Here is a 135,147-nt window from a genome sequence, read left to right on the forward strand (position 1 = left end):
AGAGTTACAGAAATCCCCGCAAAAAAAAGATATTAAAGCTAAAATGGATTTAATTAAACATAAAATGGGATTAATGGAAAAGGAGGAGCTGGCACAAAAAATTAGGAGTGCTAAACAGAATTATTTTGAAGATGCAAATAAACCAGGTAGATGGCTAGCTTATAAACTGAGAAAAGAGAGAGAATCAAAAAGGATTAATCAATTGATAAATGAAGAAGGACAGATCTGCTTTGGTAACGAGGACAAGAAAAAAATTATACAAGATTACTATGGAAAATTGTACTATCAAGAGAATGTACAAGAAGAAGAAGTAAGACAACATTTACAGAAAGCGAAATTACCTCAGATACCTAAAGACATTGAAATAATGTTAGAGGGGAATATAACTATGATGGAACTAACAGAAGCTCTAAAAACGCAGAATGTCGGGAAAGCCCCGGGTCCAGATGGGCTGCCAGTGGAATTTTACAAAACCTTCCAGGACATATTGAGCCTTCAACTATTGGAAGTTATGAATGAAGTTATGACAAAGAAGAGGATACCTCAAACATGGACTGAAGCATATATTACACTTATACCAAAGGAGGACACTGACCCGCAACAGGTTAAAAATTATAGACCTATATCTCTACTAAACTCAGATTATAAAATTTTTGCTTCAATATTGGCAGAAAGACTAAAAGATATTTAAATAATTTTATCCATGCCGATCAAAACGGATTTTTGCCAAAGAGACAAATTAAAGACAACATGAGAGTAATTCTGGACACACTGGAATACTATGAGGCACACCCTGAAAAGCAAATGGCCCTGATATTTTTAGACGCACAAAAGCCTTTGACAACGTGAATTGGCGATTTATGCTACTGCAACTGGAACAAATGGGCTTTGGTAGAAAATTTACCCAAGCCATTGAAACAATATATCATAAACAGACTGCAAAAATCATGATAAATGGAGATTTAACAGAACAGATAGACATAACAAAAGGGACGAGACAAGGTTGTCCACTATCGCCCTTGTTGTTTGTCTTAACACTAGAAGTGTTGAACAGGAATATAAGAGAAGAGAAAGAAATAAAAGGAATGAAGATTAAAAAGGAAGAGTACAAATTGCAAGCTTTTGCAGATGACCTAGTATTTATACTAGAGGACCCACTGGAAACAGCACCTAAATTAGTTGAAAAGATAGAAGAATATGGAAAAGTAGCAGGACTAAAAATAAATAAAGACAAAACAAAGATATTAACAAAGAATATGCTAGCAAGGCAAAAGAAAGAATTGGAAGAAGTCTTGGAAATACAGGTTACAAACAGGGTTAAATACCTAGGGATATACATTACACCAAGATGTAGTACATTGAAGGAGGATAATTATCTTAAACTTAAACGACAGATTGTAATAGATCTGACAAAATGGGAGAATTTACAATTATCAATGACTGGGAGAATATCCACTATTAAGATGAATATATTGCCTAGGATGTTATATTTATTCCAGACAATTCCAATTCGTTTAGGGAAAGAGTTTTTTGATGATTTAAATAAAATTGTATTGAAATATATCTGGCAGGGCAAAAAAGCAAGAATAAAGCTTAAATTACTACAAGATGCAAGAGTAAGAGGTGGGTTTGCCTTGCCTAACTGGGAATTATACTATCAGGCGACAAATCTGATGTGGGTAAAGGACTGGATAACTTTAAGAAATAATAGACTATTGACTTTAGAGGGACATGACCTGTTGTTGGGCTGGCATGCTTTCTTATGGTATAAGGGAACGAAAACACAGGGCTACTTTAGAAGGCACTATATTCGAGAGGCATTATTTTTAAACTGGGAGAAGATAAGAAGACAATATTATTTAAAAGTTCCACGATGGATATCCACTATTGAAGCTTTTTCTTATCCAATAACATATAAAAAGGAACAAACAGTTAGATATACTGAGATATTGAATGAAAAGGGTGAACTTAAAACTATGCAAGCGTTAGAAGAACAAGGTATAAAAATGAACTGGTTTTCATATTTGCAAATACAATCTAGATTTGATAAAGATTTTAAAACAGAAGGTATCTATGATGAGCTGACTGTTTTAGATAAAATTTTGATGGGCACTGATGAAAAGGTGATTAAAAAACTTTATGGACATTTACTAGAATTTAAGATGGAGGAAGAACAGGTTAAAGATACAATGATTGCATGGGGGAAAAATTTTGGATATGGAATTGATTTAGAGAAGTGGCAAAAACTATGGTCTCAAAACTATAAAATGACAATGTCAACTGCATATAAAGAAAACTTGTATAAGATGTTTTATAGGTGGCATTTACCTCCAGCAAGGATTGCGAGAATGTATAAGAACAAGTCTGATAAATGTTGGAAGTGTCATCAGAAGCCCGGTACATATTACCATATGTGGTGGACATGTCCAGAAGCTAAAAGATATTGGATTAAAATCCACACATGGTTGGAAAAAATGACAAAACAACATATAGACTTTAAACCAGAGACATTTCTATTAGGAATTATACCTGAAACATATAGTAAAGAACTGAAATATTTGATTGTAAATGTTTTGACAGCGGCTAGAATTGTATTTGCTAAAAACTGGAAAAATGAAAAAGTACCTATGCAGGAGGAAGTTATTAAGAAAATTATGGAATGTGCAGAGATGAGTAAATTAACATTTGAAATTAGAGAGCAAGAAGATAAACAATTCTATATGATATGGGATCTGTTTTATCAATGGTTGGATGAAAAGATATAGTAATGTAATAGATCAGCAAATTATATAATAGAAACTTGACAAACTGATATAAATTACTATATATATATATATATATAATCAATGGATAAAAATGATATAAATCTTATTATGAAAGCTGATGTTATAGACTAGTAACAAATGAATAATAATTGATAATTGATAAATATATAAATATATGTTAGACAGATGACATGAGATTTTATATAAATGATGAGTGAAGACTATGAAAGGATGGCACAAATGATTGGTAACTGGCTGACACACGGTTTAAAATGGAAGATGGTTTTTTTTAATGTTTTTTATGTTATTGTTTGTATGTGTTTGTTGTAAAAAATAAAAAATATATATAAAATAAGAAGCACGCGGACCGCAAGAGGCTCCCCGAGGAAAAATGGAAAGTGGGGGACCAGGTGTATCTGTCAACCAAAAACCTAAAGACGCACCAGGCATCGAAAAAACTCAGCCCGAGGTTTGTGGGGCCGTTCCCCATTACGGAGGTCATCAATCCGGTGACCGTCAGGCTGACGCTCCCGAAAAGCCTCGGGAAGATCCACCCGGTGTTCCATTGCAGCCTGCTAAAGTTGCACCAGCCGGGGAACGCCTGGCACAAGGCGGAGGGAGTACTGCCACCCATCATGGTCGGGGGGGAGCAGCACTTCGAAATCAACCGGATACTGGACGCCCGGAGGCACAAGGGGCAGACCCAGCTCCTAGTGCAATGGAAACATTTCCCCAAGTCCCACAGCGAATGGGTGAGTAAAACCCACATAAGGGCGCCGGACCTAGTGCGGGACTTTTACAGTAAATACCCCGGGAAGCCGAAATAGAACCGAGGGGGGGGAGTTGTCTTCAGGGGGGCGGCATGTCAGGTTCGGTCAGCACGAGGCTTCAGGGAAGCACGGGGCTGCAGGGAAGCTCGCAACCAGACCACGCGGAATCCACCGGCGGTAGCTAGCGGGGAAAAGAGGAACCGAAAGCGCCGCTAATTAACGAGCCACCTGCGGCCAGCTAAACAGGAAAACCACAGCGGAAGCTTTTAACTATGAACTGATAACGGCGCGAGCATGCAAGGAACGGGGCCGCAGGGCAGCGAAACAAGATCGCAACGCAGCACAGAACCCGCGGGTCTGCACGTAGCAGGGAGGGACCAACCCAGCCGGAGGGGGACTGGCAATCAAGGACAATGGACTCTGACCGACCCTGCCATCATGAATGATCAAGGGGGACATTGGGGGGCCTAATAGTCCACAGCTGCAACGCGATCACGAGGCGGGAAAAAGCGCGGGAAGGGGGGAATATAACAAGTGATGCAATTGTACCAAGCCAGTCCTGGCTTTGCTTGTGACTACTACGTTACGCATGAGTAAACCTTCTTTGTGAACCACACGTGTCACGAGAGTTTCTCTGTCGAACGGGGCAAATCTTACACTTGGGAGAGTAAAACTAAGGGAGGGGAGAGGTACTTTCAGACTTGCAAGATTCTGTTACTGTAAGCTTACAATAACAGTGGTGTTAGCACCTATGGTTGTTGCTTCTTGTCTGGACTACCTCCAAGGGCTGACAAGTTCTGAATTCCTGGTCTTCTTGTTTCAGAGCAAGAGAAAGATAGACCAACTTGCCCAGCTTAGTTCAGTAATGGATGCCTCAAGGAGAGAGTCTCCCAACTCTAGGTGGCAATGGAAGACCTCTCGGGTGCCATGTAGACCCTGGCATTTGCCCAAAGCAGCTACACAACATCCCCAGCCCTGGATTTGTAAGCCATCTGGAGTCTAATGGAGTGGGGGGCCATAACACATTTCAATCTCCTCCTCCTCCTCCTCCAAGTGGAAGAAGAAGAATGTTTAGCTGAACAAAGTTTAGAGGTAATCAAGCTGTATCATGTGATGAAGCAAAAACATCCAAAATTAATGTATTGCACATGGATATCACTAAAGGTCATGGCAAACTTGCACAAACACACACACACAGACACACAAACCCTGTCTGACTTCAATTTTCAGAAATACGTTTTTCTAGTCGTGCACCTACTTGGAGCCATGAGGAAACCAATGCTTCTCTCCCTTATAATTATCAAGAACATGGTCTGTTCTCTCTACCAGACCTCAAGGGATTTTGTCTCCAAATCACACCTGAACATGGAAAGCCACCTGCTGCAACATCCTGCTGAATCTTGCCTGGGAAAGCAGATGCCCAAATAAATGCTTCCTTTCAGACCACGGAGAGTTGAGACAGAGATTCAAAGCAGGCAGACAGACAACTTCTGACTCAAGGTGTGATGTCCCCTCCTGGCGTTGCCCATGAAGCTCTGGGTGGTCTCTGCTTTCTGAAGTGCCACCAATGGCTCCCATGAGGAGAGAGCTGCTCCTGCTGTTGCTTCTGCTTCTGGTCCCCAGTGCAGCCAGTGGGAAGAAATGCCCCCTGAATTTCATCAAGGACAGGAATGGGTTGTACAATTATTACCGGCTGGGGGATCTTCACGTGGGTGGGATTGTACCTGCCTCCCCTACGGTGTTCAAACCGGCAGTCTTCCATGAGCCTCCCAGGACCAGACTTCTTGTGTAAGTCTTCCCTTTTGGTTATCTTTTCACAGATGTTGAATCTCCCAGTTCTTCAATGATTGTCCCATTTTCTGGTTTTCAGCTAGGAAAACTCCTTCCACCATAATCCTCCTGCCAGCACAATTTATGGTCTGGGACCATAAATGAACAATTAAATTCAATAGTTCCTCTTGCTTTCCCTTTGGGGAAGGATCTGATCTTTGGCATTCAATATTGGTCTGTTGTAGAACCTGCCATATGAGATCCTGGATCGTTTGGTTTTTGAGTATGTGGATTTGTTCCACAATGCAGCAAAAGACTGAACACTCTAAGATTTCTATCCATTATTTATTTTTTCACGTGATTACAGGAAGTCTCTTTCAAATCTTGGCAACTTCATGGTTTTCAGCTAGGGAAAACCATGTTGTTTTCTTCACAGCACTAGAGAAGACATTTGTCATTGCTTTGAATTCTTCATCCAAGTAGGAATGTACCTGACCCTGCTTAGCTTCCAAAGCCAGAAAACTACAGTCAGGAATTGACACATCCCTTTTGCCACTCACCTTTCTCTCCCCAGCCCTTTCCCAACAGTAGCATCCCTGAAGCTCCTGCTCCTCTTGCAGATGCGCTCAGCTGTACAGATGCTGCATCTGTAACTTGAGTTCCAGGATCTGAGATCCAAGAGCACTTTTCCTAAGGCTGAAATGACCAGAAAGCATCCTGAAGCTGAATCACCAAAAATGCCATATATACATTTGAAATGATGAGAGAATGACCAGATCTTTGTTTTAATTCAGGAGACTCCAATTTTTCTGCTGGCAAATTCTGTCTTTTCTGTTTGCCACTGCGGAGGTCAACCGAAATCCCAAACTGCTATCCAATCTCACTTTTGGATACGATGTATATGATAACTATCATGATATAAGGATGACCTATGAGGCCACAACAGACCTTCTCTCAATTGGGCAAGCAAATATTCCCAACTACAGCTGTGGAAGAAGGAGCAATCTGTTGACAGTGATTGAAGAGGTGGATTCTGATACTTCTAAGCAGATTTCAATCCTGTCAAGCATCTACAAGATCCCACAGGTATGAATCAAGGAAAGCTAATATGGGGGAAATTCTCACATTGGTCCAAGTCAAAAGGGGCATGAAAAAGATTGAGGTTCCTTTCAGCTTAAGGAAGGACAGAGGTGCAACCAGCCAAAGAGAGGAGTGGAATGGGATTTCCCTTGTCTTTGTGGATCTTCCCCAAATCCAGGGTCCTCCTGTGTTCAGTGTGGGTTCTTGAGGTGCTACCAAAGAAAGCTTTTTTTGTTCAGTTCTCCTGCCCATTCGCAGGAACTCCTCATCTCCTGCCATGAGGCAGCCTCCCATCTTCATGGACTCCTAGAATTGGATGGGGCCATTGAGCCCATGGAGTCCATCTCCTGCTCAGGGTAGGAATCCAGACTAGAACATGCCCAAAAAGGCTGTCCTCTTTGTGCTTTAACTCATTCAACCAGGGAAAGCTCAGCACCACGTCAACCAAGTTTAGACAAGATGTTTTGCCTCTCAGGTCCCAGAACTCTCCTCACTGGAGATTGCTATCACACGAACAGTTTGCAGGGTGATTCTGTATGGAGCAACTTGTGGGTGATCCTTGTCCTCCCCTTCATCTGGAGAGAAGTTCAAAGGAGCCGATCCATATGCCAGCTCCTCTCTTTGCTGCAGCTCTGCTACTTGCCAGACTGTCTTCTTTCTGCTTGAACTCCTTCAACCAGGGAAAGCCCACTGCCTCTTCAGCCAACTAGGCAATGGTTGGAATGCTTCTAACATTCAATGTTTTGGGGACTTAGTCTAGCTGTAACTGGTCCCTCATTCCATGACCTGAACTCAGGACCATTGCTCCCTTGGCCAATCTTGAGTGTTTTCAGAATGGTTCATTAACAGCATTAAGCTTAATATGGATGATTTGCTAGGTTTGGGCTGTGAACCAGCCCTTCTGCTGCTCTTACATTTTTCTTGGAGATTTTCTAAAGGAAAAAAGGAAGTCAGATAGAACAGGAAATCCTGCCTTGCCCTCAGTTGCTTCATTTGAAATGATTAGACTCAGAAAGAAGCAGAGTGGAAGGAAAAGAGAAAGGAGTGAGATCCGTTCTTCAAAGGGGTAAGCAAGAAGCTGGTCTATCCTTCCCATTCCAACCAGGTGGATCATCCTAGAGACCTTTCTGGAAACACCATTTGTGACTTGGGTTTCAGTGATGGAAAATCAGGGACACAAACATCAGCCTGCCCTTTGCTCATTCTCAGGGCAATGATCCAGAGAGGATGAGCAATCCATCCAGTAGGTTGGGGCAAAGGGATGGAGGAATATTTTTAGTTTTCTTGTCAATGTAAACTCACAGGTTTGAACCAACCTATGAATCAAAGTCAGTTGACCTTAGATAGTATCACTTTTTAATTTTCCTCAATGAACACAGCCATGAATCCAGACCCATGGATGCATGTAGGTGGGACTGTTTAAAAATCCATGAAAATAAAAACAGGAAACATGTGATACCAAGAGGAACTCTTGGTAGTATTCTACTAAAAAATATATTTCAGTGGAAAGTTTTTTTTTTAAATAATCAAAGACAAGAATGGGAATGAGATACTCTGATTGCATGTAAGGAAAAGGAAGAGAAATCAAAGCTTTCTTTTCTCTTCCTCTGCTCCTCCTGCTTCCCCTCTTCCCATAGTTGAAGGTAAGGGGGCTTAACCTGGAGAGCTTCCAAGTTGCCAAAATGCATATCTCATCTGAAGGCATCTTCCTGTCTCTCTTATCTTCATGCCCACCTCCCTGGGAATCCCCTTCTCTTTGCTTCATTAGGTCAATTACAATTTTGTTTCTGAAGGCCTGAATGATAAAACTCAGTTCCCATTCATCTACCGGATGGTCCCCAGAGAAGAACATCTCTACCAGGTGATTGCCAAATTGCTCCTGCATTTTGGATGGAATTGGGTTGGCCTCGTTGCTCCAGATACTGACAACGGAGGAAGGTTCATGAGGACGTTGACTCCAGTCCTAAACAGGAATGCAATTTGCACCGCCTTCTCCCTGATGATCCCAGGACTGATGGTAGAAGTTGACATTTTGCCCCTGGAAATATTTAATATGTGGAACAATGTCAGTGTCTTAATTTATTATGGGGAGAAACGTTTTTTCTACAGTACAATGAAAAGGCTACATGATAGAGTGGTAAAATACCACTCTACTGAGGTACCTACTGGGGGGAAGATCTGGATCACAACAGCTTTGTGGGACCTCCAATTGTACTTGTCTTATGAGGTCCTGTCTTCTGGGCAAATCCATGGCTTTTTTTCTTTCATACTTGATCAGGATAAAAAGACAAAAAATGTTGATTTTCGAGCATTTTTCCATGATATGGGACAGTTGTTTCTAAAGGCCTTTAAATGTTCACTATCAAAGCACAGATTGTCTGTCAAAGGGAGGATAAGGTGCAAGGAGAGCATTCTGGAGACTCCACCAGAAGAGTTTGTTGAAACCACTCTGTCCCTGGACAGGGACAGTATTTACAATCTTGTCCAGGCTGTAGCCCGTGCCATTGATGATGGAAGTTCCAGCAGATCTAGAAGGATGAGAACTGGCAGTGAGAAGAGACTGAGACCATCAGGGATTCAACCATGGCAGGTATGGTTTTCCCATGAGAGAACTCTCTGCTGAACATGGCAGCCAATTCTTGATGTCTATTCCAAGTGCTGAGGTAAATCTGGATGTCCAGGTGGGGTGAAGCTTTCAAGCTTTCCAATGAACTCCATTTTAGAATCTCCCTAGAGGAAGACCAACTGTTGGTGTTTTCTGGGCTGGATCTATAGAACATGAAGACAAATGATTCATATTTACAATGTACAACAGATGCTCAAATTCATCCTCCTGCGGCTTCTTTCCTTTATGATGCTCCTTCCCAGAAACGTTTTACATTCCTACATTCAGAGACCTAGGACTGTGTTTAAATATGATGTATTTCAAAGTTGCAGAGATCTCTTTTGCACTTTTTGGATGCAGGACATCTTAGAGGCATTGCCATTTCCAACCTTTTTCTGTATGTGAACCATTACATCATCACGTAAACTGAGACCCACCACAGACGCCAGAGGTTGATGCCTCTGAAGGTCTCTTCTTAGATGGTGGCAGTGAGATCCCAAAGTCAATTAAATTCATTTTTAAAAAATAAATGAAATGCCTGAAATCTTGGGATTTCAGCAAGAATGACAACAGCGCATAGGATTCTGAGTGAAATCACTTTGTACAATTTAAATTTTAGATTTTAGACTTTGGAGTAAATGGTCTTAGAACCAGCCCTGAAGTAGCATCTAGGTCTGTACAACTAGACTGAGAACTACTCATTTTGTTTTATCTTTTCTCTTCTATTTTAATATGTATGCAGTGTCAGATGGCTCCAGTTTAACTTAGGATGTATAAAGACCAGGGGTGTGCCAATTTTCAATTTGAAGATTAAAATCATATTTGACTGAATATTTGAATGAGACTTCCAAATTGACTTCAATGGCTCTGAACTGATGTCACCTGATGATTCTGTGGACATATAGAAATATTTTTCCCTAAGTCTGATCAATTAGATTGGGCAATTTAATTTGGATAGGGAAATCCAATTGGGTCAATAATTCAAGTTAAGTCAGTAATGTGAAATGAAACTCAAATTAAATTACCATTTCAAGTTAGGTTTAACTGATTTGCAACGCCCCAAAATATTCAAAAATAGAATCTGTTCATTCCCCTCCCCAAAAGGAGATGCCCTTATGTTACAGTAGTGGTGAAGAAATGAACTATTCATTGTTCCAAAAATGTCCCTGAAGCACCCCATCTAATTGTGTTCAAAGGTACAATTGAATGATACTCATAAAATTGCTGTTTCTGTGCAAAATTAAGATAGACATCTCATGACTCTTCCCTCAAATTCAGAAAGGGAAAAAGTGGATGCAGCCACCCCTGCAGATTCCAAGAACTTGGAACTATCAGTTCTGCAATGGGTAGGTCTGGCATGAGTACTTTTACTATTTCTTGATCAATAGCATTTTGTACCACCCCAATCAGATGACACCCACTGATGGACAACGTTACCATGATGTATGTAAGATAATTACTCAACATCCTCTGCTAGGCATTACCATCAAAGGGCCATGTTAAGAGACAGCTCTTGAGTGATCTGCTTAACCCCAGGAGTGAGGGGACCAAGCATATCGCTGGTGGCACCATTGGCTAATTCATTCTGGACAAGATGTTCTCTAATGTAACTTGGATAAAAGATATTGGGGCTTCCTGGGGAAGATGGCAGATTGAAGACATCTCCACAGAGAAGCTGAGGTGTGCAGCATTTTACCAGGGAGCTGAAGCAGATCAGCTCCTACAATCCCATTTGGATCAAAGAGAGAGACGCGAGATCCCCCGAGCTGTTTCTCCTTACGGTTGTTCCTCTTCCTCATGAAGGGACTGCAAGACAGTGATCTCGGGTGGGAGGGAGGAAACCGGGAGACAGGGGCATTTGTGATATTTGCTGCAGCTACAAACGGAGCCTTTCAAAGGACACTGAGTTTGCGCACTTCCCTTGCTAACTGTTTTGGAAATGGCCTATTAAGTGTTTCAAAGAAGTTAGACACTTGCAGAGTGACAAGGCTGGAAATACCAAGTGAGTTGCTTTCAATCCATAATGTATAAAAATACAAAGATCTATTTTTATAATCTTTAAGAACTTAAACAGCAAAAAGTAATGCAAAGTTTTGGCTATAAAACGTTTTAGGGGCCCAGAAAATGTTGGAGTTTTGGACTTGGAATATTAAGACTTCGAATTTTTTTTTAAAATAAATGTATGTGTGTGGGAAAGAAAAATTGTTTTTCACATTGGAGTTATAAGACAAGCAACTTATAATGGCGGTCAGAGACATCTTTGAAGAGCTGCGTAAAGACCTGCATCATGAAATGTCAGCTATGTCTTTTTGAGAACGATTTCTTCTCAAGCGAAGATGTTACAGAATGAGATATGCAGCAAAATTTATTTGAGGAAAATATGAACGAGGCTGTGAACCAGAATCTGTCATCAGATATGGAGATAAAACTGGATGAGGTTTTAAAAATCAAGAAGGAAATAAAAATGATAATCCCAGAGAGCAGTTAGAATAATTCCCTTTTGTTGGATGTACAAAAGAGACTGTTTAAAGTGCTAAATGAATCTGTGACAAGGATCAACAGTCCTCTGGATGGATTAGAGAGAAAGGCTGCCTGTATAGAAGAAAAAAGGAGAACAAAGTCAGTTTATTCGACCAGGGATAAAATGGGATATGTTGTTATTCTGGGTGGTTCTTTCTGGATTTATTGATATCTTCATTAGAAAAATGTGGTGTACTGGATTTGCTTACATTTAATATGATGTAAAAGTCTTTTCCCCTATAGTTACTTTACGGAAACCTCATTTTATAGCACTTAAACTGACTTTGCATTTAACTGGTTCTCTTTATTCAAAGTAAGGAAGTTTGGAGAATTTGTCTTTTCAAAGGAGAAATGATTTCTTTTTGTTAGGTTTCTGAGGGAGTGAAGTTGGGGTTGCTGTCTGTGCTAGGGAAAAGTACCTGCCGCCAGGCAGAAATGCTTCTCACCCCATATCCCTCACTTCCCTAACTCAGACATTACGCACAAGCATCCAAGCCGGTGTTCCAGCTGCCTGTCATCATTGAGCCGCACCCTGGTGTTTTTGAGGACGTGCCGACATCCAGAGGCTGCCTCACCCCCACCCGGGCTCTTAGCTTAGAAAAGCAAATGCTAAGACAGAGTGAAAGCGGGGCGGGGGGGATGTAAGAGGAAAGGTGATAAGCAAAAGGCATGCAGACAGGGAAGCGGAGGCGACATCTGAAGATCGGCAGCTATTACAAGCAGGCAAGAGGACTATCAATCAATTGCCAGGATCACAAGCTACGGTGAGCGGCATCCTGGTGGGAGTCCTGCCTGGAGCTTGGAGCTTTGCCAGGAGCTCAGCAGGAACCAGAAGAGGCACAACCACACTGTGACCTAGTGTAAGAACGTTTGGAAAATTGCATGCCATTTTGCAAACTTCATAGACTTTATATATTTATGTAGACTTTATACACTTTATAGACTTTTGCTTGAACTAAGTATTAAAGGACTGGGTGTTAAAGACATATTTCCCTGTTGTTGAGGAAGTTGTGTGCTGCTATTAAGATTGCGTACAGGTTTGCTACACTGTAGTATGTAAGCAAAGAACCCTCACAATGTTACATTTTCATCTTTTATTTATCTTAGGATACTGGGATTACTTTATATTCATAAAATGGAGATGCGCTTATAATTTAGAGTAGAGATATGGAATGTGAATTTGAATGGGATAAGTAGGTATTTATGTATTTATGTATTTCTATTTCAATGTTGTCACTGCCCATCTCACTGTGGAGTGACTCTGTGCAGTTTACAGTAAAAACAGAATAAACATTAAAATAGATAAATATTAATTAATTAAAATATGTTAAAACATTTGGAACGTTGTGTATTGCAGCTTGTCTTTTGTAAAGGAGAAATGGTCTCCTTTTGCCATCTTAAACTTCGGTTTTTTTCTTTTGTTTATCTTAAGGTATTGGGACCATTTTATGCCTTTTAAATGGGATTTTATTATACTTAAGTTGAGATGTGGAATGTTGAGTTTTATAGATGCTATTTAATGTTAAAATCTTAGAGCTTTGTTTGGATCTTTTGCTGGTCACTGCACTGAAGGACGTTATGTATTTGATTTGAATATTAGTAAGAAATGGATTATGGGATGAAGAGTTTTATATTTGTATTGTCGAAGGCTTTCACGGCCAGAATACGATGGCTGGTGTGGGTCTTCCGGGCTGTGTGGCCGTGTTCTGGAAGTTTTGTTTCCTAACGTTTTGCCAGCACCTGTGACCGGCATCTTCAGAGAGCAGGAGCACAGACAGGAGCAGTTCTCTCTGTGCCCAGGTGATGTGACCCTTTTGTGGGTATTTATAGAGATCCCCCCACCTTCATTGGCTAACTCATTCTGGACAAGATGTTCTCTAATGTAACTTGGATAAGAGATATCCACGTTGCTTTCCTGTTTTCTGGAGACTGTTGTTTTCTCTGTTGTTTTAGCTCCACTCTTTCCTAGGAAATGCCCACTTCTACAATACTTCCATGGATGGAATATATCTGGATGAGAAAGGGGAGCTGAAAGGCAAATTTGATCTTGTGAAGTGGGTGGCGTTTCCCAATGAGTCCATACGTGCCACGAAGTTTGGGAAAGTAAACCAATGTTCGGGGTCCTCAGAGATGGATTTCACCCTCAGCCAGGATGGAGGGTCCAAGCAGTTTGAGGAGGTGGGTGCTACGGGTTCATCTCCCTTGGCTTCTAGTCAAATAAATTCCAATTCCTGCCTGTTCCAGAGGATGTAGATATGGGAGGGATGTCCCCTATTTTTCTGAAAATCAGATTGTGTCTCTCCTGACACTTAAGTCTCTGTTTGTAGCCTTCCAGTCTAAGAATGGAACAGAAAAGGGTGCTAAAACTGTAATGGCCTTCCCAACACCCACTGCCAGTCCTTCCAGCATGTCCTTTGATTCAGGGAGTAACACTTATGTCTGGGTTCACACATGGCACTAGGCCATGACGTGTGTCTTTCCTTTGGGCTTTGTGCTCCCACGGAATTCTGCTTCATTTACAAGATTTTGTCTTCCAAAAGGCTGAATTCCATCCTCCTTTCTAAATTTCTCTGATGTCTTGGAAAACCATCTAAGCTTGCAACTCCTGCAGTGATCAAGTTAATAAAGAGGAAGAGCTGTCATTCTGCACAGTTCTCTACAGAACCATTTCTAATCTTGAGAATCAGAGACAGAGAAGAGAGGGAAAACACATCTGAGATGGAAATGGTGTGAAAATGATCATTGCTTATACCAAGGATAGGAGCTATCAAATTATTCCCAGAACCCTGGTGTTCAAAGGGGACTATGAATATGCTTATATTTTTTACCTCTGTGTTTCATGCCCAGGCACCGGGTGTGCTCCTCGGTTTCACACTTTTCTTTATCAAAAGCTGCCTTGAATATCTAAACCACTTTGCTTCATTATCTTCTATTTGCTAGGCCCTCCCTCCTTCCAGGTGTACTGGAAGGTGCCGCCCTGGACAAGCCAAGGTGGTCCTGGAAAGAAAGCCCCTTTGCTGCTACGGCTGTTCCGTGTGTGCGGAAGGGACCATCTCCACTCAGGAAGGCAGGTGTCTCCAGAAGAAGGAGCAGGACTTTGTGAACTGCACTCAGATTCACTAAGGATATTCTGGTTTTTTTCAAATCCTTCTAAAGGGGCTTAGCTGAATTAGCTGATGTCAGATATGAATTGAATGTGAGCTGTGTCCAGCACATTTCTAGTCCTTCTTTCACCTAAGCAATTTTCTGGGTCTCCTTATCTACCAAGATCCTTCATTACAAAGATCCAAGCCAGGACCTGTTTCTTCCATACCTTCTCTTCCTAGAAATTCCCAATTGAAATCCCCCTGAAATGGAAATGCCAAAGATTGGGGTTAGCGTTTTCTTCCATGATGCAGTTTAATCAAATGCAGGGTGTACAAAGGCTACCTAGAGAAGAAAAAGGGCCATGCAAGAGACACCATTAAAGTCCAACTGGCAAATTAGTAATGAACACAGCCAAGCAATGGGACCGAAATCAGCCAGAATAAATAATCTCCTATCTTCTGAAGGATTACGGAGAATCAAGGCATTTGGCCTGGGTCTCTTCAGGAGGACTGGAGAAGTGAGATGTGACCATGTGCTCAAGTGGAAATGCTTTGTGATCTCTCTTCCTTGCAAAGCTGGCCCCAAATTGTAGAAATCCTCAGGTCTGCTATTGGTGAAATGTACATTCTGAGGATAAGATAACGCAATCAGTGTGGAAAGAAATGCTTCCTATAGAAAGATAAGACAAATATCCTAAACCCCCATCTGCTTTCTTTTCAGATTCAGACTACTGCAAGAAATGTCCTGATGATCAGCATCCAGATAAGGCCCAAGATCGATGCATCCCCAAGATCCAAACCTTCCTGTCCTACAAAGAACTTCTGGGGATCATCCTGAGTTCCCTTGCCCTATTCTTCTGCTTAATTGCAGCCTTTGTCTTTGTCATCTTCATTAAATTCCTGGAAACTCCTTTAGTCAAAGCCAACAATCAGGATCTCTCCTTTGTCCTCCTCGGCTCCCTCCTCCTTTCCTTCTTGTCCTCCTTCCTTTTCATTGGTCAGCCAAGGACTGCTGCTTGCCTCCTCCGACAAACTGTCTTTAGCATCATCTTCTCAGTTGCCGTCTCTTCCGTGTTGGCCAAAACAGTCACGGTGGTGCTGACCTTCTTGGTGACAAAGCCCGGGAGCAAGGTGAGGAGATGGCTGGGGAAGAGCTTGGCCAACTCCATTATTCTTTCTTGTTCTGGTATCCAGGTTGTCATCTGCACATTCTGGCTGGGAACCTCTCCTCCATTTCCTGAGTCTGACATGCACTCTGTCATGCAGCCAAGACAGAGCAGATCTTGTGGGCAATTCCACGGGAGCTGAATACAAAGGAGCATCACTATAAGAGATCTCCCTGAGGCTGAGAAAGTTAAGGGACTTTTTCCAAACATAACTCATGAAAAGCAGGTGGATGTTTCTGTAATGGGCTGAGAATAACCTTGAGAGATCGGAAGAAGAGCCACAACCTGGACAATGGTCTGATAAGAGAAATCGGATCCAAAGCAGGAATGTACAGTAATTGGAGAAACATCTCAGACCTGACCCTCCCCAATTCTCTTTACAATAAAGTCAGGGAGGGAGGAGGCACATTCGGAGTTGCAGGATTAAATTACTGGAACCCTATAATAAAAGTAGTTTAATCTTCACAACTTTGGTGTTCACGTCTGGTCTACCTGAAAGCGCTGCCGGTTTCAATGCCAGTCTTATTTGGGGAAAAGGCCATTAGCCCTTCCGTTTCCAGTTCATTGAAAAAGAGATTAAAATAGCTCATTGAGGTTCTGCCGTAATGAATTCACTCATAAAAGCAGAAGTTTCGCTCATTCAGTTTCCACGATTCTGTAACGTAGCTGTTTCTTTCTTGACATGAAACCTGATTAATGAAACTCTGTGTGAATCTTGCTTCCCTGGTGATGTGCTCCTGTTAGGCATTTGACACCGAAGCAGGAAACACAACAGTTGGGTACATTTCATACACTGCTCTAAAGCATTTTCCAAATAGGGAGTGTAAACTTTCAATACATCTTATTCCATCATAGAGCATCAGAAAGCCATGTATGTTAGAATCCATAGGCTGGAGGGAGATTGTTGAATTATATGGAAGAACAAGAAAATGGTGAAACAAATCATGCTATGTTCTAAATGAATGTGATCCAGGGAAATTAAATTATTCTGCTAGTTAACAGAACAGGTGGATGGGAATGAGAAGTGTTGAAAAAATAATTGGGGCATTCAGACTCATGAGCAAATGGGAATGGTGACTATCTGATGAGTAGAGAGTCAGTGGTTAAAAGGATTGAGAGTAAGATGTCATACTTAGTGGACACATCAAAAAATATTTCCTTAAGCTAGGGTTAGAGGTCAGCGTGTTTTCCTGTTCCCAAGTATTCCTAGTGGTGAATATTTGACAGCTCCGTTAGAAGGAGGCTGAGTGGCAGCCAAGCTCTGGGGCACGTTTCTGGCTGGGGTCTAGGCAGGGCTGCTGCTGAGCATCAGGCTGAGCTCCCAGGTGGGTTTCAGGCCAGGTGGAAGCTGCTTCCTGTGGCTGTGCCTTCTTAGGAAAGCTACAGGTGACTGTTCCAGAACGAGGAAGGCGCAAACGACTTGTTGATACCGACTATGAAAGAGAAGAGCCAGCAGGGTGGAGCGGCTAAGGCAGTCCCGCTCTCTAGCCCAAGGCAGGAGCCACGGCAAAGTCTTCTGAATTCATGCCAGGAAAACGGCAGGGGAACTGCAGGGACGCGTCCAGGCAGTCGCCAGTACCCAAAATAAAAGAGTGCTGTGCTTTCTGGCAGGCCTCAGCCACTAATGCTCAAAGTTTTTGCTTTCTATGTAAATATGTTTTTGAACGCAGAATTATGGGCTTTGGGTGTTTTGACCTGAGCAAGTAAAGAACTACAGTTGCGCAAGTTGAACAGGCAGGGGGCATGCTCTCTTAGAAGAAACCTCACACAGAGAGCACCATGCTGGGTGAATACAGGTAATTGACTGATGCCGCAAATAGAATTTACTTTCAAGGAAAGGATGGACTTTTTATGGTATATCGGAGGGGGAGAGAGACTGGCCTTGAGGCACAGGAGGAAAAGCCACAACCAAGACAATGGTCAGAGAAAAGAAATCTGAGTCTGGGCCAGAACTGTAATCTGGGAAAATGCTTCAGACGAGACCCTCCCTAGGTCTCATGAAGACAAAGGAAGGGAAGGGGAAGCACATTCAGACTTGCAAGATTCTGTTACTATCGCTTTATAGGAAAAGTAATATTGGGCTGCATGACTTCTAGTCTGGTCTGCCTTGAAGGGCTGACATACGGAAAGGCACGGAGAAAAGCAGTATTAGACTATATATTGCATCTTATTGATAACTTTAGGTCACTTGGTCATTCTGGTGGGGAACCAGATTGTAGTCTGGAAAATCCTTCCTCTCCCTAGTATTGGATTGAGCAGTGTGGCGTATGCTGTGCCACATGGAATATGGAATGCTTTCCTGATGAAAATCCACTTAGTGACTGTATTGCCTGTATTTAGATGCCAGGTGAAGATCTCTTCTCTCTCCTCTCCTCTCTCCTCTCTAGCAGGAATTTATTCTTTAATGCTTTTATCAGTATGTTCGTTAGTTAGTTTACAAACATTTGTATTGCTTTTATTATTGACTCAGTTTGAAATCTTGTTTGTGGGTTTAATGTTCATGAACTACTCTGGTGCATTTGCCATTTGGACTATGTAAACTTTCATACACACCCAAACACCAATCAGCGGGTGATGTCATTTGCTTATGAGTTATTGGGATTGCAGTTAAAATTCTGCTGGTGTTTTGTAGCCCCACAGTATCACTGAGAATGATTTTTGAGTAGAGGTGTACGTGTTTCCATCTGATTCTGTATAATGTCTTTTTGTTTTGCTAGTATTGGGGGTTGGAAAAGCACACATATATATTTTATATATATGAATATATGTATATATGTATGTGTGTGTGTTTGTGTGTATATATATATCATATAGATATAGATATATTATATCTATATTAGACATAAATAAAATATATTTATATTAGACATAAATAAAACATTTTACAGGTAGTCCTTTTTTAACGACTGCCTCAGACAACAACCATTCGCCGTTATGACAGTGATGAAAAAGTAACAATTCAACCAGTGCCTGCATTTCTAACCTCTGCAGCGTCTCTCCCTTAATCATGTGTTTGCCATTTGTCAGTTACTACAAGTTTTTCTGTCCCTAACCCGTTTTTTTCCTTTCCTCCTCCCCTCATGGAATGGAGAGATTGCCTAAACAAGCGATCTCTTCCTGAGCTGCTTTTCTCCACAGCACAGTGCTGCAGATCCCTAAAAAGTGCTAACAGGAAGTTAACAGGCTCAGCTCTGTGACCTTAGTGGATGAGCACATTTGGGCCTGATGCAGCTGCTGCCTGAAATTGACAAGACTCTAATCAGTTTCACATGAAAGGCTTTTGTTTGCCTCCTAAGCAGTTTGCACCTAGCATCACTACAGAGGGTGCAAGGACATTCCTTTCGATGTGTATTCCGCATTGTGCAATGCTTACTGTCTTGTAATTCCTTCCTCTCCAATGAATGTAAATACAAACATAAATTCTCTTCTTGCTAATTATGCCAGTGCTGGGGTGAGCATTCCAAAGGCGAGGGAGTGGGGAACAGGGTTGCCATCGCTAAGCAATGCAGTTGTAAAGTGTGATGTCATGTGACTGCATCACTTAGCAACAACAATCTCGGCAGTCCTGGTTGCCATTAACAGCAGGAGTCCAGGTAAGGAGGGTGGGGTGCCACAGGGGTGGGGTGAGGGTTGGGGATGAGGTTGGAGGCATGTTTGGGAGGCTCAGCTCAGGCCATGTGCGAGTGCAGGAAGGCCACGGGTGATGGTGGATTCGGCGGTGGAATTACCAGAGTGAGTTGTGACCTTCCCTGCCAGGTTCCCCAATGGCTTTGCTTGTGGGAAGCCAGCAGGGAAGGCCACAAATGGCAATCGAGTGACCGTGGGATGCTGCAACCATCAGTGGGAGCCACTTCTGAGGAAGATGGAAGAAGGATGTGTGCCTGTGTGTGGGTGTGTGAGGAAGAGGAAAGGAGGATGTGTGTGCATGTGCATGCATATATGTGTGTGGAAGAGTGTGAAGAAGAGGGAGGGAGGACTAGGTGACTGAACCTCTGCTGTAAGAATTCCTATCCTGTAGTTCTTTACTTGCTCAGGTCAAAACACCCAAAGCCCATAATTCTGCGTTCAAAAACATATTTACATATGTTCATAAAGAGGAAATACACAGAATGTCAATCAAGCATTCTTCACTCAGGACTCTCCTCCCTTTTCAGAGAACCTGGGTGGGTTCAGATGATAACTCATGTATTCAAGCACTCTATGACAGTCCCTGTCCCACCCACCCAACTTCTGAAAGCTTGTCCACATTCCATGCACCAAACACATAGGTATGCTTCCTGCTGGGCCAAACTAGGTTAAATGTTTTTGAAAACACACATTGTGTTTAATTTTTTTATTAGATGCTTTACTGCATTCACGTCCCCCATTGGAATTCCTACAAAACCAATGCTGTCTCACCTGCCCAGGACATTCTGCGAAGGGGGACATCATTTGGCAAGTTTGAGCCTAGCTACTTTTGTGAGACTTCCATGTGCAAAGCTGAGAAGGAAAGTGTCAGCAGCTTCCTGGAAAGGGGGAAAGGGGTCAATCTGACCTCCTGGAGGAGGCAGGTGACTTTCTTTGGCTGGTCAATGAAAAGGAAGGAAGTGCGGAAGGAGAGCAGGAGGGAGACGAGGAGTTTGTAGGAGAGGTCCCGATTATTGGCCTTAACTGTTGGAGTTGCTAGGTATTTGAGGAAGATTCCTAACCAACCCTCTAGTTGAAGTCAGAAACAGAGCAAGGAACATCAGGATGATCCTAAAAGTTCTTTTGGCAGACATTGATCTCGATCCTCATTTGAATACTGACATTTGGAGATTTGTTGCTTAGAGGTAGTCCTTGCCTAACAACCACAATTGGGACTGGAATCCTGATCACTGAGCGAAGCAGTCATTAGGTGCGACACTGATGGGACTGCTTTGTTCAATGACTGCAATCTGGGCACTATCAGTTGTAGTCGTTAAGTGATCACCGAGGTCGCTAAGGGGGTGGAGTGAAAGAGCTGTCTGTCGAAGGATTTCAGCTCTGCATGGAGCTGAAATCCTCCTGGCAGGCAGCCCTTTCACTCTCAAACGTTGCTAACATGCACTGAAGTGTTTGCCTTTCCTCCGTGGATGGAAGGGAAATCTTTTGTGGGGCTGGAGGAATGGAGCTCTGATCTTCAAGATTTGAGCTCCGTTCTTGCACACCACTGAGAAGGTTCCCTCCATCCCCTATGCTTGCAACCAACTGTAGGTAGCAATGGAAGACCTCTTGGGTGCCATGTAGACTGTGGCATTTGCCCAGAGCAGTTACTCAATATCCCCAGCAATGGATTTATTAAGCCATCCAGAACCTACTGGAGTAGGGGGCAATAACAGGTTTATATCTCCCCCTCCCCCTCCCCCTCCTCTTGGTGGAAGAAGAAGGCAATGTTTGAGAGGTACTCAAGCTGTTTCAGCTCAGGAAGCAAAAACATCCAAAATTAATGTATTCAGCTTGGAGATCATAACAGATCATGGCAAAGTTGCACACAATAACACACACACACACAGACACACTCTGTCTGACTTGACTTTTCAGAAATATGTTTTTCCAGTCATGCACCTGCTTTGTGCCATGAGAAAAGCAATGTCTCTCTCCCTTATAATTATCAAGAACATGGTCTGTTCTCTCCTCCAGACCTCAAGGGAGTTTGTCTCCAAATCACCCCTGAACATGGAAAGACACCTGCTGCAGCCTCCTGCTGAATCTTGCCTGGGGAGGCAGATGCCCAAATAAATGCTTCCTTTCAGACCATGGAGAGTTCAGGCAGAGATTCAAAGCAGGCAGAGAGACAACTTCTCACTCGAGGTATGGTGTCCCTCTGCCCTCTGCCCATGAAGCTCTGGGTGATCTCTGCTTTCTGAAATGCCATGAATGGCTCCCATGAGGAGAGAGCTGCTCCTGCTGTTGCTTCTGCTTCTGGTCCCCAGTGCAGCCACTGGGAAGAAATGCCCCCTGAATTTCATCAAGGATAGGAATGGGTTGTTCAATTATTACCAGCTGGGGGATCTTCACGTGGGTGGGATTGTGCCTGCCTCCCCTACGGTGTTCAAACCAGCAGTCTTCCACGAGCCTCCCAGGACCAGACTTCTTGTGTAAGTCCTCCCTTTTGGTTTTCTTTTCATAGATGCTGAACCTCCCGGTTTTTCAATGATGGTCCCATTTCCTGGTTTCAGCTAGGGAAATTGCTTCCACCATAATCCCACCATCAGAACAATTTATGATCTTGGATCATAAATGAACAATCAAATTCAATAGTCCCTCCTGCTTTCCCTTTGGGGAAGGATCTGATCTTTGGCCTGTTGTAGATATTGGTCTGTTGTAGAACCTGCCATATGAGATCCTGGAAGGTTTGCTTTTAGAACATGGGTTTGTTCCACAATGCAGCAAAAGACTGAACACTCTAAGATTTCTATCCGTTATTTATTTTTTCATGTGATTAGAGGACGTCTCTTTCAAATCTTTGCAACTTCATGGACAAGCCATGTTGTTTTCTTCATAGCAATAGAGAAAACATTTGTCATTGCTTTTCCCCAGGTATTTTTACTTTTGAGTTTACCCTACAGTCTTTGAATTCTCCTTTGAATTCTTCATCCATGTAGGAACGTTTCTCTCCCTAACCTTTCCCGACAGTAACATCCATGAAGCTCCTGCTCCTCTTGGAGACATGCTCAGCCATGCAGATACTGGATCTGCAGGTACTCAAATTCCAGGATCTGAGATCCAAGATGAATTTCCCTAAGGCTGAAATACCCAGAAAGCCTCCTGAAGCTAAATCACCAGAAATTTCATATACACATTTGCAATGACCAGATGACTCATTTATTTTAATTCAGGAGATGGCAATTTCTCTACTGGCACATTCTGTCTTTCCTCTTTGCCACTGCGGAGGTCAACCAAAATCCAAAACTTCTATCCAATCTCACTTTTGGATACGATGTATATGATAACTATCATGATATAAGGATGACCTATGAGGCCACAACAGACCTTCTTTCAATTGGGCAAGCAAATATTCCCAACTACAGCTGTGGAAGAAAGAGCAATCTGTTGACAGTGATTGAAGGCATGGATTCGGATACTTCTCAGCAGATTTCAATCCTGTCAAGCATCTACAAGATCCCACAGGTATGAGTCAAGGAAGGCTGAGATGGGGGAAATTCTTAGATTGGTCCAAGTCAAAAGGGGCATGGAAAAGATTCATGTTCCTTTCTGCTTAAGGAAGGACAGAGGTGCAACCAGTCAAAGAGAGGAGTCAAATGGGAACTACATATCTCCCTTGTCTTTGTGGATCTTCCCCAAATCCAGAGTCCTCCTATGCTCAGGGCTGGTTCTTGAGGTGCAATGAAAGGAGGCTTTTCTTGTTCAGTTCTTCTGCCCCATTCTCAGGAACTCCTCATCTTCTGCCATGAGGCAGCCTCCCATCTTCATGGACTCCTAGATTTGGATGGGGCTGTTGAGCCCATGGAGTCTGTCTCCTGCTCAGGGTAGGAATCCAGACTAGAACATCCCAAAAGAAGGCTGTCCTCTTTCTGGTTGAACTCCTTCAACCAGGAAAGCCCACCGTCTTCTCAGCCAACTAGGCAGTGGTTGAAACTCTTTTAACATTCAATGTTTTGGGGACGTAGTCTAGCTTCAACTGGTCCCTCATTCCATGACCTGAACTCAGGACCATTATTCCCTTGGCCAATCTTGAGTTTTTTCAGAATCCATAATATGGATGGTTTGCTAGGTTTGTGGTGTGAAGAAGCCCATCTGTTGCTCTTCTGTTTTCCTTCGACGTTTGTATGGGAAAAAAGGAAGTTAAAACAGAAAACTGTGCCCTGCCCTCAAAGGCTTATTTGAAACGATTAGACTCAAAATGAAGCAGAGTGGGAGGAAAAGAGAAAGGAGTTAGTTCAGTTCTTCAAAGGGGTGAGCAAGAAGGTGGTCTGTCCTACCCACTCAAATCAGGTGGATCACCCCTTCCTAGAGACCTTTCTGGAAACAACATTTGTGACTTGGGTTCCAGTTATGGAACATCAGGGACACAAAGACCAATCTGCCCTTTGCTCATTTGCAGGGCAATGATGCAGAGAAGATGAGCAATCCATCCAGTGGGCAAAGGGAGGGAAAATGAGAAAGATGTGATATTAAGAGGAACTCTAGGCAGTATTGTAGTAAAAAGTATATTGGAGCAGCAACACTATTTCAGTGGAAAGCTTCTTTTTAAATAATCAGAGAGAAGAATGGGAATGAGATACCCTGATTGTGTTTAAGGAAATAGAAGAGAAAGCAAAGCTTTCTTTTCCCTTCCTCTGCTCTTCCTGCTTCCCCTCTTGCCATACTTGAAGGAAAGGGGGCTTAACCTGGAGAGCTTCCAAGGTGCCAAAATGCATATCTCATCTGGAGGCATCTTCCTGTCTCTCTTACCTTCATGCCCATCTCTCTGGGCATCCCCTTCTCTTTGCTTCATTAGGTCAGTTATGGTTTTGTTTCTGAAGATCTGAATGATAAAATTCAGTTCCCATTCATCTACCGGATGGTGCCCAGAGAAGAACATCTCTACCAGGTGATTGCCAAATTGCTCCTGCATTTTGGATGGAATTGGGTTGGCCTCATTGCTCCAGATACTGACAACGGAGGAAGGTTCATGAGGATGTTGACTCCAATCCTAAACAGGAATGCAATTTGCTCTGCTTTCTCCCTGATGATCTCAGGACTGACAATGGAGGCTGACATATTGCCCCTTGAAATATTTAACATGTGGAACAATGTCAGTGTCTTAATTTATTATGGGGAGATACGTTTTTTCTACAGTACAATGAAAAGGTTACATGATAAGAGTGTTAAAATATAGCATAGCCACTGGGGGGAAGATCTGGATCACAACAGCTTTGTTGGACCTCCAGTTGTACTTGTCTTATGAGGTCCTGTCTTCTGGGCAAATACATGGCTTTTTTTCTTTTGTACTTGATCAGGATAAAAAGGCAAAAAATGTTAATTTTCGAGAATTTTTACATCGTATGGAACAGTTGTTCCTAAAGGCCTTTAAATGTTCACTATCAAAGCACAGATTGTCTGTCAATGGGAGGATAAGGTGCAAGGAGAGCATTCTGGAAACTCCACCAGAAGAGTTTGTTGAAACCACTCTGTCCCTCGACAGGGACAGTATTTACAATCTTGTCCAGGCTGTAGCACGTGCCATTGATGCCGGAAGTTCCAGCAGCTCCCGAAGGATGAGAACCAGCAGTGAGAAGAGACCATCAAGGATTCAACCATGGCAGGTATGGCTTTCCCATGAGAGAACTCTCTGCTGAACATGGCAGCCAATTCTTGATGTCTAATCCAAGTGCTGAGGTAAGTCTGGATGTCCTGGTGGGGTGAAGGTTTCAAACTTTCCAACAAGCTCCATTTTGGAATCTCCCTAGAGGAAGATCAACTGTTGGTGTTTCCTGGGCTGGATGTTCAGATCCTTAAGACAAATAATTCATTTTTGCAATGGACAACACGTGCTCAAGCTCATCCTTCCGAGGCTCCTTCTCTTTCTGGTGCTCCTTCCCAGAGAGTGTTTACATTCCTATGTTCAGAGAACTGGGACTGTTGCCAAGTATGATGAATTTCAAATTTGCAGTGAGCTCTTTTTCTCTTGTTGGATGCAGGACATCTTGCAGGTATTGTGATATTGTCCTAAAAGGACTGAAACTAACCAAAACAGAATGAAATTGGTTTGGATGATAAGATTGTCTTGTGACATGAACTGGAGCAGCTGTTTCCAACCTTTTTCTGTATGTGAACCATTACATCATCACTTAAACTGAGACCCACCACAGACTCCAGAGGTTGATGCCTCTGAATGTCTCTTCTCAGACGGTGGCTGTGGGGTCCCAAAGTCAATTAAGTTCATTGTTTAAAAATAAATGAAGTGGCTGAAATTTTGAGATGTCAGCAAGAATGTCAAAATCACGTAAGATTCCAAGTAAAATCATTTTCTACACTTTACAGTTTGGACTTTGGACTTAATAGTCTTACAACCAGCCCTGAAGTGGCATCTAAGTCTGTACAACTAGAGTGAAAACTATTCACTTTGTTCTAAATTTTCTCTTCTATTAGAACATGAATGCAGTGTCAGATGGCTCCAACTTAACCTAGGATGTATCAAGACCAGAACTGTGCCAATATTCAATTTGAAGGTTGAATTCATTTTTGACTGAATGTTTCAAATTGAACTCAATGGCTCTGAACTGATGTGGTCAACTGATGATTCTGTGCACATATAGAAATACTTTTCTCTAAATCTGATCAATTACATTGGACAATTTGATTCGGATGTCAAAGTCCAATTGGATCCATATTCCAGGTTCAGTCGGTAATGTGAATCAAACTGAAATGCAACTGAAATTGAACTACGATTCATAAATAGAAACTCTTCATTCCCCTCCCAAAAAGGATATGTCCCCCATTGGGGGGAGATAGGCAGGGACAAATTTAATAAATAAATAAATAAAATAAAATATGCCCTGATGTTAAAGAAAGGGTGATGAAATGAACTATTCATTCTTCCCAATATCTCCCTGAAGCATCCCACCTACTTGTGCTCAAAGGGACAATTGAATAATACTTATAAAATTGCTCTTTCTGTGCAAAATTAAGAGAGGGATCTGATAGCTCTCATCTTCCCTCAAATTGTGAAAGAGAACAAGTGGGTACAGCACGGCATCGTGGGGCTGCCACAGTTGGGAAGACCTGCCTTCTGGCCCATGCTCCCTGATTTCATCTGGGGGCAGGAGACTCAGCCGGTCTCCCCTTGACCTGATACCATTGGCTAACTCATTCTGGACAAGATGTTCTCTAATGTAACTTGGATAAGAGATATCCACGTTGCTTTCCTGTTTTCTGGAGACTGTTGTTTTCTCTGTTGTTTTAGCTCCACTCTTTCCTAGCAAATGCCCACTTCTACAATACTTCCATGGATGGAATATATCTGGATGAGAAAGGAGAGCTGAAAGGCAAATTTGATCTTGTGAAGTGGGTGCCGTTTCCCAACGAGTCCATACATGCCACGAAGTTTGGGAAAGTAAACCAATCTTGGGGGTCCTCAGAGATGGATTTCAGCCTCAGCCAGGATGGGGGGTCCAGGCAGTTTAGGCAGGTGCGTGCTACTGGTTCATCTCCCTTGGCTTCTAGTCAAATAAATTCTAATTCATTCCTGTTTCAGAGGATGTAAATATGGGACCTTTGTGGCCTATTTTTCTGAAAATCAAGGTGTGTCCCTCCTGACCCTTAAGTCTCTGTTTGTAGCTGTCCAGTCTAAGAAGGGAACAGAAAAGGACACTAAAATTGTAACAGCCTTCCCAACAGCCACTGCCAGTCCTTCCAGCATGTCCTTTGATTCAGGGAGTAACACTTATGTCTGGGTTCACACATGGCACTAGGCCACGATGTGTGTCTTTCCTTTGGGCTTTGTGCTCCCAGAGAATTCTGCTTCATTTACCAGAATCTGCCTTCCAAAAGTCTGAATTCCATTCTCCTTACTAAATGTGTCTGGTCTCTTGGAAAACTATCTATGCTTGCAACTCCTGCAATGATCAAATTAATACAGAGGAAGAGCTGTCGTTCTGCCTAGTTCCCTAGAGAACCATTTCTAAACTTCAGAATCAGAGACAGAGAAGGCTTGGAACACATCCTGAGATGGAAATAGTATGAAAATGATCATTGCTTCAGTAAGGGTAGGAAGGAGCAAATTATTCCTAGAATCCAGGAGTTCAAAGGAGCCTTTGAATATGTTTATACTTCTTACCTCTGGGTTTAAGCCCAGCCACCGACTTAGCTGCTCTGTTTCACACTCTTCCTCATCGAACATTGCCTCGAATATCTAACCCACTTTGCCTCATTTTCTTCTTTTTGCTAGGCCCTCCCTCCCTCCAGGTGTACGGGAAGGTGCCACCCTGGACAAGCCAAGGTGGTCCTGGAAGGAAAGCCCCTTTGCTGCTACGGCTGTTCCTTGTGTGCAGAAAGGACCATCTCCACTCAGGAAGGCAGGTGTCTCCAGGAGAAGGAGCAGGACTTTGTGAACTGCACACAGATTCACTAAGGATATTCTGTTTTTTTCAAATCCTACCCACAGGGGCTTAACTGATTTAGCTGATGTCAAAAATGAATTGAATGTGAGCTCCATTCATCAAATTTCTAGTCCTTCCCTCACCTAAGCAATTTTCCAGGTCTGCTTATCTACCAAGATCCTTCATTACAGAGATCCAAGCCAGGTCCTGTTTCTTCTATACCTTCTCTTCCTAGAAATTCCCAACTGAAATCCTCCTGAAATGGGAATGCCAAAGATTGGGCATAGCATCTTCCACAGGTCCTCCATGATTCATTATTAATAAATGCAGGGTGTACATTTACTAGGGAAGAAGAGATCCATAGAAGATATACCATTAAAGTCCATTTGGCAATAATGAACACAGCCAAGCACTGGGACTGAAATCAGCCAGAAACAATAATCTCTCATCTTCTGAAAGATTACAGAGAATCAAGATATTTGGGCTGCATCCCTTCACAATGACAAGAGAAGTGAGATGTGACCATGTGCTCAAGTGGAAATGCTTTGTGATCTCTCTTCCTTGCGAAGCTGGCCGCAAATTGTAGAAATTTCCTCAGGTCTGCTACTGTCGAAATGTACATTCTGAGGATCAAATAACACAATCAATGTGGAAAGAAATGCTTCGTATAGAAAGATAAGACAAATATCCTAAACCCCCATCTGCTTTCTTTTCAGATTCAGACTATTGCAAGAAATGTCCTGATGATCAGCATCCAGATAAGGCCCAAGATCGATGTATCCCCAAGATTCAAACCTTCCTGTCCTACAAAGAACTTCTGGGGATCATCCTGACTTCCCTCGCCCTATTCTTCTGCTTAATTGCAGCCTTTGTCTTAGTCATCTTCATTACATTCCTGGAAACTCCTTTAGTCAAAGCCAACAATCAGGATCTCTCCTTTGTCCTCCTCGTCTCCCTCCTCTTTTCCTTCTTGTCCTCGTTCCTTTTCATTGGTCAGCCAAGGACTGCCGCTTGCCTCCTCCGACAAACTGTCTTTAGCATCATCTTCTCAGTTGCTGTCTCTTCTGTCTTGGCCAAAACAGTCATGGTGGTGCTGGCCTTCTTGGCGACAAAGCTCAGGAGCAAGGTGAGGAGATGGCTGGGGAAGAGCTTGGCCAACTCCATTATTCTTTCTTGTTCTGGAATCCAGGTTGTCATCTGCACATTCTGGCTGGGAACCTCTCCTCCATTTCCTGAGTCTGACATGCACTCCCAGCCCGGACAGATCATCCTGCAATGCAACGAAGGCTCTGTCCCCATGTTTTATGGGGCCCTCGGCTACATGGGCTTCCTGGCTGCCATCTGCTTCATGGTGGCTTTCCTGGCCAGGAACCTGCCTGGGGCCTTCAACGAAGCCAAGCTGATCACCTTCAGCATGCTAGTCTTCTGCAGCGTCTGGGTCTCCTTTGTGCCCACCTACCTGAGCACCAAGGGCAAGTACATGGTGGCTGTGCAGGTCTTCTCCATATTGGCCTCCAGTGCCGGGTTGCTGGGCTGCATCTTCATCCCCAAGTGCTACATTATCATTCTGAGGCCAGATCTAAATACAAAGGAGCAGCTAACGGCGAAAACTGGAGATGGCTTAAAAGTGAAGGCTAAATAGCTGCAGTGGACTTACTGCTGGATGTGCGTTAATACAGCCATTTAATGTCTGCTAGGTATGCATTATTGTACTTGTGGTGGTGGAGAAGTAGATTTGTTGTACATAGTGCTGAAAGGAATCACAGCTTCACCCTCTGCAAGCCATTTTAGCTGCTCCCTTTTTTCCCCATTGAGGGTACAGGAGGATCATAGCATAGTTCCCACTCCAGCTTGGTGGGCTGAAGACGTACGAGGGTTGCTCTGCCCAAACTCAGCCAAGTCTGTCCCATTTGGAGAAGTTCCTGGGCAGCCAAGACAGAGCAGATCTTGTGGGCAATTCCACGGGCGCTGAATATAAAGGAGCATCACTCTATAAGAGAGCTCACTGAGGCTTAGAAAGTTAAGGACTGTTTTCAAACATGACTCATGAAAACAGGTTGATGTTTCTGTAATCAGTTGTGAGAATAACCTTGAGAGACAGGAGGAAGAGTCGCAGCCTGGACAATGGTCTGATAATTCATCTTGCATTGTATAGTGGTTTTTATAGAATTGTTACTTGTGATTCTAATTGGGGATATTTATATTTTTATTGTGTTTATTGTCTTGCATTTTAATTGAAGGCCATCCAGAGACACCCTCTGGGGGAGATGGTTGGCATATAAATTTAATAATAAATCAAATATAAATAAAAATAAATAAGGGAAATCTGAGTCCAAAGCAAGAATAGAATTTGAGAAAGTATTTCAGAACTGACCCTCGCAAGTTCTCTTTACAATACAGGCAGGGAGGGGGCAGGCACATTCAGAGTTGCAGGATTCTTTCTCGTCTTCCAGAGTCTCTTCTTTGTGATATGGGTGGTGTCTAAATTTGAAATATAAATAAATAAATAATCTTAGGGTAATCCTATACTAAAAGTAGTTTTAGAGTTCATGACGTTGGTGTTCAAGTCTGGTCTACCTCAACAGCTGACAGTTTCAATGCCAGGCTTATTTGGGGAAAAGGCCATTAGCCCTTCAGTTTTCCGTACTTTGAAAGAGAGATTCAAACAATTCATTGAGATTCTGCCTTAATGAATTCACTCCTAAAAGGCAGATGTTTCGCTTATTCTGTTTCCAAGATTCTGTATCGTAGCTGTATCTTTCTTGGCATGAAACTGGACTAATGAAACTCTGCGTGAATCTTCCTTCTCTGGTCATGTCCTGGTGTTAGGGGTTTGACACATAAGCAGGAAACACAACTCTTGTGTACGTTTCATACATTGCTCTAAAGCATTTTCCAGTTAGGGAGTGTAAGCTTTAAATATACCTTCTTTCACACATAAAGCATCAGAAAGCCATGTATGTTAGAATCCATAGGCTGGAGGGAGATTGCTGCGTTATATGGGAGAACAAGAAATTTGGGGGAAATCGTGCTATGTTCTGAATGAATATGATCCAGGGAAATTAAATTAAATTATTCTGCTAGTTGACAGAACAGTTGGATGAGAATGAGAAAAGAGGTGTAGAAAAAATGGTTGGGCCATTCAGACTGAGGAGCAAATGGGAATGGTGACCGTGATGAGTAGAGAGTCAGTGGCTGAGGTGCTGGACTGGAAGTCGGGAACCCTGGTTCTGGTCCTCCCTTTGGCATGGAAGCCAGCTGGGTGACCTTGGGCAAGTCAAAATTGCCTCTCATTGCCTCTTTGTCTTCTTCCAGGAACAGCTTCAGTAGTTTCTCTTGGTCTCCTCTCAGAAACAGCTCCACTGGTTTAACACATTCCTTTTATAAATCCAAGATAAAAAAGGCTTTCCAAGCCTCTCTTCTGGTTTATTATTTGTGTGTCCCCTTTAATTATGATGACATCAGCTGTTTTCATCTGTAACTCCATTTTAGCATCTTTTTCCATTTTCAATCCACAGCATCTTTTTCCAGATGACTTTTATACTCCAACATTTTTTAAACTCCAAATCCACATTCAGAGCAGCCTCAATCTCTATTTTCTCCAGTGAAAGCTGTCGTTCTTCCATATCCTCTAGTAGAGTGCCAGACAGTCTTTTAAGGCGTTTCTGAGTACATTGCTCCCAAATTGCTCTAAATTGTATAAGTCTGGGGACGTCCCCTGAACCATGAGAATGTTGACTATCTTACTGAAAAAACCTGGATGGAGAGAAAGATTCTCTTCCCTCATCGATTCAGTCTTTCCTTGCCCCACACAATCCATTTGTTCTACAGATGTAAGATACCACACCATGTTGCACCAGAGGAAAGGGCCAGAGGGAGGCTAACATGAGGATGGGAATTTCCAACACTGTGACTGGGAATCCCTAGGACTTCTCTTCCTACAGCAATGATGGAAAGAAGGTGGAGAACATTCCCGTGAAATGGAAAGTCCTGCTCGACTCCAGAGGGTAGGACTAGTAGAGCTCTGCATGCCCAGCCAAGCTCTGAACTTGTCAGAATGACCTTGGGAGACCGGAGGAAGAGCTGCAGCCTAGACAATGGTCTGATAAATGGAATCAGAGTCTGAAAGAGGGGTGGGGGTGGATGAAGCATCTCAGAAGGGACCCTCCCAGGTTTTTGCAAGAGTAAAAGTAAGGAAGGGGAGACATACTTTCAGACTTGCAAGATTCTGTTACTGTAAGCTTACAATAACAGTGGTGTTAGCACCTATGGTTGCTGCTTCTTGTCTGGACTACCTCCAAGGGCTGACAAGTTCTGAATTCCTAGTCATCTTGTTTCACAGCAAGAGCAAGACAGGCCAATTTGCCCAGCTTAGTTCAGTAATGGATGCCTCAAGGAGAGAGTCTCCCAACTGTAGGTGGCAATGGAAGACCTCTCAGGTGCCATGTAGACCCTGGCATTTGCCCAAAGCAGCTACACAACATCCCCAGCCCTGGATTTATAAGCCATCCGGAGTTTAATGGAGTAGGGGGCCATAACACATTTAAATCTCCTCCTCCTCCTCCTCCTCCTCCTCCTCCTCCTCCTCCTCCTCCTCCTCCTCCTCCTCCTCCTCGTGGAACAAGAAAGCAATATTTAGCATACACATACAGACACCTTGTCTGACTTGACTTTTCAGAAATATGTTTTTTCAGTTGTGACCTTCTTGGAGCCATGAGAAAAGCAATGTCTCTCTCCCTTATAATTACCAAGAACATGGTCTGTTCTCTCCTCCAGACCTCAAGGGAGTTTATCTCCAATTCATGCCTGAACATGGAAAGCCACCTGCTGCAACATCCTGCTGAATCTTGCCTGGGAAGGCAGATGCTCAGATAAATGCTTCCTTTCAGACCACGGAGAGTTCAGACAGAGATTCAAAGCAGGCAGAGAGACAACTTCTGACTCAAGGTGTGATGTCCCCTCTGTCCTTTTCCATGAAGCTCTGGGTGATCTCTGCTTTCTGAAGTGCCACCAATGGCTCCCATGAGGAGAGAGCTGCTCCTGCTGTTGCTACTGCTTCTGCTTCTGCTGCCCGGTGCAGCCAGTGGGAAGAAATGCCCCCTGAGTTTCATCAAAGATAGGAATGGGTTGAACAATTATTACCGGCTGGGAGATTTTCACGTGGGTGGGATTGTGCCTGCCACACCTACTGTGTTCAAACCAGCAGTCTTCCATGAGCCTCCGAGGAGTAGATTTCTGTAAGTCCTCCCTTTTGGTTCTCTTTTCATAGATGCTGAGCCTCCCAGTTCTTCAACGATTCCCCCATTTGCTGATTTTCAACCAGGGCAATTGGTTCCACCATAATGCTCCTGCCAGACCAGTTTATGATCTGGGACCATAAATGAAGAATTAAATTCCATAGATCCTTCTGCTTTCCCTTTGGGGAAGAATCTGATCTTTGGCATTCAATATTGGTCTGTTGTAGAACCTGCCATATGAGATCCTGGATGGTTTGTTTTTAGAGTGTGTGGATTTGTTCCACAATGCAGCAAAAGACTGAACGCTCTAAGATTTCACCAGTTATTTACTTTTTCACGTGATTACAGGAAATCTCTTTCAAATCTTGGTGTGTTCATGGACACAGCCACGTTGTTTTTGTTCATAGTAGTAAAGAAAACATTTTTCATTGCTTTCCCCCAGTATCTTGACTTTTGACATTAGCCTACAGTCAAGAGGAATTTCCCTAAGGCTGAAATGAAGATGAATCACCAGGAACATCATATATACATTCACAATGACAGGAAAATAACCAGATGACATATTTGTCTTAATTCAGGAAACTGCCATTTTTGTACTGGAACATTCTGTCTTTCCTCTTTGCCACTGTGGAGGTCAACCGAAATCCAAAACTTCTATCCAATCTCACTCTTGGGTACGACGTATATGATAACTATCATGATATAAGGATGACCTATGAGGCCACAATAGACCTTCTCTCAATTGGACAAGCAAATATTCCCAACTACAGCTGTGGAAGAAGGAGCAATCTGTTGACAGGGATTGAAGAGGTGGATTCTGATACTTCTAAGCAGATTTCAATCCTGTCAAGCATCTACAAGATCCCACAGGTATGAATCAAGGATGGGTGAAATTCTTTGTTGTTGTTGTTGTTTAGTCATTAAGTTGTGTCCGACTCTTCATGACCACATGAACCATATGGTGCCAGGCCTTCCTGTCCTTCACTGCCTCCCTGAGTTTGCTCAGTTTCATGCTCATTGCTTCAGTGATGCCATCTAACCATCTCATCCTCTGCTGTCCCCTTCTCCTTTTGCCTTCAATCTTTCCCAGCATCAGGGTTGTTTCCAAAGAGTCTTCTCTTCGCATTAGGTGACCAAAGTATCTGAGCTTGAGCTTCATTATCAATCCTTCCAATGACAGTCAGGGTTGATTTCCTTTAAGATTGACTGGTTTGACCTCCTAGCAGTCCAGGGGACTCTTAAGAGTCTTCTCCAGCACCACAGTTCAAAGGCATCAATTCTTCGGTGCTCAGCCTTCTTTATGGTCCAGCTCTCATAGCCATACATTACTACTGGAAACCATAGCTTTGATTATGCAGATCTTTATTGGCAAGGTGACGTCTCTGGTTTTTAATGTGCTGTCTAGGTTTGCCGCAGCTTTCCTCCCAAGGAGCAAGCACCTTTTAATTTCATGGCTGCAGTCTCTTAGATTCTTAAGAATACTTAGATTTGTCCAAGTCAAAAGGGGCATGGAAAAGACTGACATTCCTTTCTGCTTAAGGAAGGACAGAAGTGCAAGCAGATAGGAGTAGAATGGGAACTGTGTATTTCCCTTGGATCTTCCCCAAACCCAGGGTCCTCCTATGCTCAGTGCTGGTTCTTGAGGTGCTACCAAAGAAGGCTTTTCCTGTTCAGTTCTCCTGCCCCATTTGCAGGAACTCCATCTCCTGTCATGAGGCAGCCTCCCATCTTCATGGACTCCCAGAATTGGATGGAGCTATTGCCCTTCGGAAGGTTCTTAACATCTAACAAATCCACAGAAAGCAATTTCCTAAAGTAATTAAGAGAGGATGAAGGCAAACCCAGTGCCTCTTTGAAAAGCACCAAACCACAGTTTAGACAAGATGTTTTGCCCCTCAGGTCCCAGAACTCTCCTCACTGGAGATTGCTATCGTACGAACACTTCACAGGTGATTCTGAATGGAGCAACTTGAGGGTGATCCTTGTCCTCTTTCTGCATGAACTCCGTCAACCAGGGAAAGCCCACCGCCTCCTCAGCCAACTAGGCAATGGTTGAAATGCTTCTAACATTCAATGTTTTGGGGACTTAGTCTAGCTGTAACTGGTCCCTCAGTCCATCACCTGAACTCAGGACCCTTATTCCCTTGGCCAATCTTGAGTGCTTCCAGAATAGTTCGTTAAGAGCATGAAACCATAATATGGATGGTTTAGTTGGGTTGGGCTGTGAACCAGCCCTTCTGCTGCTCTTCCATTTTTCTTGGAGATTTTCTATGGGAAAAAAGGAAGTCAAATAGAATGCCCTCAAATGCTTCATTTGAAGTGATTAGACTCAGACAGAGGCAGAATGGGAGGAAAAGAGAAAGGAGTAATATCTGTTCTTCAAAGGGGTGAGCAAGAAGCTGGTCTGTCCTTCCCCGTTCAAACCAGGTGGAGCGTCCCTTCCTAGAGACTTTTCTGGAAACAACATTTGTGATCCGGGTTCCAGTGATGGAAAATCGAGGACACAAAGACCAGCCTGCCCTTTGCACATTCTCAGGGCAATGATCCAGGGAGAGTGAGCAATCCATCCAGTGGGCGTGGGGCAAAGGGAGGGAGGAATATTTTTAGCTTTCTTGTCAATGTAAATTCACAAGTTTGAACCAACCCATGAATCAAACTCAGTTGACCTTGGATAGTATCACTTTTTAATTTTTCTCAATGAGCACCCACATGTACCCAGACCCATGGATACATATAGGTGGAAAACTGTTTAAAAATGCTTGAAAATAAAAACAGGAAAGACGTGATATTAAGAGGAACTCTTGGCTATACTCTAGTAAAAAGTATATTAGAGCAGCAACACTATTTCAGTGCAAAGCTTCTTTTTAAACAATAAGCGACAAGAATGGGAATGAGATAACTCTGTGTTTAAGGAAAGGGAAAGGAAACCAAAGCTTTCTTTTCCCTTCCTTTGCTCCTCCTGCTTCCCCTCTTCCCATACTTGCAGGTAAGGGGGCTTAACCTGAAGAGCTTCCAAGGTGCCAAAATGCATATCTCATCTGGAGGCATCTTCCTGTCTCTCTTCCCTTCTTGCCCACCTCTCTGGGCATCCCCTTCTCTTTGCTTCACTAGGTCAGTTACGGTTTTGTTTCTGAAGATCTGAATGATAAAACTCAGTTCCCATTCATCTACCGGATGGTCCCCAGAGAAGAACATCTCTACCAGGTGATTGCCAAATTGCTCCTGCATTTTGGATGGAACTGGGTTGGCCTCATTGCTCCAGATACAGACAATGGAGGAAGGTTTATGAGGACATTGACTCCAATCCTAAACAGGAATGCAATTTGCCCCGCCTTCTCTCTGATGATCTCAGGACTGACAGTAGAAGCTGACATATTGCCCCTTGAAATATTTAATATGTGGAACAATGTCAGTGTCGTAATTTATTATGGAGAGATACGTTTCTTCCACAGTACAATTAAAAGGATACATGATAGAGTAGTAAAATATAACGTACCCACTGGGGGCAAGATCTGGATCACAACAGCTTTGTGGGACCTCCAATTGTACTTCTCTTATAGGGTTCTGTCTTCCAGGCAAATCCATGGCTTTTTTTCTTTTTTACTTGATCAGCATAAAAAGGCAAAAAATGTCAATTTTCGAGTATTTTTCCATGATATGGGACAGTTGTTTCTAAAGGCCTTTAAATGTTTGCATTCAAAGCACAGATTGTCTGTCAAAGGGAGGATAAGGTGCAAGGAGAGCATTCTGGAGACTCCACCGGAAGAGTTTGTTGAAACCACCTGTCCCTGGACAGGGACAGTATTTACAATCTTGTCCAGGCTGTAGCACGTGCCGTCGATGCTGGAAGTTTCAGCAGATCCCAAAGGATGAGAGCTGACAGTGAGAAGAGGCTGAGACCATCAAGGATTCAACCATGGCAGGTATGGCTTTCCCATGAGAGAACTCTCTGCTGAACATGACAGCCAATTCTTGATGTCTAGTCCAAGTGCTGAGGTAAGTGTGGATATCCTGGTGGGGTGAAGCTTTCAAGCTTTCCAACAAGCTCCATTTTGGAATCTCCCTAGAGGAAGATCAACTGTTGGTGTTTCCTGGGCTTATGATCTATAGATCATAAAGACAAATGATTGATACTTACAATGCACAACACATGCTCAAACCCATCCTCCTGAGTCTCCTTCTCTTTCTGATGCTCTTTCCCGGAGAGTATTTACTTTCCTACATTCAGAGAACTGGGACTGTGGGTAAGGATGATGAATTTCAAGTTGCACAGATCTCTTTTTCACTTCTTGGATGCAGGACATCTTCCAAGCATTGTGATATTGTCCTAAAAGAAGCAAAACTAACCAAAAGAGAATGAACTTGCTTTGGTTGAAAAGATTGTCTTGTCACATGAACTGAAGCAGCTGTTTCCAACCTTTTTCTGTATGTGAACCATTAGATCATCGCTTAAACTGAGACCCACCAGAGACGCCAGAGGCTGATGCCTCTGAATGTCTCTTCTTAGTTGATGGCCATGGGATTCCAAAGTCAATTATGTTATTTTTTCAAAAAGTAAATGAAATGGATGAAAATTTGGGATTTCACCGAGAATGTCAAAATCACATAAAATTAGGAGTGAAATCATTTTGTACAATTTAAATTTTAGAGTTGGGACTCAACAGTCTTACAACCAGCCCTGAAGTGGCATCTAAGTCTGTATAACTAGACTGAAAACTATTCACTTTGTTCTAAATTTTCTCTTCTATTGGAACATGAATGCAGTGTCAGATGGCTCCAACGTAACCGAGGATGTATAAAGACTAGGGTATGACAATATTCAATTTGAAGGTGAAATTCATATTTGATTGAATGCTTGAATGAGACTGCCAAATTGAACTCAATCACTCTGAAGTGATGTGGTCAATTGATGACTCTGTGCAGATACAGAAATATTTTTCTCTAAATCTGATCAATCTGGACAATTTGATTTGGATGTCAAGGTCCCTTTGGGTCAATATTCCAAGTTAGCTTGGTAATGTAAATCAAACTGAAATGAGACTCAAATTGAATTACCATTTCAGGTTAGAGTTCACTGATTTGCCCCCCTCAAAAAAATATTAATACATAGATTCCCTACATTCCCCTTTCAAAGGACCCTAGGTTCATGCACATTCCTTGCTAACTGTTTTTGGAAATTGCCTCTAAACTGTTTTAAAGAAGTTAGACATTTGCAGAGACAAGGTTGGAAATAACGGGTGAGTTGCTTTCAATCATCAATATAGGAGTATGAAGATCTATTTTTATAATCTTTAAGAACTTAAACAGCAAAAAGTAAGACAAGGTTTTGGCCATAGAAAGTTTTAAGGCTTCCGAAAATGGAGTTTTGGACTTGGAATATTAAGACTTTGAAATATATGTATATCTGTGGGAAAGAAAAATTGTTATCAAGACTGGAGTTATAAGACAAGTGACTTATAATGGCATTCAGAGACATCTTTGAAGAATGCAGAGATCTGCACCATGAAATGTCAGCTATGTTGTGTCCCAAACCAAGATGTTACAGAACGAGATACGTAGCAAAATTTACTTGAGGAAAATATACTGAATTTGCTTATATAAAATATGATGTAAAAGTCTTTGCCCCTATAGTTAACTTTATGTAATCCTAATTTTGCAGTTCTTAAACTGGTTTTACATTTATGTGTTTCTCATTTTTCCAAGAAAAGTTTGGAGAATTTCTCTTTTTACAGGAGAAATTCTTTTTTTTAATGCCAAATTTTACTCTTCTGTTTTTATCCGGATACTGGGATTACTTTATTTTCATGAAATATGGATGTGCTTATGGCTTAGAGAGGAGATCTGGAATGTGCATTTGAGTGGGATCAGTAGCTATTTGGAATTTTGTGTATTGGAGCTTGTCTTTTGTAAAGGATAATGGTCTCTCTTTGTCATGTTAAACATGGGGGGGTATTTTGTTTATCTTAGGATATTGGGACCATTTTATGCCTTTTAAATGGGATTTTGTTATAGTTAAGAGTTGAGATATAGAATGTTGAGTTTTATATATGCTAATGAAAGTTAAAATCTTAGAGCTTTGTTTGGATCTGTCGCTGGTAACTGCATTGAAGGACATTACATATTTGATTTGAATACTAGTAAGAAATGGATTATGGGATGAAGAGTTTTATCTTTGTTAGCTAAGAGGATGTGAAGAGATCAGGGAATTGGTTATACTTGCCAGGATGAGGGTGGAAAGTCACTTTCTTAAAGGGGGAGGGTTTTTTAATACATTTTTTTCTTTTTCTTCTTGCATTTCTTCTCTTTTTTTCTTCTAGTTTGTACTATCTTTTATTGTTTTATTCAACACATTAATAACATTAATTCATGGATGAAAGATAACCACATTGCTTTCCTCTTTTCTGAAAACTGTTCTTTTTTCTGTTGTGTTAGCTACACTCCGTCCTAGGAGATGCCCACTTCTACAATACTTCCATGGATGGAATATATCTGGATAAGAAAGGGGAGCTGAAAGGCAAATTTGATCTTGTGAACTGGGTAGCATTTCCCAATGAGTCCATACGTGCCACGAAGTTTGGGAAAGTAAACCAATGTTGGAGGTCCTCAGAGATGGATCTTACCCTCAGCCAGGATGGGGGGTCCAGGCAGTTTGAGCAGGTGGGTGCAATTGGTTCTTCTCACTTGCCCTCAAGTCTAATAAATTCCAATCCCTTCCTGTTTCCGAGGGTGCAAATATGGGAGAGATGACTCCTATTTTTCTGGAAATCTGTGACCGTAAATCTCTGTTTGTAGCCTTGCATCCTCTTTCGTCTCCAGAAGGGCAAGGAAGAGATAAGAGGATGAGGCTGACACCTCCCTGAGGAATTCACTCTGTTTTCATAGCTACTGTGGGAACAGTGTCAGTCTGGGAAGATTCTTGATAGAGGCTGTAGCTAATAAACGTTGCTGAACAGAATTTGCATGCCCTCCTGGAGTTCCTTGGGCTAGGCCTGACAGTAGAGCTCTGCATGCCCAGCCAAGCTCTGAACTGTTATGTCAGAATGACCTTGGGAGACCGGAGGAAGAGCTGCAGCCTAGACAATGGTCTGATAAATGGAATTGGAGTCTGAAAGAGGGGTGGGGGTGGAGAAAGCATCTCAGAAGGGACCCTCCCAAGTACTTGGGAGAGTAAAACTAAGGGAGGGGAGAGGTACTTTCAGACTTGGAAGATTCTGTTACTGTAAGCTTACAATAACAGTGGTGTTAGCATCTATGGTCGCTGCTTCTTGTCTGGACTACCTCCAAGGGCCGACAAGTTCTGAATTCCTGGTCTTCTTGTTTCACACCAAAAGAAAGACATGCCAACTTGCCCAGCTTAGTTCAGTAATGGATGCCTCAAGGAGAGTCTCCCAACTCTAGCTGGCAATGGAAGACCTCTCGGGTGCCAAGTAGACCCTGGCATTCGCCCAAAGCAGTTACACAACATCCCCAGCCCTGGATTTGTAAGCCATCCAGAGTCTAATGGAGTGGGGGGCCATAACACATTTAAATCTCCTCCTCCTCCGCCTGCTGGAACAAGAAAGCAATGTTTAGCCAAAGAAAGTTTAGAGGTAATCGAGCTGTATCTTCTGAGGAAGCAAAAACATCCAAAATTAACGTATTGGGCTTGGATATCACTAAAGGTCATGGCAAACATGCACGAACACACACACACAGACACACAAACCCTGTCTGACTTGACTTTTCAGAAATATGTTTTTCCAGTCATGCATCTGCTTGGAGCCATGAAGAAACCAGTGCTTCTGTCCCTTGTAATTATCAAGAACATGGTCTGTTCTCTCTACCAGACCTCAAGGGAATTTGTCTTCAAATCACACCTAAATATGGAAAGCCACCTGCTGCAACATCCTGCTGAATCTTTCATGGGAAAGCAGATGCCCAAATAAATGCTTCCACGGAGAGTTCAGACAGAGATTCAAAGCAGGCAGAGAGACAACTTCTGACTCAAGGTGTGATGTCCCCTCTGTCCTTTTCCATGAAGCTCTGGGTGATCTCTGCTTGTTGAAGTGCCACCAATGGCTCCCATGAGGAGAGAGCTGCTCCTGCTGTTGCTTCTGCTTCTGCTTCTGCTGCCCGGTGCAGCCAGTGGGAAGAAATGCCCCCTGAGTTTCATCAAGGATAGGAATGGGTTGTTCAATTATTACCGGCTGGGAGATTTTCACGTGGGTGGGATTGTGCCTGCCTCCCCTACTGTGTTCAAACCAGCAGTCTTCCAGGAGCCTCCCAGGACCAGACTTCTTGTGTAAGTCCTCCCTTTTGGTTCTCTTTTCATAGACACTGAACCTCCTTGAACCACTCCTCAAAGAGAGCTCTTCAAGGATTCTCCCATTTCCTCGTTTTCAGCTGGGGAAATTTCTTCCACCATAATCCTCCTGCCAGACCAACTTATGATCTGGGACCATAAATGAACAACTAAATTCAATAGATCCTCCTGTTTTCCTTTTGGGGAACAATCAGATCTTTGGCATTCAATATTAGTCTTTTGTAGAACCTGCCATATGAGGTCCTGGACGGTTTGCTTTCAGTGTGTGTGGATTTGTTCCAGGGTGCAGCAAAAGACTGAACACTCTAAGATTTCTATCCATTATTTATTTTTTCACATGATTACCGGAAGTCCCTATCAAATCTTGGTGACTTTATGGACACAGCCATGTTGTTTTCTTCATAGTAGTAGAGAAAATATTCGTCATTGCTTTTCCCCACATATTTTGACTTTTGAGTTTACCTTACAGTCTGTGAATTCTCCTCTGAATTCTTCATGCAAGTAGGAACGTGCCTGACCCTGTTTAACTTCCAGAGCCAGAAAACTACAGCCAGGCATTGACACATCCCTTTTGTCAAATACCTTTCTCTCCCCAGCCCTTTCCCAACAGTAGCATCCCTGAAGCTCCTGCTCCTCTTGCAGACACGCTCAGCTGTACAGATCCTGCATCTGTACCTCAAGTTCCAGGATCTGAGATCCAAGAGGAATTGCCCTAAGGCTGAAATGCCCAGAAAGCTTCCTGAAGCTGAATCACCAGAAATGTCATATATACATTTGCAATGACAAGACAATTACCAGATGACATGTTCGTTTTAATTCAGGTGACTACAATTTCTCTACTGGCACATTCTGTCTTTCCTCTTTGCCACTGTGGATGTCAACCAAAATCCCAAACTTCTACCCAATCTCACTCTTGGGTACGATGTATATGATACCTGTCATGTTGTAAGGATGACCTATGAGGCCACAACAGACCTTCTCTCAATTGGGCAACCAAATATACCCAACTACAGCTGTGGAAGAAGGAGCAATTTGTTGACAGCGATAGAAGGGTTGGATTCGGATACTTCTAAGCAGATTTCAATCCTGTCAAGTATCTACAAGATCCCACAGGTATGAATCAAGGAAGGCTGAGATGGGGGAAATTCTTAGATTCGTCCAAGTCAAAAGGGGAATGGAAAAGATTCATGTTCCTTTCTCTTAAGGAAGGACAGAGGTGCAAGCAGTCAAAGAGAGGAGTGGAATGGGAACTACGTATCTCCCATGTCTTTGTGGATCTTCCCCAAATCCAGGGTCCTCCTATGCTTAGGGCTGGTTCTTGACGTGCCACCAAAGAAGGCCTTTCTTGTTCAGATCTTCTGCCCATTCGCAGGAACTCCTCATCTTCTGCCATGAGGCAGCCTCCCATCTTCATGGACTCCTAGAAGTAGATGGAGCCATTGAGCCCATGCAGTCCATCTCCTGCTCAGGGTAGGAATCCAGACTAAAACATCCCAAAAGAAGGCGGTCCTCTTTCTGCTTGAACTCCTTCAACCAGAAAAAGCTCAGTGCCACTTCAACCAACTAGGCAACGATTGAAACACTTTTAACATTCAATGTTTTGTGGACTTAGTCTAGCTGTAAATGGTCCCTCATTCCATGATCTGAACTCCATTATTCCCTTGGCCAACCAGAATGGTTCATTAAGAGAATTAAGCCTAATATGGATAGTTTGCTAGGTTTGGGCTGTGAACCAGCCCTTCTATTGCTCTTCCATTTTTCTTGGAGAATTTCTATAGGAAAAAAGGAAGTCAGATAGAATGCCCTCAAATGCTTCATTTGAAATGATTAGACTCAGGAAGAGGCAGAGTGGAAGGAAAAGAGAAAGGAGTTAGATCAGTTCTTCAAAGGGGTGAGGAAAAAGCTGGTCTGTCTTTCTGGAAACACCATTTGTAACTGGAGTGACAATCCATTTTTTAAAGTTGTGTGCAAGAAGTTGGTCTATCCTTCCCACTCAAACCAGGTGGAACGTCCCTTCCTAGAGACCTTTCTGGAAATACCATTTGTGACTCAGGTTCCAGTGATGGAAAATCAGGGACATTCCCAGGGCAATGATCCAGGGACAATGAGCAATCCATCCAGTGGGTTTGGGCAAAGGAAGGGAGGAACATTTTTAGTTTTCTTGTCAATGTAAACTCACAAATTTGAACCAACCCATGAATCAAATTCAGTTGGCCTTGGATACTGTCACTTTTTTATTTTTGGGAATGAACACACACATGTACCCAGAGCCATGCATGCATGCAGGGGGAAATCTGTTTAAAAATGCATGAAAATGAAAAAATGAAAAATCTGATATTAAGAGGAACTCAGTACTCTAGTAAAAAAGTATATTGGAGCAGCAACACTATTCCAGTGCAAAGCTTCTTTTTGAATAATCAGAGAGAAGAATGGGAATGAGATACTCTGTGTGTAAAGAAAAGGAAGAGAAACCAAAGCTTTCTTTTCCCTTCCTTTGCTGCTCCTGCTTCCCCTCTTCCCATATTTGAAGGTAAGAGGGCTTAACCTGGAGAGCTTCCAAGGTGCCAAAATGCATATCTCATCTGGAGGCATCTTCCTGTCTCTCTTACCTTCATGCCCATCTCTCTGGGCATCCCCTTCTCTTTCCTTCATTAGGTCAGTTACGGTTTTGTTTCTGAAGGTCTGAATGAGAAAACTCAGTTCCCATTCATCTACCGGATGGTGCCCAGAGAAGAACATCTCTACCAGGTGATTGCCAAATTGCTCCTGCATTTTGGATGGAATTGGGTTGGCCTCATTGCTCCAGACACTGAAAACGGAGGAAGGTTCATGAGGACGTTGACTCCAATCCTAAACAGGAATGCAATTTGCTCTGCTTTCTCCCTGATGATCTCAGGACTGACAATGGAGGCTGACCTATTGCCCCTGGAAATATTTAACATGTGGAACAATGTCAGTGTCTTAATTTATTATGGGGAGATACGTTTCTTCTACAGTACAATGAAAAGGTTACATGATAGAGTGGTAAAATATAACGTACTCACTGGGGGGAAGATCTGGATCACAACAGCTTTGTGGGACCCCCAGTTGTACTTGTCTTATGAGGTTCTGTCTTCCAGGCAAATCCATGGCTTTTTTTCTTTTGTACTTGGTCAGCATAAAAAGGTAAAAAATGTTGATTTTTGAGCATTTTTCCATGATATGGGACAGTTCTTTCAAAAGTCCTTTAAATGTTCACATTCAAAGCACAGATTGTCTGTCAAAGGGAGGCTGTAGCACGTGCTGTCAATGCTGGAATTTCCAGCAGATCCCAAAGGATGAGAACTGGCAGTGAGAAGAGACCGAGACCATCAAGGATTCAACCATGGCAGGTATGGCTTTCCCATGAGAGAACTCTCTGCTGAACATGGCAGCCAATTCTTGATGTCTAATCCAAGTGCTGAGATAAGTCTGGATGTCCTGGTGGGATGACGCTTTCAAGCTTTCCAATGAGCTCCATTTTGGAATCTCCCTAGAGGAAGATCAACTGCTGGTGTTTCCTGGGCTGAATCTATACATCATTAGGACAAATGATTCATACTTACAATGCAGAATACATGCTCAAGCTCATCCTCCTGAGGCTTCTTCCCTTTCTGATGCTTCTTCCCAGAGACTTTTTACATTCCTACATTCAGAGACCTGAGATTGTGACTAAGTATGATGAATTTTGAAGTTGCACAGATCTCTTTTTCACTTTTTGGATGCAGGACATCTTACAGGCATTGCCATTTCCAACTTTTTTTTGTATGTGAACCATTAGATCATCACCTAAACTGAGACCCACCACAGATGCCAGAGGCAAGAGCCCTTCAGGCCAACTGACGTGTGCAGCATTTTACCAGGGAGCTGAAGCATATCAGCTCCTACAAACCTCTCTGGGTCAGAGAGAGACGTGAGATCACCCAAGCTCCTTACGGTTGTTCCTCTTCCTCATGAAGGGACTACAAGACAGTGATCTCGGGTGGGAGGGAAGAAACCAGGAGACAGGGGCATTTGACATATTTGCTCCAGCTACAAATGGGTTAGGATTGTGTACAGATTTGCTACACTGTGGTGTGTAAGCAAAGAACCCTCACAATGTTACATTTTCGTCTTTTTTTGTATTAGGATATTGGGATTACTTTATATTCATAAAATGGAGATGCGCTTATAGTTTAGAGTGGAGATATGGAATGTGAATTTGAACAGGATAGTAGCTACAGTATTTATTTATTTATTTATTTATTTATATTTCAAATAATTAATAAATATAAATAATATTAATTAATTAAAAGACAAGCTGCAATACAGAATATTCCAAATGTTTTAACATATTAATTAATTAATTAATTAATATGTTAAAACATTTGGAAGATTCTGTATTGCAGCTTGTCTTTTGTAAAGGAGAAATGGTCTCTTTTTGCCATATTAAACATGAGGTTTTTTCTTTTGTTTATCTTAGGATATTGGGACCATTTTATGCCTTTTAAAAGGAATTTTGTTATAGTTATGAGTTGAGATGTGGAATGTTGAGTTTCATAGATGCTAATTAATGTTAAAATCTTAGAGTTTTGTTTGGATCTTTTGCTGGTCACTGCACTGAAGGACGTTACGTATTAGATTTGAATATTAGTAAGAAATGGATTATGGGATAAAGAGTTCTATATTTGTTAGCTAAGAGGTGGTGAAGAGATCAGGGAATTGTTTATACTTGCAATGATGAGGGTGGAAGTCACTTTCTTAAGGGGGAGGGGGGATTTAGACTTTTTTTTTTCTTTTTTACTTACATTTCTTCTCTTTTTTTCTTCTAGTTTATCCTATCTATTGTTATTCAAAGCTTTTAATAAAACTATTTCAAGGATAAAAGATATCCACCTTGCTTGCCTGTTTTCTGGAAACTATTCTTTTCCCTGTTTTTTTAGCTCCACTCGTTCCTAGGAGATGCCCACTTCTACAATACTTCCATGGATGGAATATATCTGGATGAGAAAGGGGAGCTGAAAGGAAAATTTGATCGTGTGAAGTGGGGGGCATTTCCCAATGAGTCCATACATGCTACGAAGTTTTGGAAAGTAAACCAATGTTGGGGGTCCTCAGAGATGGATCTCACCCTCAGCCAGGATGGGGGGTCCAGGCAGTTTGAGCAGGTGGGTGTGATCGGTTCTTCTCACTTGCCCTCAAGTCTAATGAATTCTAATCCGTTCCTGTTTCAGATATGTAAATATGGGAGGGATGACTCCCATTTTTCTGAAAATCTGAAAATCAAGTTGTGACTTTAACTCTCTGTTTGCAGCCTTGCAGTCTGAGAAGGGAACAGAAAAGGACACTAATATTGTAACAGCCTTCCCTACACCCACTCCCAGTCCTTCCAGCATGTCCTGTGGTTCAGAGAGTACTACTAATGTCTGGGTTCACACATGGCACTAGGCCATGATGTGTGTCTTTCCTTCTGGCTTTGTGCTCCCAGGGAATTCTGCTTCATTTACAAGATTTTGCCTTCCATAGAACTCAATTCCATCCTCCTTTCTAAATTTCTCTGATCTCTTAGAAAACCATCTAAGCTTGTAAATCCTGCAATTAAGTTAATAAAGAGGAAGAGCTGCCATTCTGCATAGTTCTAGACAGAATCATTTCTAATCTTCAGAATCAGAGACAGAGAAGGGATGGGAAACACACCTGAGATGGAAATAGTGTGGAAATGATCATTGCTTATACCAAGGATAGGAGCTAGCAAATTATTCCCAGAACCGTGGAGTTCAAAGGGGCCCTTGAATATGTTTATACTTCTTACCTCTGGGTTTTATGCCCAGCCACCAGCTTTGCTCCTCTGTTTCACACTCTTCCTCATCGAAAGTTGCCTCGAATATCTAACCCACTTTGCCTCATTTTCTCCTTTTTGCTAGGCCCTCCCTCCCTCCACGTGTACTAGAAGGTGCTGCCCTGGACAAGCCAAGGTAGTCCTGGAAGGAAAGCCCCTTTGCTGCTACGGCTGTTCCTTGTGTGCAGAAGGGACCATCTCCACTCAGGAAGGCAGGTGTCTCCAGAAGAAGGAGGAGGACTTTGTGAACTGCACTCAGATTCACTAAGGATATTCTGGGTTTTTTTCAAATCCTGGCCACAGGATTTCTAGTCCTTCTCTCACCTAAGCAATTTTCTGGGTCTGCTTATCTACCAAGATCCTTCATTACACAGATTCAAGCCACGTTCTGTTTCTTCCATACCTTCTTTTCCTAGAAATTCCCAACTGAAATCCCCCTACCCCAAGGGTAGGATGGAGAAAATTATTCCCAAAATCGAGGAGTTCAAAGGGGCCCTTGAATACATTTATTCTTCTTACCTCTGGGTTTCATGCCCAGCCACAGGGTTTCCTCCTCTGTTTCACACCCTTCCTCATCGAAAGTTGCCTCGAATATCTAACCCACTTTGCCTCATTTTCTCCTTTTTGCTAGGCCCTCCCTCCATCTAGGTGTACTGGAAGGTGCCGCCCTGGACAAGCCAAGGTGGTCCTGGAAGGAAAGCCCCTTTGCTGCTACAGCTGTTCCATGTGTGCGGAAGGGACCATCTCCACTCAGGAAGGCAAGTGTCTCCTGGAGAAGGAGCAGGACTTTGTGAACTTCACTCAGATTCCTTAAGGATATTCTGATTTTTTTCAAATCCTGGCCACAGGGGCTTAACTGAATTAGCTGTTGTCAAATATGAACTGAATGTGAGCTCCATCCATTACATTTCTAGTCCTTCTCTCATCTAAGCAATTTTCCGGGTCTGCTTATCTACCAAGATCCTTCATTACACAGATTCAAGCCAGGTTCTGTTTCTTCCATACCTTCTCTTCCCTGAAATTCCCAACTGAAATCCCCCTGAAATGGGAATGCCAGGATTGGACTTAGCATTTTCTAGAGGTCCTCCATGATTATTAATAAATGAAGGGTGTACAAAGGCTACATAGAGAAGAAAAAGGCCCATAGAAGAGATACCATTAAAGTCCAATTGGCAAATTAATAATGAACATAGTCAAGCAATGGGACTGAAATCAGCCAGATCAATAATCTCTTATCTTCTGAAAGGTTACGGAGAATCAAGGGATTTCAGCTGGGTCCCTTGAAAACGACCAGAGAAGTGAGATGTGATCAGGTGCTCAAGTGGAAATACTTTCTTATCTCTCTTCCTTGCAAAGCTGGCCCCAAAATGTCAAAATCTCCTAAGGTCTGCTACTGTCAAAATGCACATTCTAAGGACCATACAATGCAATCAGAGTGGAAAAGATGGTATAGATAGACGGCATAAATATCCTAAACCCTCATCTGCTTTCTTTTCAGATTCAGACTATTGCAAGAAATGTCCTGATGATCAGCACCCCAATAAGGCCCAAGATCGATGTATCCTCAAGATCCAAACCTTCCTGTCCTACAAAGAACATCTGGGGATCGTCCTCACTTCCCTTGCTCTATTCTTCTGCTTAATGACAGCATTTGTGTTAGCCATCTTCATTAAATTCCTGGAAACTCCTTTAGTCAAAGCCAACAATCAAGACCTCTCCTTTGTCCTCCTCGTCTCTCTCCTGTTTTCCTTCTTGTCCTCCTTCCTTTTCATTGGTCAGCCAAGGACTGCCACTTGCCTCCTCCGACAAACTGTCTTTAGCATCACCTTCTCCATTTCTGTCTCTTGTAGGATTCAGTTACTGGAACCCTATAATAAAAGTAGTTTTAGTCTTCTTGACTTTGGTGTTCAAGTCTGGTCTACCTCAAAGGGTTGAGAGTTTCAATCCGAGCTTATTTGGGGAAAAGGCCATTAACCGTTCAGTTTCCCGTTCTTTGAAAAAGAGGTTCAAATAGCTCATTGAGTTTCTGCCTTAATGAATTCACCCATAAAAAGCAGAGGTTTTGCTTATTCAGTTTCCAAGATTCTGTATCATAGCTGTTGATCCTGTGACTGTGTGGAAAAGCCTGAAGAACATCATCGGCTATAACAACCCACCTCTCCTGACTGAAGAGAGTCATCAATTGGCAGACGATCTCAATAGGTTTTACTGCAGGTTTGAGAAGGAACAACTGTTATCTGCTGCTGCCAGTTGTATTTCAGATACATCATTAGCATTAAACGTCTCTACACCTATTCCCAATTCCTTGGGTCCCTTACCTCTGGTGATTCTAGAAAAAGAATTGCGAGGTCTATTTCGAAAAGAAAAGATTGGAAAAACTCCAGGTCCAGACGGTGTGACCACCTCCTTCTGAAAGCTTGTGCAGAACTGGCCCCCGTTTTCACACTTATTTTTAATAAATCACTGGAGATGGGTTATGTCCCTTCTTGTTTTAAGAGCTCTACAGTCATCCCAGTTCCTAAGAAATCCTCCATCAGCAAGCTGAATGACCACAGACCTGTTGCACTGACATCTGTGGTCATTTGAGAGGTTAGTGTTGGCTCACTTAAAAGCCATCACGGATCCCCTGTTAGACCCACTGCAGTTTGCTTATTGAGGAAATAGGTCAGTGGATGATGCTGTTAATATGGCCTCGCACTATATTCTGCAACACCTTGAATTTCCGGGGTCTTACGCACGAGTTCTTTTTGTGGACTTCAGCTCAGCATTTAATACTATTATATCAGAAATTCTTTACAACAAGCTGATCCACATTACTGTGCCTGACCATACCTGTAGGTGGATTTTCTAACAGATAGGAAACAACGCGTGAGGTTATGTAAAACCACATCCAGTACCCAGCTAATCAGTACAGGTGCCCCTCAGGGGTGTGTGCTTTCCCCGCTGCTTTTCTCCCTTTATACCAATGACTGCATTTCAAAAGACTCTTCTGTTAAAATCTTGAAATATGCGGATGATACAACTGTCATTGGTCTAATTCGAAATGGAAATGAGTCAGCATATAGACGGGAGGTCCAACAACTGGTCTTGTGGTGTGGTTATAATAACTTGGAACTGAATACACTTAAAACTGTGGAGATGATTGTGGATTTTAGGGAGAACCCTTCTAATACCCCTCCCCTTACCATACTCGACAGCCCAGTATCAGTGGTAGAGTCCTTCAAGTTCCTGGGTTCTATACTTTCCCAAGACCTGAAATGGACGCTTAACATTACAGCCATCATTAAAAAAGCACAACAAAGGATGTTCTTCCTGCATCAACTTAGGAAGTTTAAATTATCTCAGGAGCTCTTGGTACAGTTTTACAGGGGAATCGTTGAGTCTGTTCTCTGTTCCTCTATAACTGTCTGGTTTGATTCCGCAACCAAACAGGACAGACTCAGACTCCAACGGATAGTTAAGTCTGCAGAAAGGATCATTGCAACCCGCCTGCCTTCTACAGAAGAACTATATACTGTGAGGGTCAAAAGGAGGGTGGAGAAGATATTTGCAGACTCTTCGCATCGTGGATATAAACTTTCAACTTCTTCCTTCAGGACGGCGCTACAGAGCACCATATGTTAAAACATCTAGACACCAGAACAGTTTTTTCCCTCGTGCCATTGCTCTGTTAAACACTGCATGATACAATATGTGCTGGACAGTGGCTTCTCCTTTTGAAAATGAACAGGTGTTGGTCCATGGCGACAGTGTTATTTTGCTGTGTAGCGTTACTGCTGATTATCATTCCTTCTTTTTGCTGTTATCCAAGCGCACTGTTGCTCTTGCTGTTTGTTTTTTCACCGAAGATAAATTCCTTGTATATATTTTATACTTGGCCATTAAAGTATTCTGTATTCTCTGTATTCTGTATTTCTTTCTTGACATTAAACCTGATTAATGAAACGCTGTGTGAATCTTGCTTCCCTGGTCATGTCCTGCTGTTAGGGGTTGGACACATAAGCAGGAAACACAACTCTTGGGTACGTTTCATACACTGCTCTAAAGCATTTTCCAAATACGGAGTGTAAATTTTAAAAATACCTTCTTTCACACACAGAGCATCAGAAAGCCACATATGTTAGAATCCATAGCCTGGAGGGAGATTGTTGAATTATATGGAAGAACAAGAAAATGGTGAAACAAATCATGCTATGTTCTGAATGAATGTGATCCAGGCAAATTAAATTATTCTGCTAGTTGACAGAACAGGTGGATGGGAATGAGAAGAGAAGTGTAGAGAAAATAGTTGGGCCATTCAGACTCATGAGCAAATGGGAATGATGACTATTTGATGAGTAGAGAGTCAGTGTTTAAAAGGATTGAGAGTAAGATGTCATGCTTAGCGCGCACACCAAAGCTAGTGTAAGAGGTGAATGTGTTTACCTGTTTCCAAGTATTCCTAGTGGAGAATATTCGACAGCTCCATTAGAAGGAGCCCATTTCTGTTTGGAATTCTAGCACTCTTCATTCATTCCTTTATATTCTTCCAAATTAAAGGGGGTCTCAATCCTTGCCCACTTTGGTGCAGTCTTAGCTCAGCTGCTACTCAGGCTTTGCTCCTCACCTGCTTCCTTCAGTTCAGGAAGCCAGGTCGCGGCCAAGCTCTGGGTGATGGTCCTGGCTGGGGTCTAGGCAGGGCTGCTGCTGAGGATCAGGCTGAGCTCCCAGGTGGGTTTCAAGCCAAGTGGAATCTGCTTCCTGTGGCTGTGCATTCTTAGGAAAGCTACAGGTGAAGGGGGAAGAAGAAGTTAGAAACAGAGATAATGGCTACCAGAAAGCAAACAAGGCATGGGTCTGGTGAATTTGACTGGATGAAAGGCATGTTTGAAGAATATACTCTCAAAACTACACAGCTGATTACCCAAAGTGTTAACCAAGCACTTGATTTAAGATTTCTGGAATTTGAGAAAAGACTTGATCAAAACATTGATAACATTGAAAAGAAATTGGAAGGAGGGATTAAAAAAGTTAAGGACAGAGTTGATCTGCTGGAAAGTGAAAGGGAGAAAGAGCTGGATAAAATTGCACCGTTGGAGTTGAGAGATAAAGAGTTTTGTTTAAGGCTCAGGGAAATCCCTGGGGCTAAAAAAGAAAACTTCACAAATAGGATTACACAAGCTTTGGCGACATTAATTGACTGGGAAGAAGGTAAAATGTCAGATGAAATAGAAAAAAAAATCTGCATAAATTCTAAATATGCAGTTGCACATGGCAAGCCAAGAGATGGGTTGGTACAGTTTTCTAGGAGAAAAACAAGGGATTTGGTCTTGCAAGCGCATTTTGATTCTAAACTTACTATTGAAAATGTGGATATAACAGTCCTTAAAGAAATACCAGTAAGGAAGAGAAAGGATTTTCCCTTCTCGACAAATGTTTTGAAAAAGAAAAAAATCCCCTTTCGTTGGGAAAAATTGGAAGGGATAAGTTTCTCCTATTACCAACAAAGATTTAAATTAACTTCAATCCCTAAGGCTAAGGAATTCTTAGCTAGATTTGGAACTAACTTGGAATAGGATACATCTGGAATTAAGCAAATGGAGGTTACTACATATGGGGAAGAGACGGCTGTCATTCCTTCCTAAAGACTGTGGTGAATCATCTGCATAAAGATGGCTTTGAAGTGTCTTACATGGAATATAAATGGGGCAAATGCTCCACAGAAAAGGAAAAAAGTTTTTCGTTATCTGAACAAATTGAAATATGATGTAATTTGCTTACAAGAAACACATATAAAGAAGAAAGGTATAAAGTATTTGATAAATACAAATTTGGGACAAGAATTTGTTTCAGCTAATTCGAAGAAATTAAATGGAATGGTTGTTGTTTAGTCGTTAAGTCGTGTCCGACTCTTCGTGACCCCATGAACCATATTACGCCAGGCCTTCCTGTCCTTCACTGCCTCCCTGAGTTTGCTCAGTTTCATGCTCATTGCTTCAGTGATGCTATCTAACCATCTCATCCTCTGCCGTCCTCTTCTCCTTTTGCCTTCAATCTTTCCCAGCATCAGGGTCTTCTCCAAAGAGATCTCTCTTCGCATTAGGTGACCAAAGTATCTGAGCTTGAGCTTCATTATCGATCCTTCCAATGAGCAATCAGGGTTGATTTCCTTTAAGATTGACTGGTTTGACCTCCTAGCAGTCCAGGGGACTCTCAAGAGTCTTCTCCAGCACCACAGTTCAAAGGCATCAATTCTTCGGCGCTCAGCCTTTTTTATGGTCCAGCTCTCACAGCCATACATTACTACTGGAAAAACCATAGCTTTGACTATGCAGATCTTTGTCGGCAAGGTGACGTCTCTGCTTTTTAATATGCTATCTAGGCTTGCCATAGCTTTCCTCCCAAGGAGCAAGCATCTTTTAATTTCATGGCTGCAGTCTCCGTCTGCAGTGATCTTGGAGCCCAAATAAATGAAGTCTGTTACTGCTTCCATTTCTACCCCTTCTATTTGCCAGGAATTGATGGGTCCAGATGCCATGATCTTAGTTTTTTTAATGTTGAGTTTCAAGCCAGCTTTTGCACTCTCCTCTTTCACCCTCATCAAGAGGCTCTTTAGTTCTTCTTCACTTTCTGCCATTAGGGTGGTATCGTCCGCATATCTGAGGTCGTTGATGATTCTCCCTGCAATCTTAATTCCGGCTTGTGATTCTTCCAGCCTGGCATTTCTCATGATGTACTCTGCATATAGGTTAAATAAGCAGGGTGACAGTATACAGCCTTGTCGTACACCTTTCCCTATTTTGAACCAATCGGTTGTTCCATGACCGGTTCTAACTGTTGCTTCTTGGCCCGCATACAGATTTCTCAGGAGACAGGTAAGGTGGTCTGGTACTCCCATCTCTTTAAGAATTTGCCACAGTTTGTTGTGATCCACACAATCAAAGGCTTTTGCATAGTCAATGAAGCAGAAGTAGATATTTTTCTGGAACTCTCGTGTTTTCTCCATGATCCAGCGAATGTTGGCAATTTGATCTCTAGTTCCTCTGCCTCTTCGAAACCCAGCTTGTACATCTGGTAGTTCTCGGTTCATGTATTGCTGAAGCCTAGCTTGTAGGATTTTGAGCATAACCTTGCTAGCATGTGAAATGAGTGCAATTGTGCGATAGTTTGAGCATTCTTTGGCATTGCCCTTCTTTGGAATTGGAACATAAACTGACCTTTTCCAATCCCGTGGCCGCTGTTGCGTTTTCCAAACTTGCTGGCATATTGAGTGCAGCACTTTAACACCATCGTCTTTTAGTATTTTAAATAACTCAGCTGGAATACTGTCATCTCCACTAGCTTTGTTGTTAGCAATGCTTCCTAAGGCCCACTTGACTTCACTCTCTAGGATGTCTGGCTCAAGGTCAGTGATCACACCAGCGTGGACATCAGGGACATTAAGATCTTTCTTGTATAGTTCTTCTGTGTATTCTTGCCACCTCTTCTTAATCTCTTCTGCTTCTGTTAGGTCCCTGCCTTTTTGTCCTTTATCATGCCCATCTTTGCACTAAACATTCCTTTCATATCTCCAATTTTCTTGTAGAGATCTCTAGTCTTCCCCATTCTATTGTTTTCCTCAATTTCTTTGCATTGTTCATTTAAGAAGGCCTTCTTATCTCTCCTTGCTATTCTCTGGAAATCTGCATTCAGTTGCTTATATCTTTCCCTTTCACCCTTGCTTTTCGCATTCCTTCTTTCCACAGCTATTTGTAAAGCCTCATCAGACAGCCATTTTGCTTTCTTGCATTTCTTTTTCTTTGGGATGGTTTTAGTTGCTGCCTCCTGTACAATGTTACGGACCTCCGTCCATAGTTCTTCAGGCACTCTGTCTACCAAATCTAATCCTCTAAATCTATTCATCACCTTCACTGTGTACTCACAAGGAATATGATCTAAGTCATACCTGAGTGGTCTAGTGGTTTTCCCTACATTCTTCAATTTAAGCCTAAATTTTGCAGTAAGATGCTCATGATCTGAGCCACAGTCAGCTCCTGGTCTTGTTTTTGCTGTCTGTATAGAGCTTCTCCAACTTTGGCTGCAAAGTATATAATCAATCTGGTTTCGGTATTGACCATCTGGTGATGTCCATGTGTAGAGTCGTCTCTTGTGTTGTTGGAAAAGAGTGTTTGCTATGACTAGCTTGTTCTCTTGACAGAACTCTATTAGCCTTTGCCCTGCTTCATTTTGTGCTCCAAGGCCAAACTTGCCTGTTATTCCAATTACTCCTTGACTTCCTACTTTAGCATTCCAATCCCCTATGATGAAAAGGACATCTTTTTTTGGTGCTAGTTCTAGAAGGTGTTGTAGGTCTTCATAGAACCGGTCAACTTCAGCTTCTTCGGCATCAGTGGTTGGGGCATAGACTTGGATTACTGTGATGTTGAATGGTTTGCCTTGGATACGCACTGAGATCATTCTGTCATTTTTGAGGTTGTACCCCATTACTGCCTTTCCCACTCTCTTATTCACTATGAGTGCAACTCCATTTCTTCTAAGAAACTCCATTTCTTGCCCACAGTAGTAGATATAATGGTCACCCGAATTAAATTCACCCATTCCCGTCCATTTCAGTTCGCTGATTCCCAAGATGTCGATGTTCAATCTTGTCATCTCATGTTTGACCACATCCAGCTTGCCTTGGTTCATAGATCTTACATTCCAGGTACCTATACAATATTGTTCTTTACAGCATCAGACCTTCTTTTCGCTTCCAGATACATCCACAGCTGAACGTCCTTTCGACTTTGGCCCAGGCACTTCACTCTTTCTGGAGCTACTTGGAATTGCCCTCTGCTCTTCCCCAGTAGTATATTGGACACCTTCCGACCTGAGGGGCTCATCTTCCGGAATCATATCTTTTAGCCTTTTAACATTGTCCATGGGGTTTTCTTGGCAAGGATACTGGAGTGGGTTGCCATTTCCTTCTCCAGTGGACCACATTTTGTCAGAACTCTCTGTCATGACCTGTCCGTCTTGGGTGGCCCTGCACAGTATAGCTCATGGCTTCACTGAGTTACGCAAGTCCCTTCGCCACGACAAGGCAGTGATCCATGAAGGGGAAATGGAATGGTATTATATGTTAAAAATTATTTGAAACCACGTTTATTGTTAACAGATGATCATGGTAGATATGTAGTTGTTGAAGTGGAGATTCATGGACTTAAAATGATAGTTGCGGGAATATATGCTCCGAATGATGACAAGAGCAAAATTTTTATGCAGCTTTTGAATGAACTGTCAGCTTTCTCGTACCAAAGTTGGTGTCTGATGGGAGACTGGAATGGAGTTGCTTCACCATTGATTGATAGAACATCTGAAAAGCAAATTAAAACTACCAAAGTCCTTTTTTGATTTAATGGACAATTTGGTATAGGTGGATTCATGGAGATATAAAAATGGACTGGCAAAAGATTTTACTTTTTATTCAGAGAGACATAAATCTTTTTCAAGAATTGATATGATATGGGTTTCAACAGATCTGGTAAACAAAATTCTACAGTGGATATTTTACCAAAGACTTTCTCTGATCATTATCCTGTAAGGATGATAATTAAAAAAATTTCTAGGTCTTTTAGATGGAGATTGAATGAATCTATTTTGCAAAAAGAAAAGGTTGTGGAGGACTGTAAGAGGAAACTCTTTTTTGAGATTAATTTAGATAAAGAAATAGACTTAAAAACAGTGTGGGATACCATTAAAGGAGTTATGAGGGGAAGTTTTATTTACCATAATCGTAGTCTTAAGAAAAAATCTCAACAAAAATTACAAATGGTTTTGGATCAGATTAAGTTAAAGGAGAAGGAGTTGCAGAAAAAAAATCTGATAATTGTTTACCAACTTAAGTTACTACACCAACAAGTTTCAATGTTGATCGTGAAAGAAATTGAAATGAAATTAAGATATGCTAAACAGAGACATTTTGAATTTGCTAATAAACCAGGAAGATGGTTAGCATATAAGCACTTCAAGCAGGGGGATAGCTAGCCCCATAGTGGCCGGCTGTCCTCAGCCTGATTTTCCATCTTCTTGGATTTTCCTTTTTTAGTAGTGTTTTTAAATTTTACATGTATTATGTATTTTATATATATTTATGGTTTTAATGTTTTTTGTAAGTCACCCAGAGTCCCCCATTGGGGGGAGATGGGCGGGGGATAAATTTGATAAAATTAATTAATTAATTAATTAATTAACTGAACCATGTCATAGACAAAAAGGAACGAGACAAGGCTGCCCTTTGTTACTTTTGCTCTTTATTTTGGTTCTCAAAGTTTTTAATAGAGATATTAGAAGGGATGAACAAATAAAGGGCTTAAGATCAAACAAGAGGTTTTTAAACTGAGGGCTTTTGCTGATGACTTAGTTTTGATACTACAGGACCCTCTGGAATCTGCTGAACATCTGATGAAGAAACTGAAGGAATTTGACTCATTGGCAGGTTTTAAAGTAAATAAACAAAAAACAAAAGTGCTAATTAAAAATATGACCCTGCCTAATCAGGATCTGCTGATGAGTAAGATGGGCTTCAGGATTGAAAAAAAGGTGAGATATCTGGGGGTGATTTTGTCAAATAATATTTTGCCAGAATAACTATGGCAAAATTTGGAATGAAGTGAAAAAAGATTTGGTAAGATTGGAAAAATTACAACTGTCTCTCATGGGGAGAATTTCTGTGATTAAAATTAATGTAGGATGTTGTTTCTTTTTCAGACTATACCGATTTTGACTACAGATTTACCATTTAAACAGTGGCAGAGAGCTATTTCGAAGTTTATTTGGCAAGGCAAAAAACGGAGAATTAAATATAAATTGTTACAAGATTCCAAGGAACGAGGAGGTCTGGGTCTGCCTAATTTAAAATTGTATTTTGATGCTTGTTGTTTGCTTTGAATGAAGGGTTGGATAACCTTGGAGAATAAAAAATGATTACAACTTGAAGGTCATGAATTAAGATTCGGGTGGTATGCCTGTTTGTGGTATGATAAAGTTAATAAGGATTTTAAAAGCCACTATATTAGGAATGCCTTACTGCAGATCTGGAATAAATATAAGGATAGACTGTCTCGTAATGCACCTTTGTGGTTGTCACCTCAGGAAGCATTTACTAGAAGAGAAAATGTGGGAGAAATGAAGTGGTTGAATTTAAAGATTTGTTAAATTTTGAAGAGGGTGAACCAAGTTTTAAGACAAGAGAACAGTTAGAGTTAGAAGGCTTTATAAGTCATTGGTTTACTCATATGCAATTGTGTGAATGTTTCAAGTTGGATAAAAGAATTATAGATTTGCTAATGAAACAACTTATTTTGAGATTCAACTCTGTACAAATGATGAACATGTTATTGCTAAGATGTATAAGATGTTGTTACAGATGAAGCTAGAAGATGAACAAATCAAGGAATGTATGATTAAATGGGCTAAAAATTTCGGATACAATATTGTGTTGGAACAATGGGAAAATATATAGAATAAACATTTGAAATCTACATTGAATTATAATTTTAAAAAAATTATAAAATGATGTATCGCTGGTATCTAACTCCTGATAAGTTATCAAAAATGTATACTGGTGTAACAATTGTTGGAAATGTTTGCAGGGTGAAGGAACCTTTTATCATCTTTGGTGGACCTGTGAAAAGGCTAAAAAAATGGAAGGATCCACAAATACCTACAGTGGAAGAATGGATCATTAAATTAATGGATTTGGCTCAAATTGCGAAGCTAACAGCATTAATAAGAGATAACACTGTTTCTAAATTTGTCTCCTCATGGCAACCCCTCTTAGATTACGTGCTTGTGTGGGGAAAAAATGAGGCTTTGATTGTGGGCTATAACGTGTCAGAGTCTGCACACTCAATCCCAAAGTTCAGTAAATCCTCTGGAGACCAAAAAGTTCCATTACAGATTTCTTTATTTTAGGAGAAGCGCACAGCATCATAGTTTGTTGAGTCTGCCTCAACATAGCAAAGCCTTGTCTTTTTAAGCCCAACTTCCCCCCCTTCTAGGTTTCTATTCCCACTTGCAGCTCTTCGCGCCTTCCACCAGTTCTCACACGACCTGGCCTTGGATGTCTGGCTGAAGATAGAGATAACAACACCTGGCCTCCTCCTTTCCCCCCTTATGGCAGGTCAAGCAAACGGTTAGAATAACATTCCCAGCATTACTCTATTAATCTATGTTTAGCAATTAAAGCAAAAGTATAATTAGTAATTAAACATATAAAACAATCGAAGAATCTGGTTTGCGTAGATCCTGACATGCCGCCCTCCAACAGAACGAATGTGCCTACATTCGGAAGAAAATCTGAAAAAGAAAATAGAAATACAAGAATGAACATTAAAATGTCTACTTAGGCTTGTCAGGGTACTTTGAGTGAAAACGAAGAAGCAGCTTAGGTGCTTTAACATTAATACTGTCTACCCATTCATGATGGGTCTTGGGAAAATGCTTCCACTGAATCAGGTACTGGAGTTTGCCTTTATGTCTTCTAGAGTCCAAAACGTCTTGTACTTCAAAGTGACTTTGTCCTTCAATCATGACAGGTGTTGGTGGAGTTGGATCAGGATGCCACGTTTCAGAGGGTTTGAATGCTTTCAACAAATTTGCATGAAAAACAGGATGAATATTTCTATAATGTTTTGGCAAAGTTAATTTAAATGCCACAGGGTTTATAACTTTCTCAATTGGGAAAGGTCCCACATATTTTGGAGCAAGTTTTTTGGATGGTTGGGAAGATTTTAAGTTCTTTGTAGAAAGCCAGACTAGGTCGCCTACCTTCCAAGGTGGGTTCGCAGTACGTTTTCTATCGGCGAATTTTTTATGCTGGCTTTTTGCTTTTTCTAGAGATTTCACAATTAGTGGCCATAAAGTTATAATGTTGTTTATCCATTGGTCTGCTGAGAGTTCAGGCAGGTTTTTAAGAGGCAATTCTGGGAAAGGTGGAAAGTCCTGGCCAGATGCTATTTTGTATGGTGTAAAACCAGTGCTTTGATGCACTGTGTTGTTATAAGCTACTTCAGCAAAAGGAAGGAGCTCAGACCAATCATCTTGCTGATGATTTGTAAAACATCTTAAATATTGTTCCAATAAAGAGTTAATTTTCTCCGTAGATCCGTCAGTCTCCGGATGAAAACTGGAACTCAAAGCTTGATTAGATCCAAGTAATGTAAGAAATTCCTTCCAAAATTTAGAGGTGAACTGTGGGCCGCGATCTGAAATCATCCTCTTGGGGGCGCCATGGAGGCGGTAAATGTGTGCAATGAACAGTTTGGCTAATTTTTTAGCAGTCGGAATTGATGAACATGGAATAAAATGTGCTTGTTTAGAAAATAGGTCCACCACAACCCAAATCACTGTGTTGTGATTACTCAGAGGTAGGTCTACAATAAAGTCCATGGAAATTTCTTCCCAAGGTTTTTTTGGAGATGATACAGATTGAAGAAGGCCAAGAGGTTTTCCCCCTCTCTTTTTTGACATTGCACACACAGGGCATGTAGAAACATAGTCAGAAATGTCTTTTCTCATTGTCGGCCACCAAAATTGCCTGCGCAGAAGGTGTAAGGTTTTTATAAATCCAAAATGGCCTGAAGACTTGTCATCATGTCCCCTTTCTAGAATTTGTTTACGAAATGAAAGTGGCACATAAAGCTTGTCTCCCATCCACCAAGCTTGGTCCTCATGGGTTAAAATATTTTTATTATTCTGGAACCATTTATCCGAATCCAAAGCAGCATTTATGTTTTGGAGTAGGTCGGTGGTAGGTTTTTGTTTCTGGAGTTTTGTCTGAGACCTGGTTAGAGCTACTGAGCCAGGTTCTAGTTGAGGTGGTGCTTTAAGGATTACCGGGGCTACCACCTGTTCTCTTTGGCTGTTATGCTGAGGCAATCTTGACAACGCATCAGCTAAAAAGTTTTTTCCTCCTGGTATGAATTTTAAAGTGAAGTTAAAGCGACTGAAAAATTGGGCCCAGCGTACTTGCTTAGGTGACAGCTTTCTTGGAGCTGTAAGAGACTCCAAATTCTTGTGGTCTGTCCATACTTCAAATGGCTGGGCTCCTCCCTCTAGGAGATGTCTCCAGGTCATAAGGGCCCAGCGTACTGCAAAAGCCTCCTTTTCCCAAACAAGCCACCTTCTTTCTGTCTCAGTGAATTTGCGAGAAATATAAGCACAGGGTTTGAGTGCACCCTCTTCATCTTTTTGAAGTAACACAGCCCCAATTGCTACGTCTGAGGCATCAGCCTGTATTATAAAAGGCTTGTCAGGGTCTGGGTGTTTCAAAATTGGCTCTGCTGTAAATAAAGTTTTCAGAGCCTCAAAAGCTCTTTGGCACTCTTCTGTCCATGTTATCGGGGCCCCGGGTTTTTGAGCTTTAGCCATCACTTTGCCTTTTGTTTTTAGTAGATCTGTTAATGGCAAAGCCACTTGTGCAAAGTTTGGAATGAATTGGCGATAAAAATTGGCAAAGCCTAAGAAACTTTGCAATTGCCTTCTAGTTTTAGGTGGTTCCCAACCCAAAACATCTTTTACTTTAGCAGGGTCCATTTCAATTCCTGCCTTAGAAATGCGATACCTCAGGTAGTCTACTTGTTTTTTGTGAAACTCACATTTTGACAGTTTGGCATATAATTGAGCTTTCAACAATTTTTTCAGAACAGTCCTCACCAGTTTTACATGGTCTTTTAGGTTGTCAGAGTAGATCAAGATGTCATCTAAGTAAACCAGCACTCCTTGATATAAATGCTCATGTAGCACTTCATTAATTAGTTGCATAAATACCCCGGGCGCTCCCGAAAGGCCGAACGGGAGGACCTTGTATTCATAGCAGCCAAAAGGAGTTGAAAAAGCCGTGAAATGCTCGTCCCCTTTGCGAATTCTTACTCTGAAATATGCCTCCCTTAAGTCCAATTTAGTAAATATTTTTCCTTTTGAAAGTTGAGCAAGCAGATCCTTCATTAACGGGAGGGGATATTTATTTTCTTTGCAGATTGCATTGAGGCCCCTGTAATCCGTGCAGAGCCTCAAGCTTCCATCTTTCTTTTCCCTAAATAACACGGGAGCTGCCATGTTCGATTTAGCTGGTTGTATAAAGCCCCTTGCCAGGTTTGTGTCTATAAATTCCCTCAGAGCAGCAAGCTCTTTTTGGGTCATTGAATAAGTTTTCTTTTTTGGGAATTTAGCTCCTGGCTGAATCTCTATGGCACAGTCAGTGTCTCTGTGGGGAGGCAGTGTGTCTGCTTCTTTTTTGCTGAACACAGCCTGTAAATCCCTGTAGGGTTCAGGAATGTCTTTAAGGGACTCTGGGTCCAACTCTAGGGATTTGTTCATGCTGCAAGCTGTTGCTGCAGTTTCCGTTCTTCCTGACTGCTCAGGTCCCAAATAAATTCCATCTGCAAATTGCAACTGCCCCGTCTTCCAAAAAACACGAGGATCCCACTTTTTCACCCAGTTCGCTCCGAGAATCAGGGCGTAATTCCCTAAAGGAGCCACTAAGCATTTAATAGTCTCTTTGTGGGTCCCCACTTGCAGCTCCAAAGGCTCCGTACGATACAGCACTGCCCCTCCCGCTGCTTTGGAACCATCCAGCTGGGTGAACACTATCGGGGTCTTTATTTTTTTCACCCTTAGCTCCAACGCGTTCACCAGTATGGGACTGATCAAACAGCGTGAGCAGCCGGTATCCATTAGCGCGGTTAGCGTGGCTTTGTACTCTGTTCTGAGCGCTGAAATAGTCACTTTAAGGGTGGTAACACTCACCGAATCATCGTCATCGGAGTCGTCTTCCTCCTCCTCTGGCTCCGCCTTGGGTTCATGAGCAGGCTTGTCGATCTCGACGCTTGCCTTTTGATCTTTTCCAACGGATCCATTTTTGTAAATGACGAGGTCTGGGAACGGCGATTCTGTGCCTGCCGCAGCGGTTCCTTTTTTCCCTTTCGCGCCGGTTTTTTGCACTGCTCCAGCGGCTTTTTTCGCCTCCCCCCCCGTGCGGGTGGCGGCTTAGGGCAGGAAGGCGCCAGATGCCCCGGGTCGCCGCAACGGAAGCAAACGCGATCGGCCGCTCTAGGATTTCTCTCGTCTCCTCCCCTCGATGGTTGTCTTCGGGACGTCGGTGCCGAGGCGCTGGGCCTCCTGCTGAAGTCCGGGTCCACTCTTTTCCACTGGGCTTCGACGTTCCCCGCGTGCTGGATCCATCCGTCTAGGGAATTCGGGTCTCCCCGGGCGAACGCCAACTTCCAGAGATCGCGACGCATCCCTTGCTGGAAGCAGTCAATTTTGAACTGCTCCGGCCAATCAGGTAGCAGCCCCGCAACACCGCGAAACTCCAGGGCGTACTCGCCGAGGCTACGTGTTCCCTGACGCATTGTGCTCAGTTGCGCCCGGGCGCGGGTGACGACCCCGGGGTCCTCAAATCTCCTGCGAAGGGTGGTTAGGAACCCCCCCAGGTGGTTCAGTTCCGGCGCTTGTGCCGCTCGGAGCTGGATCAGCCATTCTCCCGCCTTGCCGGTGAACGCTCTGCAGATGTAGAGTACGCGCTCCCGGTCGGAGGCGAAAAGATGCCCCGTTTGCTCCATGCATATGGTGGTCTGCGCCATGAAGTTAGGTACTTCCTTCGGGTCCCCGCTAAATTTTTCGGTCAAACCCCAGCGTTTTAAGAGGGCCTCTTGCTGGGCTTGGATTGGGGCCACCCTCCAAGGTAACATCGGCGCGGCCACAGGTGGCGGGACTGGGCCTGCCGGAGGACCCGGTGTTGCCTGAGCTGGGGGGGTGGCAGGTGTGGTTGGTGGGGCTATCAGCGAATCCTCTAGCCCTCCTTCTTCGGCCTCCCCCTCTGCGCCCGGGCTTTGGTACAGACCTGAACGACGGACGAGCTCGCTCATCCTCATCAGCTCCCTCCTCATCATGGCGTTTTCCGATTGCAGGATCTGCACGCAATCTTCTAGGGTCCCCCTCCGGGTGGATTCAGCTCTTCCTGTCGTCAGGGCCCAGCGCTTATCAGGCTCCATGTCTAGAAATGACATTTCCCCTGTCACCTCTTCCATGGTCCACAACTTAGTTTTGCGCCGGTCAAGTTTCCGTGGTGCCGGGAGAGACGGGTAGGTGCCGGTCAGGGATTCCTCCCCCGCGGATCCACCTACAGCCCCGGTCTCGGGGCATTCCTCCTCCATTCCCGCAGCCGCGGTCGGCTTTTCGAGGGATTTCTCCACGGTGGTGTTTTCCCGGTAAATCCCTCGTAAAGTGGGGCAGACTCAACAAAATGTCAGAGTCTGCACACTCAATCCCAAAGTTCAGTAAATCCTCTGGAGACCAAAAAGTTCCATTACAGATTTCTTTATTTTAGGAGAAGCGCACAGCATCATAGTTTGTTGAGTCTGCCTCAACATAGCAAAGCCTTGTCTTTTTAAGCCCAACTTCCCCCCCTTCTAGGTTTCTATTCCCACTTGCAGCTCTTCGCGCCTTCCACCAGTTCTCACACGACCTGGCCTTGGATGTCTGGCTGAAGATAGAGATAACAACACCTGGCCTCCTCCTTTCCCCCCTTATGGCAGGTCAAGCAAACGGTTAGAATAACATTCCCAGCATTACTCTATTAATCTATGTTTAGCAATTAAAGCAAAAGTATAATTAGTAATTAAACATATAAAACAATCGAAGAATCTGGTTTGCGTAGATCCTGACATAACGATTAGATGGTTTGTGTTGACAGAAATAATGTGAACTTGGATTAATTAGTGGTAAGAGATTTTTTTTAATTATTTGTATCTATATCTGTATTGGAGACAGTCGGAAGTCACTTTCTGTTTCAATTTTCTATCTACACTATTTTAGTTTTTGTCTTTTTTTCTTTTAGTTCTTTCTTCTCTCTTTGCTGTACTTTCTGTTTCGTATTTTAATTGTACAGTGGTACCTCGGGATACGAACTTAATCCGTTCCGTGACTCTGGGCGTATCCCGAGTTGGTCGTAACCCGAAGGAAATTTCCCCATAGGGTTCAATGTAAATCCGGTTAATCCGTTCCGCCCTCTGAATTTGGTCGCACCCCGAGGCAAATTTCCCCATAGGGTTCAATGTAAATCCGGTTAATCCGTTCCGCCCTCCGCCCGAATTTGGTCGCAACCCGAGGCAATTTCCCATAAGGTTCAATGTAATTACCGTTAATCCGTTCTGGCGTCCACGGACCACACAGAAAGCGGCCGGGCGCGGCGTGGTGCGGCGCGAAAATGGCCGGGTGCAGCGCGGCGCGGCGTGAAAACGGCCCGGCGCGGCGCGAAAACGGCCCGGCGCGGCGCGAAAACGGCCCGGCCCGGCCCGGCGCGAAAACAGCCCGGCGAGGCGTGAAAACGGCCGCGGACCACGCGGCAGGGCCGGAAAAACAGCCGCGGACCACGTGGCACGGGCGGAAAAATGGCCGCGGACCACGTGGCACAGGCAGAAAATGGCCGCGGACCACGTGGCACGGGCGGAAAATGGCTCGTACCCTGAGGCGGAGTTCGCAAACCGAGATAAAATTTTGGGGCCAGAGCTGGTCGTAACCCGAAAAATTCGCAAGCAGAGGCGTTCGTATCCCGAGGTATCACTGTACTTTGTAATATAATATGATAAAGTTCTTATAAAAAAAAAAAAGGAAAGCTACAGGTGACTGTTCCAAAACGAGGAAGGCGCAAACAACTTGTTGATACTGACTATGAAAGAGAAGAGCCAGCTGGGTGGAGCGGCTAAGGCAGTCCCGCTCTCTAGCCCAAGGCAGGAGCCACGGCAAAGTCTTCTGAATTCATGCCAGGAAAACGGCAGGGGAACTGCAGGGACGCGTCCAGGCAGTCGCCAGGACCCAAAATAAAAGAGTGCTGTGCTTTCTGGCAGGCCTCAGCCACTAATGCTCAAAGTTTTTGCTTTCTATGTAAATATGTTTTTGAACGCAGAATTATGGGCTTTGGGTGTTTTGACCTGAGCAAGTAAAGAACTACAGTTGCGCAAGTTGAACGGGCAGGGACGCGTCCAGGCAGTCGCCAGGACCCAAAATAAAAGGGTGCTGCGCTTCCTGCCAGGGCTCAGCCACACTCAATGCTCAATGCTTTTGCTTTCTATGCGAATAAGTTTTTGAATGCGGAATTACAGGCTTTGGGTGCTTTGACCTGAGCAAGTAAAGAACGACAGGGAAGGAATTCTTCCAGCAGAAGTTCAGTCACCTTGTCCTCCCTCCCTCTTCCTCACACACTTCCTCCCCCACACACACAGACACACACCCTCCTTCCCTCTTCCTCACATACATGCATAGGTCTTCCTTCCCTCTTCCTCACACACCCACACACAGGCACACATCTTTCTTCCATCTTCCTCACAAGCCCCACAGTCACTCGATTGCCATTTGCGGCCTTCCCTGCTGGCTTCCCACAAGCAAAGCCATTGGGGAACCTGGCAGGGAAGGTCACAACTCACTCTGGTAACTCCACCGCCGAATCCACCACTACCCATGGCCTTCCTCCGCTCGCACATGGCCTGAGCTGAGCCTCCCAAGCCTGCCCCCAGCCTCATCCCCAACCCTCACCCCACCCCCTGTGGGACGCCATGCTCCTTACCTGGACTCCTGGTGCTGATGGCAACCAGGACTGGTGAAATTGTTGTTGCTAAGTGATGCAGTCACATGATATCACACTTTACAACTGCATTGCTTAGCAATGGCAACCCCGTTCCCCACTCGCTCACGTTTGGAATGCTCACCCCAGCACTGGCATAATCAGCAAGAAAAGAATTTATGTTTGTATTTACATTCGTTGGAGAGGAAGGAATTACAAGACAGTAAGCATTGCACAATGGGGAATACACATCAAAAGGAATGTGCTTGCACCCTCTGTAGTGGCGCTAGCTGAGAGCCGCTTAGGAGGCAAAAAAAAAAAAGCCTTTCTTGTGAAACTGATTAGAGTCTTGTCAATTTCAGGCAGCAGCTGCCTCAGGCCCAAGTGTGCTAATCCACTAAGCTCACAGAGTTGAGCCTCTTAACTTCCTCTTAGCACTTTTTAGGGATGTGCAGCACTGTGCTGTGCTGTGAAGAAAAGCAGCTCAGGAAGAGATCGCTTCTTTAGGCAATCACTCCACTCCATGAGGGGGAGGAAGAAATGAAAAAAACGGGTCAGGCACAGAACAACTTGTACTAACTGACTATAATGGCAAACACTTGCTTAAGGGAGAGACGCTGCAGAGGTCATAAATACAGGCATTGGTCACAAAGGTACTTTTATGTCTATTATACACATCTGCTTTTCCAACCCCCAACACTAGCAAAACACAAAGACATTATACAGAATCAAATGGAAATACGTATACCTCTACTCAAAAATCATTCTCAGTGATACTGCGGGGCTATAAAACACCACTAGAAATGTAACTGCAATTCCAATAACTCATAAGCAAATGACATCACCTGCTGATTGGTGTTTGGGCGTGTATGAAAGTTTACATAGTCCAAATGGCAAATGCACTAGAGTGGTTTATGAACATTAAACCCACAAACAAGGTTTCAACCTGAATCAAAAATAAAATCAATACAAATGTTTGTAAACTAACTAACAAACATATTGATAAAAGTATTAAAGAATAAATTCCTGCTCGAGAGGAAAGATCTTCACCTGGCATTTAAATATAGGCAATATAGTCACTAAGTGGATTTTCATCAGGAAAGCATTCCATATTCCATGGGGCACAGCATATGCCACACTGCTCAAGCCAATACTAGGGAGAGGAAGGATTTTCCAGACTACAATCTGCTGCACCACCAGAATGACCAAGTGACCTAAAATTATCAATAAGATGTAATATATAGTCTAATATTGCTTTTCTCCATGCCTTTCTGTATGTCAGCCCTTCAAGGCAGACTAGACTAGAGTTTCAAAGTCATGCAGGCCAATATTACTATATTGCAAGCAATTGTGTAAGTCTGGGGATGTCCCCACAGTCATGAGAATGTTGAATACCTTGCTAGAAGAAACTGGATGGAGAAAAAGCTCCATTTCCCTCATCTATTCAGTCTTTCCTTGACCCTTACATTCCATTTGTTCTCCTACAGATATAAGATACCGCACGATGTTGTGCCAGAGGAAGAGGCCAGAGGCCCTGGAGTGAGGGAGGCTAGGATCAATACTTGGAAAAACTTCCTAGCACTGTGCCTGGAATCCCTAGGGCTTCACTTCCTACAGCAATGATGGAAAAAAGATGGAGAACTTTCTTGTGAAATGGAAAGTCCTGCTCGACTCCAGAGGGTAGGACTAGTAGAGCTCTGCATGCCCAGCCAAGCTCTGAACTGTTATGTCAGAATGACCTTGGGAGACCGGAAGAAGAGCTGCAGCCTAGACAATGGTCTGATAAATGGAATTGGAGTCTGAAAGAGGGGTGGGGGTGGAGAAAGTATCTCAGAAGGGACCCTCCCTAGTACTTGGGAGAGTAAAATTAAGGGCAAGGAGAGGTACTTTCAGACTTGCAAGCTTACAATAATGGTTGTGTTAGTACTCATGGTTGGTGCTTCTTGCGTGGACTACCTCCAAGGGCCGACAAGTTCTGAATTCCTGGTCATCTTGCTTCAGAGCAAGAGAAAGATGGACCAATTTGCCTACCATAGTTCAGTAATGGATGCCTCAAGGAGAGAGTCTCCCAACTCTAGGTGGCAATGGAAGACCTCTCGGGTGCCATTTGTTGGCATTTGCCCAAAGCAGCTATTCAGCATCCCCAGCCCTGGATTTCTTAGCCATCCAGAGCCTACTGGAGTGGGGGGCCATAACATATTTAAATTTCTTCCTCCTCCTCTTCCAAGTGGAAGAAGAAACAATGTTTAGCCAAAGAAAGTTTAGAGGTAATCGAGCTGTATCTTCTGAGGAAGCAAAAACATCCAAACAATGTATTGTGCTTAGATATCACTAAAGGTCATGGCAAACATGCACGAACACACACACACAGACACACAAACCCTGTCTGACTTCACTTTTCAGAAATATGTTTTTTCCAGTTGCACACCTGCTTGGAGCCATGAGAAAACCAAAGCTTCTCTCCCTTATAATTATCAAGAACATGGTCTGTTCTCTCTACCAGACCTCAAGGGAGTTTGTCTTCAAATCACACCTGAACATCGAAAGCCACCTGCTGCAACATCCTGCTGAATCTTTCATGGGACACCAGATGCCCAAATAAATGCTTCCTTTCAGATCACAGAGAGTTCAGACAGAGATTCAAAGCAGGCAGACAGACAACTTCTGAGTCAAGATGTGATGTCCCCTCCCTGCTTTGCCCATGAAGCTCTGGGTGATCTCTGCTTTCTGAAGTGCCACCAATGGCTCCCATGAGGAGAGAGCTGCTCCTGCTGTTGCTTCTGCTTCTGCTTCTGCTGCCCGGTGCAGCCAGTGGGAAGAAATGCCCCCTGAATTTCATCAAGGATAGGAGTGGGTTGTACAATTATTACCGGCTGGGGGATCTTCACATGGGTGGGATTGTGCCTGCCTCCCCTACAGTGTTCAAACCGGCAGTCTTCCATGAGCCTCCCAGGACCAGACTTCTTGTGTAAGTCCTCCCTTTTGGGTTTTTTTCACAGACGTTGAACCTCCCAGTTCTTCAAGGATTTTCCCATTTCCTGGCTTTCAGCTAAAGAATTTGCTTCCACCATAATCCTCCTGTCAGCCCAATTTATGATCTGGGACCATAAATGAACAATTAAATTCAATAGATCTTCCTGCTTTCCCTTTGAGAAAGAATCTGATCTTTGGACTTCAGTACTGGTCTGTTGTAGAACATGCTATATGAGATCCTGGATGGTTTGCTTTTTTTGTTGTTCTTTAGTCGTTAAGTCGTGTCCGACTCTTCGTGACCCCATGAACCATATTGCACCAGGCCTTCGTGTCCTTCACTGCCTCCCTGAGTTTGCTCAGTTTCATGCTCATTGCTTCAGTGATGCTATCTAACCATCTCATCCTCTGCCGTCCTCTTCTTCTTTTGCCTTCAATCTTTCCCAGCATCAGGGTCTTCTCCAAAGAGATCTCTCTTCACAAAGTATCTGAGCTTGAGCTTCATTATCGATCCTCCCAATGAGCAATCAGGGTTGATTTCCTTTAAGATTGACTGGTTTGACCTCCTAGCAGTCCAGGGGACTCTCAAGAGTCTTCTCCAGCACCACAGTTCAAAGGCATCAATTCTTCGGCACTCAGCCTTCTTTATGGTCCAGCTCTCACAGCCATACATTACTACCGGAAAAACCATAGCTTTGACTATGCGGATCTTTGTCGGCAAGGTGATGTCTCTGCTTTTTAATATGCTATCTAGGCTTGCCATAGCTTTCCTCCCAAGGAGCAAGCGTCTTTTAATTTCATGGCTGTAGTCTCTGTCTGCAGTGATCTTGGAGCCCAAATAAATGAAGTCTGTTACTGCTTCCATTTCTACTCCTTCTATTTGCCAGGAATTGATGGGTCCAGATGCCATGATCTTAGTTTTTTAATGCTGAGTTTCAAGCCAGCATTCGCACTCTCCTCTTTCACCCTCATCAAGAGGCTCTTTGGTTCTTCTTCACTTTCTGCCATTAGGGTGGTATCGTCTGCATATCTGAGGTTGTTGATGATTCTCCCTGCAATCTTAATTCCGGCTTGTGATTCTTCCAGCCTGGCATTTCTCATGATGTACTCTGCATATAAGGTAAATAAGCAGGGTGACAGTATACAGCCTTGTCGTACACCTTTCCCTATTTTGAACCAATCGGTTGTTCCATGACCGGTTCTAACTGTTGCTTCTTGGCCCGCATACAGATTTCTCAGGAGACAGGTAAGGTGGTCTGGTACTCCCATCTCTTTAAGAATTTGCCACAGTTTGTTGTGATCCACACAATCAAAGGCTTTTGCATAGTCAATGAAGCAGAAGTAGATATTTTTCTGGAACTCTCGTGTTTTCTCCATGATCCAGCGAATGTTGGCAATTTGATCTCTAGTTCCTCTGCCTCTTCGAAACCCAGCTTGTACATCTGGTAGTTCTCGGTTCATGTATTGCTGAAGCCTAGCTTGTAGGATTTTGAGCATAACCTTGCTAGCATGTGAAATGAGTGCAATTGTGCGATAGTTTGAGCATTCTTTGGCATTGCCCTTCTTTGGAATTGGAACGTAAACTGACCTTTTCCAATCCCGTGGCCGCTGTTGCGTTTTCCAAACTTGCTGGCATATTGAGTGCAGCACTTTAACACCATCGTCTTTTAGTATTTTAAATAACTCAGCTGGAATACTGTCATCTCCACTAGCTTTGTTGTTAGCAATGCTTCCTAAGGCCCACTTGACTTCACTCTCTAGGATGTCTGGCTCAAGGTCAGTGATCACACCAGCGTGGACATCAGGGACATTAAGATCTTTCTTGTATAGTTCTTCTGTGTATTCTTGCCACCGCTTCTTAATCTCTTCTGCTTCTGTTAGGTCCCTGCCTTTTTTGTCCTTTATCATGCCCATCTTTGCACTAAATGTTCCTTTCATATCTCCAATTTTCTTGTAGAGATCTCTAGTCTTCCCCATTCTATTGTTTTCCTCAATTTCTTTGCATTTAAGAAAGCCTTCTTATCTCTCCTTGCTATTCTCTGGAAATCTGCATTCAGTTGCTTATATCTTTCCCTTTCACCCTTGCTTTTCGCATTCCTTCTTTCCACAGCTATTTGTAAAGCCTCATCAGACAGCCATTTTGCTTTCTTGCATTTCTTTTTCTTTGGGATGGTTTTAGTTGCTGCCTCCTGTACAATATTACGGACCTCCGTCCATAGTTCTTCAGGCACTCTGTCTACCAAATCTAATCCTCTAAATCTATTCATCACCTTCACTGTGTACTCACAAGGAATATGATCTAAGTCATAACTGAGTGGTCTAGTGGTTTTCCCTACATTCTTCAATTTAAGCCTAAATTTTGCAGTAAGAAGCTCATGATCTGAGCCACAGTCAGCTCCTGGTCTTGTTTTTGCTGTCTGTATAGAGCTTCTCCAACTTTGGCTGCAAAGTATATAATCAATCTGGTTTCGGTATTGACCATCTGGTGATGTCCATGTGTAGAGTCGTCTCTTGTGTTGTTGGAAAAGAGTGTTTGCTATGACTAGCTTGTTCTCTTGACAGAACTCTATTAGCCTTTGCCCTGTTTCATTTTGTACTCCAAGGCCAAACTTGCCTGTTATTCCGATTATTCCTTGACTTCCTACTTTAGCATTCCAATCCCCTATGATGAAAAGGACATCTTTTTTTGGTGCTAGTTCTAGAAGGTGTTGTAGGTCTTCATAGAAGCGGTCAACTTCAGCTTCTTCAGCATCAGTGGTTGGGGCATAGACTTGGATGACTGTGATATTGAATGGTTTGCCTTGGATACACACTGAGATCATTCTGTCGTTTTTGAGGTTGTACCCCATTACTGCCTTTCCCACTCTCTTATTGACTATGAGTGTAACTCCATTTCTTCTAAGGGTTTCTTGCCCACAGTAGTAGATATAATGGTCACCTGAATTAAATTCACCCATTCCCGTCCATTTCAATTCGGTGATTCCCAAGATGTCGACGTTCAATCTTGTCATCTCATGTTTGACCACATCCAGCTCGCCTTGGTTCATAGATCTTACATTCCAGGTACCTATACAATATTGTTCTTTACAGCATCGGACCTTCTTTTCGCTTCCAGATACATCCACAGCTGAACGTCCTTTCGACTTTGGCCCAGGCACTTCACTCTTTCTGGAGCTACTTGGAATTGCCCTCTGCTCTTCCCCAGTAGTATATTGGACACCTTCCGACCTGAGGGGCTCATCTTCCGGCATCATATCTTTTAGCCTTTTAACATTGTCCATGGGGTTTTCTTGGCAAGGATACTGGAGTGGGTTGCCATTTCCTTCTCCAGTGGACCACATTTTGTCAGAACTCTCTGTCATGACCTGTCCGTCTTGGGTGGCCCTGCACAGTATAGCTCATGGCTTCACTGAGTTATGCAAGCCCCTTCACCACGACAAGGCAGTGATCCATGAAGGGGGGTCTGCTTTTAGAGTGTGTGATTTCTTCCACAATGCAGCAAAAGACTGAACACTCTAAGATTTCTATCCATTATTTATTTTTTCACGTGATTACAGGAATTCCCTATCAAATCTTGGCGACTACATGGACACAGCCATGTTGTTTTCTTCATAGCAGTAGAGAAAACATTTCTCATTGCATTTCCCCAGGTATTTTCACTTCTGAGTTTACCCTACAGTCTTTGAATTCTTCATCCAAGTAGGAACATGCCCGAACCTGCTTAGTTTCCAGAGCTGGGAAACTACAGACAGGCACTGACACTATTCTTTTTGCACTTACCTCTCTCTCCCCAGCACTTTCCTGACAGTAACAACTGTCTGCTCCTTTTACAGACACGTTCAGTAATACAGATTCTGGATCTGTAACTCAAGTTCCAGGAACTGAGATCCAGAGGACTTTTCCTAAGGCTGAAATACCCAGAAAGCCTCCTGAAGCTGAATCACCAGAAATTTCATATACACATTTCCAGTGACGGGAGAATGACCAGGTGACACATTTGTTTTAATTCAGGAGATATCAATTTCTCTACTGGCATATTCTGTCCTTCCTGTTTGCCACTGAGGAGGTCAACCAAAATCCCGAACTGCTATCCAATCTCACTCTTGGGTACGATGTATATGATATCTGTCATGATATAAGGATGACCTATGAGGCCACAACAGACCTTCTCTCAATTGGACAAGCAAATATTCCCAACTACAGCTGTGGAAGAAGGAGCAATCTGTTGACCATGATTGAAGGGGTGGATTCAGATACTTCTAAGCAGATTTCAATCTTGTCAAGCATCTACAAGATCCCACAGGTATGAATCAAGGAAGGCTGAGATGGGGAAAATTGTTAGATTTGTTAATGTCAAAAGGGGCATGGAAAAGATTGACGTTCATTTCTGCTTAAGAAAGGACAGAATTGCAACCAGTCAAAGATAGGAGTGGAATGGGCACTACGTATCTCCCTTGTCTTTGTGGATCTTCCCCAGATCCAGGGTACTCCTATCCACAGTGGTGGTTCTTGAGAAAGTCAGAAAGAACAGGAAACCGTGTCACGCCCTCAAATGCTTCATTTGAAATGATTAGACTCAAAAAGAAGTGGAGTGAGAGGAAAAGAGAAAGGAGTGAGATCCATTTTTTAAAGTTGTGTGCAAGAAGTTGGTCTATCCTTCCCATTCAAACCAGGTGGAACGTCCCTTCCTAGAGACCTTTCTGGAAATACCATTTGTGACTCAGGTTCCAGTGATGGAAAATCAGGGACACAAAGACCAGCCTGCCTTTTGCTCATTCCCAGGGCAATGATCCAGGGACAATGAGCAATCCATCCAGTGGGTTTGGGCAAAGGAAGGGAGGAACATTTTTAGTTTTCTTGTCAATGTAAACTCACAAATTTGAACCAACCCATGAATCAAATTCAATTGGCCTTGGATACTGTCACTTTTTTATTTTTGGGAATGAACACACACATGTACCCAGAGCCATGCATGCATGCGGGGGGAAATCTGTTTAAAAATGCATGAAAATGAAAAAATAAAAACCTGATATTAAGAGGAACTCAGTACTCTAGTAAAAAAGTATATTGGAGCAGCAACACTATTCCAGTGCAAAGCTTCTTTTTAAATAATCAGAGAGAAGAATGGGAATGAGATACTCTGATTGTGTGTAAAGAAAAGGAAGAGAAACCAAAGCTTTCTTTTCCCTTCCTTTGCTGCTCCTGCTTCCCCTCTTCCCATATTTGAAGGTAAGAGGGCTTAACCTGGAGAGCTTCCAAGGTGCCAAAATGCATATCTCATCTGGAGGCATCTTCCTGTCTCTCTTACCTTCATGCCCATCTCTCTGGGCATCCCCTTCTCTTTCCTTCATTAGGTCAGTTACGGTTTTGTTTCTGAAGGTCTGAATGAGAAAACTCAGTTCCCATTCATCTACCGGATGGTGCCCAGAGAAGAACATCTCTACCAGGTGATTGCCAAATTGCTCCTGCATTTTGGATGGAACTGGGTTGGCCTCCTTGCTCCAGACACTGAAAACGGAGGAAGGTTCATGAGGACGTTGACTCCAATCCTAAACAGGAATGCAATTTGCTCTGCTTTCTCCCTGATGATCTCAGGACTGACAATGGAGGCTGACCTATTGCCCCTGGAAATATTTAACATGTGGAACAATGTCAGTGTCTTAATTTATTATGGGGAGATACGTTTCTTCTACAGTACAATTAAAAGGTTACATGATAGAGTGGTAAAATATAACGTACCCACTGGGGGCAAGATCTGGATCACAACAGCTTTGTGGGACCTCAAATTGTACTTGTCTTATGAGGTCCTGTCTTCTGGGCAAATACATGGCTTTTTTTCTTTTGTACTTGATCAGCATAAAAAGGCAAAAAATGTTAGTTTTCGAGAATTTTTACATGACATGGAACAGTTGTTTCTAAAGGCCTTTAAATGTTCACTATTAAAGCACAGATTGTCTGTCAAAGGGAGGATAAGGTGCAAGGAGAGCATTCTGGAGACTCCACCAGAAGAGTTTGTTGAAACCACTCTGTCCCTCGACAGGGACAGTATTTACAATCTTGTCCAGGCTGTAGCACGTGCCATTGATGCCGGAAGTTCCAGCAGATCCAGAAGGATGAGAACTGGCAGTGAGAAGAGACTGCAACCATCAAGGATTCAACCATGGCAGGTATGGCTTTCCCATGAGAGAACTCTCTGCTGAACATGGTAGCCAATTCTTGATGTCTAATCCAGGTATTGAGGTAAGTCTGGATGTCCTCGTGGGGTGAAGCTTTCAAACTTTCCAACAAGCTCCATTTTGGAATCTCCCTAGAGGAAGATCAACTGTTGGTGTTTCCTGGGCTGAATCTATACATCATTAGGACAAATGATTCATACTTACAATGCAGAATACGTGCTCAAGCTCATCCTCCTGAGGCTTCTTCCCTTTCTGATGCTTCTTCCCAGAGACTTTTTACATTCCTACATTCAGAGACCTGAGATTGTGACTAAGTATGATGAATTTCAAAGTTGCACAGATCTCTTTTTCTCTTGTTGGATGCAGAACATCTTCTGGGCATTGTGATATTGTCCTAAAAGGACTGAAAGTAACAAAAAGAGAATAACATTGGTTTGGATGATAAGATTGTCTTGTGACATGAACTAGAGCAGCTATTTCCAACCTTTTTCTGTATGTGAACCATTACATCGTCACCATGTAATCATCACCATTACATCGTCAGTTTGAGACCCACCACAGATGCCAGAGGTTGATGCCTCTGAATGTCTCTTCTTAGATGGTGGCAGTGGGGTCCCAAAGTCAATTAAGTTTATTTTTTAAAAATAAATGAAGTGGCTGAAATTTTGAGATTTCAGCAACAATGTCAAAATTACATAAGATTCCAAGTGAAATCATTTTGTATATTTTAGATGATAGATTTTAGACTTTGGACTGAATGGTCTTACAACCAGCCCTGAAGTGGCATCTAAGTCTGTACATCTAGAGGGGAACTATTCACTCTGTTGTAACTTTTCTCTTCTATTAGAATATGAATGCCAGGTAATATGGCTCCAACTTAATGTAGGGTGTATAAAGATCAGGGGCGTGCCAATATTCAATTTGAAGATTAAATTCATATTTGATTGAATGTTTGAAAATTGAATTCATTGGCTCCAAACTGTTCTTGTCAATTGATGATTCTGTGCACACATAGAAATATTTATCTCTACATCTGATCGGTTATATTAGACAATTTGATTTGGATGGCAAAGTCCTGTTGGTTCAATAATCCAAGTTAAGTCAGAAATGTTAACCAAATTGAAATGAAACTCAAACTGAATTACCATTTCGACTTAGATTTAACTGATTTGCACACACCCCAGAAATATTCATGAATAGATTCACTTCATTCCCCTCCCAAAAAGATGCCCTGATATTAAAGTAATTGTGATGAAATGGACTATTGCTTCTTCCCAAAATGTCCCTGAAGCATCCTATCTAGTTGTGTTCAAAGGTACAATTGAATGATACTCATAAAATTGCTGTTTCTGTGCAAAATTAAGACAGGCATCTCATGACTCTTCCCTCAAACTCAGAAAGGGAAAAAGTGGATGCAGCCACCCCTGCAGATTCCAAGAACCTGGAACTATCAGTTCTGCAATGGGTAGGTCTGGCATGAGTACTTTTACTATTTCTTGATCAATAGCATTTTGTACCACCCCGATCAGATGACACCCACTGATGGACAATGTTACCATAATGTACCTAATTACTCAACATCCTCTGCTAGGCATTACCATCCAAGGACCGTGTTGAGAGACAGCTGTTGAGTGATCTGCTTAACCGCAGGAATGAGGGGACCAAGCATATCCCTGGTGGCATCTTGGGGCTCCCACCATTGGGAAGACCTGGCTTCTGGCCCATGCTTCCTCTCTTCACCTGGGGGCAGGAAACTAAGCTGGTCTCGTCTTGATCCCATTGGCTACTTCATTCTGGACAAGATGTTCTCTAATGTAACTTGGATAGAAGATATTGGGGCTTCCAGGGGAAGATGTTGGACTGAAGGCAGCCCCTCAGACAAGTTGACGTGTGCAGCATTTTACCAGGGAGCCCTAAGCAGATCAGCTCCTACGATCCTCTCTGGATCAAAGAGAGAGACGTGAGATCACCCGAGCTGTTTCTCCTTACGGTTGCTCCTCTTCCTCATGAAGGGACTGCAAGACAGTGATCTCGGGTGGGAGGAAGGAAACCGGGAGACAGGGGCATTTGCCATATTTGCTCCAGCTACAAACGGAGCCTTTCAAAGGACACTGAGTTTGTGCTTTGGTAACTGTTTTGGAAATGGCCTATTAAGTGTTTCAAAGAAGTTAGACACTTGCAGAGTGACAAAGCTGGAAATACCAAGTGAGTTGCTTTCAATTCTCAATATAAGAACATGAAGAACCATTTTTATATTCTCTAAGAACTTAAGAAGCAAAACGTAAGACAAGATTTTCGCTATAAAACATTTTAAGGGCTCAGAAAATGTTGGAGTTTTGGACTTTGAATATAAGACTTTGAATTTTTTTTAAATAAATGTATGTGTGTGGGAAAGAAAAATTGTTTTTTACATTGGAGTTATAAGACAAGCAAATTATAATGGCGCTCAGAGACATCTTTGAAGAGCTGCGTAGCGACCTGTGTCATGAAATGTCAGCTATGTTGTGTCTTTTGAGAATGATTTCTTCTCAAGCGAAGATGTTACAGAATGAGATATGCAGCAAAATTTACTTGAGGAAAATATGAATGAGGTTGTGAACCAGAATCTGTCATCAGATATAGAGAGAAAACTGGATGAGGTTTTAAAAATCAAGAAGGAAATAAAAATGATAATCCCAGAGAGCAGTTGGAATAATTTCCTTTTGTTGGATGTACAAAAGAGACTGTTTAACGTGCTAAAGGAATTTGTGAAAAGGATCAACAGTCATCCAAATGGATTGCAGAGAAAGGCTGCCCTGTATAGAAGAAAAAAGGAGAACAAAGTCAGTTTATTCGACCAGGGATAAAATGGGATATGTTGTTATTCTGGGTGGCTCTTTCTCGATTTATTGATATCTTCATTAGAAAAATGTGCTGTAGTGGATTTGCTTACATTTAATATGATGTAAAAATCTTTTCCCCTATAGTTACTTTATGTCATCCTAATTTTATAGTACTTAAACAGGCTTTGCATTTAACTGTTTCTCTTTCTTCAAAGTAAGGAGTTTGGAGAATTTGTCTTTTTAAAGGAGATTTTTTTTTAATGTTAAATTTTATTCTTCTGTTTATATTTGGATCCTGGGATTACTTTATTTTCATGAAATGTGGATGTGCTTATAGTTTAGAGTGGAGATCTGGAAAGTGCATTTGAGTGGGATCAGTAGCTATTTGGAATGTTGTGTATTGGAGCTTGTCTTTTGTAAAGGAGAAATGGTCTCTCTTTGTCATGTTAAACCTGGGGGGGGAGGTATTTTGTTTATATTAGGATATTGGGACCATTTTATGCCTTTTAAAAGGGATTTTGCTACAGTTAAGAGCTGAGATGTGGAATGTTGAGTTTTATATGTTAATTAAAGTGAATATCTTAGAGCTTTTTTGGATCTTTTGCCGGTAGCTGCACTGAAGATGTTACTTATTTGATTTGCCTATTGTTAAGAAATGTATTATGGGATAAAGAGTTTTATATTTGTTAGCTATGATGAGGGTGGGAAGTCACTTTCTTAAAGGGGGGAGGGTTTTTTTAATACTTTTTTTCTTTTTTACTTGCATTTCTTCTCTTTTTTTCTTATAGTTTATACTATCTATTATTGTTTTATTCAAAGCTTTTAATAAAATAATTTCAAGGATAAAAGATATCCACGTTGCTTTCCTGTTTTCTGGAAACTGTTGTTTTCCCTGTTGTTTTAGCTCCACTCCTTCTTAGGAGATGCCCACTTCTACAATACTTCCATGGATGGAATATATTTGGATGAGAAAGGGGAGCTGAAAGGAAAATTTGATCTTGTGAAGTGGGTGGCATTTCCCAATGAGTCCATACGTGCCACGAAGTTTGGGAAAGTAAACCAATGTTGGGGGTCCTCAGAGATGGATCTTACCCTCAGCCAGGATGAGGGGTCCAGGCAGTTTAGGCAGGTAGGTGCAATCGGTTCTTCTCACTTGCCCTCAAGTCTAATAAATTCTAATCCGTTCCTGTTTCAGATATGTAAATATGGGAGGGATGACTCCCATTTTTCTGAAAATCTGAAAATCAAGTTGTGACCTTAAATCTCTGTTTGCAGCCTTGCAGTCTGAGAAGGGAACAGAAAAGGACACTAAAATTGTAACAGCGTTCCCAACACCTACTGCCAGTCCTTCCACCATATTCTTTGATTCAGAGAGTAATACTAATGTCTGGGTTCACACATGGCACTAGGCCATGATGTGTGTCTTTCCTTCTGGCTTTGTGCTCCCAGGGAATTCTGCTTCATTTACAAGATTTTGCCTTCCATAGAACTCAATTTCATCCTCCTTTCTAAATTTCTCTGATCTCTTGGAAAACCAGCTAAGCTTGCAACTCCTGCAATGATCAAGTTAATACAGAGGAAGAGCTGCCATTCTGCATAGTTCTCTACAGAACCATTTCTAATCTTGAGAATCAGGGACAGAGAATGGAGGGAAAACACACATGAGATGGAAATAATGTGAAAATGATGATTGCTTCTACTAAGGGTAGGATGGAGAAAATTATTCCCAAAATCGAGGAGTTCAAAGGGGCCCTTGAATACATTTATTCTTCTTACCTCTGGGTTTCATGCCCAGCCACAGGGTTTCCTCCTCTGTTTCACACCCTTCCTCATCGAAAGTTGCCTCGAATATCTAACCCACTTTGCCTCATTTTCTCCTTTTTGCTAGGCCCTCCCTCCATCTAGGTGTACTGGAAGGTGCCGCCCTGGACAAGCCAAGGTGGTCCTGGAAGGAAAGCCCCTTTGCTGCTACAGCTGTTCCATGTGTGCGGAAGGGACCATCTCCACTCAGGAAGGCAAGTGTCTCCTGGAGAAGGAGCAGGACTTTGTGAACTTCACTCAGATTCCTTAAGGATATTCTGATTTTTTTCAAATCCTGGCCACAGGGGCTTAACTGAATTAGCTGTTGTCAAATATGAACTGAATGTGAGCTCCATCCATTACATTTCTAGTCCTTCTCTCATCTAAGCAATTTTCCGGGTCTGCTTATCTACCAAGATCCTTCATTACACAGATTCAAGCCAGGTTCTGTTTCTTCCATACCTTCTCTTCCCTGAAATTCCCAACTGAAATCCCCCTGAAATGGGAATGCCAGGATTGGACTTAGCATTTTCTAGAGGTCCTCCATGATTATTAATAAATGAAGGGTGTACAAAGGCTACATAGAGAAGAAAAAGGCCCATAGAAGAGATACCATTAAAGTCCAATTGGCAAATTAATAATGAACATAGTCAAGCAATGGGACTGAAATCAGCCAGATCAATAATCTCTTATCTTCTGAAAGATTACAGAGAATCCAGGCATTTCGGCTGGGTCCCTTGAGAACGACCAGAGAAGTGAGATGCGATCATGTGCTCAAGTGGAAATACTTCCTTATCTCTATTCCTTCCAAAGCTGGCCCTAAATTGTCGAAATCTCCTCAGGTCTGCTACTGTCAAAATGCACATTCTGAGGACCAGACAATGCAATCAGGGTGGAAAAGATGGTATAGATAGACGGCATAAATATCCTAAACCCTCATCTGCTTTCTTTTCAGATTCAGACGACTGCAAGAAATGTCCTGATGATCAGCATCCAAATAAGGCCCAAGATCGATGTATCCCCAAGATCCAAACCTTCCTGTCCTACAAAGAACTTCTGGGGATCGTCCTGATTTCTCTTGCCCTATTCTTCTGCTTAATTGCAGCCTTTGTCTTAGCCATATTCATTAAATTCCTGGAAACTCCTTTAGTCAAAGCCAACAATCAAGATCTCTCCTTTGTCCTCCTTGTCTCTCTCCTCCTTTCCTTCTTGTCCTCCTTCCTTTTCATTGGTCAGCCAAGGACTGCCGCTTGCCTCCTCCAACAAACTGTCTTTAGCATCATATTTTCCATTGCCGTCTCTTCCGTGTTGGCCAAAACAGTCACGGTGGTGCTGGCCTTCTTGGCGACAAAGCCCGGGAGCAAGGTGAGGAGATGGCTGGGGAAGAGCTTGGCCAACTCCATTATTCTTTCTTGTTCTGGTATCCAAGTTGTCATCTGCACATTCTGGCTGGGAACCTCTCCTCCATTTCCTGAGTCTGACATGCACTCCCAGCCCGGACAGATCATCCTGCAATGCAACGAAGGCTCTGTCCCCATGTTTTATGGGGCCCTCGGCTACATGGGCTTCCTAGCTGCCGTCTGCTTCATGGTGGCTTTCCTGGCCAGGAACCTGCCTGGGGCCTTCAACGAAGCCAAGCTGATCACCTTCAGCATGCTGGTCTTCTGCAGCGTCTGGGTCTCCTTCGTGCCCTCCTACCTGAGCACCAGGGGCAAGTACATGGTGGCCGTGCAGGTCTTCTCCATCTTGGCCTCCAGTGCTGGCCTCTTGGGCTTCATCTTCATCCCCAAGTGCTACATTATCATTCTGAGGCCAGATCTAAATACAAAGGAGCAGCTGACGGCGAAAACTGGAGATGGCTTGAAAGTGAAGGCTAAATAACTGCAGCAGACTTACTGCTGGACCTGTGTTCATTTAGCCATTTAATGTCTGCTAGGTATGCATTATTCTACTTGTGGTGGTGAGGAAGTAGATTTGCTCTACATAGTGCTAAAAGGAATCACTGCTTCACCTTCTGCAAGCCATTTTACCTGCTCCCTTCTTTCCCCATTGAGGGTACAGGGGGATCATAGCTAAGTTTCCACTCCAGCTTGGTGGACTGAAGCCTTGCAAGGGTTGCTCTGCCCAAACTCAGCCAAGTCTGTCCCATTTGGAGAAGATCCTGGGCAGTCAAGACAGAGCAGAACCTGCAGGCAATTCCATGGGAGATGAATACAAAGGAGCATCACTACAAGAGATCTCCCTGAGGCTGAAAATGTTAAGGGACTGTTTCCAAGCATGACTCATGAAACGCAGGTGGATGTTTCTGTAATGGGCTGTGAGAATAACCTTGAGAGATCGGAGGAAGAGCCACAGCCTGGGCAATGGTTTGGTAAGAGAAATCTGAGTCCAAAGCAGGAATGTAATTGGAGAAACATGTCAGACCTGACCCTCCCCAGTTCTCTTTACGATAAATGCAGGGAGGGGGGACGCACATTCAGAGTTGCAGGATTCAGTTACTGGAATACTGTAATAAAAGTAGTTTTAGTCTTCATGACTTTGGTGTTCAAGTCTGGTCTACCTCGAAGGGCTGATGGTTTCAATGCCAGTCTTATTTGGGGAAAAGGCCATTAGCCCTTCAGTTTCCCATTCTTTGAAAAAGAGGTTCAAACAATCCATTAAGGTTGTCTTAATGAATTCACTCATAGGAGGCAGAGGTTTTGCTTATTCAGTTTTAAAGGTTCTGTATCGTAGCTGTTTCTTTCTTGACATAAAACCTGATTAATGAAATCTTGTGTGAATCTTGCTTCTCTGGTCATGTGCTGCTCTTAGGGGTTTGACACATGAGCAGGAAACACAACTCTTGGGAACAATTCATGCACGGCTGTAAATATTTTCCAGATAGGGAGTGTAAGTGTTTAAATATATCTTCTTTCACACACAGAGCATTTGAAAGCCACATATGTTAGAATCCATAGCCTGGAGGGAGATTGTTGAATTATATGGAAGAACAAGAAAATGGGGAAACAAATCGTGCTATGTTCTGAATAAATGTGATCCAGGGAAATGAAATTATTCTGCTAGTTGAAAGAACAGGTGGATGGGAATGAGAAGTATAGAAAAAAACGATTGGGCCATTCAGACTGATAAGCAAATGGGAACGCTGACCATGATGAGCAGAGAGTCAGTGGCTGAGGTGCTGGACTGGAAGTCGGGAACCCTGGTTCTGGTCCTCCCTTTGGCATGGAAGCCAGCTGGGTGACCTTAGCCAAGTCACTCCAAGGTCCATCGGGCTTTATAGTTAAAACCACCAGTCTGAAGGTGACTTACATCAGCACGCAGGAGAGATTCTTGTTCTTCCACCAGCCCTTGCAGAATGTATGAAAGTGGGGAAAGAGGTTTATTATAGGTTTGCTGGTTCAGAGAAAGCATATGATAAAGAAAACAGGCTTGAATTAAGGCATGGTAAGATAAACATGGAAAGCCAGATTCTTTTTTTTATAATAATTTAATTAGAGTTTTCTAATATAAAGATAAAAACTAATACAAACTAAGGAAATTATAAAGAGTAAAGAAAGAAAAATGAGAAATGCAAAGAGATAGAGAAAAGAAAAGAAAAAAGGGAAAGATATATAAAAGATGACTTCCCCCTCCCTCCACACAAGTATAAACACAGTGGTACAAGGGCTTAATGACGCTGGAGTTTGCCAGTCAGGAATGGTCGGCATTCCAGTGGTTCGGGCCCGGCTCCGTGGGACGGGGTAAGCTTATGTCCCTTGTCCTAGCTCCTGCCCACCCAGCAGTTCGAAAGCTATTCCATCTGCGAGTAGATAAATGGGGAGTCCCGTTTAGCTGGGAGGAACCGGTGGTGCTGCGCAGGGAAGCAAAATACTGGTGCTGGCCGAACTCTGAATGCAACCGGCATGAGCGACGATCGATGCGAGCCGTGAGAAAGATCTACGGAGGAGGAAAAAAGCCCGGATGACCCCCTAGCGACTCCTGCTGGTCACATAGCATAATAGATATAGCACTAATTGTAAGATTTGTCACTGTTAGGTTTATATATATACTTTGTGAGCCGCCCAGAGTTCCCCATTGGGGGGAGATGGGTGGAGAATAAATCCAAGGTATGTATAAATAAATAAATAAATAAATAAATAAATAAATAAATAAATGAAATAAACAATTTCGGTAATTTAACCCCTTCTCTAGTATTACATAAAAGAAAAAAACCTCTTCTTTCCATATCTCATCTGTTATCAACAATCAAACTGTAAAAATTCATCTTTCAATCCTAATCAGCAAACGTCTATTAAGAGCTACCAGAAATAATAATATATGTATTTTAACCTTAATCAAAAAATCCATGATATAGTTCAATTTATCACTTTCTCTAAGAAGTAAAGGAAAAGAAATCTCTCCCCACTAATGAATGGATTCTTAAAACCTCATCATTCAGTCCTAGTCAAAAAGAAATGCCATTGATAGCTACCAGAAACCGCACAATATATTTTAACCATGGTCAAATAAGTTCACCTTGTAAACCTTTTTACTTTTAAAAAGCTGGATCTTTAATCCTGTCAACATTTTTTTAAAACTCCAAATCCACATTCAAATCAGCCTCAATTTGTCTTTTCTCCAATGAAATCTGTTGTTCTTCTGCATCCTCTATTATAGTGTCAGACAGTCTTTTCAGTAATTTCTGAATACAAACCAGCTTAATTTCTTCTATAGCCAAGTAGTTTTGTTCCATTGTATTAATGGGTCTCTTCCCCTCTCAATATAAGCAATTCTTCTGTCTGCTTCTCTCAGTCAAGGCCCTTTATCATCTCTTTCTTTTCCCACGGGAGGGTTTCTTACAATTAATCAAATCAAAATCTTCATATATTCTTTTAGTACATTTTAAAGATGCCACAGGAAATATTTTTTCAAGTCCATCTAGACCTTTAACTTTCCAAAATCCACATTCTAGTCTCTTTTTTGCTGTTCAAAAACTAAATCTTTGTTTTAATCCTTCGACTTACACGCGGCTTCTTTCACCCAGGGTAGAACGACATTCTCCCAGTGTAATAAAACTTGCCCTTTGGAAGGTTCTTAACTTCTAAGAAATCCACAGAAAGCAACTTGCTAAAGTAGTTCAGAGAGGAAGAAGGCGAACCCAGTGCCTCTTTGAAAGGCTCCGGAGTGGCTCATACAAGATGATTTTCCCCTCGGCTTCCAGAACTCTCCCCGCTGGAGATCGCTGTTGCCCAAACTCTTCACAGGGCGATTATGTATGGAGCAACTTGTGGGTGATCCTTGTCCTCCCCTTGATCCAGAGAGAGATCCCAAGGAGCCGATCCATTTGCTGGCTCCTCTCTTTGCTGCATTCATCAGCTCCGCAAGAAGCAGAGGTGCCTTCAGTCTGCCATTGCTGTCCCCAGAAACCCTGGAAAGCCAGTTTCTGAGTGGAAGAAGAGCAGCATGTGATGGAAGGAGAGTGTGTTGAAAATCCATGGGGTGCTATCCCAAGCCCCCTCCTTTGACCCTTTATCTGTATAGTTGTATACAGAATATGTCTGTGGGTGAGGAGGATGGGGAGGACATGGAGTCAGGAGCACCAAGTGCCAGCAGTCCTGTGAATGGAGACCCCAGTAGAACTGGAGCCAGTGGCTGTGCTCTTGGCTTGGCAGCCAGCAAGTTCACAGGACCTCTCATCTCTCCTGCTGGCAGGAACCCAGACTCCGAAGGTTCGAAAGGAGTTATTCAGAAGTTCAGCGAAAGCCATTTTAGGAGGGAAGTCAGCACTTTGCCACTTTCCAGAAGGGAGAGCGTCACGTAGGACAGATAAGGAAGGGATGTGAGGATGAGGTTATGCTCCTAGCAACAGAGGTAAGACGTGCCAATGCCAAAGAAGGAGAAATCAGGCTGTGCCTTCTAAGGAAAGCTACAGGTGACTGTTCCAGAACGAAGAAGGCGCAAACGACTTGTTGATACTGACTATAAAAGAGAAGAGCCAGCTGGGTGGAGTGGCTAAGGCAGTCCCGCTCTCTAGCCCAAGGCAGGAGCCACGGCAAAGTCTTCTGAATTCATGCCAGGAAAACGGCAGGGGAATTGCAGGGACGCATCCAGGCAGTCGCCGGGACCCAAAATAAAAGAGTGCTGTGCTTTCTGGCAGGGTTCAGCCACACTCAATGCTCAATGCTTTTGCTTTCTATGCGAATAAGTTTTTGAACGCAGAATTACAGGCTTTGGGTGCTTTGACCTGAGCAAGTAAAGAAGTACAGGGAAAGAATTCTTCCAGCAGAAGTTCAGTCACCAAGGCCTCCCTCCCTCTTCCTCACACACTTCCTCACAAACACACACAGACATACACACCCTCCTCCCCTCTTCTTCACACACATGCACACTTCCTCTCCCTCTTCCTCACACAGACACAACCCCTTCTTCCCTCTTCCTCACTCACATCCACACCCCCTCCTTTCCTCTTCTTCACACACTTCCTCACAAACACACACACAAACATGCCCTCCTTTCCTCTTCCTCATAAAAGGCTCTCACTTATGGTTGAAGCATCCCACAGTCACATGATTGCCATTTGTGAGCTTCCATGCCAGTTTCCCACCAGCAAAGTCAATGGGGAAACCTGCAGCGAAGGTCACAAGTCGCTCTGGTAAGTCTGCCATGTCATCCACTCTCCCCCCACATTCCTGCACTCACACCCTGTCATGCCATCCATTCTCTGACCTTCCTGCACTTGCACACAGCCTCTGCTTGGCCTCCCAAGTTCTACCCCAGCTTCCCCACCTTGTGGCACCCCCTCTATCCCCTGCAGCAGCCCGCGCTCCTTACCTGGGATCCCTGCTTCCAAGGGCAACTGGGACTGCCAAGATTGTCATTACTAACCAATGCAGTCACATGACATTGCACTTTATGACTGCATTGCTTAGCAATGGCAACCCCGTTCCCCACTCCCTCACGTTTGGAATGCTCACCCCAGCACTGGCATAATCAGCAAGAAGAGAATTTATGTTTGTATTTACATTCATTGCAGAGGAAGGAATTACAAAACAGCAAGCTGCACACAGTGTGGAATACACATTGAAAGGAATGCACTAGAACTGGCTGTTTGCCTAGGAGCACTTGCTGCAAGCCGCGTAGGAGGCAAACAAAAGCCTTTCATGTGAAACTGATTAGAGTCTTGTCAATTTCAGGCAGCAGCTGCCTCAGGCCCAAGTGTGCTAATCCACTAAGCTCACAGAGTTGAGCCTCTTAGCACTTTTTAGGGATGTGCAGGGCTGTGCTGTGCTGTGGAGAAAAGGAGCTCAGGAAGAGATCGCTTGTTTAGGTAATCACTCCACTCCATAAGGGGGAGGAAGAAATGAAAAAAATGGGTCAGGTACAGACAACTTGTACTAACTGACTATAATGGCAAATACTTGATTAAGGGAGAGACACTGCAAAGGTCATAAATGCAGGCATTCGCCACAAAGTTACTTTTTCATCACAGTCATAACTCTGAATGGTTATTGTCTGCGGCAGTCATTAAAACAAGGACTACCTGTAAAAAGTTTGACTTATGTCTATTATATACATCTGCTTTTCCAACAAAACACTAGCAAAACACAAAGACATTATACAGAATCAGATGGAAACACGTACACCTCTACTCAAAAATCATTCTCAGTGATACTGTGGGGCTACGAAACACCAACAGAAACTTAACTGCAATCCCAATAACTCATAAGCAAATGACATCACCCGCTGATTGGTGTTTGGGTGTGTATAAAAGTTTACATAGTCCAAATGGCAAATGCACCAGAGTAGTTCATGAACATTAAACCCACAAACAAGATTTCAAACTGAGTCAATAATAAAAGCAATACAAATGTTTGTAAACTAACTAACGAACATACTGATAAAAGCATTAAAGAATAAATTCCTGCTAGAGAGGAGAGAGGAGAGGAGAGAGGAGAGATCTTCACCTGGCATCTAAATAAAGGCAATACAGTCACTAAGTGGATTTTCATCAGGAAAGCATTCCATATTCCATGTGGCACAGCATACACCACACTGCTCAGTCCAATACTAGGGAGAGGAAGGATTTTCCAGACTATGATCTGGTTCCCCACCAGAATGACCAAGTGACCTAAAATTATCAATAAGATGCAATATATAGTCTAATATTGCTTTTCTCCATGCCTTTCTGTATGTCAGCCCTTCAAGGCAGACCAGACTAGGAGTCATGCAGCCCAATATTACTTTTCCTATAAAGCGTTAGTAACAGAATCTTGCAGGTCTGAATGCACTTCCCCCTTCCCTTCCTTTATCTTCATGAGACCTAGGAAGGGTCTCATCTGAAACATTTTCCCAGGTTACAGTTCTGGCCCAGACTTAGATTTCTTTTCTCCAACCATTGTCTTGGTTGTGGCTTTTCCTCCTGTGCCTCAAGGCCATTCTCTCTGTCCACTCCATTGTATCATATGTCAGATTCAGCCAGCATGGCACGGCACGGCAAAAGCGCTGCTCAGCTTCGCCTAGTCAATTTCACCGCCCAGGCGCTAGCAGAGAAAAAGGGGAAGTGAAACCGTGAACTGATTGCTGACAGGTGGTGGCGCTTAACTCAAAACCATAAGCGGATACTTTGTATCAGCACCGGCTTCCCTCAAGCACTGCAGACAAAGGGGAGCACAGAGGCTCGGAAGCAAAGCAATCAGCGCGTGATTGAGAACTCACGGCTTTGCGCACAACAGGAAAACCCCACAAAGGCAACAACAGCACAACCTATAGACAGCAATCAAGAAGACAAAAGAGCCGGACTGAATCTGCCATTTGGGTTAGGGGGGATTACTGCAGGTAATCGGTAACTAACCAATGGGGCAAAACACGGGAACGGGGAAGCTATAAAATACACTGTGAGATGTGCCAAGCCAACCCTGGCTTCGTTTGTACCTACCTACTTTACACTCTAGTAAACTCCTTTGCTGCACTTGCGTGTCACGAGAGTTTCTTTGGAGCTGATCGGGGTAAACCTTACATCATAAAAAGTCCATCTTTTCCTCAAAAGTAAATTCTATTTGTGGCATCAGTCATGCACCTGTATTCACCCAGCGTGGTGCTCTCTGTGTGAGTTTTCTTCTAAGAGAGCATGGCCCCTGCCTGTTCAACTTTCTTCATAAAGAGGAAATATACAGAATGTCAATCAAGCCTTCTTCACTCAGGACTCTCCTCCCTTTTCAGAGAACCTGGGTGGGTTCAGATGACAACTCATGTATTCAACCACTCTATGACAGTCCCTGTCCCACCCACCCAGGTTCTGAAAGCTTGTCTACAATCCATGCACCAAGCACATAGGTTTGCTTCCTGCTGGGCCAAACTAGGTTAAATATTTTTGAAAACCCACTCTGTTTAATATTTTTATTAGATGCTTTTCTGCATTCATGTCCCCCCTTTGAATGCCTGCAAAACCAACGTTGTCTCGGCTGCCCAGGACACCCGCCAAAGGGTTTGTCTCCCCTGCGTGGATGGAGGGGAAGTCCTTTGTGGAGCTGGAGGAATGGAGCTCAAATCTGCAGGAGGGCCTCATATTTACAGGGAGGGGAAATCCGTTGTGGGTCTTGTGTTCCTGCACACCACTGAGAGATTTCCCTCCATCCCCTTCCCTTGCAACCTTCCCTGCACTGACTTTCTGGGGAAGCCAGCACAGAAGATTGCAAATGGTGATCACATGATCGCACGGCACTTGGTAACCAGTCATAAATGCCAGCCAGTTGCTAAGCACCCAAAATACAGCCATGTGACTGTGGGTTGGAACTTCTTGCATGGACTACCTCAAAAAGCTGACAAGTTCTGAATTCCTGGTCGTCTTGTTTCAGAGCAAGAGCAAGATAGACCAACTTGCCCAGCTTAGTTCAGTAATGGATGCCTCAAGGAGAGAGTCTCCCAACTGTAGGTGGCAATGGAAGACCTCTTGGGTGCCAAGTAGACATTCACCCAAAGCAGCTATTCAACAACCCCAGCCCTGGATTTGTAAGCCATCCAGTCTATTGGAGTGGGGGGCCATAACACATTTAAATCTCCTCCTCCTCCTCCTCCTCCTCCTCCTCCTCCTCCTCCTCCTCCTCCAAGTGGAAGAAGAAGCAATATTTAGCCAAACAAAGTTGAGAGATAATTGTGCTGTATCACCTGATGAAGCAAAAACATCCAAAATTAATGTTTTGGGCTTGGATATCACTAAAGGTCATGGCAAACTTGCACAAACACACACACACACACACACAAACCCTGTCTGACTTCACTTTTCAGAAATATGTTTTTCCAGTCGTGCACCTGCTTGGAGCCATGAGGAAACCAATGCTTCTCTCCCTTATAATTATCAAGAACATGGTCTGTTCTCTCTACCAGACCTCAAGGGAGTTTGTCTCCAAATCACACCTGAACATCGAAAGCCACCTGCTGCAACATCCTGCTGAATCTTTCATGGGAAAGCAGATGCCCAAATAAATGTTTCCTTTCAGACCACGGAGAGTTCAGACAGAGATTCAAAGCAGGTAGAGAGACAACTTCTGACTCAAGGTGTGATGTTCCCCCACCACCACTTTGCCCATGAAGCTCTGGGTGATCTCTGCTTTCTGAAGTGCCACCAATAGCTCCCATGAGGAGAGAGCTGCTCCTGCTTTTGCTTCTGCTTCTGCTGCCTGGTGCAGCCAGTGGGAAGAAATGCCCCCTGAATTTCATCAAGGACAGGAATGGGTTGTACAATTATTACCGGCTGGGGGATCTTCACGTGGGTGGGATTGTGCCTGCCTCCCCTACTGTGTTCAAACCAGCAGTCTTCCATGAGCCTCCCAGGACCAGACTTCTTCTGTAAGTCCTCCCTTTTGGTTCTCTTTTCATAAATGCTAAACTTCCCGTTTCTTCAAGGATTCTCACATGTCTTGGTTTTCAGCTAAAGAAATTGCTTCCACCATAATGGTCCTGCCAGAACAATTTTTACTCTGGGACCATAAATGAACAATTAAATTCAATAATTCCTCGTGCTTTCCCTTTGTGGAAGAATCAGATCTTTGGCATTCAATAATCGTCTGTTGTACAACTTGCCATATGAGGTCCTGGACGATTTGCTTTTAGAGTGTGTGGATTTGTTCCACAATGCAGGAAAAGACTGAACATTCTAAGATTTCTATCCATTATTTATTTTTTCACATGATTACAGGAAGTCCCTATCAAATCTTGGTGACTTTATGGACACAGCCATGTTGTTTTCTTCATAGCAGTATAGAAAATGTCATTGCTTTTCCCCAAATTTTGATTTTGAGTTTATCCTACAGTCTTTGAATTCTACTTTGAATTCTTCATTCAGGTAGGAACGTGCCTGACCCTGCTTAGCTTCCAGAGCCAGAAAACTACGGCCAGGCACTGACACCATTCTTTTGTCACCAATTTTTGTCCCCAAGGACTCCACAGTTCAACCCTAAGCTACACATATTCTCTTCTATTCTTTTGCCACTCACCTTTCTCTCCCCAGCCCTTTCCCAACAGTAGCATCCCTGAAGCTCCTGCTCCTCTTGCAGACATGCTCAGCCGTACAGATCCTGCATCTGTACCTCAAGTTCCAGGATCTGAGATCCAAGAGGAATTGCCCTAAGGCTGAAATGCACAGAAAGCCTCTTGAAGCTGGATGACCAGAAATGTCATATATACATTTGTAATGACGGGAGAATGACCAGATGGCACGTTTTAATTCAGGAGACTCCAACTTTTCTACTGGCACATTCTGTCTTTCCTCTTTGCCACTGCGGAGGTCAACCGAAATCCCAAACTGCTATCCAATCTCACTCTTGGGTACGATGTAGATGATTATGTAAGGTTTGCCCCGTTCGACAGAGAAACTCCCGTGACACGTGTGGTTCACAAAAGAGGTTTACTCATGCGTAACGTAGCAGTCACAAGCAAAGCCAGGACTGGCTTGGTACAATTGCATCACTCGTTATATTCCCCCCTTCCCGCGCTTTTTTCCACCCCACGATCGCGTTACCGCTGCGGATTATCGGCCCCCCAATAATCCCTCTTGATTGTCCATGATGGCAGGTTCGGTCAGGGTCCATTGTCCTTGATTGGCAGTCCCCTCCGGCTTGGGCTGGCCCCCCCCCCCCCCGTTACGTGCAAGCCCGAGGGTTCTGTGCTGCGCGACGATCTTGTTTCGCTGCCTGCGGCCCCGTTCATTGTTGGCTCGCGCCGTTATCAGTGTATAGTTAAAGCTTCCGCTGCGGTTTTCCTGTTTGGCTGGGCGCAGGTGGCCCATTAATTAGCGGCGCTTTCAGTTCCTCTTTTCCTCGCTAGCTACCCCAGTGGAGTTCGCGTGGTCTGGCTGCGAGCTTCCCCGAAGCCCCGTGCTGACCGAACCCAACATATGATACCTATCATGATATCAGGATGACCTATGAGGCCACAACAGACCTTCTCTCAATAGGACAAGCAAATATCCCCAATTACAGCTGTGGAAGAAAGAGCAATCTGTTGACAGTGATTGAAGGGGTGGACTCTGATACTTCTAAGCAGATTTCAATCCTGTCAAGCATCTACAAGATCCCACAGGTATGAATCAAGGAAGGCTAAGATGGGGGAAATTCTTAGATTCATCCAAGTCAAAAGGGGCATGAAAAAGATTGAGGTTCCTTTCAGCTTAAGGAAGGACAGAAGTGCAACCAGTCAAAGATAGGAGTGGAATGGGAGCTACATATCTCCCTTGTCTTTGTGGATCTTCCCCAAATCCAGGGTCCTCCTATGCTCAGTGCTAGTTCTTGAGGTGTAACCAAAGAAGCCTCTTCTTGTTCAGTTCTCCTGCCCATTCACAGGAACTCCTCATCTTCTGCCATGAGGAAGACTCCCACCTTCATGGACTCCTAGAAATGGATTTGGCTTGAGCCCATGGAGTCCATCTCCCACTCAGGGTTGAAATCCAGACTTAAACATCCCAAAAGAAAGCTGTCCTCCTTCTGCTTGAACTCCTTCAACCAGGGAAAGCTCACTGCCTCTTCAGCCAACTAGTCAATGGTTGAAACGCTTTTAATATTCAATGATTTGTGAACGTAGTGTAGCTGTAACTGGTCCCTCATTCCATGACCTGAGCTCAGGACCATTGTTCCCTTGGCCACTCTTGAGTGTTTTCAGAATGGTTCATTGACAGCATGAAGCCATAATATGATTTGCTAGGTTTCGGCCGTGAACCAGCCCTTCTGTTGCTCTTCCACATTTCTTGGAGATTTTCTATGGGAAAAAGAAGTCAGATAGAACAGGAAACCCTGCCCTGCCCTCAACTGCTTTGTTTGAAATGATTAGACTCAAAAAGAGGCAGAATGGGAAGATAAGAGAAAGGAATGAGATCCGTTCTTCAAAGGGGTGAGCAAGAAGCTGGTCTGTTCTTCCAATTCAAACCAGGTGGATCATCCCTTCCTAGAGACATTTCTGGAAAAACCATTTGTGACTCAGTTTCCAGTGATGGGAAAATAGGGACACAAAGACCAGCCTCCCTGTTGCACATTCTCAGGGCAATGATCCAGTGAGGATGAGCAATCCATCCAGTGGGCTTGGGGCATAGGGAGGGAGGAATATTTTTAGTTTTCCTGTCAGTGTAAACTCACAAGTTTGACCCAACCCTTGAATCAAAATCAGTTGACCTTCGATAGTATCATTTTTTTTATTTCTGTGAATGAACACACAGATATACACAGAGCCATGGATGCATGTAGGTGGAAATCTGTTTAAAAATGCATGAAAATAAAAATAGGAACGACGTGATGTTAAAAGGAACTCTTGGCAATACTCTAGTAAAAGTATATTTCAGTGGAAAGCTTCTTTTTAAATAATCAGAGAGAAGAATGGGAATGAGATACTCTGTGTAAAGAAAAGGAAGAGAAACCAAAGCTTTCTTTTCCCTTCCTTTGCTGCTCCTGCTTCCCCTCTTTCCATAATTGAAGGTAAGGGGGTTTAACCTGGAGAACTTCCAAGGTACCAAAATGCATATCTCATCTGAAGGCATCTTCCTGTCTCTCTTCCCTTCTTGCCCACCTCTCTGGGCATCCCCTTCTCTTTCCTTCATTAGGTCAGTTACGGTTTTGTTTCTGAAGGTCTGAATGAGAAAACTCAGTTCCCATTCATCTACCAGATGGTCCCCAGGGAAGAACATCTCTACCAGGTGATTGCCAAATTGCTCCTGCATTTTGGATGGAATTGGGTTGGCCTCATTGCTCCAGATACTGACAATGGAGGAAGGTTCATGAGGACGTTGACTCCAATCCTAAACAGGAATTCAATTTGCACCACCTTCTCCCTGATGATCTCAGGACTGACAGTAGAAGCTGACATATTGCCCCTTGAAATATTTAATATGTGGAACAATGTCAGTGTCTTAATTTATTATGGGGAGATACGTTTCTTCTACAGTACAATTAAAAGGTTACATGATAGAGTGGTAAAATATAACGTACCCACTGGGGGCAAGATCTGGATCACAACAGCTTTGTGGGACCTCCAATTGTACTTCTCTTATAGGGTTCTGTCTTCCAGGCAAATCCATGGCTTTTTTTCTTTTGTACTTGATCAACATAAAAAGGCAAAAAATGTTAATTTTCGAGAATTTTTCCATGATATGGAAGAGTTTAGAAAGAAGGCTTTTATTGTCCACATTCAAAACACAGATTGTCTGTCAAAGGGAGGATAAGGTGCAAGGAGAGCATTCTGGAGACTCCACCAGAAGAGTTTGTTGAAACCACTCTGTCCCTGGACAGGGACAGTATTTACAATCTTGTCCAGGCTGTAGCACGTGCCATTGATGCTGTAAGTTCCAGCAGCTCCCGAAGGATGAGAACCAGCAGTGAGAAGAGACCATCAAGGATTCAACCATGGCAGGTATGGCTTTCCCATGAGAGAACTCTCTGCTGAACATGGCAGCCAATTCTTGATGTCTACTCCAAGTGCTGAGGTAAATCTGGATGTCCAGGTGGGGTGAAGCTTTCAAGCTTTCCAATGAACTCCATTTTAGAATCTCCCTAGAGGAAGATCAACTGCTGTTTCCTGGGCTGGATCTATAGATCATTAAGGCAAATGATTCATACTTACAATGCACAATACATGTTCAAACCCATCCTCCTGTGGCTTCTTCCCTTTCTGATGCTCCTTCCTGGAGAGTATTTACATTCCTACATTCAGAGACCTGGGACTGTGTCTAAGTATGATGAATTTCGAGGTTGCACAGATCTCTCTTGCACTTTTTGGATGCAGGCCAAATTACAGGCATTGCCATTTCCAGCCTTTTTCTGTATGTGAACCATTACATCGTCACTTAAACTGAGACCCACCACAGACGCCAGAGGTTGATGCCTCTGAATGTCTCTTCTTAGACGGTGGCAGTGGGATCCCAAAGGCAATTAAATTCATTTTTAAAAAATAAACGAAATGGCTGAAATCTTGGGATTTCAGCAAGAATGTCAAAATCACATAAGTTTCTTATGTGAAATCACATTTTGTGACATTGTACATTTTAAATTTTAGATTTTAGACTGTGGACTGAATGGTCTTACAACCAGCCCTGAAGTGCTCATCTATGTCTGTAGAACTAGACTGAAAACTACTCATTTTGTTTTATCTTTTCTCTTCTATTTTAATATGTATGCAGTGTCAGATGGCTCCAGCTTAACTTAGGATGTATAAAGACCAAGGGTGTGCCAATATTCAATTTGAAGATTAAATTCATATTTGATTGAATATTTGAATGAGACTTCCAAATTGACTTCAATGGCTCTGAACTGATGTGGTCAATTGATGATTCTGTGCACATATAGAAATATTTTTCCCTAAATCTGATCAATTAGATTGGGCAATTTAATTTGGATAGGGAAATCCAATTGGGTCAATAATTCAAGTTAAGTCAGTAATGTGAAATGAAACTCAAATTAAATTACCATTTCAAGTTAGATTTAACTGATTTGCAACGCCCCAAAATATTCATAAATAGAATCTGCTCATTCCTCTCCTAAAAAGGAGATGCCCTGACATTAGTGTAATGGTGAAGAAATGAACTATCCATTGTTCCTGAAATGTCCCTGAAGCATTGTGTTCAAAAGTACAACTGAATGGTACTCATAAAATTGCTGTTTCTGTGAAAAATTTAGAAAGGCATCTCATAGCTTTCTTCCCTCAAATTCAGAAAGGGAAAAAGTGGATGCAGCCACCCCTGCAAATTCCAAGAACTTGGAACTATCAGTTCTGCAATGGGTAGGTCTGGCATAAGTACTTTTATTATTTATTGATCAATAGCATTTTGTACCACCCCAATCAGATGACACCCACTGATGGACAACGTTACCATGATGTATGTAAGATAATTACTCAACATCCTCTGCTAGGCATTACCATCAAAGGGCCATGTTGAGAGACAGCTCTTGAGTGATCTGCTTAACCCCAGGAGTGAGGGGACCAAGCATATCGCTGGTGGCACCATTGGCTAATTCATTCTGGACAAGATCTTCTCTAATGTAACTTGGATAAAAGATATTGGGGCTTCCTGGGGAAGATGGCAGATTGAAGACACCTCCACAGAGAAGCTGAGGTGTGCAGCATTTTACCAGGGAGCTGAAGCAGATCAGCTCCTACAATCCTATTTGGATCAAAGAGAGAGACGTGAGATCCCCCGAGCTGTTACTCCTTACGGTTGTTCCTCTTCCTCATGAAGGGACTGCAAGACAGTGATCTCCGGTGGGAGGGAAGAAACCGGGAGACAGGGGAATTTGCCATATTTGCTCCAGCTACAAATGGAGCCTTTCAAAGGACACTGAGTTTGTGCATTTCCCTTGCTAACTGTTTTGGAAATGGCCTATTAAGTGTTTCAAAGAAGTTAGACACTTGCAGAGTGACAAGGCTAAAAATACTAAGTGAGTTGCTTTCAATCCTCAATATAAGAACATGAAGAACCATTTTTATATTCTTTAAGAACTTAAAAAGCAAAACGTAAGACAAGATTTTGGCTATAAAACATTTTAAGGGCTCAGAAAATGTTGGAGTTTTGGACTTTGAATATAAGACTTTGAATTTTTTTTAAAAAAATGTGTGTCTGCGGGAAAGAAAAATTGTTTTTGAGATTGGAATTATAAGGCAAGCAATTTATAACAGTGGTCAGAGACAACTTTGAAGAGTTGCGTAGAGACCCGTGTCATGAAATGTCAGCTATGTTATGTCTTCTTGAGAATGGTTTCATCTCAAGCGAAGATGTTACAGAACGAGACATGCAGCAAATTTTACTTGAGGAAAATATGAACGATTCTCTGAATAAAAATCTGTCATCAGATATAAAGAAAAACTGGATGAGGTTTTAAAAATCAAGAAGGAAATAAAGATGATAATCCCAGAGAACAATTGGAATAATTTTCTTTTGCTGGATTTACAAAAGAGACTGTTTAAAGTTCTACAGATATTTGTAACAAGGATCAACAGTCATCTGAATGGATTACAGAGAAAGGCTGCCCTGTATAGAAGAAAAAAGGACTACAAAGTCAGTTTATTCAGCCAAGGATAAAATGGGATATTTTGTTATTCTGGGTGGTTCTTTCTGGATTTGTTGATATCTTAATTAGAAAAATGTGGTGTACTAGATTTGTTTACATTTAATATGACTTTTCCCCTAGAGTTACTTTATCCTAATTTTATAGTACTTAAACAGGCTTTGCATTTAACTCTTTCTCTTTTTTCAAAGTAAGGAATTTGGAGAATTTGCCTTTTTAAAGGAGAATTTTTTTTAATGTTAAATTTTATTCTTCTGTATATATTTGGATCCTGGGATTACTTTATTTTCATGAAATGTGGATGTGCTTATAGTTTAGAGTGGAGATCTGGAAAGTGCATTTGAGTGGGATCAGTAGCGATTTGGAATCTTGTGTATTGGAGCTTGTCTTTTGTAAAGGATAATGGTCTCTTTTTCTCATGTTAAATGTGGGGTTTTTTATTTTGTTTATATTAGAATACAGGGAGCATTTTATGCCTTTTAAAAGGGATTCTGTTATAGTTACGAGTTGAGATGTGGAATGTTGAGTTTTATAGATGCTAAGGAAAGTTAAAACCTTAGAGTTTGGATCTTTTGCTGGTCACTGGACTGTAGGACGTTACGTATTTGATTTGCATATTAGTAAGAAATGGATTATGGGATGAAGAGTTTTATATTTGTTCGCTAAGAGGAGGTGAAGACGTCAGGGAATTGTTTATACTTGCCATGATGAGGGTGGGAAGTCACTTTCTTAAGGGGGGAGAGGTTTTTATAGTTTTTTTCTTTTTTTCTTGCATTTTTTTTTTCTTCAAGTTTATACTATTTTTTATTGTTTTATTCAAAGCTTTTAATAAAATCATTTCAAGGATAAAAGATAACCATGTTGCTTTCCTCTTTTCTGGAAACCATTATTTTCTCTGTTGTGTTAGCTCCACTCTTTCCTAGGAGATGCCCACTTCTACAATACTTCCATGGATGGAATATATCTGGATGACAAAGGGGAACTGAAAGGCAAATTTGATCTTGTGAAGTGGGTGGCATTTCCCAATGAGTCCATACGTGCCACAAAGTTTGGAAAAGTAAACCAACGTTGGGGGTCCTCAGAGATGGATCTTACCCTCAGCCAGGATGGGGGGTCGAGGCAGTTGAAGCAGGTGGGTGTGATCAGTTATTCTCACTTGTCTAATAAATTCCAATCCATTCCTGTTTCTGAGGGTACAAATATGGGAGGATAACTCCTATTTTTCTGAAAATCAAGTTGGGACCTTAAGTCTCTGTTTGTAGCCTTGCAGTCTAAAAGGGGAACAGAAAAGGACACGAAAATTCTAACAGCGTTCCCAACACCCGCTGCCAGTCCTTCCACCATATTCTTTGATTCAGAGAGTAATACTAATGTCTGGGTTCACACATGGCACTAGGCCATGATGTGTGTCTTTCCTTTGGGCTTTGTCCTCCCAGGGAATTCTACTTCATTTACAAGATTTTGCTTTCCAAAAGACTGAATTTCATTCTCCTTACTAAATTTGTTTGATCTCTTGGAAAACCATCTAAGTTTGCAACTCCTACAATGTGTAAGGTTTGCCCCGTTCGACAGAGAAACTCTCGTGATGCGTGTGGTTCACAAAAGAGGTTTACTCATGCGTAACGTAGCAGTCACAAGCAAAGCCAGGACTGGCTTGGTACAATTGCATCACTCGTTATATTCCCCCCTTCCCGCGCTTTTTCCGCCCCGCGATCACGTTACCGCTGCGGATTATCGGCCCCCCCAATAATCCCTCTTGATTGTCCATGATGGCAGGTTCGGTCAGGGACCATTGTCCTTGATTGGCAGTTCCCTCCGGCTTGGGTTGCCCCCCCCCCCCCGTTACGTGCAAGCCCGAGGGTTCTATGCTGCGCGGTTATCTTGTTTCGCTGCCTGCGGCCCCGTTCATTGTTGGCTCGCGCCATTATCAGTGTATAGTTAAAGCTTCCGCTGCGGTTTTCCTGTTTGGCTGGGCGCAGGTGGCCCATTAATTAGCGGCGCTTTCAGTTCCTCTTTTCCTCGCTAGCTGCCGCCGGTGGAGTTCGCGTGGTCTGGCTGCGAGCTTCCCCGAAGCCCCGTGCTGACCGAACCTGACATACCGCCCCCCTGAAGACAACTCCCCCCCCGACTTTATTTCGGTTTCCCGGTGTATTTATTGTAAAAGTCCCGCACTAGGTCCGGCGCTCTTATGTGGGTTTTGCTTACCCATTCACTGTGGGACTTAGGAAAATGTTTCCATTGCACTAGGAGCTGGACCTGCCCCTTGTGCCTCCTGGCGTCCAGTATCTGGTTGATCTCGAAATGCTGCTCCCCACCGACCATGATGGGTGGTGGCACCCCCTCTGCCTTGTGCCAGGTGTTCCCTGGCTGGTGCAGCTTTAGCAGGCTGCAGTGGAACACCGGGTGGATCTTCCCGAGGCTTTACGGGAGCGTCAGCCTGACGGTTACTGGATTGATGACCTCTGCGATGGGGAACGGCCCCACAAACCTCGGGCTGAGTTTTTTCAATGTCTGGTGCGTCTTTAGGTTTTTGGTTGACAAATACACCTGGTCCCCCACTTTCCACTGCCCCTCGGGGAGTCTCTTGCGGTCCGCGTTTTTTTTGTAATCGGCTTTGGCTCTTTGCAATGCCGCGTGCGCTGCTCGCCGGGTGGCGTCGATTTGGGCGAACCAGGGGTCCAGGGAGTTGATTTGGGATTCCGGCTGAGGCAACTCCGGCATGGGGACGAAGTCTCTCCCAGTGGCTACTTTAAATGGAGAAAAGCCGGTACTTTTGTGGACGGCGTTATTGTATGCTACTTCCGCGAATGGCAGTAGCTCCGCCCAATCGTCCTGTTGGTGTCCCACGTAGCAGCGCAGGTACCGTTCGAGCCCCCCGTTCAGGCGTTCCGTGGCTCCGTCCGTCTGCGGATGCGCCGCGGAGGAAAGGGCTTGCTTCGTCCCCACCCGCTTCAGGAACTCCCTCCAGAACCGCGCGATGAAGTTGCCACCCCGATCGCTGACGACCCGTCAGGGCGTGCCGTGCAGCCGGTAAATATGTTGCACAAACAGCCTCGCCAACCTCTCTGCCGTGGGGACTCGCCGGCACGCTACAAAGTGCGCTTGTTTGAAAAATAAGTCCGTAACCACCCAAATGGTGGTCTTCCCCTTACTCTCCGGGAGCTCTACTATAAAGTCCATGGTGATCTCTTGCCATGGGCCGTCGGGCTCCGCTACCGACTGAAGTAACCCCCTAGGCTTGCCTTTGGCCCCTTTCGCCGTCGCGCACACCGGGCAACCCCCCGAGTATGCCTCCACGTCCTTCCGGAGCGTTGGCCACCAGAACTGCCGCCGAATTAAGTGGAGCGTCTTCACGAAGCCGTAATGCCCCGCGTTCCGGCTGTCGTGGGCTCTTTCCATGACCTCCCGTCGGCACCCCTCGGGCACGTACAACTTCCCTTCGTGCCACCACAAACCCTCTTGGTTGGTTAGCGCTTCTCGGTTTTGCTTGAGCCAAGCGTCCCGCTCCGCCACCTCCGCTAACCCTTGCTTTACCTCAGGCGCCGCGTCCCGTCGCTCCCCCTTGGTCTGGCTCCGGGTCACCGCCTTTGCAGCCAGCCTGCTGGCAGGGATGATGGAGTCCACGATCTCCTCTCGTAGGCTGGCGTGCTGGGGCATGCGAGACAACCCGTCTGCTAGGAAGTTGCACTTCCCGGGGATGTGTTTTAGGGTGAACCTGAACCTCCCGAAGTATTGGGACCACCGCGCCTGCTTGGGGGATACCTTACGCGGGGCCTTCAGGGCCTCGAGGTTCTTGTGGTCCGTCCACACCTCGAATGGTTCGGCTGCCCCCTCCAATAGATGCCTCCACGTGGCTAGCGCCCACTTGACGGCGTACGCCTCTTTCTCCCACACCATCCACCTTCTCTCTGTCTCTGTGAATTTGCGGGAGGCGTAGGCGCATGGGTGGATGGCCCCCTCCGGACTGGGCTGGAGCAGGACCGCCCCCGTTGCCACATCTGACGCATCTACTTGTATGATAAACCGCCGATCTGGGTCGGGATGGCGCAGGATCGGCTCCGCTGTGAACCGCCGTTTTAGCTCCTCAAATGCCCCCTGGCATTCCGCAGTCCACGCGAGTGTCATGCTGGGCTTGGGGGGTTTTCCAGTGCCCTTGGTTTTTAGCAAGTCTGTTAGGGGAAGGGCGATTTGGGCGAAGTTCGGGATAAACTGTCTGTAGAAGTTCGCAAACCCCAAGAAGCTTTGAAGTTGCCTTCGGGTTCGCGGCACTTCCCAGCCCAGAACATCTTTTACTTTCGCCGGGTCCATCTCAATTCCCCGACTGGATATCCGGTAGCCGAGGTAGTCCAGCTGCTCCCGATGAAACTCGCATTTTGATAGCTTCACATACAGCTGCGCCTTCAGTAGTCTCTGGAGCACTGTGCGCACCAGGCTCATGTGCTCCGCCAGGGTTTCGGTGTACATGAGGATGTCGTCCAGGTAGACCAGGACGCCCCGGTAGAGTAGGTCGTGCAGCACCTCGTTTATTAGCTGCATAAACACCCCCGGGGCCCCTTTTAATCCAAACGGTATCATGGAAAACTGGTAGCTTCCGAACGGCGTGTTGAACGCCGTTTTCCACTCATCTTTTGCGCGGATCCTGACCCTAAAGTAAGCTTCGCGCAAGTCCAGTTTTGTGAATACCCTCCCCTTAGATAGGTGCGACATTAAGTCCTTCATCAGGGGGAGGGGGTATTTGTACTCGGTGCTGATTGCGTTCAGCCCCCGGTAGTCCACGCACATCCGGAGCGAGCCATCCTTCTTCTCCCGGAATAGTACCGGGGCCGCTAATGGTGACTTCGCGGGTTGGATGAATCCCCGCGCTAGGTTCTTGTCTATGAACTCCCGCAGAGCCCCCATCTCCCTCATTGACAGGGAGTACATTTTCAATTTGGGCAGCGCTGCCCCTGGCTCTAACTCGATGGCGCAATCATTGGGTCGGTGTGGAGGGAGCTGGTCGGACTCCTTCTCCCCGAACGCTGCCACCAGGTCTCGATATTGCCTCGGGATTCCACCGCTCGTCGTGGGTTCCCCGGACTCTGTCTCTCGTTTTGCAGTTGTTCCGCCAGTCGCCGCTGCCTCCCCACGCCTCGGGATCGTTGCGAGTCTCCGGGGTTCCGGCGCTGCTGTTGCTGCTGTTGCCGCCCGGGTCTCGGGCTCCGTCTGCTCTCGTCTCGCCTCCCTGTGCCTCGGATCCTCCACTTGCCCGTCTGTGGTTGCAGTCGCGCCCGTCGCCACGGCCCGGTCCCCTCTGCTCTCGCACTCCACCGGCCTGTCGACCCCGAATCGCACTGCCTCCGCCATCCAGTCGACCCGTGGGTTCCGTCGCCACAGCCACGCCAAGCCGAGCACCACCGCGTAGTCGGCCACCAGGACCACCACAAATCTTAGTTCTTCCCGGTGGCTCCCGATCGTCATCTGGACCGGCTCGGTGTAATACTGAGCTGGCCCCCCCTGCCAGCGAGCTATCTAGCTGGCTGAATGCAATGGGCTCCCGGAGGCGCCTCAGCTGTAGTCCGAGTCCCAAGACCACAGCTGGGTGCATCAAGCAGTGGGTGTAGCCTGAATCCAGCAGCGCCCGCAGCTGTGCCTCCCCTCCGGATCTCACCCCCCGGATGTGTATCCTCACCCGGAACGGAGGGCAGTCCTCATCCCCGATTGGGTCCGCGCGCCTCGGTTCCCCTGCTCACACTGGGACGCCGTTCAGTGCGAGCGCGCCTCGTTTCCCGCCGGCTCCGAGTCCTCTCCGGAGGACGCTGTCTCCGGGGTCGACCACCCCATCCGTCCTCTTTCGGTCACCGCCGCCACTGCATTCTTCTGCGGTCGGTCGCCGGCCCTTTTCCTGGTAGGACGCGGGGGCTTGACTTCGGGCCGTGGTGAGGCTCCTTCCCGCTCCGTCGGGCACTGCGCCACTCGGTGGCCTCTGCCTCCGCACCGGAAGCACGGGTTCGGGGTTCTGGTCGCCTCTCGCCCCCCGGTGGACTGCCGCCGACTGCTCCGCCTTTCCTCTGGGGGTCTCTCCCTCGGCCGGTCCCTCGTCTGGTCCCGTCGCCTCGCGCTTTGTTGAATCTGCCGCCACGCCGACTCCGCCATTCCGGCCAGCCAAATCCAATCTTTCACTGTGGACGGGTCATCCCGTCCCAGTGCCCGCTCCAGGATCTCTGGATTGAGCCCCCTCTTAAAATACTTCACCCTCAGGGACTCCGGCCAGTCCGTGAGCTTCTCTACCAACCTCCGGAACTCCAGGGCGTACTCTGATACCGACTTGTCCCGCTGTCTGAACTGCAGGATGTCGTCCTCAGCCCGCTTGGCGCTCAATGTGTCCTCAAATCTGTCCCGGAGCGCCTGCATGAAGTCCGGGAAACTCCGCAGTTCCGCCGCGTTGGCGTCGTATAGTCCGATCACCCAGCTAGCCGCTTGGCCATCTAACAGCTCGGCCATGTAGGATACTCTATCCTCGTCCCTAGAGAATAGGTGACCACCCCTCTGCATAAAACCCCTGACATGCGTCAAAAAGTGCGGCAGCTGTTCAGGGTCCCCTAAGAACTTCCCGGTGATGCCTCGAAGTCTCAGGGTGTCCGCCGCCCGTCGGTCCACCGACCGGGGCATCGTGGGCGGTGCTGGCTGGGGTGCCGGGCTGCCACCCCTGTTGCTCGCGCCATCGCTCACCGCCGATGGTCCCGCTCTCTGTAGCAAGGTCTGGAGCATCGCCTCCACGGCGTCTAGGCGCCGCTCAATCCTCTCCTCTAGTCGGGCGAGCTTCTCGTCCCGCTTGCAGTTCCGGGCCCCCGAACCCCGGGTCATCGTGACGCCTGAGCTGTCTGGCCCTTGGTTCACGTACATCGACCACCACTCCGTTGGAGGGTCCCCAGCCCTGGCCGCTGTCCCGTCGCTCCCGGGTGGCTCTGACCGTCCCTCCTCGAGTCCGGGTTCCTCGTGCTCCAGCTGATCCACGGATTCCTCATCGCTGGTCATGCCTGTATTAGAAAGGGAAACACTCCTCGGTGGTACCGGGTAGCGCTAACAGTGAGTCCTGGCTTTATGTAAGGTTTGCCCTGTTTGACAGAGAAACTCTCGTGACACGTGTGGTTCACAAAAGAGGTTTACTCATGCGTAACGTAGCAGTCACAAGCAAAGCCAGGACTGGCTTGGTACAATTGCATCACTCGTTATATTCCCCCCTTCCCGTGCTTTTTCCGCCCTGCGATCACGTTACCGCTGCGGATTATCGGCCCCCCAATAATCCCTCTTGATTGTCCATGATGGCAGGTTCGGTCAGGGTCCATTGTCCTTGATTGGCAGTCCCCTCCGGCTTGGGTTAGCCCCCCCCCCCCGTTACGTGCAAGCCCGAGGGTTCTGTGCTGCGCGGCGATCTTGTTTCGCTGCCTGCGGCCCCGTTCATTGTTGGCTCGTGCCGTTATCAGTGTATAGTTAAAGCTTCCGCTGCGGTTTTCCTGTTTGGCTGGGCGCAGGTGGCCCATTAATTAGCGGCGCTTTCAGTTCCTCTTTTCCTCACTAGCTGCCGCCGGTGGAGTTCGCATGGTCTGGCTGCGAGCTTCCCCGAAGCCCCGTGCTGACCGAACCTGACACAATGATCCTTCATATGGGGGACGTGGTGATTCATTTGCAGGGCCGCGCGGAGGAGTCTTCAGAGCATTTACAGGACAAAGCCGCTCGGATTCTTTCCAAGTTGGACTCCGAGCATGGAGCAGTGTCTGGGGAGATACCAGGGGACCGTTCTTACCCAGTTATCTGGGAACAGTTTGATCCTGTTGATCCTGAGGAAGTGGACAGGTCACGGTGAAGGCCACCACTTGCCATCTTGACCCATGCCCCTCCTGGGCTGGTGAAAGCAGCTTGGGAGGTGACATGTGGTTGGATCCAGGCGATGGTTAATACATCCTTGCAGGAGGGAGTGTTTCCATCTGCTTTTAAGGAAGTGTTGGTGCACTCCCTCCTCAAGAAACCTTCCCTGGATCCCACTGTATTGGACAATTTTCATCCAGTCTCCCACTTTCCTTTTTTGGTGGCTGAAGGTGGTTAAGAAAGTGGTGGCATCACAGCTCCAAAGGGTTCTGGAGGAAATTGATTATCTGGACCCTTTTCAGTCAGGTTTCAGGCCCGGTTATGGAATGGAGACGGCATTGGTCGCACTTATGGATGACCTCTGGTGGGAGCGGGATGGTGGAAGTGCAACCATCCTTGCTCTCCTTGATCTCTCAGCAGCTTTCGATACCGTCGACCACGGTATCCTGTTGGGACGACTCAGGGAATTGGGGGCAGGCGGCGCAGTCTTCTGCTGGTTCACCTCCTTTCTTCAAGGCCAATCCCAATCAGTGGTGATAGGGAACGAGATGTCCCATCCTTGGCCCCTCCTTTTGGGGTGCTGCAGGGTTCAGTTCTCTCCACTCCTTTTCAACATCTACATGAAACCACTGGGTGAGATCATCCGCCAACATGGGATGAGATATCATCAGTATGCTAACATCTCCATCCCAGGTGAGGTAAGTGATGCCATGACCACACTTTTGTGGTGCCTAGAGACTGTAAGGGACTGGATGGGGAACAACAGGCTTCAGCTGAACCCTGGTAAGATGGAGTGGCTGTGGGTTAATGGCTCCTGTGTCCGGAACTTTGTCATATTTGGTGCTGGATGGGGTAGCACTGCCCCAGACAGACCCAGTGCGTAATCTGGGGGCCCTCCTAGACTCATAGCTCCTGCTCAAAGAGCAGGTGGCAGCCATGGCAAGGAGGGCCTTTAAACAGCTTTGGGTTGTACATCAGTTATGCCCTTTCCTGGATCGGGATGCTCTTCGAACAGTCCCTCATGCCCTTATCTCCCATATAGACTACTGCAATGCACTCTACATGGGCTACCATTGAAGAGTATCTGGAAGCTACAGCTGGTCCAGAATGCAGCCACACAGGCTATTCTGGGACCCCAAGAAGGGCCCATGTAACGCCACTGCTCCGCAAGCTGCATGGGGTACCAGTCTGCTTCCGGGTCCCATTCAATGTGATGGTTATCACCTTTAAAGCCCTACATGGCATGGGACCAGGTTACCTAAGGGACCACCTCTTCCCCATGACTTCAACCCATCCCACCTGATCACACAGAGAGGGCAAGCTTCGGACCCCCTCAGTAAAAGAACTCTGATTAACGGGGTTCTGAAGGCGGCGTTCTCTGCTGTAGCCCCCACTCTTTGGAATATTCTGCCCCCGGAGGTGAGATTGGCCCCCTCACTCCTGGCCTTCCGGAGGGCTTTGAAGAATTGGTTCTGCCACTTGGCCTGGGGTGGGGAGGGAATACTTCAAGCGTGGGGATGGCTAGCCCCATAGAGGCCTGCTGTCTTCACCCCCAGATCCATCATCTTCTTGGACTTTCTCCTTCTTTAGTAATGTTTTGCTTAAATTTTTAGGTTTTATGTATTTATATATCTTTATGGTTTTAATGTTTTGTGTGAGCCACCCAGAATCCCCCATTGGGGGAAGATGGGCGGAGAGAAATTTAATAAATAAATAAAAATAAATAAATAAGAGAAGAAGAGCTGCCATTCTGTATAGTTCTCTACAGAACCATTTCTAATCTTGAGAATCAGAGACAGAGAAGGGATGGGAAACACACCTGAGATGGAAATAGTGTGAAAATTATCATTGCTTATACCCAGGGTAGGAGGGAACAAAGTATTCCCAGAACCCTGGAGTTTGAAGGGGCCTTTGAATAGGTTTATACTTCTTACTTCTGGGTTTTATACCCAGCCACCAGGTTTGCTCCTCTGTTTCACACTCTTCCTCATCGAAAGCTGCCTTGAATATCTAATAAACTTTGCTTCATTTTCTTCTTTTGCTAGGCCCTCCCTCCATCCAGGTGTACTGGAAGGTGCCGCCCGGGACAAGCCAAGGTGGTCCTGGAAGGAAAGCCCCTTTGCTGCTATGGCTGTTCCTTGTGTGCAGAAGGGACTATCTCCACTCAGGAAGGCAGGTGTCTTCAGAAGAAGGAGCAGGACTTTGTGAACTGCACTCAGATTCACTAAGGATATTCTGATTTTTTTCATATCCTGGCCACAGGGGCTTAACTGAATTAGCTGATGTCAAATACGAATTGAATGTGAGCTCTGTCCAGCACATTTCTAGTCCTTCTCTCACCTAAGCAATTTTCCGGGTCTGTTTATCTACCAAGATCCTTCATTACAGAGATCCAAGCCAGGTTCTGTTTCTTCCATACCTTCTCTTCCCTGAAATTCCCAGCTGAAATCCTTCTGAAATGGGAATGCCAAGGATTGGGCATAGCATCTTCCACAGGTCCTCCATGATTGATTATTAATAAATGCAGGGTGTACAAAGGCTACCTAGAGAAGAAAAAGGCCTATACAAGAGATACCATTAAAATCCATTTGGCAGTAATGAACACAGTGATGCAATGGGACTGAAATCAGCCAGAATGTATCATCTCTTATCTTCTAAAAGATTATAGAGAATCAAGGCACTTGGGCTGGGTCTCTTCAGAAGAACTAGAGAAATGGGATGTGATAATGTGCTTAACTGGAAATAGCCTTCTTATCTCAGTTCCTTCCAAAGCTGGCCCTAAATTGTAGAAATCTCTACAGTTGGCTACTGTCAAAATGCACATTCTGAGGACCAGACAATGCAACCATTGCAGAAAACAAGACTTCCTATAGATACTGTAGATGGCATAAATATCCTAAACCCCCATCTGCTTTCTTTTCAGATTCAGACGACTGCAAGAAATGTCCTGATGATCAGCATCCAAATAAGGCCCAAGTTCGATGTATCCCCAAGATCCAAACCTTCCTGTCCTACAAAGAACTTCTGGGGATTGTCCTAATTTCTCTTGCCCTATTTTTCTGCTTAATTGCAGCCTTTGTCTTAGTCATCTTCATTAAATTCCTGGAAACTCCTTTAGTCAAAGCCAACAATCAGGATCTCTCCTTTGTCCTCCTTGTCTCTCTCCTGTTTTCCTTCTTGTCCTCCTTCCTTTTCATTGGTCAGCCAAGGACTGCCGCTTGCCTCCTCCGACAAACTATCTTTAGCATCATCTTCTCAGTTGCCGTCTCTTCTGTGTTGGCTAAAACAGTCACGGTGGTGCTGGCTTTCTTGGCGACAAAGCCCGGGAGCAAGGTGAGGAGATGGCTGGGGAAGAGCTTGGCCAACTCCATTATTCTTTCTTGTTCTGGTATCCAAGTTGTCATCTGCACATTCTGGCTAGGAACCTCTCCTCCATTTCCTGAGTCTGACATGCACTCCCAGCCCGGACAGATCATCCTGCAATGCAACGAAGGCTCTGTCCCCATGTTTTATGGGGCCCTCGGCTACATGGGCTTCCTGGCTGCCGTCTGCTTCATGGTGGCTTTCCTGGCCAGGAACCTGCCCAGGGCCTTCAACGAAACCAAGCTGATCACCTTCAGTATGCTGGTCTTCTGCAGCATCTGGGTCTCCTTTGTGCCCACCTACCTGAGCACCAAGGGCAAGTACATGGTGGCTGTGCAGGTCTTCTCCATCTTGGCCTCCAGTGCTGGCCTCTTGGGCTGCATCTTCATCCCCAAGTGCTACATCATCATTCTGAGGCCAGATCTAAATACAAAGGAGCAGCTAACAGCAAAAACTGGAGATGGCTTGAAAGTGAAGGCTAAATAACTGCAGGAGACTTACTACTGGACATGTGTTAATTTAGCCATTTAATGTCTGCTAGGTTGTACTTCTTGTAGTGAAGAAGTAGACTTGCTCTATATAGTGCTAAAAAGAATCACAGCTTCACCCTCTGCAAGCCATTGTAGCTGCTCCCTTCTTTCCCCATTGAGGGTAAAAGGAGACCATAGCAAAGTTCCCATTCCAACTTGGTGGACTGAAGCCTTGCAAGGGTTGCTCTGCCCAAACTCAGCCAAGTTTGTCCCGTTTGGAGAAGATCTTGAGCAGCCAAGAGAGAGCAGAACATGCAGGCAATTCCATGGGAGATGAATACAAAGGAGCATCACTACAAGAGATCTCCCTGAGGCTGAGGACGTTAATGGAATGTTTCCAAACATGACTCGTGAAAAGCAGGTGGATGTTTCTCTAATGGGCTGAGAATAACTTTGAGAGATTGGAGGAAGATTCGCAGCCTGGACAAGGGTCTGATAAGAGAAATCTGAGTCAAAAGCAGGAATGTAATTGAAGAAACATCTCAGACCTAACCCTCCCTAGTTCTGTTCAGGATAAAGGCAGGGAGGGGGGAGGCACATTCAGAGTTGCAAGCTTCGGACCCCCTCAGTAAAAGAACTCCGATTAGCGGGGTCCAGAAGGCGGGCCTTCTCTGCGGTAGCCCCCGCTCTTTGGAACATTCTGCCCCCGGAGGTGCAATTGGCCCCCTCACTCCTGGCCTTCCGGAGGGCTTTGAAGACCTGGTTCTGCCACTTGGCCTGGGGTGGGGAGGGAATACTTCAAGCGTGGGGATGGCTAGCCCCATGGAGGCCTGCTGTCTTTAGCCCCAGATTCTTTATCTTCTTGGACTCTCCTTTTTCTTTTTTATTTATTTATTTATTATCAAACTTGTATGCCGCCCATCTCCCCCAACGGGTGATTCTGGGTGGATCACAATAATAAAAAAGAAAAAACACAGGTCCCTCCAACCATGGATAAAATCTATAAATAATTAAAAAACATATATTAAAAATGCCCTAAAACCTCCTATAAATTTTAGCCCTAAAAACCTGTAAGATGCTGGGGGGGAGACAAACCCATCACCCCACCAGCCATCTCCACAGGTGCGGGCCCCCCTCCGGCCCACAGAGCCAGGATTTAATCCCTTTCCTGGAGGCCATGAGGGAGGGGGCACACCGGATCTCAGGAGGCAGGATGTTCCATAGGGTGGGAACTGCAGCAGAAAAGGCTCTCTGCCTAGACCCCACCAATCGAAATTCCTTAACTGGTGGGGTCTGCAACCTTCCCCTTCTGCTGGACCGAGTGGGGTGGGCTGAAATGACCGGGGCGAGGCGGTTCCTCAGATAACCTGATCCTGTGCCATGAAGGGCTTTAAAGGTGATGACCAACACCTTGAATTGGACCTGGAAACAAACTGGTAACCAATGCAGCTCACGCAACAGTGGTGTTATATGTGCCCTCCTAGGGGCATTAAGAACTGTCCGCGCCACTGCATTCTGCACCAGCTGTAGCTTCCGGATACTCTTCAAGGGTAGCCCCATGTAGAGCGCATTACAGTAATCCAACCCGGAGGTGACCAGGGCATGAGTGACCGTGCGGAGGTCCTCCTGATCCAGGAAGGGGCGTAATTTCCGCATAATACAAAGTTTCACAAAGGCTCTCCTAGCCACGACTGCCACCTGCTCTTCGAGAAGGAGTCGTGAGTCCAGGAGAACCCCCAGATTATGCACCGGGTCTATCTGGGGTAGTGCAACCCCGTCAAGAACCAAAGATGACAAGCTCCTAGATCTTGAGGCTCCCCGTATCCACAGCCACTCCATCTTACCAGGGTTCAGCTGAAGCCTGTTGTCCCCCATCTAGGCCCCCACAGTGTCCAGGCACCGTGAGAGGGCAGTCACAGCATCACTTAAGGCACCTGAGATGGAGATATATAATTGGGTATCATCAGCATACTGATGATACCTCACCCCATGGTGCCGGATGATCTCACCCAGCGGTTTCATGTAGATTGTAAAACATTTTTGTAATGTTTTTAAATTGATGTTTTATGTATTTATATATATTTATGGTTTTAATGTTTTGTATGAGTCGCCCAGAGTTCCCCCATTGGGGGAAGATGGGCGGGGGAGAAATTAAATAAATAAATAAATAAATAAATAAAAATAAATAAATAAAAAAAAAATATGGAAGAACAACAAATTTGGGGGAAAATTCATGCTATATTCTGAATGAAAGTGATCTAGGGAATTTAAATTATTCTGCTAGTTGACAGAGCAGGTGGATGGGAATGAGAAGAGATGTGTGGGAAAAAACACAGACAGACAGAAGACTAGCAGAGCGCATCCACGAGCACCAACTAGCAGTCAGAAGACATGATGAAAACTCCTTAATCTCACAACACATGGACAGACTCAACCATAGTTTTAACTGGGAAACTGTCAGCATTTTAGACCAAGCTAAATCCCAAAATGCCAGAGAATTCTTGGAAGCTTGGTATTCAGATAAGGCAGCAATTCAGACACATAGAGATAAACAACATCTACATACTATTCAAAAGAGACAAAAGACCAGAAGATCACCTCACCAGCAGTCATCACCCAGATAAGCAAAGGTTACCACCAGGCACACAATCCAGCAGCAAACATTTGCTAATCAAGGAACTTCCAGAGGAGCAAAACAAAAAAAACCCTACCCCCACCAGCACTGGCAAGGCATGCCACAGTATATAAATAGAGAGCAAACCCCATCCCATTTTAGCACTGAAGTTATTACCTAGCCGGGTAATGAAACATTTGCAAGAAAAGAACCAAGCTCAGAGAACCCCAGGGACTCCACAGTTCAACCCTGAACTACACATATTCACCTCTATTATACACAATACACCAAGAAATACCTGTAACAAGAGGCTGCATTCACCCTACTCCAAGGCCTGGGATGTTTCCTATTTGGAGAACACATACTGGGGAGAAACCATGTAAGTGTCTCGAGCGCAGAAGGGATTTGCACACAATCACTTACTTTATACCCATGGAAGGATGAAACCATATAAATGCCTGGAGTGTGAAAAGTGCCTTGGAAGCAGTGGGATCTTTTGCATAAAAAGATGTACAAAGGGTAGAAACCTACAAATGCATTGAGTGTGCAAAGGAACTGAAAAGACTGCAGTCCTGATCTGCTGGTGATGGATGGAAGATTGGAACAAACAACTGGCTGGTGAGGTCAAGGGGAGAGAAGTATGATGTCCTCGGAAGGGATCAAGGAGAGGACAGGAAAGGTCTTGTAAGAGTTCACTACCACTGGCTACTTGAAACAAACTGGGATGCCAAGGATTTGTCCATACCGTGCGCTGAATGTGGCCTTTTTGGAAGAGACAACATTGCAATCATTCCCTTTGGACCATTACAGGCACTAGAGAGTGTGCCAGGACTCTGCACTCTGACCTTCCTTTGCATCCAGATGCTTAATGTGCGTATCTCCAAGAAGATGCCTCCTATTGAGTAGGCTCTATTTGTGATGGGTGTCAACATTTCCACTTCTCTTGTATTTACTCTTCTTGATGAAGAAAACATCATGCCGGCTCTAAGGCAAACTTGGATTTGCTATTGCCATGTTAACTTTCTAAATAAAGATTACCTTTTTTTCCCTTTCTCTCCAGGACAAGTCTCCAGAAGTCTTTTATATGAATGTCAATCTCCTTATTTCCTTCTTCCTCTCTAAATACACTTTTGCGCCATGTAAAATCTCCAACACACTTAACTCTAGCTAACTATTGTTTATACATGCACTGGTGGGACAAGGATACCAGCAATTTTTTCAGGAGAGTTATAAGGAGGAAGATGACTTCCCCCCCGCCCAGATAATTATTGGTAAATTGGAGAAAGGGTGTTTCCTCGCATTCGCTGAAAGAGGGTCCATACTTGAAATGGAAGGGCCGGGGGGGGGGAGGTATGAGCAGCTGCCGGCGTGAATCTAAATGTATTTGAACACAGGCAAATCTTTAATCCTAACTCTGGACCTGGGGGAGTGTGCCTCATCCCTGCTCCTGTGCTTTTCTTTAAGGCCTAAGAGGGCTTAGAACGTGGCTCTAATTAAGGAAGTGGGACACGATGTATGTTGTAGCAGCCCCTTTATGGAGGTATGTATTGATGGGGTTGGAGAAAGATCTTGGCATAGGGCCAAAAAAAGGACCATAACTCCATGTCTGGTACTTGAGAGGGAGATTGGATCCTGAAAACCAAACTGCCAAGATTGTTACATCCATCTACAATCTCTGGAACTTTGTTAAGTTCTGGTTGCCCATTTTAAGGAGGATATAACCAGGATGAGAGCCAGCTTGGTACAGTGGTTAAGGCATCAGGCTAGAAACTGGGAGACTGATTTCCAGTCCTGCCTTAGGCACAAAGCCAACTGGGTGATCTTGGGCCTGTCATGCTCTCTGGGTCCTAGGAAGGAGGCAATGGCAAACCACTTCTGAAAAACCTTGCCAAGAAAAGTGCAGTCCAGGCAGTCACCAGGAGTTGAAAACTGACTCAGAGGGACACACATACACAACTGAGAAGGAGAAAGTGCCGAAGAAGTGTTTTCTGTGCAGACAGTGTAGAAAAGGCAGGAGTGATAACAGTAAATAGGCAGCAAGTAGTAGTAATCAGGAAGGTTAAAGCATAAAGCAAATGAGAATTGGTGAAATATGCTACAAAAAATAAAATTCCTCTTGTTATTTTCCAAATGAAAGGCAGAGAAAAGAGACAGAAATGATGTGGGAATGATGCGGAGGGAGTAGACGTTGAGTTTGGCAAAAGCGTTGCTGAAGGAACCCGAGATGTCTCGATTCACCATCTCTGTCTTTAGGAATCCCCGTTCGACTCCCAGATTGCCCCTCAGGGCTTCCCCATCAAACTGTAGATAAACCATAAATCAGATTGGGGGGCCTGGAAGTCACTCACCATTCCCTGTTTATGGCTCTGTAGGTCTTTAGTTTCCTTTTGACTTTGTTGCTTTTCAAGAACTGCTCCTCCTCCTGCCTAGTTTTTTCTTGATGCTAATTATACTACCTCCCTTTTTTATTTCTCTTCCATCTTCAAAGGTAGATTCACGTTTAGAACTCCCTTTCTGGTTATTTTTCCTTCAACCTTTGTCCTCTATGGTCTCTTTCATTTGTACTTTATGAGCATCGTGCAATTATTCTCTAGTCAACTCTTCATAAAATTGATGCTTCCTCTCATTCCTGCAATTAAAATAGTAAACTTTTCTAGAACATTATGTTTTTGAGCGCTTTTCCCAGTTAAGAATATGAAAATTTCAGTCCAGCATCTGGGTTGGGTTGGGTTGAATTGTGATCCAGCCCCATAAGGAATCCCATCCAGATCAGAGATCCTCTCATTTAGAAGAGAGTTGGAACCACTCCTCATTGAGCTGACAGAAGTTTTCCTGAGTTAGAAAGGAAATTAGAGTTTGAACACTGATGATTACCCTGGCTTGCGAGTTCCCCAAGTTCAAACTTCATTCTACTTCCAACGTTTTATTGCTGCATTATCTATAAAGAGAATTCTCCTGTTCCCTATATTCTGGAGGGGCCAAGGGGTTTTAATAAAGATACCTGAGGCACAAATCTCAGGCCTTTTTTGTGAAAAATGGCTCAGATTCATGATAAAAACATGTATTTAAAGGAATGTAAAGCTCATCTTCTGGTCATTATATGGAAATCTCCCTATATATATAGTCTCCTTGGCTCGGGCATGGAAATAGGTAGCTCTCGAGAATTCTGGGAAGTCCTTTTGATTTCCCAGTTCCGCCTTGGATTTCCTGGTGGTGTCTTATTCAAGTTCTATATTCTCCTACTCTATAGGTGGGAAGCTAATTGTCTGCAGAAAGTCCAAATTTCCCCCTCAAGCTCCAAACCTCCCCCCCCCCCCCCGGTCCTCCCCACGATCATCTTGGGCGTGCGCTCCGCTTTCCTTCCCAGCAAGAGAAGCAGGATCCGCCTCCCGCCAACCGCCTCCTGCTCTCGCCGGTCAGCAGCGAGGAACCCCCAGGCTCTGGGAGGACCTGGGCGGGGTACGGAAGTGGCCGAGGGGCCCCTCTAGGGAGAGGCTCGCTGTCCTCGGAGTCTCCGAGGCCTCGCGGAGGCCCTTCCGGGGAGGGCGGGAGCTGCACGTGCACGGCTGCGGCTGCGCGGCTGGCGGGGAGAGCGGCGCTCGCGGGCCTGCGCGGAAGGCGGGGCGCGCATCCCCCCCAACCCCCGCGCGCCTCTCTCGGGCGGCGGAGTCGGGCCGGGGCAGCCTCGGGGCAGAGCCGCCTCTCCCCTGCTCCGGGGGCGCTCCCAGATTCCGCGTCCAGCCTCCGCCTCCTGCCCGGGGAGGGTCTTCTGCGGGCCCCTCCCGCGGGCCGGGAGCCGGCGAGCCCCATGGCTGCTGAGCCGCCCGGAGGAGCGGGGGGCGGCCCCTCCCCGGAGGATCCCGCTCGGAAGAGGCCGTCAGGTGAGGCTCCCCGGCGCCCTCCGTCCGCAGGACCGCGTCGCCCGAGCTCCCGCCGGAGCCCTTTGCGGCCTTTTCCTGACGGTGTTTTCGCGTCACCCTCCGGAAAGTCTCCGAAGGGCGAGTCCCGCGGAGGGACGACGGAGGCTTGGTCGTCTCCCCGAGGATCTGACGGGGGAGGGAGACTCAGCGCTCCCGCATGGGGTGGGTGGGATCTGCTTGCGGGGATCCGGAGTCGAGCTCTCTGGTGTTTTATTGCATGAGAAGTATCCGGAAGGTACAGCTGGTTCCAAATGCGGCCGCATGGAGAATCTTGGGTGCCCCAAGAACGGCACATGTAACACCTTTACTATGTGAGTTGCGTTGGGTCCCCGTCTGCTTCCAAGTCCAATTCGAAGTGTTGGCCATCACCTTTAAAGCCCTCCATGGCATGGGTGCAGGTTACCTGAGGGACCGTCTCACCCCCGTGAGTGACATCAACCGTCCCACCCAGTCAGGCAGAGAGGGCCTGTTGTGGACCCGGTCAGCGAGAGGATGGGGCCCAGGCGGAGAGCCCTGTCTGCTGTTGCCCCTGCCCTTTGGAACATGCTCCCCCAGAGATGTGGCAGGCCCCTACTCTCCCGGCTTTCCAGTAAGGATGAAAGACCTGGCTCTGCCAGCTTGCGTGGGGTGACAACAATCATTCATTCATTCAGTTTTTCAATCCAAGGGATTCTGGGTGGCGATAGAACTGGAACTGGAACTGATAGAGCCACTGGTTCTGGACAGACTTACTGGCAATCAGCTGCTGATATCTCAGCCTAGAATGACAGATGACATCTCCCTTTGGCTTCATATAAATGATAAATAGAGAGAGAGCAGAACAACCTGTGGCATCCCATACTAGATCAATCAAAGGCAAGATCTCTCTTCCCCCCCCTCATTGGCTGAAGGAGAAAAACTAACAAAGAAATTGCTTCACCTAAGAAAATGGCTCCAGCCGTCCCAAAATGCAACAATCAGAGGCCTAACAGCATAAACTCATAAATAGCTTACACAGCTTGCCAAACGCAGAAGTGACAACTCCAGGAACAGTTGCTAGAACAGGGAAGTCAATCCCTTGAACCTGCTCCAGGATTGCTGAGTAAACAAAGTCAAGGCTAATAATGAAAAGGGGGAATTGGGGTTACTAGAGACGGGGAATTTGTCACTAAGGGGTGTTGCTTTCATTTATGTAAACAAGTTCACCATATGAGCTTTTGCCTTGCTGCCTCTTAACTCTGCAGTTTAATAAAATTTGCTCAAGGAGATTGTGTGGTCTCCACTCTCAAATTGGGTTGGAGGTTGCCCCTTCATGACCCTTTCACTGTCCCCAGCTGGGAACTTTTGCAGGCAGCCCAGAAGGCCTCATGATCGATTCCATTCCATACAATTGAGAGATCTAAAAGTATGCAATGGGATCGCTCTGCTGTCCAAGGCTGGTGGTGGTCATCCACCATCGAGACCAACGCAGGCTCTCTCCAGTGGTCTCACCTGAATCCCAATGAAAATGGCGCCAGATAATCCACTTCCTCTGAAGTGCCTTGTAGTTGAGACACTGCCACTCCCTCCCTGACTTTGCTAAGAAGGGATGGGTAGAAACCGGTAAGCGCGAAAAACCGTGCGCGCCCAAAAAGGGCGCGAAGCAACGGAAACCCCGCCTCCTGTGCTCGCCAGCTGGGCTCTGCCCTAGGAAGGAGGCTCTGGCAAACCACTTCCGAAGAACAGTTGCCTTGAAAACTGCAAGGACTCGTCCAAGCAGTCACTGCAGGGTCAACAATGACTTAGCGCAGACAAAAAAAAAAAAAGTGTAGGGAGGTCCTCTTCAAGAGGAAGCATTCCTCCACCTCTTTCAAGACGGGGGAAGCTCCTCCTTTCTCACTTCCTGATGCGGCCAGTTCCCCCCTTCTTCCCCGGCCACCTCCAGAATGAGCAAAGCTGCCGAGCTCATAGTCTCCTGTCATTGCCATAGACCTGGCCTGTGTGGAGTTAGACTTGAGTAACCACCATCCCTCCTGCCTCCACAGAACTGCCTTTCAGCCCAATCCCAATCCCTAGGCTTCCATAACCTCCCAGCTTTCACACAACCTCATCAATCTCAGTAACCCAGATGAGCTGTTCTTTGGCCACAAGGCACTCATACCTGCTTGTTCCCCAGTCAGCATACACATTTGTGTGCAAGAACAGACATTCTGAATTTGAGGCTCCAGAATAGAGGAAGGATGTTTTTATAACAAGTACTTCCTATGCTTTTTTCTCCCTCCTAGTGACCAGAACAACATTGATGGTATCTTCTGAAACATCTGTTGTCTGTAGTGGAGGAATAGCAGCTCCTGTGCTTCCAATGAAGGTAGGAAGATCTTTCCCTCCTCAAACTGCAAAAGTCATTTGGGGAGATCCAGCGCTGTCCAAAACGGGGGAATTCCCTTTCATGAGCAGCTTCCTGGTACTTTGATAGGAAGTCACCTAGGGCTGCATGTGTGGAGGTCAGTATTTCACGAGGAACCATCTTACGATACAAAGCCGCCCTGTTCCCTCGGATGCTGAATGGATGTACTTTATACTGTAATTATGGTCTCAACCATGTAATATCTGAGCATGTAATATTACTGCTTCAGCAGTCTCAAAGAACACAGGTTAAAAATTGTCTCAGTACATTGCATGCAGGTATGGAAGTTAAAACTAGAAAGAAATTAGGATGACAGGGTGAGTGAGGCTACTGTAGTTTATTATTTACTTTATTGTATTAAAATTCTTATTTAGTTTGCTTATTGTAGTTTAAGCCGTTCTGCATAAGAGGATGCACAAACTTCCTCTTAAGCTTATATTTATACTATGTAGTCAACATCTACTCTTTTTCTAGTCATCCTTCAGGTCTATCCTCCCTTGAACTGCTTTGATCCGTAAAAGCATATAAAGATTCATTTTTATCCTTAACCAGTCATGCAAAAGTATATTTAATTTTCTTCTTCTCAGTCTCCACTATAACAAGGTGGTTTGATCATGTTTCACCTGTGTAGAAGCGTTTACAACAAGTTACATAGCTACACATTACATAGTTTAGAATTGGCCAAACAAACAAAAGATTATCCCAGATGTATTTTCAGTCAGAGGCTTGGAGCAAAGCCCACTTTCCCCAGGGAAGTCACTTATTGTCCTAAGCAGGATTTGTTCTTTAAGGAAAAAAAATTGCATATACATTATTCAACTGTTTCTTAATAAGGACATTCGTAGAATGTGTTGTTTCTGTTTCAGAATTCTGTCTCCTTTGAGGATGTAGCTGTGTTTTTCTCTGTGGAGGAGTGGGCCCTGCTGGATTTTGAGCAAAAAACCCTGTATCGAGAGGTCATGCTGGAAAACGCAAGGAACGTGGCCTCCCTAAGTAAGGGACTCCGTTTTCTGGGCTGAAATTGTGGTGGAAGCTATTTTCTAGCCAGTTGTAAGCAGCTGATTTGTTTCTCAGGGGAAATGCTGGCCTCTTTTCCTGTGGTGGAGGAGAGTGTCCTCATCTGAATTCGTCCTCCCACTCGCTCTGTTAAGAAGGGCCAAAACCTTCACGCTGTCTCCCGAAAGAGAAGAGGGGTCCTCCCGTGCTGTTTCCCATCCCAGCCAGTTTCCCATCCTGCCTGTCCCACTTTGTAGATAGCCTTAGATGCTCTCTTCTTCTTTATGTTTTTCTGTCTACAATAATGACATTTGGAAGTCCTAATACACAGGGATTATCACAAGGATGCAACTGCTAGAGAACTGGCTGTCTGATGGACCAGGTTCTCAAGAAATGGGACCTTCCGCCCAAGTGGCTCTCCCATTTTCTCCAAGGCTTCTCTTTTCTTAGTGCTGCCTGCAAATTCAGGGACAACTAAGGATGAATGAACATACCCAGACTGAGAACCAGTTTTTTCAAGGGAGAGCTACCTCATGGAGAGGAGACTGAAGCTCAGTTCCCAGGTCCAAGTCCATCAGTGCTTCCACTTTCTCAGATTGAAATTAAATGAACCTGTTCTCCCTCATCAAGTCCACTATTGAACATAGGTAGCATATGAGAGTCCCTCCTGCTTCATTGGAACTGAATCTGGAGCAGTTGAGCTGATGGTGCCCCACCCTGAGACTCGAAATGATCTTCCCCAAAGGTTCAGGTGTGCCTTCTACACCATGGAGGGCAAGAGGGACCCCAATGTCAGATCTTACATCAGTCAGATAATAAGCATAGCAGCATGTTTTGAACATGCCCTGGCAGAAGACTTACAAAAAATGCTAAAGGGAAGAATAGCTGGGGGAGGGGAGGAGTTTGGTAATGTTGAAATAAGGGATGCAACAATGGTGCTTGATCCCTTTTGCACCTCAGTTTGCATTAACATTTCTTTTTTTCTGTTCCAAGCAGGTGACAGATGGGAGATGGAGGATTCTGGCCGAGAGGCAGCAGCACCTTTGCCAAAAGGCGGAAAGGAAGTTGCGGAAGGGATGTTGGGAAAGCAAAGGCCTGAAGAAAACCAGTTAAAAGTGGGGCTGGGGAAATGCTCTACTTTTCAGTGTGCAGATGTCAGTGTCTTCTGGGCCAAAGAGGATCACCAAGAAAAAGGAATGTGTCCAGGGTGCGGAAAAATGCTCAGAGATGAATGGGGATTATGTGGTTGTTGCAAAAGCCATGCTCTAGAGAAACAAAATGAAAGCGGGAAATGCTCCAGAAGGACCTTTCCTCTTACTTTATGTCAGAGAATACAGGAAGAAGAAAAACCATATACATGCCAGGAGTGTGGAAAGTGTTTCAAAAATCCAAGTTATCTTACTTCCCATAAAAGGATCCACACAGGGGAAAAACCATATGAATGCAAGGAATGTGGAAAAAGCTTCCATTTTGCAACAAGCCTTACTTCCCATAATAGGATCCACACAGGTGAGAAACCATATGAATGCCAGGAGTGTGGAAAGTGCTTCACTGAGTCAGGTACCCTCACTTCCCATAAGAGGATCCATACAGGGGAGAAACCATATAAGTGTATGGAATGCGGAAAAAGTTTCAGAACCAGCAGTCACCTGTGTATTCACAAGAGGATCCACACAGGGGAGAAACCATATAAATGCATGGAGTGTGGAAAGAGCTTCTGTTCTACAAAACAACTTATTTCCCATAAAAGGAACCACACAGGGGAGAAACCATATGAATGCCAGGAGTGTGGAAAATGCTTCAGTGAGTCAGGTTCCCTCACTTATCATATAAGGATCCACACTGGGGAAAAACCATATAAATGCCAGGAGTGTGGTAAGAGCTTTAGAGCTACAAGTTTTCTTACTTCCCATAAAAGGATCCACACTGGGGAGAAGCCATATGAATGCAAGAACTGTCCAAAGAGCTTCAGTCAAAATTATCAGTATACTGTACATAACAGAATCCACACTACGGAGAAACCATATAAATGCCTGGAGTGTGAAAAGAGCTTCCATAAGAACAGTCACCTTACTTCCCATAAAAGGATCCACACTGGGGAGAAACCATATGAATGCAAAGAATGTGGAAAGAACTTCAGTCAAAAACATCATTATGCTGTACACAACAGAATCCACACTGGGGAGAAACCATATAAATGCCAGGAGTGTGGAAAAACTTTCAGAGCTTCAAGTTTTCTTACTTCCCATAAAAGGTTCCACACCGAGGAGAAACCATATAGATGCACAGAATGTGGAAAGTGCTTCACTAACTCAGGTTCCCTCACTATCCATAAAAGGATCCACACTGGGGAGAAACCATTTGAATGCAAGGAATGTGGAAAGAGCTTCACTCAAAAACATCATTATACTATACATAACAGAATCCACACTGGAGAGAAACCGTATGAATGCAAGGAATGTGGAAAGAGCTTCAGTCAAAAACATTATTATACTGTACATAACAGAATCCACACTGGGGAGAAACCGTATAAATGCCAGCAGTGTGGAAAACGCTTCACTGAGTCACGTTCTCTCACCTCCCATAAAAGGATCCACACTGGGGAAAAACCATATAAATGCCAGGAGTGTGGAAAGAGCTTCAGAGATTCAAGTTCTCTTACTTCCCACAAAAGGATCCACACTGGGGAGAAACCATATAAATGCAAGAACTGTGCAAAGAGCTTCAGACAAAAATATAATTATACTGTACATAACAGAATCCACACTGGGGAGAAACCGTATAAATGCCTGGAGTGTGGAAAGAGCTTCCGTTCTGCAAAACACCTTCCTTCCCATAAAAGGATCCACACTGGGGAGAAACCATATGAATGCAAGGAATGTGGAAAGAGCTTCAGTGAAAAACATAGTTATACTACACATAACAGAATCCACGTTGGGAAGAAACCATATAAATGCATGGAGTGTGGGAAGTGCTTCACTGAGTCAGGTTCCCTCACTTCTCATAAAAAGATCCACACAGGAGAAACCATATAAGTGTATGGAATGCAGAAAATGTTTCAGAACCAGCAGTGTGTTTAGTCACCACAGAAGGAGCTACACAGGGAAGAAATATAAATGCAGTGAGTGTGGAAAATGGTTCACTGAGGCAGGTCCCTTCATTTCCCATAAAAGTGTGAAGTGAGGCTGGTTCCATCCCTGTTGATTTTCCGGAAGTCCCTCAAAACCTGGTTGTGCCATCAGGCCTGGGGTCCCCAAGGGACTGGTGAGATACTGAGGTGTTTCCATTGTTATTAACATCTGCTGTTCTCCCTTGGCCTTGTGTTTCTTAAATTTGTTAATAATAATTGCTTTTTTAATATATTTTTTAATTTTACTGTATACGACCCAGAGTCACTTTTTCATGAGATGGGTGGCCATATAAACTTGATAATGGATGGATCGATGGATCGATCCACGCTGAGGAGAAATCATATATATGCATGGAGTGTGAGGTGGGTTGGCTGAGAGAGAATGAGGGGCCAAAGTCACCCAGCCAGCTTCCATGCCTAAGAGGAACTAGAACTCATGCTCTCCCAGTTTCTAGTCCAGCACCTGAACCACTTATGATCATGATTAGTGTTACAAGCCCTTCCCAAAGGACAATCAAAACCAGAAAAACAATCACAAAATTCCATCCAATCAAATCAGCCAACCAAACATTTGCCAACCGTTAATTCTAAACAACTCTGGATGACTTATCCCTGATATGCTCCGCTTATTTGCTAAAATGTAACGCTTTCTCTCAGGCCACTACAGGACCAACTGACCTTCCTTCCTTCATTTCCTCCCCTGCTCATCTCGTTTTATTCCCTTTCCTTTCTCCAGTGCAGCAATCCCTTTCCCTTTTTCTCTCTGTTGTTTCTCCTTAAAGATACAGTGGTACCTCTAGTTACGAACTTAATCTGTTCTGTGACTCTGGTTGCAACTCGAGTTGGTCGCAACTCGAGGTAAATTTTCCCATAAGGTTCAATGTAAATACGGTTAATCCGTTCCGCCCTCCAAATTTGGTCGCACCACGAGGCAAATTTCCCCATAAGGTTCAATGTAAATATGGCTAATCCATATGGATTTTGGTGGAATTTGGTCGCACCACGAGGCAAATTTCCCCCGTAAGGTTCAATGTAAATACGGCTAAACAGTTCTGAAACATCTGCATTTTATTTTTAAACCTCAAAAACATGAAAAAAAGTACAGTACAACACAGAATGAAGAGGGAGAATGGGGTGGGGAGGCAGTTATTGTTTGGAGGGAGAGTCCCCCTCCAAAGGGACATCGGGGAGATCTCCTTCAGGGGTTTCCTCTCTTCTTTGCCTCTTAGCTGCAGGCTCAGTTCTGGGGAAAAACCTGTCTAAAGTCAGTTGCCAGCCTGCTCTCCATTTTCTTTGGAGCCATGCTGACAAGCACACCAAAAACCTTCCAAACGCCACAAAACACACCACAAGCCTCACCGAACATCTCCTTGCTACCGCGATCTCGCCCACAGGAAGCCGCGACCGCGTGGCAGCAGGGAAAATGGCCGCGGATCCGGTTCGTAGCTCGAGGCGGAGTTCGCATGTCGGGGTAAATTTTTGGGGCCGGAGCTGGTCGTATCTCGAAAAATTCGTAAGGAGGGGCATTCATAACTAGTGGTACCACTGTAGTTAAAAACATAACTTATTTTTTTCCATATATAGGGCTTTTCTGAAAGAACTACTCATGCTTCCCTCTTAAGATCGCCACTCCTCACGTTCGTCATCTTTGGGCATCAACCCTATTTTCCCACCCTCCCCCTTCTAACGTCTCCAAGCACAGCGTGCAGGATCCACTGCACGGGGCGTTCTAGTTCAGCCAAAATGCAAGGAAGAGCACCTTCCTTGGGGAGGTAACTCACCAGGACAATGAGGAGAAGGCGAGGAAGTTCCAAGCTCACCCTGAGGGTTGTATTTCTAGGAAGAATCACTTTCTTCCTTTACCTTTTAGCCTGGAGAGAAAGAGCCTGCTTGAAGTCCTGAGAAGGAAACCCACATGTGAGGCTGCATCTGCGCTACTAGCAAACAAGTTGTGCTTGTGGTGGCTGCCAGCAAGCTGAAATTCGAGTCTTCCTATCCACCTTTTTTCCAAATTAGAATCTTGGGTCAGGGCAATCCTGGAGCTCCAGCTCCCCCAATCTACCTATGCCCCGCTGGCCCCAGGTGAGAGAAACCTTTTCTTTTTTCAGATCTCCCTTTAGAGTTCCTTTCCCTTAAAGGGTTATAGTCATTGCTGTAATGGAGAAAAAGGAAAAGGAGCACCCCAAAATGGAGACTGCACCCAGCTCCCCTCTTTGCCTAATCCCATCAGACCCACATCAACCATTCCCATCTGCAGACAAAGCCCCCCATAATCTTACCCAGCCAAAAGAAAAGTCCTAATAAGCAGCCCTAAGAAGGAAACCGCAGCGACATAGCCAGGTGAGAAACTGTGACGTTCCATCCTCAGTCAAGGACACGACCCTGATTATCTGAACATTCCACCTCCCCAGCAAGGGTCTTCCTCACTTCACGGCTGCTTTTGAAAGCGTGCCATTAATTTTGTACTTATTTCAATTTGTATGGCTGCCCATCTGAACAAATGGCTCTGGGTGGTGAACAATCTTAACATAATTTAAAAACAATTTCTATCACAAATACAAAAATTAAAGTACGTATCAGCCAACAAAGATATCACAATTGACAGTTGGTAGACAGCCAGGACATGGGGCCCTTCACACACGTTTTACCTAGCACTGAAAATGGCCCATGTACTTCAACAAGGACTGTCCTAGCTTCCCCCAAATCCTGGTTTACTGTTCTCCCAGGTTCTTCCATTTGAATAAATGGTTGGTTCTTTCTCCTCAGTGTAGTAGTCCTTTCTTCTGACCTTTTCTATATCAGGAGCTGCTGCTCCTGGAAACAGATAGTGGGCAAGTCCCTTCTTTCTCATTCAGCATTTGGGGGAGGTTAGAGCCATGACTCCTAACCTTGCAACACAAAGCAGTTCGGCAAGTATATTAGTGCAACTGTGGTATGAGGAAAATACATCTTTGGGTGAAGGAAGCAGAAGTCCTCAGATGAATGGGATTGCCTTTATAAAATTGAAATATAAAGGAATGTGCAGGATGGCTGTAAAGAATTTATTCAACTGGTGTGAACTGGCTGATTATAAAAAGCCTCATCTCAGACCCTTCTCACAAACATCCCAATATACAAGGCATCCGTCTCACAGTTCTTCCTGGCATTTGGCACCTTGTTACTTCCTCTTAGTAAGGCTATTGTTTTCCTTGAAGGTAGCAGATAAGAAGAGGGGCAAATACAGAAAGCCTCTGTCTCAAAGGCTAATGAGATAAGAAGGGCAGAAAGTAACTTGAGATCTATTGCTTATTGATGTATGCCTGCATCATCACATGAATACATATGTGTGCATTCTTTTCCCTTCCCCTTCTTGTAGAAATATATAAATATCAAACCCACACCTCAGTTTCTATGGAATCAAAACACAGAATTCAAATGCAAAATAATCAAGGCCTCACTGCAGTGTTTATTAGACAGAGCACATTGGAGGGGACCCCACCAAAAGTTAGTGCGAGACACTCTCCTCCAGGCCAAATTGGTACCCTGATATTTATACATTTCTACAAGAAGGGAAAGAGAAAAGAAAAACACCATGAGATATTTGTTTGTTTATACCAGCCATCTCAGCAAGTGACTATGTCTCTGATAAGTGACTTATTGATAAGATTTATTAGTTAATACTAATGACTAAATCTTACATATTAGTAAGATTTGCACGCAAAAAGATGTCATATTGACATAACAAACAGACTCCATTGACTATAGAAAGGAAGCAAATTCAAATATTGCAAGACGTCTCTTCAAGTATGTTTTAGAAAAAGGAAACCATTTGCATCGCTAACAGCTGTTCTAAGAACAAAACAACTCAGATACAGGTGGACAATCCCATCTGCATCGGGCATTTTTCTGGACACAAAGACACCTCTGATTAAAATGCATTCACAAGCCCTTTCATTGGAAAGAGAATCAATGGCTCAGCACATCTCAGACCAGAAATGCCTTACAATTGAATAATTACATTCATATATTACATATATTACAATCAATAAAGAAAAGGAAAATTGGATATGGCAGCAGCTTTCAGCTGATTTCAAAATGGAGACCACATTAATTTCTTCAGTGCCAATGGATTAAATTCACCACAGAAATGTAACAAAATCTTTTACAATTGAAAAAAACAATGCTGATCTTGTCGGTTTACAAGAAACACATATGAAAATATGACATGTTTGTTCACTAAAGCAAGAGAAACTGGGACGAGAATATACAAACACTGGAAAAAACTAAGAAAAATGGAATAATGATTTATATCAAATTACCAACCTGGGAAGTAGTGGATCAATTTAAAGACAAAGCAGGAAACTTTGAAACTACAGAAAGAAGACAAAACAATTATTTTAGCCTCCATTTATGGTCCAAATAAAAATAACCATTTTAAAAAGGGTTTTTTTTCAAAAGAGAACAGAATTTGGAGAAGGTGAAATATTTGTCTTAGGAGATATGAATGAAGTTTTAGATCTAAACTTAGACAAATCAACACAAAGGGAAAAAGACTGCAGGAAGCTTCCACAGAAAATATTATCAACATATGGAGGAACTGGCATTGACAGATGTTTGGAGATTACAAAATCCATCCAAGAGAGACTCTACCTTTTTCTTGGCAAGACATCAGTCATGGTCCAGAATAAATATGTGTTGGGTCTCCAAGACTTGGACACCTTCCATTAAAGAAGTACCAATTATTCTAAGGATTTATGTAGATACACTCCAATTTTAATAACATTCTGGGGAAAAACTACCCTTCGGATAGAAGATGAATTATAGGTTATGACTTCATGATACTGTCCTACAGAAATGCAAAGAGGAATTGAATTTCTTCTGTAAAATGAACAGGGCACCAGGAATCTCTTGTACCACTATTTGGGAAAGTAAAGCATATGAGAGGCCTCCTAATTAAATTAGTGGCAAAAGAAAAGAGAAAATGTAATAAACGGAAAGAACAATTAGAAGCTAAAACAAGAGAATTGGAACAAAAGCATAAAACTAACCCAAAGAGACAATTGACGAAAGGATTGAAAGAAACGAAACAGCAATTAAATATAGTAGAAATGGAAGAATTATGGGAAAAAATGAAATTTGTTACAGAAAGAATTTTGAACATATGACTAAAGCAGGAAAATGGTTAGCCTATCAATTTCAAAAAAATAATCAGAGAAATGCTAAAGAAATCCTAAATGCTGGAATATTTGGCTACCATAGTTATTTGCTTACAGAGAAGTACCCCAAGCATCTGGAGCAGTGTTTCTCAACTTTAGCAACTCTAAGATGTGTCGACTTCAACTTCCAGAATTCTCACACAACGTAGAGTTGCCAAGGTTGAGAAACATTAGAGGATTCAGTCCCTTTGAATTATTGTATGGCAGGAGACCTTGAGGTATACTCAATGTCAATAGTAATAGTGTATACTAAATTTGATGGTGGCTTATCTGTTTGTTTAATCAGTCATGTAATCAAAGTAAACGAAGCCCTCTTGATGCTGAGTCACAAGCTCCTGACCCTAACTGGATATGACAACATCAGTTCAAGACCCTAAGTGGATATGATGTGCATACCCCCCCTCCCCATGTGATGCAGATGTCTCAGCGTCACAACCCTAACCAGATATGACATGTTCAACCTAATCCCATCAAGAATGGGTGGCAGTCAGCCCTAGACTGTGTAATTAGCTAACCAAACCTAGTCCTATATGTGGATTTGGGAAGCAAACCCTTTTTGTGCATTGTGAAATAAATAATTGCCTAATGGTGCTTTTAATTTTGTGAGTTTCAAAACCAGCACCTTGAATGCTGGGAAAGGAGATCCTAAAATGCTGCCATGGACTGTATTTTGTCTCCCTTTTCTAAAGAAGGCTTTGTTTCTATGCAGTTTAAAGTCACTCCCTCGAACGCAGGAAAAAAAAAAAACTTTTTAAACCACAGCAGGCCAGAGTGATTAACCTCGCTTTAACCCCCAACCCATATCCTACGTGAAGTGAAAACCACAGACAGCTTTATCGTTTGTAACAGCTAAAGACACACAGTTTGCAAATTTAATCTAAAATATACATGCACACACACACTCAATCCACAGGCAGCTTTACCTTTTATAAAAGCTTTAGAAACATCATTTGCAAATTTAACCTGAAACACACATACATGTGCGCGTGCGCACACACACACACGCACACAGGTGTTTGCAAATGTAACTGATAACACAAATATACACATACATGTAAACATTTCGAAACATGATAAAATTTATTCCACCCCCTCCAGCAAAGCCAAGAAAATTGAACAGGGAATTAAGTACTCACATGCAGCAGCCAATCAAGCAAAAAGTAGAGTGATACTTATTATCGTTCCATGTCAGAACTGTGATTCCGGACATGTGCTGTCATAACAGCTAGTAAAAAGGAGTAGGGCTGGGGTAGAGGGGTGTCCAGACGTGTCACAACCGTGATTCAGGGTATGCACACAAGGCAATCGTCTGTCAGTAAAAAAAAGGGGGTGGGCTGGGGGAGGTATGTCCAGACATTGTCTGAGAGTTGCTGCAGTGAAGTTCACCAGTTTAAACCACAGTGTGCTTTTGAAAATAATATGGCAGCCTCAGATTCCAAAGAAGTGTTTAATAAAGGTTCTGCAAGCCTTTTTACATCGTTGAGACACCCACCAAGACATGGGCAACTCAAGGCCGTCGCTGACAGAGTTTGTGTGTGTGTTTGTTTGTTTATTTATTGTATTTATATACCATTTTTGTATATAAATAGATATAATAAGAGTATACAATATAATAATAAATAAATATGTCTATTTATATAGAATAGAAATAAATGGTGGCTGCTGCTTCTAAACACCAGGTCAGTCTGTAATAAGGCATCCCTCATCAGTGATTTAATCACATATGAGAGGGCTGCCCTGGCATGCATCACTAGGACGCGGCTGGATTTCGAGGGGGGGTAGCCCTCGCAGAGTTATGCCCAGCTGGGTTTCAGGTGTGGCATCAGCCGAGAGTCCAGGGCAGGAGTGGAGGTATGGCGATTGTCCTCCGGGAATCACTTAACAGCTTTCAGGGGTGCTGTACCACAGGTCAATGGATGTGAGACCCTGTGCATTAAGTTGGGCTCTAGGGATCAGTTGGGACTGCTGCTGTTCTACCGGCCTCCCTGCTGCACAGCAACTTCCCTACCTGAGCTCCTTGGTGCTACTTCTGGGTTGGCAGTGGAGTTCCCCAGGCTTATGGTCTTGGGGCACTTCAATTTGCCTTTTCTAGGGATGGGGTGTGAGGGGACTCGGGTGTTCATGGCCACCATGACGGCCATGGGCCTATTCCAAATCATCCAGAGCCCGATGCAGAACGGTGGTCATATACCGGATCTGTCAGAGCAGTGGCTATGCGATCTGCAATTGGGGGAGCTTTTGGTGTCATGGTCAGATCACGCCCTGATTACAGTGGGATGCCTAGCACCACTATCCACTGCAGGGGGGCTGGATCTATTAGATCAGTCTGCCCCCGGCGACTAACAGGCCCAGATGGGTTCCAGAAGGAGTTGGGGGTTCTTCCTGCTGGTCTGCTGCACGGTCCATCTGAAGACTTGGTTGTTGTTGTTGTTTAGTCGTTAAGTCGTGTCCGACTCTTCGTGACCCCATGAACCATATTGCGCCAGGCCTTCCTGTCCTTCACTGCCTCCCTGAGTTTGCTCAGTTTCATGCTCATTGCTTCAGTGATGCTATCTAACCATCTCATCCTCTGCCGTCCTCTTCTCCTTTTGCCTTCAATCTTTCCCAGCATCAGGGTCTTCTCCAAAGAGATCTCTCTTCGCATTAGGTGGCCAAAATATCTGAGCTTGAGCTTCATTATCGATCCTTCCAATGAGCAATCAGGGTTGATTTCCTTTAAGATTGACTGGTTTGACCTCCTAGCAGTCCAGGAGACTCTCAAGAGTCTTTTCCAGCACCACAGTTCAAAGGCATCAATTCTTCGGCGCTCGGCCTTTTTTATGGTCCAGCTCTCACAGCCATACATTACTACTGGAAAAACCATAGCTTTGACTATGCGGATCTTTGTTGGCAAGGTGACGTCTCTGCTTTTTAATATGCTATCTAGGCTTGCCATAGCTTTCCTCCCAAGGAGCAAGCGTCTTTTAATTTCATGGCTGCAGTCTCCGTCTGCGGTGATCTTGGAGCCCAAATAAATGAAGTCTGTTACTGCTTCCATTTCTACCCCTTCTATTTGCCAGGAATTGATGGGTCCAGATGCCATGATCTTAGTTTTTTTAATGTTGAGTTTCAAGCCAACTTTTGCACTCTCCTCTTTCACCCTCATCAAGAGGCTCTTTAGTTCTTCTTCACTTTCTGCCATTAGGGTGGTATCGTCCGCATATCTGAGGTTGTTGATGATTCTCCCTGCAATCTTAATTCCGGCTTGTGATTCTTCCAGCCTGGCATTTCTCATGATGTACTCTGCATATAGGTTAAATAAGCAGGGTGACAGTATACAGCCTTGTCGTACACCTTTCCCTATTTTGAACCAATCGGTTGTTCCATGACCGGTTCTAACTGTTGCTTCTTGGCCCGCATACAGATTTCTCAGGAGACAGGTAAGGTGGTCTGGTATTCCCATCTCTTTAAGAATTTGCCACAGTTTGTTGTGATCCACACAATCAAAGGCTTTTGCATAGTCAATGAGAAGACTTGGTAGCCGCTTGCAATAAAGGGGCAACTGAGGCTTTGGCTTGGATCATGCCCATGCGACCTCTCTCCTCTTGGGGATCCCAGCACTCTCCATGGTTTACGGAAGAACTAAGAGAGAGGAAGTGAGAGATGTCTAGAGCATTGCTGGCGCTCAACAAGCATGAGCTCAACCAAACATGGGTTAGAGTGGCTATTCATGCCTTGAGTGGCAATAAGGTGGGGGGGAAGCGTCATTACTCCTCCGCTCTTATTGTGTCCACAGATAGCCACCCCACAGCCCTGTTTCAGGTGACATGAGCCCCCCTGAGTAAGGATGGCTCGGAGAACCTTCTGTAGGGACATGTGGAGGAATTTTCTTGGCACCTGTTGGATAAAATCACTCAGATTCATTCTGAGTTGGACGCTGGCTTTACTGCAGGTCCAGTGGTGGTGCCTAGGGAGGAGTCTTAATTAAGCAAAGCTGGTGCCTGGAGGCTGTAAAGGTCTGGATGAGGAACAACAGGCTTCAACTGAACCCTGCCACGACTGAGTGGCTTTGGGTTCTGGGGCCATTTGGTGCTAGGGCTATGCCATCTTTGGTACTGAATGGGTTTGCACTGCCCCAGACAGACCCTGTGCACAATCTGGGGGTCCTCCTGGACTCACGACTCCTGCTTGAAGAGCGGGTGGCAGTAGTGGCTAGGAGGGCCTTTGCACAGCTTCATGTTGTACACCAGTTGCGCCTGTTCCTGGATCAGAGGGACCTGATCACTGTCACTCATGCCCTGGTCACCTCCCGGTTGGATTTCTGTAATGCACTCTACATGGGGCTGCCCTTGAAGAGTATCCGGAAGCTTCAACTGGTGCAAAATGCAGCGGCGCAGGCCGTTATATATGCCCCTGGGGTGGTACACATTACACCTCTGCTTTGCGAGCTGCACTGGTTGCCAGTTTGCTTCTGGGTCCAATCCAAGGTGCTGTTTTTTACTTTTAAAGCCCTTCATGGCATGGGGCCGGATTACCTGAGGGACTGCCTCTTCCAGATTACATCTGCCCGTCCCTTCAGATCTGGCAGAGAAGGCATGCTGCAGATCCCGTCTGCTAGAGAATTACATTTAGTGGTTCCCAGGAGGCGGGCCGTCTCTGCTGTGGCACCTGCCTTGTGGAATCCTTTCCCCCCGGAAGTGAGATTAGCTCCATCCCTCTTGACATTCCACAAGTCCCTCCAGACCTGGCTATGGGATCAGGCCTGGGGCTTCCAGGGGACCAGGGAGATTTTACGATGGCTCCCTTATTCATTTTATCCCCTCCTGTTTTGTGTGTTTTCAGAGTTTTTTATGTGTAATTGTTGTTATGTATTGATTTTTTAATTGTTGTACACCGCCCAGAGTCACCTTGTATGAGATGGGCAGCTAGATAGACCAAAAGTTGTTATCAGGGTTTTGATAAAGAAAATCATTTCTTTGAACTGATTTGTATGGATGTTGTAAGCCATGTTGTAATTTTAGTGAAAATTTTAGTGATGAGGAACAGAGGGAAAAAAAGGATATATCCTGTAATACTTACCAGGCAGCCTGTGAAATGGTGAAACGGCTGTCTTTAGCCCCCATCAAAGGACACGGAGTGGGTAAGTAACTGGTTTTATTTATTGTTATGTAAATGCTAGTGGAGCAGATAGCACACTAACAGGCTATGTTTTATATTTTCCAGTCTCTGAATTAGCACCACCTAGACAGCAACCAGTTCAAAGCACCCTGCTTTTATATCGCTGTGGAAATCACTGCTGGCACAAATCTCCTGAAGATTTTTCTGATCTAGAATATGGCTGCAATTCCGTTCTATCAGAGAGGCCACGCTATTTGCACTGCAAGTTAAAGAGCTGCAAGTCAAGTGAAGACTGGCTTGTTTGTGACTGTGGGCATGGTTTGTGGGATACAGTATGTTGCCCAGAAAGGACGACTTACTGTAAAATAGCATGTTATGACACTTATCTTCTGATGCTGATGCTGATGAGGGATATGTTTCTGATGGCCTAGGCATGCCCCTCTGAACTCTGTATTACCAATAAAATCATGTGTTAAAGGCAACGTGCAATCATTTGTCAGAGGTCTTTCGGTATAATGAAGTATGAAAAGATTCTAAGGGGCATTTATTATTGTTGTATAGGAAGTTATGGAGGTGTGGATTCCCTTTTTCAGGAGGGAAGAAACCATGATAAAACCCTGTCCATGAAGCAAGTCAAGACATGGCTTTCAGGACAAGATGCTTATACCCTTCATAAATCTGCAAGAATTAATTTTCCTAGAAATAAAACAGTCTGGCTTAGATCAGCAACGGTAGTCTGCTCTCATAGATATCTCTACGTTGTCTAAGGAAAACCATGGAAAAAGGTTCCTCTTAACAGTTATTGACATTCTATCTAAATATGCCTGGGCCTACCCTTTATTTGATAAGTTGGGAGTGAGGTGGCTGCAGCCTTCCGGAACATCTTCAAAACAGGGCGTGCACTGCGAAAAATATAGAGAGTAAAGAATTCTTAAATATTCCTCTGAAGAAACTTTTAGCACGTTACGGCATTCATCATTTTGTCACCCATAGTGAGACTAAAGCAGCCATTACAGACAGGTTTAACCCTACCCTGGAAAATGAACTCTGGAGGTATTTTACAGCTAGAAATACCCATTGTTATGTGGACATTTTGCCAGCTGTTCTTCAGGGGTACAATGGCACTTTCCATCATAGCATCCAGGCAGCCCCTAATACCGTAAATTTGTCTAACAAAAGGGAGGTATGGGTAAGACTGTATGGGGAAGTTTTAAAAAGGAAAAGAAAGGAAAAATATCTTAAGGTGGATTACCACATCACACTGAAAGAAAAGTTTGAAAAGAGCTATCAGCAAATCCATACAGCTGAAATATTCACCATCAAAGAACTGGGGATAAGGGGGGAAAGAGTGGTGTATAGATTAAAGGATTACACAGATGATTCTGTAAAGGGGCCTTTTTACCCTGAGGAGCTCCAAAAGATCCCTGCTGACCAACAACGCATATACAGAATTGAAAAAGCGATCAGAAAAAGAGGGTGGGGGAAATAGAGAGAGATTCTAGTCAAATGGGTTAGCTGGCCAGAGAAGTTCAACAGTTGGGTGAAGGAGACTGACATAGATCACCTTTGATACGGCAGGGTTTTATATCACCCTTCCCTGCAACACATCAGTAGCAAGTTTTCCCCAAAACAAAAATTCTGATTTTATTATTCAACTTCTTCATCCAGACTCTTGGTGTTATTTCCATTGGGCATCTTGATTCCTTCAGTTTTCACTATTTTTCCCTTGTTGATGGTGAGGGTGGCACAATTGTCCAGTCCAACCTGCATTGCAAGATTTGGCTGTATATTTGGACAGTCCTTGTAGCACACAAGCCCCACAACCACATTTTTACTATTATTATTGAGGCAGTGATGAGGTTTCGGGCTGAATGGTTCTGACATTTCGCTAGCAGCCATGGCTGTGTGAGACTAGGCTGAAGCTGCCATAACCTAAAGATGAAGCAGGCACTTAAGCAGAGAGGACAAAAGCCAGGAATCTTGTCTATGAGATCCCTTCAGGGAGGTAGATAAGAAGGAAGCAAGTCCTTAAGGAAAAAACAAAGGACCTGAACCAGAAAGAGGAAATTGGGCCTGAGCACATGGAAGCCCTCACCCCAATCCCA

At 44.1% G+C, this 135,147-nt stretch overlaps 4 protein-coding genes and 1 long non-coding RNA gene across 5 annotated transcripts; 4 read left to right on the top strand and 1 right to left on the bottom strand.

Annotated features, from left to right (window-relative positions):
• Positions 1-6,229: 6,229 nt before the first annotated feature.
• Positions 6,230-15,904, top strand: LOC148214489 (vomeronasal type-2 receptor 26-like). The gene is made up of 5 exons (XM_088151208.1): positions 6,230-6,391; positions 8,154-8,975; positions 13,464-13,688; positions 14,451-14,577; positions 15,318-15,904. Exons 1-5 carry the CDS (start codon positions 6,230-6,232, stop codon positions 15,902-15,904), a joined length of 1,923 nt encoding a protein of 640 aa, XP_088007334.1.
• Positions 15,905-22,731: 6,827 nt separating this feature from the next.
• Positions 22,732-29,448, top strand: LOC148214490 (vomeronasal type-2 receptor 26-like). The gene is made up of 6 exons (XM_088151209.1): positions 22,732-22,893; positions 24,224-24,316; positions 25,407-25,418; positions 26,672-26,821; positions 27,656-27,782; positions 28,523-29,448. The coding sequence occupies exons 1-6, from the start codon at positions 22,732-22,734 to the stop codon at positions 29,446-29,448; spliced, it is 1,470 nt and encodes a 489-aa protein (XP_088007335.1).
• Positions 29,449-59,089: 29,641 nt separating this feature from the next.
• On the bottom strand, positions 59,090-63,371 carry LOC148214491 (uncharacterized). Its single transcript, XR_015798054.1, has 2 exons — positions 62,950-63,371; positions 59,090-59,499 (listed from the first exon to the last, which is right to left on the bottom strand). It is a non-coding gene; the product is annotated as an uncharacterized LOC148214491 (long non-coding RNA).
• A 10,503-nt stretch (positions 63,372-73,874) lies between these two features.
• On the top strand, positions 73,875-82,412 carry LOC148214492 (vomeronasal type-2 receptor 26-like). The gene is made up of 5 exons (XM_088151361.1): positions 73,875-74,036; positions 75,088-75,900; positions 79,636-79,860; positions 80,620-80,746; positions 81,487-82,412. The coding sequence occupies exons 1-5, from the start codon at positions 73,875-73,877 to the stop codon at positions 82,410-82,412; spliced, it is 2,253 nt and encodes a 750-aa protein (XP_088007487.1).
• Positions 82,413-116,227: 33,815 nt separating this feature from the next.
• Positions 116,228-122,804, top strand: LOC112543175 (uncharacterized). The gene is made up of 4 exons (XM_088151318.1): positions 116,228-116,570; positions 118,503-118,585; positions 119,491-119,617; positions 120,614-122,804. Exons 1-4 carry the CDS (start codon positions 116,417-116,419, stop codon positions 122,653-122,655), a joined length of 2,406 nt encoding a protein of 801 aa, XP_088007444.1. The 5' UTR covers positions 116,228-116,416; the 3' UTR covers positions 122,656-122,804.
• Positions 122,805-135,147: the final 12,343 nt, after the last annotated feature.

The sequence above is a fragment of the Python bivittatus genome, unplaced genomic scaffold (genome assembly GCF_059951505.1).
Source record: "Python bivittatus isolate LINGU-HERP-01145 unplaced genomic scaffold, Pbiv_v1 ctg000650_np1212, whole genome shotgun sequence".
NCBI lineage: Eukaryota > Metazoa > Chordata > Lepidosauria > Squamata > Pythonidae > Python > Python bivittatus.

Coding starts and splice junctions, on each gene's coding strand:
- LOC112543175 (XM_088151318.1), top strand. CDS start 116,417: ATGGGGTGGGTGGGATCTGCTTGCGGGGATCCGGAGTCGAGCTCTCTG. Junction 116,571..118,502: donor ACATGTAACACCTTTACTAT/GTGAGTTGCGTT, acceptor TCTCCCTCCTAG/TGACCAGAACAACATTGATG. Junction 119,618..120,613: donor AAGGAACGTGGCCTCCCTAA/GTAAGGGACTCC, acceptor TTCTGTTCCAAG/CAGGTGACAGATGGGAGATG.
- LOC148214492 (XM_088151361.1), top strand. CDS start 73,875: ATGACCTATGAGGCCACAACAGACCTTCTCTCAATTGGACAAGCAAAT. Junction 74,037..75,087: donor GCATCTACAAGATCCCACAG/GTATGAATCAAG, acceptor TTCCTTCATTAG/GTCAGTTACGGTTTTGTTTC. Junction 79,861..80,619: donor GGTCCAGGCAGTTTAGGCAG/GTAGGTGCAATC, acceptor CCTTTTTGCTAG/GCCCTCCCTCCATCTAGGTG.
- LOC148214489 (XM_088151208.1), top strand. CDS start 6,230: ATGACCTATGAGGCCACAACAGACCTTCTCTCAATTGGGCAAGCAAAT. Junction 13,689..14,450: donor GGTCCAAGCAGTTTGAGGAG/GTGGGTGCTACG, acceptor TCTATTTGCTAG/GCCCTCCCTCCTTCCAGGTG. Junction 14,578..15,317: donor GACCATCTCCACTCAGGAAG/GCAGGTGTCTCC, acceptor CTTTCTTTTCAG/ATTCAGACTACTGCAAGAAA.
- LOC148214490 (XM_088151209.1), top strand. CDS start 22,732: ATGACCTATGAGGCCACAACAGACCTTCTTTCAATTGGGCAAGCAAAT. Junction 22,894..24,223: donor GCATCTACAAGATCCCACAG/GTATGAGTCAAG, acceptor TTGCTTCATTAG/GTCAGTTATGGTTTTGTTTC. Junction 27,783..28,522: donor GACCATCTCCACTCAGGAAG/GCAGGTGTCTCC, acceptor CTTTCTTTTCAG/ATTCAGACTATTGCAAGAAA.